This window comes from Xenopus tropicalis, chromosome 4 (genome assembly GCF_000004195.4).
Source record: "Xenopus tropicalis strain Nigerian chromosome 4, UCB_Xtro_10.0, whole genome shotgun sequence".
Lineage (NCBI taxonomy): Eukaryota > Metazoa > Chordata > Amphibia > Anura > Pipidae > Xenopus > Xenopus tropicalis.
The window spans coordinates 106,844,585-106,988,763 of record NC_030680.2 but is presented as its reverse complement, the minus strand read 5'-3'; the positions used below and the strand labels follow the sequence as shown (position 1 = coordinate 106,988,763).

The window sequence follows — 144,179 nt, the reverse complement described above, 5'->3', positions numbered from 1 at the left end:
ATGGAAACAAAGTTGATTGTCAGATCCATAAACTTCCCAGATAAGGGATTGATTACAACAATTCCCAGGCAGCACACAGTACTACCGCACACAGCACCCTACCTGCACAGAGCACCACTGATACGCAATAAACTGTGCAATTTTGGCAAATGGCACTGGCAGGAAATGTGCATTATAGACAAGGACCAGCATTAAGGGCTCTGGCACATGGGGAGATTGGTCGCACGCAACAAATCTCCCTGTTCGCGGGCGACTAATTCGATGGTGGGATGGCATTTCGGGGAGATTTGTCGCCCGCGAACAGGGAGATTTGTCGCCCGCGAACAGGGAGATTTGTCGTGGGCGACTAATCTCCCCGTGTGCCAGAGCCCTAATATAGAGGTTAATCAGCCACCACAATGCCATCTGCAGGTAAAAGAACACTGAAGTTGGTGCCAAACACACAATTCCTTTTGCTAACCCCTTTGTAGAAGAACTAAACCTGTTGTAATGAAACATATTCTCAATGCTCCTCATTACACCCTCTCCTGAAATTGTATATTGCCTAACTTCTGCTCACATTGCAGCTTTAAACATTTTATCCCAGGATGAGTATGCCGGTGCCATTTTATTTACGATGAGGAAGATTAAAAAAGTACACGTTATCAACAACTTGGTCTTAGTGGATATCGCTTGTGGTAAGGACATCTAAACATAAGGGCTCTGGCACACGAGGGAGTTTAGTCACCCGCGACAAATCTCCCTTGTTGCGGGCGACTAAACTCCCCAATATGACATCCCACAGGCGAAAATGTAAAATATGTGATCAGTAAACATCCTCTTTAATTACCTGCCACTCTGGTTGTTCAAAGGTTATCAGTTAGGCTGCAGGATCCCCTTAATCACTTAGGATTCCTTCTCTAACCCACTCAGCCTCCTCCCTTAGGAACTGACTTTGGCTCATGACTTACTGAGCATGCTCAGTTATTCTCAACTCAAGTTACCAAACACACACTCCAGTCTAGCAGCCAATGAAGAGATGGCACTGCCAGTTTCCATATAAACTCTGCTTCATCTGTGCACTCTGCTGGAGAAACATGTTTTTTTCTCCTAACCTCCTGTCCTGAGCTCAGTTTAACCGTTACAGGGCACAATCTAAGCAGGACTTTTTATCAAAATAAACTCTGCCTGTGTAAGGCTGCATTCTTTATTACATGAATATGCAGAGCACATGTGCTTTTTGCAGATGTAAATGTCACTGATGATGTATGAGAGGGAAAATGGCCGCCTGGTGAAAGTTGCTATTTGTTTTAGGAAAATGTGCTGGCAAATGGAAGGGATATATGTAGCACAAATGGTGCGGTTTGGGTGGGAGAGATGTGCCCAACTTATACATGGTAGGAAAATGTAGGGTTTACATGTCCTTTAACTTTCAAAATTTCAAAAGTTTCACACACAAATCTGGTGTATTGAAAGCAAGGTTAGAATGTACGCTATTCTTGCTAGCCTGTTTATCAGATATACACTGCACTGCTGTGTAATGTTTTACTGTCTACCCACTTGCTACGAGAAGGACATATTTAGCCCACAAGCTCAACATTCATTTGACAGACCACAAATGTCTTAGTGTTTCGATTTGTACTTTTAAAGCTGAATTAGAATTTACTCAGAAAAAACCACATCATTGGGCATATCTCAGCATCCATCTTGAGATCTGTGTGTGTGTGAAAAGGAGGGACCTTCCCAAAAAAGTCTCCTGCTGCTTTATATACCTTAGGCCCCCAGACCAAGCATGACACACTGTGGTCCTCTCAGTATTACAAAGCACTAAGGTTTCATCCAAGCAGCCTGTACATGAGTCACCATGCTTGATAGCAATGGAACATTACCAGCCCACTGCTGCATTGTATTGTTGGGGGCACAGCAAGTACACCATTATCAGTCACTTGCTGGGGCGTAGACAGAAAGCCTAGCAAAGAAATGCTAAATGCAGAGATCTACTGAAAATGGACACAGGCTTCTTTCCATGCATGGAACATTATTTGCATTTTAACTTTATTATTTATTATTTTTAGGTATAGGATCTACAATCTAGAATGTTTGAGACCTAGGGTTTTCTGGATTATTGATCATTAATTTGGATATCCTGCCTTAAGCCTGTTAAAAAACATATTTAAATATTAAAGTAGAAGGAAAGGTAAAAACTAAGTAAGCTTTATCAGAAAGATTTATGTAAATACAGCCATAAATACTTAGAGAATATTTCTCAGTGGAAAGAAACACCGCATTTCTTTCCTTTTATTTTGTATACATGATCTTCTATGTCAGACTTCCGTCAGGGCAAGGCACGAGTCTGCTTAGTTTGCCCATCTCTCCTTTCTCCCCCTCCCTTCTGCTTTCATCCCCTCCCCTCTCTGCTCTCTCCCCCTCCCATCTCTGCTGTGTAATCTGAGCTGAAAGCTGTTTCGTGCCTGCAAGCTGCTGCCTGAAAGTGAAATCAGACCAAACTAAAATGGCAGCTGCTATCTTAACCAAACAGAGGGTGATCCTGTGGCTGTTTAGCATTATAGCATTTTAGCTTGCGCTATTGTGCGCTAAGTACAAAAATGACTAAAAACAACATACATCATAACCCAGATTAATGCCCAACTGAGCAAAGCTAAACAGGCACATATTTCTGAATTCACATTGGATGCCACCACTCTTTTCCCTTGGGGTAATTAAAATGAAGGCTGTATCATATGTTAGCACAGTACACTATTCTCTAAGATAGCAGTTCACTGTTTAGTTAATGTGCTTTATATCAGCATGCAGCAAAATGCACTGCTATGTATACATTACTGAAGGTAATCATTTGTGAAAACGGATGAGGCTTGGTATTGAGATGGTGCTATATCTTGATCTTCTTATGTGAACAATACTTCTTCCATCTTGATTGTGTAGGAGCTTTTTAAAAACATATTTATTTCACCAGCTGTTAATGTGCTCTTAAAAAAGTCCAATACACCAACAGGACCTTTAAAGTGGGCAGTCTGACTCAATAACACTTGGTACAAGCTAATCTACGAGGTAAAGCATTTGCCAGGACAGAGCCACATAACCACATCACTGCTTGTTTTAGTGACTCATTTAGGTCAACTACAGCTTATTCTACTTTATGTTTGACTCCTAATTTACTAAATGAATAACAAAAAAGTAGAATAAACATGCAGTTAATAACTGTGGACCTAGGCTAACCCAACGTAAGATATTCCTTTTCTATGCCCAAGGGTATATTCACCTTTGCATAAGCAAGTTTGTTATACAAGGAACTATTTTAAGCAAATTTTAATTTGGTCATTGATGTTTATTTTGTATGTTTTTCAATAGCAATCCCTCCAATTTTACCTTTTTCCACTGCTTTGGGCTCTTTGGTGTGGGGGTGAAGACCTACAGTTTTGTAGCCTCTGTTCTAAACGTTTCAAAACTGATTTCTGCTGGTATTAGCTACACCACTGCATTGCCAGGGGTTCTCCGGTTAGAAGCACTTCGCTTCATGTTAAAATTAAAGACGGTGGTTCCAACGGTGGCAACGGCATCACGCCAGCACACTGTGTAGCAACGTCATTGTGCAAATCTAATGTAAATACACGCCAGAAACTCAAGTTCAATCTCCGAGTATAGGACTTTCTAAGCAAGCTCCTGGGTGCGCTGTAATTGCTTTAAATTGTTGATATCCTGTTTGCCGCCTGAATTGACCTTTGCCTGGATTTCGATTTGAGGCTGTTTAACCCCCCTGGTACTGTGTTTTCAGACTGATAATATGCCTGTACACCAGCTTCTTCCTCACTCCCTACTTCTAACCCATTAAGCGCCGAGCAGGCCCTTACATGCATCAATATTGCACCAACATAAGTACATCCCTTGTTTACATGTAATATTACAGGAAAATCATGTTATTTATGTTGATTAATATTTTTGCAGAAGTAAAAAGAAAATCTTGTCTCTTATCTCATAAATCATTTACTACTGCCTTGGGCATGTCTAAACTTGTACTGTACTGTGCATGCTGCCGCAGCCACTAGAAAAATCTGTACTCTACTACATTTGGGGATGGGGTGCTGCAGTGTGACAGTTGGGGGTTGCTGGTGGTACAAGGGTAGAAGTACATGGTCATTTTACTAGTGTCATATAATGATTCTGAATTGCAGGCTTATAATTATAATGAAGGTAATTACTCCAACTTGTAGTAGGATAAGCAGGTGGATTGTTATTTTGCTTTTTTCCAGCCTGGGTTTTAGATGATTTTGGACTTGTGTCTCCATAGTTTGACTGTACAAAACCTGCAAGAAAAAACTAGAATAGGGGGAAGTGGCTGCCAAGCGGTTTGAGCACTACTGGAATTTCTCTAATTGTGGTAGTGTGGTGATACAATAGAAGAAAAACATTTCAGGATAAACCCTCTTTTAGTTTTGGAACTTCAAAGCTCACAGATACAAAAACACAGCAGATGCCAAAAAAAAAAAAAAAATAGAAAATAGGTGCAGTGTTTCATTGGTGCTGGTGTTGTTGGTAATTGTACAGGGTCTAAACAAAATTTTCAGCAGGATTCAGCTGAATCCATGCCTCTGGCCGAACCCAATCCAAATCCTAAAAATCATGAGACTTTTTGTCACATAAACACACTTTGTGCATGTTTTCCTTTAACCATTCCTTCTCCTAATTTACATGTGCAAATTAGTATTCAGATTTGCTTCTGTATTTGGCCTAATCTTTCACAAAAGGGTTTGGCCAGATCCTAAAATAGTGGATTCAGTGCATTCCTAAAAGGGACTACTGATTCTTGAGACCATATATTGTAAAATATATCTGTATTTGTTTTTCTCTTGGGATTTCTTGATCCACAGTAAATAGAAAAGTTCCAAGTACCAAAACTGCAGCACACAATTAAAATAATAATATCCTTGCCACTTGGTTCATTGTACTGCAGCTAAGGCAACTACATGAACATTTGATTCCATTGCCAAACAAGCAACTTTACATCAACTACATGTGGTCCAAAACATGCAGCGCTATGCTTTTTTAAATAAATCTATACCTGTTGCATCTATAAAGCTTGTCAGTTGATTCATGTATTTTTTGTAATCTCTTCATTTCCATTTTATAAAAGGTTATCACAAAAAGGATCATACAGTATTGTTGATCATCCATCTGTATTCCAAACAAAGATCCTGTAACGTTTACTAGCATTCAAAGGGTAGGGAAAGGTTAGTATAGTGTATACCAAATAATGCTAAAAAGGCTACACCAGGTACAAAATGCTATATTTTTCCAGTAAAGGGTCCACAGTTGCTATATTGCCATATGTTCAAGGGCGGGCCAAGCCAACCAGGCGCCCTAGGCAACCCGGTCGGCCAACTCCGCCTACCTCCGCGCCCCCCCCGAACGGCGCATGCGTGCCAAAGCACAGGAGGAGGCGCAGGGGGGGCAGTGCGATTAGATCGGTCATTGCCTCCACCGCTAATGACAAGCGGCGGAGGCAATGACAAAGTAGCACTAGGGGTAGGCAGGAGAGGCTCCTGCCTGGCACCCCCCATTCGTTGCGCCCAAGGCAGCTGCCTCTTCTGCCTACCCCTAGTTCCGTCTCTGCATATGTTTGTCTATCGAATCATCTAGCAAAGCTGTGAGATAAAATAGGTTTTGCATTGTATTAACCCTGTCCACAATACAGTGAATATTGATATTGTTGGCAGCCAAACTTTGCCACAGACAATACTGAGCTTGTTTTGGGGTTTGCTTACATCTTTTCTTGGGAGGGCTTAGAGTGCCAGATGAATATCTATTTGTTTTATCACATGAAAACATTTGAAAGTGATTTCTTTCAAGAGAGCTTCTAATTTCTCATTTTTTTTTAGTCTGCTTGTTCTGCACTGCTTGTGTTATTCCTAAGGGCTCTGGCACACGGGGAGATTAGTTGTCCGCGACAAATCTCCCTGTTTGCGGGCGACTAATCTCCCTGAATTGCCATCCCACCGGCGACAATGTAAGTCGCCGGTGGGATGGCACACGCTGTGCAGGCTATTTCGGCAAATCGCCGAAGTTGCCTCGTGAGACATTTTCGGCGATTTGCAGAAATCGCGTTGCCGCGTGTGTCATCCCAACTGCGACTTACATTGTCGCCGGTGAGATGGCAACTGATGGCATCTCAGATTAGCCGCCCGCGAACAGGGAGATTTGTCGCGGGCGACTAATAATAATCGACTACATATAATCTTCATTTAGACTACAAGCATGTTGTCAGTTTCTATTAAAACATGGTCAGTTATAATACAATCAAACATAACAAGTCTTTACTATTACAATAGGAAAACCCTTGATGGAGAAGGACTTGGATGGACTTGTAGATAATAGATTAACAATGCTAGTCAGCAGCAGGAAAAGCAAGTGAGGTACTGTAGTTTTTAAAGGGAGTATAGATTCCTGGGAGTCGATTTTACCTCTACACAGTACTGGTAAGGCTCCATCTAGAATGTTAAGCAGTTTTGGTCTCCAGTGCTCAGAGGGGATATTACCGAATTAGAAAGAGCACAATGTCTCAATTAGGAGGAAAATCTGGACTTAAGAATATTTACACTTTGGAAGAGGAGGTTGGGGGAGATATGATAACTATGTATAAATATATAAGGGGGCCACACAATAATCTCTGTAATGCTTTATTCACCAGTAGGTCTTTCAAGCAGATGTGAAGACATCTGTTGACATTAGAAGAATGGAGGTTTCATGCATTAGATAGTTTCAAAATAAGGTAAAAAAATTACTAAAATGAACTGAAATTATTATTAACATGTATTTATAAAAGCCAACATATTCTGCACCATTGTACAATAAATGGGTGTATGAATAAAAGAGGATGTTCACCTTTAGACAAAATTCTGAATTGGAACAGCCCGTCAAAAAAAAACCATTTTGTAATTAATCTTTATTATTTAAAATGTTTAGTTTTTTGATCTACAGACCAGGATCAGTGCTGCTAAAAAGGGATTGGCGACTCCATCTTGCATTCTGCCCAAAACAGGAAGTTGACACTGAACTGGTTATTGAGCATGCTTTCCCTCTCCTGCTTCATTTGCATTGCATTGATCCGATTGGCTGAACCTTGCTAGCCATTGGCACCGTAGATAAGCAAATGAAGCAGGAGAGGAAAGGCATGTGCAGAACCAGTTCAGTCTGAGAAGAGAGCCCTACAGGAGCACAGATCCTGGTCTGTAGTTTTAAAACTAAACATTTTTAATAAATGAGGTGATTTACAAAACTGTCTTTTTGTGACAGAGGCTGTTCAAATTCAGACTATTGTCTACAATTGTAATAAAAAAAAAAAATCTATGAAAACTATAGGCCTGTTATTCTGACATCAGTGATAAGGAAGCTTTTGGAAGGGGTAATAAGGGATAGGGCACTTGAATACATTGCAGTTCACAATACTATTAGTTTGTGCCAGCATGGTTTTATGCGTAACAGATCTTGCCAGACTAATTTAGTCGCCTTTTATGAGGAGGTGAGTAGGAACCTTGATGCTGGAATGGCAGTTGATGTCATCTACTTGGACTTTGCTAAAGCGTTTGATACAGTACCTCACAGAAGGTTAATGATCAAATTAAGGAATATTGGCCTAGAACATAATATTGTAATTGGATAGAGAACTGGCTGAAGGATAGAGTACAAAGAGTGGTGGTAAAGGGAACATTTTCTAATTGGACCAGTGTGGTTAGTGGAGTACCGCAGGGGTCAGTCCTTGGTCCTTTGCTTTTTAACTTGTTTATTAATGACCTGGAGGTGGGCATAGACAGTACTGTTTCTATTTTTGCTGATGACACTAAATTGTGCAAATCTATAAGTTCCATGCAGGATGCTGCCGCTTTGCAGAGCGATTTGACAAAATTAGAAAACTGGGCAGCAAACTGGAAAATGAGGTTCAATGTTGATAAGTGCAAAGTTATGCATTTTGGTAGAAATAATATAAACGCAAACTACTTACTGAATGGTAGTGTGTTGGGGGTATCCTTAATGGAGAAGGATCTAGGGGTTTTTGTTGATAATTCCAGGCAGTGTCATTCTGTGGCTACTACAGCAAATAAAGTGCTGTCTTGTATAAAAAAGGGCATTGACTCAAGGGATGAGAACATAATTTTGCCCCTTTATAGGTCCCTGGTAAGGCCTCACCTTGAGTATGCAGTGCAGTTTTGGGCTCCAGTCCTTAAGAAGGATATTAATGAGCTGGAGAGAGTGCAGAGACTGCAACTAAACTGGTTAAGGGGATGGAAGATTTAAACTATGAGGTGAGACTGTCGAGGTTGGGGTTGTTTTCTCTGGAAAAGAGCCGCTTGCGAGGGGACATGATTACTCTGTACAAGTACATTAGAGGGGATTATAGGCAGATGGGGGATGTTCTTTTTTTCCCATAAAAACAATCAACGCACCAGAGGTCACCCCTTTAGATTAGAGGAACGGAGCTTCCATTTGAAGCAGCGTAGGTGGTTTTTCACGGTGAGGGCAGTGAGGTTGTGGAATGCCCTTCCTAGAGATGTGGTAATGGCAGATGCTGTTAATGCCTTTAAGAGGGGCCTAGATGAGTTCTTGAACATTCAAAATATCCAAGGCTATTGTGATACTAATATCTACAGTTAGTACTAGTGGTTGTATTTATAGTTTATGTATGTGAGTATATAGATTGGTAGGTGTGGGTTAGGTGTGCTGGGTTTACTTGGATGGGTTGAACTTGATGGACACTGGTCTTTTTTCAACCCTATGTAACTATGTAACTATGGATGCTGCCGCTTTGCAGAGCGATTTGACAAACTTGGAAAACTGGGCAGCAAACTGGAAAATGAGGTTCAATGTTGATAAGTGCAAAGTTATGCACTTTGGTAGAAATAATATAAATGCAAACTATCTACTGAATGATAGTTTGTTGGGGGTATCCTTAATGGAGAAGGATCTAGGGGTTTTTGTAGATAAGAAGTTGTCTAATTCCAGGCAGTGTCATTCTGTGGCTACTAAAGCAAATAATGTGCTGTCTTGTATAAAAAAGGGCATTGACTCAAGGGATGAAAACATAATTTTGCCTCTTTATAGGTCTCTGGTAAGGCCTCACCTTGAGTATTCAGTGCAGTTTTGGGCTCCAGTCCTTAAGAAGGATATTAATGAGCTGGAGAGAGTGCAGAGACTGCAACTAAACTGGTCAAGGGGATGGAAAATTTAAGCTATGAGGTTAGACTGTCAAGGTTGGGGTTGTTTTCTCTGGAAAAGAGGCACTTGTGAGGGGACATGATTGCTCTGTACAAGTACATTAGAGGGGATTATAGGCAGATAGGGGGTGTTCTTTTTTCCCATAAAAGTGATCAGCGCACCAGAGGCCCCCCTTTAGATTAGAGGAACGGAGCTTCCATTTGGAGCAGCGTAGGTGGTTTTTCACGGTGAGGGCAGTGAGGTTGGGGAATGCCCTTCCTAGAGATGTTGTAATGGCAGATTCTGTTAATGCCTTTAAGAGGGGCCTGGATGAGTTCTTGAACAAGCATAGTATCCAAGGCTATTGTGATACTAATATCTACAGTCAGTATTAGTGATTGTATATATAGTTTATGTATGTGATAGTATAGATTGGTAAGTATAGGTTATGTGTGCTGGGTTTACTTGGAAGGGTTGAACTTGATGGACTCTGGTCTTTTTTCAGCCCTATGTAACTATGGCAGAGGTGTTAATAACTTTCCAAAGTGACACAGCAGGCAAATGTCTGTGATATACTCACTGTAGTTTTTTTTCCGTTCACAAAATTCACTTTAGTTATTTAATCTAAAAACAGACTGGGTCACTGGCAGTCTGCATGTACAGGAATGTTTGATAGTGTCACTGTTAGGATAAAGCATTCCATATACATTACAGATATGCAACTGATATTCCTGCATGAGCAACCACACTTCCTGCTCCAGACCTTACAGCTCCCGGCCCTTTTTCCAAATGCAGTTACTCATTTATTCTAGCACCTGCACTGGCTTTATCAATAAGTTTGCATTGTCTTAACCCTGTCCACAATACAGTGAACAATGAAATTGTTGGCAGCCACAGCCAGTATTTGCACTAAGAGCTTTGGGGGGGGGGGGGGGGGGGGGGGGGGGGGTGCTTAAATCTTTACTTAGGAGGGCTAAGAGTGCCAGATGATTATCTAATTGGATATATTTCTAAAAGACTTTTTGTAGCAGGTGGAAAAATGCTGTCCAGTAGGTGGTTGTTGCTATGGGGCAGTTCCACCAAACATGTGTAAAACTTCCTAATTCTGTACAACCTCGGAAATGATTCATGTTTTATATTAATCACACAATACACTTGTTGATTAGCGTAAGGCATAATAGTGATTAAGCTTAAAATAATCATCTAATTTGATGTTTTTTATTAATTTATTATTTTTCCAGACTGTAAACCAGTGATGCTTTGCCTGCCTGCTCACCCTCTTTGTGGTATTCAGATAAACCCCCAAATATTGCATTTAGGGGTTTTGAAAAAACCCTATAGCAGTTTGAGGAAGATACCTCTAAATTGGAACATGAACATTTACCCTATTAATAATGAAAACTCCTTTTCCCCAATTTTGTTACTTACCTGAATGCTGTTAAATCTTTGCCCAAGTCCTAGTTATCTCCTTCACCTAGGAAACGGGTCTTTGTCAATTTTCTATTGAAATTTGCTATGTGTGATGCCATTTCTACTGTCTTAGTTTCTAATTGTGAGCTGGTCCTGCATCACTGCTGCCATTTCTAAAAGGTTACATGTCGCATTTGTCCATTTTCTAAAATATGGCATCATACAGTGGGTCAGATTCATTTCAGTTAGAAAAACTGTTCTCATGCTTTTTCATGTAAAAACTTTTGGAAGTGATTTCTTTCAAGAGAACTTCTAATTTCTATTTTTTTTATTGTTTGCTTGTTCTGCACTGCTTGTGCTATTCCTACAGGGCTACATATAATCTTCATTTAGACTACAAGCATGTTGTCAGTTTCTATTGAAACATGGCCAGTTACAATAAAATCATACATAACAAGAGTCTTTACTATTACGTTAGGAAAACCCTTGATGGAGAAGGACTTGGGTGGACTTGTAGATAATAGATTAACAATGCTAGTCAGCAGCAGGAAAAGCAAGTGAGGTACTGTAGTTAAAGTGAGTATAGATTCCTGGGAGGAGAGAGTCGATTTTACCTCTACACAGCACTGGTAAGGCTCTAGAATATGCTGTGCAGTTTTGGTCTCCAGTGCTCAGAGGGGATATTACCGAATTAGAAAGAGCACAATGTCTCAATTAGGAGGAAAATCTGGACAAGTTAAGAATATTTACACTGTAGAAGAGGAGGTTGGGGGAGATATGATAACTATGTATAAATATATAAGGGGGCCACACAATCTCTCTAATGCTTTATTCACCTGTGGGTCTTTCAAGCAGATGTGAAGACTTAGACATTAGAAGAATGGAGGTTTCATCCATTAATAGTTAGTTTCAAAATAAGCTTGCATTTCTTTTTAGAAAGTGAGAAAATACAAAATTACTAAAAATGAACTGAAATTATTTGTATTTGTATCATGTATTTATAAAAGCCAACATTGTTGTACAATAAATGGGTGTATGCATTAAAGAGGATGTTCACCGTTAGACAAAATTCTGAATTGGAACAGCCCCTGTCAGAAAAAAATATTTTGTAATTCATCTTTATTATTTAAAATGTTTAGTTTTTTTTTATCTACAGACCAGGATCAGTGCTGCTGAAAGGCTCTCTCCTCTTTGTTCTAAAGGGATTGGCGACTCAATCTTGCATTCTGCCCAAAACAGGAAGCTGACACTGAACTGGTGCCTTCCCTCTCCTGCTTCATTTGCATTGCATTGATCTGATTGGCTGAACCTTGCTAGCCAATGGCACCATAGATATGCAAATGAAGGAGGAGAGGAAAGTTCAGTTGTAGAAGAGAGCCTTACAGCAGCGCTGACCCTGGTCTGTAGCTTTAAAACTAAACATTTTAAGTAAATGAGATGATTTACAAAAATGTTTTTTTCTGACCGGCTGTTCAAATTCAGACTATTGTCTACAATTGTAATAAAAAAAAATCACATTGGCAGAGGTGTTAATATCTTTTCCAAAGTGACACAGCAGGCAATATACTCACAGCAGTGTTTTTACCATTGTTTACAAATTCAATTTATTAGGAAACAACACATGCAATAAACAAATCAAAGCTCATTACTCTAAAAACAGGGTCGCTGGCAGTCTGCATGTACAGGAAACCTGAACTTTGATAGTGTCACTATAAGGACAAAGCATTCCATATACATTACAGATATGCTACTGATATTCCTGCATGAGCAACCACACTTCCTGCTCCAGACCTTATAGCCCCCGACCCTATATCCAAATGCGGTTACTCATTAATTCCAGCACCTGCACTGGCTTTATCAGCCTTGTGAACAAAGCCCCTGTTATCCTTCACATCTGCTGGGTCTCATAGACCATTCTGGGAGAGACATACCCTTTAGGGTTTTTCCAGTTCCTCTGCCACAATATAGATACATAGATCAATTGAAATAGATATTTAACTATTATATATATATATATATATATAAGCAAAAATATATTACACATACACCTTAAATCTCTATAATAAATACACATGTAAAAAGTGATTTCCAAATTTGTGTATAACTGGGTTTTTATTGACATCTATAATTTTGGACTAAATATTATGATACATTAATTATGTTTATGAAAATTTGTTCAAGGAAAGAACAAATAGACTTGCAGTTACGCTATCATTTTCAACTCCATTATTTCTCCGACAATCCATAGCCATGGTGCAATAATATCTTTTGATATCATTTCATATACTCATAGTAACATAGTAACATAGTAAGTTGGGTTGAAAAAAGACATACGTCCATCAAGTTCAACCATAATGCCTATATATAACCTGCCTAACTACTCATACAAGTATGGGCCTTGTTATCCAGAATGCTTGGGACCTTGTGGTTTTCTTGATAACAGGTCTTTTCGTTATTTGGATCTTCATAACTTAAGTCTACTAAAAATCATTTAAACAAACCTAAGATGATTGTTTTGCCTCAAATAAGGATTCATTATATAATGAATATACTTAGTAAGTACAAGGTGCTGTGTTATTATTACTGAAGAAAGGGAAATCATTTTTAAAAATGTGGCTTATTTGATTAAAAAGAATTAATGGGAGATTGCCTTCCTGTTAGTTGTAGCTTTCTATAAAACAGATTTCTGGCTAACAGATCCCATACCTATACCAATTATTATACAGTATAAAACCTTGTATCATATGACATAATCTTTGTGTGTGTCAGTTTTAGATTGTAAGCCCCCCTGGGGCAGGGACTGAGGAAGAACCTCTGTAAAATGCTGCCTAAATATATGTCAGTGCCATATAAAGTATAAACAACTCCACAAACTGGAATAAAATAATGAAACCTTTTGCACAACTGTCACAAAACTGTCAAAACAAATACTGGTCAGAAAATCAGAAATGTTTCCATTTGGTTTAATGGTTTAAAGCATGCAAATGAGTTGACCTGCAGCACTGACACTTAGTTTCCACTCATGCTCAACAGAGATCCTGTAAACAGCATGTCTTGAAACCTAGTATTAAAGCACAGGCTCGCATATATATATATATATTTATATGATGTGATTTAGTGAAACTGGTACAAGCGTCAGTAACAGGCTATTAAGAAGGATCGTAGGAGGAAAAAAGAAAACACCTTAATTTAACATGTATGAGAACATCTGCACTTTTAAGTATTTCCAGTCATTGAAACTTCTAGTTTATAAAAAAAAAACAAGATTCAAACTCACTGGTCTTATAAGTTAAAATACTGGGAGATCTTAAGAAAATACAATGTGAAAAAAATAAAGCTTTCAAATAAAGGCTACATTGCAGTGCTAATAATGGTTTTACTGGCAACATCTGCACCCAAAGAGCAGAATCAGAGCAGCTTACAAGGTACAGCAGCTATATACTTATGGAACCCATACAGTAACTGCATAGTGACAGGAATGTGTACTTAAAGGAGAAGGAAAGGCATAATCGCTTAGCTTTTACCCCGGGTTGGTGCCCCTGTTAGGAGAGAACAGCACCAGCCCAGGGTACCTGCGAGCGTCTCTTCTTGAGTGAAAAGCAGAACTTTCACAAAAAAGTCGGCTTTTCACTCTAATGCACATGCGCTGGCCCAGGGAATTCGCGCAGAGGAAATGCGGAAGAATAATTTTAAGGGTGAACTACCCATTTAAAGGGCAACAATTTGTACTTGTTTCCACCTTGCTTTGATTTACTTATCTTAAATCAATTAAATTAAGTCAGTATTGGAATACTCCAGGTAGAGTGTTGGAGGGGACCGCACCAATATAGTTACCTCAACAGTGCTGCATCCTGATTCTCCTGCATATAGCACCAAATAAGTGGATGGGTAGCCTTATCTTGGGCTACCATAAAGCAGAAGTCAAGCCTAAGTAGCCCCCCCATCTTCTTTTCTGTTGATTCACTGCACATGCTCTGTGCTCCTGTCAGTTATTGATCTTGGGGACAATACACTGTTTGTATAGTATATAAAATCACAATGTTAGGCTGTATAGTAAATAATACATAGTTACATAGTTAAGTTGGGTTGAAAAAAGACCAAAGTTCATCAAGTTCAACCCTTCCAAGTGAAACCAGCACACACAACCTATACTGACCTATCTATCCACTCACATACATAAACCCATACTGACCTATCTATCCACTCACATACAGACCCATACTGACCTATCTATCCACTCACATACAGACCCATACTGACCTATCTATCCACTCACATACAGACCCATACTGACCTATCTATACACTCACATACAGACCCATACTGACCTATCTATCCACTCACATACACACCCATACTGACCTATCTATCCACTCACATACAGACCCATACTGACCTATCTATCCACTCACATACAGACCCATACTGACCTATCTATCCACTCACATACAGACCCATACTGACCTATCTATCCACTCACATACAGACCCATACTGACCTATCTATCCACTCACATACAGACCCATACTGACCTATCTATCCACTCACATACAGACCCATACTGACCTATCTATCCACTCACATACACACCCATACTGACCTATCTATCCACTCACATACACACCCATACTGACCTATCTATCCACTCACATACAGACCCATACTGACCTATCTATCCACTCACATACAAACCCATACTGACCTATCTATACACTCACATACAGACCCATACTGACCTATCTATCCACTCACATACAGACCCATACTGACCTATCTATCCACTCACATACAGACCCATACTGACCTATCTATACACTCACATACAGACCCATACTGACCTATCTATACACTCACATACAGACCCACACTGACCTATCTATCCACTCACATACAGACCCACACTGACCTATCTATCCACTTACATACAGACCCACACTGACCTATCTATCCACTCACATACAGACCCACACTGACCTATCTATCCACTCACATACAGACCCATACTGACCTATCTATCCACTCACAAACACACCCATACTGACCTATCTATCCACTCACATACATAAACCCATACTGACCTATCTATCCACTCACATACAGACCCATACTGACCTATCTATCCACTCACATACAGACCCATACTGACCTATCTATCCACTCACATACACACCCATACTGACCTATCTATCCCACTCACATACAGACCCATACTGACCTATCTATCCACTCACATACAGACCCATACTGACCTATCTATCCACTCACATACACACCCATACTGACCTATCTATCCACTCACATACACACCCATACTGACCTATCTATCCACTCACATACACACCCATACTGACCTATCTATCCACTCACATACACACCCATACTGACCTATCTATCCACTCACATACAGACCCATACTGACCTATCTATCCACTCACATACAGACCCATACTGACCTATCTATCCACTCACATACAGACCCATACTGACCTATCTATCCACTCACATACACACCCATACTGACCTATCTATCCACTCACATACACACCCATACTGACCTATCTATACACTCACATACAGACCCATACTGACCTATCTATACACTCACATACAGACCCACACTGACCTATCTATCCACTCACATACAGACCCACACTGACCTATCTATCCACTTACATACAGACCCACACTGACCTATCTATCCACTCACATACAGACCCACACTGACCTATCTATCCACTCACATACAGACCCATACTGACCTATCTATCCACTCACAAACACACCCATACTGACCTATCTATCCACTCACATACATAAACCCATACTGACCTATCTATCCACTCACATACAGACCCATACTGACCTATCTATCCACTCACATACAGACCCATACTGACCTATCTATCCACTCACATACACACCCATACTGACCTATCTATCCACTCACATACAGACCCATACTGACCTATCTATCCACTCACATACAGACCCATACTGACCTATCTATCCACTCACATACACACCCATACTGACCTATCTATCCACTCACATACACACCCATACTGACCTATCTATCCACTCACATACACACCCATACTGACCTATCTATCCACTCACATACACACCCATACTGACCTATCTATCCACTCACATACACACCCATACTGACCTATCTATCCACTCACATACAGACCCATACTGACCTATCTATCCACTCACATACAGACCCATACTGACCTATCTATCCACTCACATACAGACCCATACTGACCTATCTATCCACTCACATACAGACCCATACTGACCTATCTATACACTCACATACAGACCCATACTGACCTATCTATACACTCACATACAGACCCATACTGACCTATCTATACACTCACATACAGACCCATACTGACCTATCTATCCACTCACATACAGACCCATACTGACCTATCTATACACTCACATACAGACCCATACTGACCTATCTATACACTCACATACAGACCCATACTGACCTATCTATACACTCACATACAGACCCATACTGACCTATCTATACACTCACATACAGACCCATACTGACCTATCTATCCACTCACATACAGACCCACACTGACCTATCTATCCACTCACATACAGACCCACACTGACCTATCTATCCACTCACATACTGACCCACACTGACCTATCTATCCACTCACATACAGACCCATACTGACCTATCTATCCACTCACAAACACACCCATACTGATCTATCTATCCACTCACATACAGACCCACACTGACCTATCTATCCACTCACATACATAAACCCATACTGACCTATCTATACACTCACATACAGACCCATACTGACCTATCTATCCACTCACATACAGACCCATACTGACCTATCTATCCACTCACATACACACCCATACTGACCTATCTATCCACTCACATACAGACCCATACTGACCTATCTATCCACTCACATACAGACCCATACTGACCTATCTATCCACTCACATACAGACCCATACTGACCTATCTATCCACTCACATACAGACCCATACTGACCTATCTATCCACTCACATACAGACCCATACTGACCTATCTATCCACTCACATACAGACCCATACTGACCTATCTATCCACTCACATACAGACCCATACTGACCTATCTATCCACTCACATACAGACCCATACTGACATATCTATCCACTCACATACAGACCCATACTGACCTATCTATCCACTCACATACAGACCCATACTGACCTATCTATACACTCACATACAGACCCATACTGACCTATCTATACACTCACATACAGACCCACACTGACCTATCTATCCACTCACATACAGACCCACACTGACCTATCTATCCACTCACATACAGACCCACACTGACCTATCTATCCACTCACATACAGACCCACACTGACCTATCTATCCACTCACATACAGACCCATACTGACCTATCTATCCACTCACAAACACACCCATACTGATCTATCTATCCACTCACATACAGACCCACACTGACCTATCTATCCACTCACATACAGACCCACACTGACCTATCTATCCACTCACATACAGACCCATACTGACCTATCTATCCACTCACATACACACCCATACTGACCTATCTATCCACTCACATACAGACCCATACTGACCTATCTATACACTCACATACAGACCCATACTGACCTATCTATCCACTCACATACACACCCATACTGACCTATCTATCCACTCACATACAGACCCATACTGACCTATCTATCCACTCACATACAGACCCATACTGACCTATCTATCCACTCACATACAGACCCATACTGACCTATCTATCCACTCACATACAGACCCATACTGACCTATCTATACACTCACATACAGACCCACACTGACCTATCTATACACTCACATACATAAACCATATATACCAACATATATAACTAACTGTAGATATTAGTATCACAATAGCCTTGGATATTATGCATCACAACATCACTAGGAAGGGCATTCCCCAACCTCACTGCCCTCACCGTGATAAACCACCTACACTGCTTCAAAGGAAATTTCTGTTCCTCTAATCTAATGGGGGGCCTCTGGTGTGCTGATCCCTTAGCCTATAATCCCCTCTAATGTACTTGTACAGAGTAATCATGTCCCCTCGCAAGCGCCTTTTTTCCAAAGAAAACAACCCCTACCTCGACAGTCTGACCTCATAGTTTAAATCTTCCATCCCCTTTACCAGTTTAGTTGCACGTCTCTGCACTTTCTCCAGCTCATTAATATCCTTCTTAAGGACTGGAGCCCAAAACTGCACCGCATACTCAAGGTGAGGCCTTACCAGGGACCTATTAAGGGGCAAAATTATGTTCTCATCCCTTGAGTCAATGCCCTTTTAAATGCAAAAATGACACTGCCTGGAGCTAGACAACTTGTTTTCTACGAAAATCCCCAGATCCTTCGCAATTAAGTCTCCACACAACATTCAGTGTTGCATTTATATTATTTCTACTGAAGTGCATAACTACTTTGCACTTGTCAACATTGAACCTCATTTTATAATATAGATTATTAGTGCATGGCAGCTCAGAAACCAGTGCAATTACCATCAGAATTTGTGTAGCTTCTCAACAGCTGCCCAGCGCACACTGAGCAGGTGCAGTGTCACTGACACTTCTAACAGATTCCAAGATGGGAAGCTCCAGTGACAACTTTGAAGGCCTGGATCATTACTGTTATAGAAATGCTGAACCTTTAGGCTGGTGCGGGAAGTTTATTGAATAAACTATGGCATTTAGGGTTAATTGTCCTTTAAAAACTCCTGTGACCGTGAGAGGAGAACTGCATTCCTAAGCAGATCAACTCTAATCCGCCAATGCTGCCTTATACATTTTGATAAATTGATACAATATAATGAAGTATATTTTGCAAAAAATACTTTCTTGACAGAAAACTGTTTAAATATTTAAACTGCTGAGAATCCATCACTATTGAATTTTAGTATGCCCTTTACTATATTTTTCAATATCCGCTATGGCCAAACCTAGTCCTTTCTCATAAGTGAAAATGATGCTAGATATAATCTCTGCAACTGCCACCTCCCACACAGCCACTGCCTGAAAAGGCAAACAGTTCATTATTATCGTTCTAATCATAAAAACAAAGTAGGCGGAATTCAAATATAAAGGAATAGCAATAACAGCTTGGCATTATGCTGAATTTTTTCAAGGGTATAGCTTACTTTTTTTATAGTCACTATGTATTTTTCTGTAAAAAATATTAAGAGCTGAATATAATATAGGGGAAGGGGAAACGGGATTGGCTTGCAGATTTTGCCTTAAGTAGGCAGCCATTATTTTTTTGGGTGCCCAAATGCATGGCAATATTTTGTTAATACAATACAGAAAAATCCAGATTCTCTTTGTAGGCTTTAAATCTTGTGCCTATTCTCTACCATGCCTATTTATGGATTATTAAATGTTATCCCACCTGTAAAATTGTCATTTTGAAGGTTTTACACACCAATCTACAAAAAAGCGTATCAGTTTGTTGGTTTGTGAAATAGAGAAACATTAATTTTGAAACTTTCTGGGAGAGATATTAGTTTTAAGGGGTAGATCCCTATAAGTTAACTTTGAGTATGTTATAGAATGGCCAGTTCATAGCAACTTTTCAATAGGTCTTCATGATTTATTTTATATAATTGTAAAATTATTTTCTATCTTTCAAATGGGGGTCACTGACCCAAGCAGCCAAAAAACTATTGCTCTGTGAGGCTGCAATTTTATTGTCACTGTTACCTTTTATTACAGGTATGGGACCTGTTATCCAGAAAGCTTGGAACCTGGGGTTTTCCAGATAATGGATCTTTCTGTAATTTGGATCTCCATACCTTAAGTCTACTAAAAATCATTTAAACGTTATTTAAGTCCAATAGGATTATTTTGCCACCAATCAGGATTAATTATATCTTAGTTGGGATCAAGTACAAAATACTGTTTTATTATTCCAGAGAAAATGGAAATCAGTTTTAAAATGTTAATTATTTGAGATAGCCTTCCTGTAATTCAGAGCTTTCTGGATAATGGGTTTCCAGATAATGGATCCCATATCTGTACTTACTTGTCAATTCAGGTTCTCTCCTATAAATACATCAGTCTTTCATTAAAAGCACTTCTTGCTGTCTAAGGTTATTTCAACCCTAGCAACCAGATAACTGCTGAAATTCCCAACATGAAATGTGCTGAACATAAAATAAAATTATTGAAAAACCCCAAATAATAAAGAAATGAAGACCAATTGCAAATTGCCTTAGAATATTACTCTCCATTAAAAGTTAACTCAAATGGGGGCAACTGAAACATTTGAAAAGTTTAGGCCTAGTGCCAATCCACACAAAGTTTTGATGTGAAAACTTGCCCTTTTTATGGTTTGCTATTTGTGACTGCCTCACTCAAATAGAATCAATTATGAGGTATCCTTAGTGATCGGAATTATTTTCATTTATTTCTAGTATTTTTCACATACATTTTGTCTAAATAATCTTGTGGTCAGCTTTCTTTACTATCAAACTGTCTGTACTACAGTCACACCATGGGGTTCAAGAACAAAACTGGGCAAGGTTGCACTTGGCAGTATCCCATGGCAACCATCATATTTTTTTAATTCATTATGCAACCTGCTTATCACTGATTGTTGATGAAGGTTCCTGCCCAGATACAAAAATACTCAGTGATGCTCAATGAGTGAAAAAGCAGTGAAATTACGAATTTTGCCAAATTGGAGTCAATGGGCATTATTGTTTTCTTTTTTCTTGCACCAAATGCATAAGTGTTTTTCCCATGCAAGTCAATGGGCATTTCTACTCGCTCCATATGCATTGGAGTCATATTTTTCACAAGTTTTTATCCCCACAATTTTTTTTTCAGAGAAAGGAAACACATGGCCGCACAGCAAATCTGTAATAGGTGAAAAAATTTGCTCGTTTCAGAATGAATGTTCCGAGATTCTATTCTTATCTAGCACTGTACAGTTTGCAATTTCCACAGATATAAGCAAATACATATTGATGTGTGCATTGTGTAACCACTGTTTGCCCTGGGAAAAGCTGAATAAACAAAATATGTACAATGCAAGAAAATGCTCTAAACAGCATGGAGATTATGCCTGCCATTTTTGGTGGTAATTGCTCATTTACCACTTATGAAAATCTTTTCCTTACAATAGAAAAGTTATAGGAATGGATTCCTGCAGATTCAGTGGCTGAGAATAGTGACCTTAAGATCATTCAGAAGGGCATAGATTTACTAAAACTAGAATTTTTCTGGCCTTGTATGAACTTGACTGTGTTTTTTTCGAATAAAACAAGATCATTTTTGCATTTATTAAATCTCACAATAATGCTGGTAGGGTAGAACAAAAATATTGAGTTTATTGTCCGAAAATCAAGATTTTTTTGGGGCCAAAAAAATAGAAAAAAATCAGGAAACTTGTGAAATTAAAATGGGCATTCATTTTCATGAATCCTATTTATTTTTCCCAAACAGGAAGTGCTTCCGAGGCCATTTTAGGAGCATTGGTGCTCATTCTTGGAAAATAAAAATGTGTTTAAGTTTCATTTGAAACTGGGTGAAATAGAAAACAATGATGGGATTAACTTCCCCTTGAAAGTGTGTGAAATTGAAAACAATGACTTGTATATTTTACAAAGAGCTTATCCTCAAATCGAAGAATTAGTTTTGCCACCAATGTTATCCTATTGTAGAGGGAGAACAATAGGTTGTATGGTTACATCAACAAGGGTGAAAACATAGAAACATGAGAGACAGGGTGATACGTTTTTGGGCCTGAGGATTTCAGGTATGTATCCCTGCTCTGGCTGCGCACAGTGTCAAAATGTAATTAAAGGAAAGGAATTTGTGCACCCTGGTACGGATCACACGGTCCAGTTACAGGGACAATATACCCGTATCGCTAAATATGTAATATATGCACTGACTTGCCCTTGTGGACTTGCCTACATTGGGGAGACGACACAGATGGTCAAGTCACGCATATCTCAACATAAGCCCTCTATTCATCTAGGGAATACCAAGCTTCCAGTATCTAAACATTTTTTGGGTATGGATGCAGACCCCAACTGAAATGTATGGTTTTGGAAAGAGTTCCACCATTTAAATATGGAGTAAACCGTTAACTTAAATTAGAACAGGGATATGTATGGTGGATACATAAATTACAATCATTAGCACAAAATTGTATAGGGTTTATATATATATATATTTTGACCTATATCTTTTTCTGTGATTCAGGCAATACAATAAGCAATACTCCTTGATATGTTTGCGCTTAAGGTTTTTTTAGAAATATATTTTAGGAAGTAGAGTTATGGAATATTGTAACATGTATACCTGTTAGTTAGATACTACCATGATGTCACTTTCTGTATTAAGCTTTTTAATAGACCTGCAGTCTGTATTTGTTTTTTGAGCTTGATAAAAGGCTGTGCACCATGAAAAACATTATATTGTCTTAAGGCGAGTGCTATCTTTATATATATATATATATATATATATATATATATATATAGAACAAAAAATGCCGCACTCACAGGTCTTAGTGGAGAAAAAGAAAAGACTTTATTTTTTGCAACGTCAAACTAACGTTTCGGCTGCTACTGCAGCCTTTCTCAAAGTGAAATGACACACACAACCAACAACTGATAAACCCATAGTGGCGCCAAAACAGGCTGGTGAAGTCACTCTGTCGTCAGCTTAAACCCACCCCATCCGTGTATAGCACAGAAAATTTTAAATGTAACAACTAAAAATAACAACAAGTAAAGTGAGCACATGAACACGATTATCACAAAGTTATGAATAAAAATCATTAGAAAAAGAACAAAAACAAAACGAGACACGTAGAACATAGAATCCCCTATTGCTGAACTGCAACTCCCTTAGCAAGTCCTGTGACGGTGTAGTGAGCCATATAGAAGTACAGGGAATAGAAAAGTAAAGTAAATGAAAGAAAATAAATGAAAGAATTGTCTGGCCCAGCGACTCACCCATATACTGTACGGAAGCTTATCCGTCTATTAGATTCGGCGGCTGGCGTCGATAGGAGCCCTCCCGTAGATAAGGGGAGCGGGCCAATCAACGTTACCGGGGCGCAAAAGTGTGGAGAGCGCTCGCTAACAGGGAGAATGCGCACCTCACTTATTTGTAAGGCTGCGCATCTCCCGATATAAGCGCTCGTATCAGTCAGGATGCTGGGGTGTAAATGGCGCTGGCTACCCGGAAAATATGTGCACCTCACTTACCTCGTAAGGCTACATATTTCCCTATGAGCGCGCTGTATGTTTGTAACTCACAATTCTATAAAGAGTCAGATAGGGGGTGCTGGTACGGCCATATGTTATGGGCTAGAGGACTTTGCACTGCAAAAATTGGAAGGTAATAGATAAAGCAAATAAAATTAAAAATAGAATGAAGTAAAATGAAATAAAGTAAACAAGGGAATAAAACGTGAAAAGAGACAAGAAAAAGAGAAAGAAAGATAAGGACCGTTCATAATACATTTCATAGGTATCAGGACTATACTACTAGTTGTTGCCTACAGCTCAGGGTTAGGAAACAAAGTAAAAGAGGAGACAGGCCAGATGGCCAGAATCTGTGTAAAGTGAGGAAAAAATTACTTGGAAATGGAAACAAATTTTAAGTAGCTATGAAGCGTACACAGAATTGGGAGTGCCTCTTAGTAGTAACAAAGGACTCCTGTTTGAAACAAAGTTTTCGTTGATGCAGATGGATACAGTATATCGTACTTATTAGAAAGATTGTAGCAAAATCATTATAGATTAGCCTGGCACTGCTGTTGTTATACAAAAAGTATTGAAAAGTAGTACATTCTTTGATAAGAGTAAAACCATATCACTTCGTATGTTGTATCAAAAAAATGGTGGTGTTCCTATAATATAGATTAAGCCCCTGATATATAAAAAACTATAGTTATTATAATTATTTATGTAGAAGAGCAGGACTGTTACGCAAAAAAACTACTTTGTAACCACATTACAGAGTTCAATTCAGTCTAACATTGCAGGTTATGGAATCATATTAAAGTATTATAAAGTGTGTTGAAAGTCTGAGGAGTATGCACAAACCATTAAAGGTAAAACGCAGAATATGATATAAGTTCGTTGAGTCCATTAGGGCTGATGGTATTAAGTTTGTGTATCCATCGTAGTTCTTTCTGCAGGAGCAGTTTATCCCGATTGCCCCCACGTATTAGTGGAGGGATATGGTCAATGACCATGCATCTCAAACTTGCTAGGGTATGTTTGTGCTGCAGGAAGTGGGAAGCTACAGGAGTGTTAGCCTCCCCAGAGGTCAGTGCCAATCTGATGGCTGACCGGTGATTGGCCATCCTATCTCTGAAGGTGGTAACAGTTTTTCCAATGTAGAAAAGGCCACATGGGCATTTGATAAAATAGATGATAAATTTTGAGGTGCACGTAAGTCTGTGTGCAATCTGTATTGGTTTGCCTGTATGCGGATGATTGAAAGAAGGGCCTGTGACCAAAGAGTTACAGGTAGTGCAGTTGGGGCATTTGTAGCACCCTAGTCGTGTTGTAGAGAGCCAGGTATTTGTTGTGGATGTTTGATAGCAATGTTTGGGGTCGGTTTTAACTAGGAGATCCCTCAGGTTGTTCCCTCTTTTGTATGCAATTCGTGGGGGATGTCTGAAGATGGGGGGCAGAGTCCGGTCCTTTTTTAAGACCGTCCAGTGGTTGAAAATAGCATCAATGAGTGGTTTCTTGTCAGGTGTGTAGGTAGTAGTGAAGGTAAGTCTCTCCTCCGTTGCTTTTGGTTGTAGTGTCTCCCGGGGGTTAAGGGCCGCTGTCTGTGTCAGTGTTGAAATTTCGTGTATATAAGTATCCAAAACTTGTGGATCATAGCCCCTCTGTATGAAGCGAGTTTTCATGTCATCAAGTTGGAGTAGGAGTGTGGATGGATCTGAGTTGTTCCTTGCCATCCGTAGCATCTGTGAGTAGGGTATACTTTGTAGAGTATGTGGAGGGTGGCATGAGGTATGGTGAAGCAGCGTGTTTCTGTCAGTATCTTTACGAAAAGTGGTGGTAGTGAGCGAGGTATCCGATATCGTCAGTGTCAAATCTAGAAAGGAAATTGATAGTGTATCGATCTGTGCTGTGAAACGTATGGTGGAAGGTAGTTGGTTTAGTTGGTTAATCATGTACCAGAATTGGTCAGTAGGACCTGTCCACAGGAGGAACAGATCATCAATAAAACGAAACAGTTTGTAAATGAATTTGCCGTATGTTGGAAGAATGTAAGTTTGTTCGTAGTATGACATATAGAGATTGGCGAAAGACGGAGCAACATTGGAGCCCATACTGGTCCCACTGGTTTGTAGATAGTAGGAATGTTCAAACTTAAAATAGTTTAAAGTCAGGCAGTGGGTCAGCAACTCAATCAGGAATTCAATGGGAGGTCTGTTTCTATCCGGATGTTGTGCCAAAAATTTTTTGACATTGGCAATGCCCTCGCTTGTAGGTATTACAGTGTATAAGGATGAAACATCCATTGTGGCAAGTTTGGTATTAGGAGGTAAGGGATACAATTGGTGTAGTTTCAGAAGTAAGTCACCAGTGTCTCTGATGTACGTATGTGTCTCTTTAACCAATGGTTGTAGGAAATGGTCCACGTATATAGACAGTGGTTGTAGAAGTGACTTCCTAGCGCTAACTATCGGTCTCCCTGGTGGTGAAGTTAGACTTTTGTGTATTTTAGGCAGTGTGTACAGAATAGGACAAATAGGGTATTCACTTGTGAGAAAATTAAACACATCTGTATTGATGAATCCGTTTGTCAAACCCATACTAAGGGATGTGTCAATCCGTTTCTTAAAAATCCCCGTTGGGTCCCTATCAAGTTTTTTATAGGTAGCTGTGTCAGATAATTGGTTAAGAATTTCCTGTCTGTAATAGGCATAGTCTAAGACCACAACCCCCCGCCTTTGTCAGCCGGTCTTATGATGATGTTGGGGTTTTGGGAGAGGCTTTTAATGGCCTCTGTCTCAGTACGTGTCAGGTTGGAAAAGCTATGTGTCGATTTGTTATGTTTGTAGGTTTCATCTATCAAAAGTCTGGTATAAGCTTCGATGGACTTGGGGGTGTTAGGAGGTTCATATTGACTTGGCGGTTTAAATTTCTGTATACAGTTTTGTGAAATACGGAAATGTTCCTTGAGTTTCATAGTGCGTTGAAACTTATGTATGTCAATCATCGTGTCAAGAGTGCGTGTCCTATGTGTAGGAACAAAGGACAGACCTCGAGATAGTAAGCTTAATTCAGGGTTTGTTAGAGGGTGTGTACTAAGATTGAAGACTACTTGTTCCACAGTTTTTTGTTTTTTGTGGAACGGGTGTTTATTCCCCCCTCTTCTCTTGTGGGGCCGCCTCCCCCGCGGTGTCCTAAAAAATGGGACTGTGGGGGGATGGGGGAATGTAGGGAAGAGGTGTTGGGGGACGGGTTAATGGGTCTGCCTCTTCTAGAATTTCGTCCCTTGAAAGAAGTGTCAGAGTCAGTAGATGACGTGTATGGTGAAGAATCTATCCTTTCGGAACGAAAATGAGTTTGGAAACGTGTGGGTCTCCCCTGTATCCTAGGTTCACCCCCAGTAAGCCACCTGTACGCCCTTCTATTCTGATAATCTCCTGTCACTGTAGTCACTTTCTGTTTCTTAAATTTATGTAAATCAGTGGTGTATTGTGTAAGTTGATTCTGTAGTTTATCAAGCCACTTGTGTTCTTTATCACGGGATAGTGTGTGTAAATGTGCTGTCTCAAAGGCTGCTATGTCAGTATAAATTCCCTTAAGGTTTTTGCTCACCTCCTCAATCACCAAAAGCATCAAGTCCATAGAGCACTTATTCAGTATCTGGCACCACCTTTTACAAAATTCGATGTTGTTACGGCCAATAGTAGGGATGTTTCGGATCCTAAATCCTCTTGGAATATGTTGTCTTTTGTAAAAATCAGAAAGATATATGCCATGTAGTTTAAGATCAATTTCCCGCTCTTTCAATCTCAAAAGTTGATGATATAGATCAGTGTTTGTTGTCACTGGGGCGATGTCTTCAGCAGTTTCACCAAACAAAATATCAGCTGCTTCCGCATCCGAAAACTGGAGACCGGTAAGTGGAACATCAACCAGGTCCTGAGCATCAGAAGACGCCATCATTGAGTTTAAGCAGTAGTGGATAGAAAAGGAGACACATGGAGGATCAAAAAACTCGGGTGCTCTGTTAAAGTCCAAGTATACAAAAGTTCGCAGATAACAGGCACTCACGTCTGGTAAGGTGTAAATTCGCCTGGGTGCAGTATTGAAAGAAATCTTTTACAGCATATAGAACAAAAAATGCCGCACTCACAGGTCTTAGTGGAGAAAAAGAAAAGACTTTATTTTTTGCAACGTCAAACTAACGTTTCGGCTGCTACTGCAGCCTTTCTCAAAGTGAAATGACACACACAACCAACAACTGATAAACCCATAGTGGCGCCAAAACAGGCTGGTGACGTCACTCTGTCGTCAGCTTAAACCCACCCCATCCGTGTATAGCACAGAAAATTTTAAATGTAACAACTAAAAATAACAACAAGTAAAATGAGCACATGAACACGATTATCACAAAGTTATGAATAAAAATCATTAGAAAAAGAACAAAAACAAAACGAGACACGTAGAACATAGAATCCCCTATTGCTGAACTGCAACTCCCTTAGCAAGTCCTGTGACGGTGTAGTGAGCCATATAGAAGTACAGGGAATAGAAAAGTAAAGTAAATGAAAGAAAATAAATGAAAGAATTGTCTGGCCCAGCGACTCACCCATATACTGTACGGAAGCTTATCCGTCTATTAGATTCGGCGGCTGGCGTCGATAGGAGCCCTCCCGTAGATAAGGGGAGCGGGCCAATCAACGTTACCGGGGCGCAAAAGTGTGGAGAGCGCTCGCTAACAGGGAGAATGCGCACCTCACTTATTTGAAAGGCTGCGCATCTCCCGATATAAGCGCTCGTATCAGTCAGGATGCTGGGGTGTAAATGGCGCTGGCTACCCGGAAAATATGTGCACCTCACTTACCTCGTAAGGCTACATATTTCCCTATGAGCGCGCTGTATGTTTGTAACTCACAATTCTATAAAGAGTCAGATAGGGGGTGCTGGTACGGCCATATGTTATGGGCTAGAGGACTTTGCACTGCAAAAATTGGAAGGTAATAGATAAAGCAAATAAAATTAAAAATAGAATGAAGTAAAATGAAATAAAGTAAACAAGGGAATAAAACGTGAAAAGAGACAAGAAAAAGAGAAAGAAAGATAAGGACCGTTCATAATACATTTCATAGGTATCAGGACTATACTACTAGTTGTTGCCTACAGCTCAGGGTTAGGAAACAAAGTAAAAGAGGAGACAGGCCAGATGGCCAGAATCTGTGTAAAGTGAGGAAAAAATTACTTGGAAATGGAAACAAATTTTAAGTAGCTATGAAGCGTACACAGAATTGGGAGTGCCTCTTAGTAGTAACAAAGGACTTCTGTTTGAAACAAAGTTTTCGTTGATGCAGATGGATACAGTATATCGTACTTATTAGAAAGATTGTAGCAAAATCATTATAGATTAGCCTGGCACTGCTGTTGTTATACAAAAAGTATTGAAAAGTTATCTACGGGAGGGCTCCTATCGACGCCAGCCGCCGAATCTAATAGACGGATAAGCTTCCGTACAGTATATGGGTGAGTCGCTGGGCCAGACAATTCTTTCATTTATTTTCTTTCATTTACTTTACTTTTCTATTCCCTGTACTTCTATATGGCTCACTACACCGTCACAGGACTTGCTAAGGGAGTTGCAGTTCAGCAATAGGGGATTCTATGTTCTACGTGTCTCGTTTTGTTTTTGTTCTTTTTCTAATGATTTTTATTCATAACTTTGTGATAATCGTGTTCATGTGCTCACTTTACTTGTTGTTATTTTTAGTTGTTACATTTAAAATTTTCTGTGCTATACACGGATGGGGTGGGTTTAAGCTGACGACAGAGTGACGTCACCAGCCTGTTTTGGCGCCACTATGGGTTTATCAGTTGTTGGTTGTGTGTGTCATTTCACTTTGAGAAAGGCTGCAGTAGCAGCCGAAACGTTAGTTTGACGTTGCAAAAAATAAAGTCTTTTCTTTTTCTCCACTAAGACCTGTGAGTGCGGCATTTTTTGTTCTATATGCTGTAAAAGATTTCTTTCAATACTGCACCCAGGCGAATTTACACCTTACCAGACGTGAGTGCCTGTTATCTGCGAACTTTTATATATATATATATATATATACACATACATACACTGTCAGTATCCTGTGTAACCTACATATCCTTATGGGAAGGCCACCTCTTATAGATTCTATTTTAATCAAATAAATCAAATTAAATATGATTATATTAAAACAGTACATTGTACTTGATCCTATCTAAGATTTGTTTAATGCTTATTGTAGGCAAAACAACCCCACTGGGTTGAATTGTTTGAATTAATTTTTGGCAGCAAGAAAAATGCTATTAAAATTATTTTATGAGCATTAATAGTCAGTGGTATGTGGGTCTTTCCTCAGATTTATCTGGGTGATGGAGTAAATAGCAGTGTAAACACTATGGAAAGTAGAGTCCCATATTTAGGACCAGGTCTTCTTTGTAAGGGTGACATTAAGTTCCCTCTGCCATTTTTGGGTGTAGGGCAGGGAGATCTCCATTAACATCCCAAGAGACACCTGATATACAGTACATTGGATACTGAACCTCTGCATATGGATATTTTACCCAAGCTGTCTTGAAGTAAGTAGGTGTCATGGGGTGTCAGCAGCTTTTCAAACTGTACTTTTAACACTGTGCTGATGTTAAAAGATCTGCTGTTATGAATAATAAAACATTTTTCTCAAATGTTGCAAGTCTCCTCCTCTCAGTGGATTGAGCAGAGACTACAAGTTTAGAGAAAATATTGTGTAAGGAAAAAACAAGTTGCACTTTTTAAAATTATCTTAGGTTAGTGTGAAACAAAACATCCCTGTGAGATGACAGTTAGGGGTGTCTAGGGCTGGGAGAAGAATCAGGGAGACTGGCCAAAGCAGCGCAAATTACAGGGCCCATACTATTTAGAATGTGTGAAAGCTCGGCTGGCATCACAAATGTACCTCTTGATTTCACAGTCGGCAGCTGCAGCCGTGATGAATAGCTTCTGGGGAAACACTGTGGGAGAGCTTGTAATGTAAAAGCACATTGGTTTCAGTAACACTGTCAGAGATCCAAGCAACGTCACATCAGATATTTCTGAACTACGGTTCCCTCTATTCACTGATAGTCAGTTGATATAAGGGGATGTTTGCAGTTGCAGCTGCTCACAATGAAGTGTAATACACTAAAAAAACAGTTTAGTGGCAAAAAACATTTTTAAATAAAATATTTGTGATGTACCACCTTGATCAATGACCCCCAGATTTGCTATTACCCAACTCTTCAGTAACTGATAGTGTCCTGCTGAATAACTGCCCTTCAGTACAGTATCAAGTAAGATTTGTTCAGGCATGTCTACAATGTACATAAATTTACATCAAGGTAATCTCAGTACAGCAAATCCTAACCACTTATCGCAAAGAGAGCAACAGGTATGAGTCAGCTAGAGAACTGAATGCAATAAGCGGTTTCGCTTCACCATAGTGAGAGTTGGCAAGATGGCACATAATCTCACTACATCACTTTCTATGCACCGAGAGACATTTCTGTATGTATAAAAACTAGGGCTATGGATCTCGAATTAAAGAATGAATTTAGATGGTAAAGGTATTTTGAGTCATTTAAGGGAGTTTTTTTCTCTTCTTAAATAAATTCTCTTTCATAACATAAAGGTTTCTTTTAGGTAGGTAGCACAAAATGCCTTGGCAATCACAAGATAGCAGAATAACTTGGTTGTATTTATAAATATATATCAGTATATATCTGATGTTTTGTTATTAAAAGAAGACAAAATATGGGCCCATAACAATGCCCTCAGATGGCACCAAAGTGATGCATGTTCAAATACTTATCAGGCAGGCAAATCGAAAAGGCCAGGATGGCATTAGGCCATGGGTGCAGCCTGATGCCGACAGCGCCCTAACCAATCCAATCATATGACTAATAAATAAAAAAAAAACAAAATCATTTGTGAAACTTAGTACCATGAGTGAAGGCTTTGCCCTAGCGCTGGATTTTCCACCAATTCTGCCTTATGCACGCCTTCCCTCGCCTGCCCCCTCTCAGATCCGGTTGGCGAGTACAAATAGACTATTGCACATGTGTCGACTGGATCAAAAAGGGCTATTCTGGATCTGGAAAGAGGCTGAGTGGTTTAGAACATTTTTCCCCCTAAAGCTGTTGTCCTAGGCATGGGTCATTATGTGACTATATAGACATTAAAGCCTTAATTAGCGCATGGTTGTGATTGACCTGCTGGAGTTTTGGGTTTTAAAAGAAAACCCTTTAACACCAACTCAAAAGGCCTTGTACCTGATTTAAAGAGACAGAACTGTGCTGCAGAGTTGTTGGTCACTATATCTGGCCACCTTTGCTTCTTGTCCCTGGCAGTGGTGCTAACCGCAGAGCACGAGCACTGGAAACAGCTGTGGGCCCTTCGGGTTTGTGTGCTACTGGTAAGCAATTACCATCAAAGAACCAGGGACAGGAAGCGGCACAGGCAGACTTTGCACCCACCATACCACTGTGCTGTTCTGCCTTGTCTTATCAGGTACAGGTGAGCAGGGACATTTTAAGAGAAGGATGAGAAGCGCCTACTCAGGGGCGCTAGCTTACTAGAAGGATGTACTTCTTAAGTTTACTCACCACTCTGGCACTAATCAATATGTTAAAAGCCCTTTAAAACTAGACTTGTGTTTGGGCCATTCCTGTTTTGCATTGTGCGGTCAATGTTGATATTTTTCTGTGTGTCCAGAGAATACCTTTAATATAATGCCCCAATAACAGTGCCTGATAGAGCAATGTTTTTCACTTTTTTTACATCTTTGCCTATTGCCATTTTTACATTTGGGGAAACTCCAAAACCAAATCCTCAAATTTAGTGATTTTCTTGTTCTGATTCTGAAAAGTCCATAGCTGTTTGGGACTTTCACACTTTTTTGTGTCCAGCATCTGCAAAAAACTAGACAAAGCCCATTACAGTCATATAACATATTGTATCATATGTTACTAAAATCAGACAGAGGTGTTGGGATTCCGGGTTTTAACTACAGCACCAGGTGAGCCCATGGAAGGACTTTCCCTACTAAATGTGTTAATCAGCACTACGGAACAAAATGTGCTGATTATAAAATTATTATAAGAACATTAATTTACAATATTAGACACACAGAGCTTTAACAGATGTCTAATGTAATAGCCAGAACTCAACTTCCTCCTTTGCAGCTCTCTAACCTGTTAGTCACCAATTTAAAGTGGGAGCCACAAGGGACATAACCGTTTAGTTAGATTGCTTAGATTCTGACTTGCATATTCAGGGTTAGTTAGCAACCAGGGTTTAGTTCTCCTTTAAAAAAGACTTATATGGGACATGTGTGATTGGAGAAATATGTCTAAATAAAAGTTGCTTCATCAGCAGTTATCAAAAAGTTTGCTGACTTTACCTTGATAAATCAGGTATAGACTGACTGCAGCATTTGGTTTAAAATTCCACAGAATCAGGGCCAGAACTGGGGGTAAGCAGGAACAACACCTGCCTAGGGCACAGCGATGAGTGGGCGCAGTGATGAGTGGGTGCTAGGCAGGTACCTCTCCTGCCTACCACTAGTCTGCGCTCCCTTGTCAGGTGGCTGACTGGGTTGCCAAGGGCGCCTGGTTGGCTTGGCCCTCCCCTGCACAGAATCTAAAAATTCTGATTCAAGCTAACAATTCTGGTGCTGTGTGAAAAACCATAGGGTAAAAACAGTAATAAAACTTCTTAAATGTTATGCAGTACATGTGCTTGACAAGGAAAGTCAAAGTCACTTGGGGGTGCCAAAATGTTAGTTTTAATCGCTTACCTCGTACCCCGGGCTGGTGCCCCTGTTCGGAGAAAACAGCACCAGCCCGGGGTACCTGGAGCGAGCGCTTCCTCCTTCCTACTCGCGCTGCTGTTGAATGTCCGGGACAGACACATGCGCAGTACAAAAGCAGACTTCTCTGTTAAAGTTCGGCTTTCCACTCTACTGCGTATGCGCGCGCAGCGAACGAGGAACGAGGAAGCGCTACAGGTACCCCAGGCTGGTGCTGTTCTCTCTGAACAGGGGCACCAGCCCAGGGTACAAGGTAAGCGATTTAAGTCACTTGGGGGTGCCTAACATTTTGGCACCCCCAAGTGACTTTGACTTTCCTTCTCCTTTAAAGGAAAACTATACCCCCAAAGAATGTAGGCCTCTATAAAAATATATTACATAAACAAGCTCACATGTAAAACCCTACTTTATCTAAATAAACCATTTTCATAAAAATATACTTTAGTAGTATGTGCTATTGGGTACTCCTAAATAGAAAATTGCCATTTTAAGAATTGAGTGCCTCCTGGGATCATAGGATTCACAGTGCACACAAACAAGCCAAGGCACACATACATGCTAGGTCACACCAGCCAATTAATGGCCAGAGTTTTGTCTTTTACTCCCACATTCTTCCTGAGCTGCATTATTTCCTGTCAGCTGATCTCTGAGGGAGCACACAGCCCATCACTAAATGGAGGGTCAAGGGAAAGGATGTAAAAGGGCAATATTTACTGATATATATATTCCAGTTTGGCAAGATTGTTTAATAGGTCACTTAAAGGACATGTAAAGCCTTCATTTGCCTACATTGTATATCAGTTGGGTATGTCTCCCCCACCCAAATGGCATCATTTGTACTGCATATATCCCCTCCGCTTGCCAGCACCATCACATTTTCCTAAAGCAAATAGCAGCTTTCATCTGGTGGCCATTTTTCCTCTGATGCATGATCAGATACATTTAACCCTTTAAGTGCCATGGGACGTAGATTCTACGTCCAAGGCACTAAAGGACCAAAGTGCCATGGGACGTAGAATCTACGTCCAATGGCACTGTCGGGTTTACAAGCGCTGCGCTCGCTTTTAAAGCAGCGCAGCGCTTGTAAACCCCTCAGATCCCCCTAGGCAACGAGCAGAGAACATTTCCATTTTTTCTTCTATCTTTGTCATTATTACACTTTTGTACACATACACACTTATTTACAACTTTCCCAAGCACACACAGACACTTACACACACACTTACACTTTTTTTTTTTTTTTTTTTCTTTCTTTCTTTTCTTTTCTTTCTTTCTTTTCTTTTCTTTCTTTCTTTGCTTTCTTTGGCAGTCTTTTTTTTTTACTAAAACTTTATTTCTGATCTTGCTCTATAATTATCTGATTTATTTGGTTGCATTTTAGTGTTTTTTTGGCATTTTCATAATTGATTTCTGTTTTTGAATTATTCTATTGCACTGTAACTTTTTTATTGCTATTGGGTGCTGTATTTGCAGTGACGTTGGTGGATCCAGGGCTCTGACCACCGATTTCATTGCAATTATTGTTCTTCTGTTGGTTTAGGTGGTTTTATTGGATTTTACTGATTTTATGGTGTTTTATCTTTGCATTGTTCTTTGTGTGTTTAGTGCCCCCAAAAAGGTTGCTTTTGCAGTGACATTGGTGGATCCAGGGCTCTTACCGATTTCATTGCAACTATTGTTCTTTGATTGCTTTTAGTGGTTTTATTCCATTTTAACTTCATTTGATTTCAGTTGTTCTAGAAAGGTCCAGAGGTGCTAAGATTGTTCTGGTAGTTTCTATTGCCAAGGGTTAGGCTGATGCCACACATGGCGTAGGGCTGATTTTTTCAGCAAGTGGAAAAACGCTTGCCGAAAATTCATCCCTACGCCTGCTACTTGTGCCTGCACCCGAATGAATGGGATACGCTCGGGTGCAGGCACGTGTAGCCGATATATGCATGAAAACGCGAGACTTTGCATTCTCACACGTTTTCATGCGTATATCGGCTACATGTGCCTGCACCCGAGCGTATCCCATTCATTCGGGTGCAGGCAAAAAAAAAGGAGTGCATAGAGTGCAGCCCCAATATTATGCATTTTCAGGTTTGGTGGCCATGTACTTATGTGCAACCAGACATAGGTATCGTTTTATTCAGGGGAACTTGCAGATTGATGGTTAGTTTTTGGTAGTTGCCATGGAGATTTTGGGGAGAAATCTAGGTTTTTTTATCTGGTTTTTCCTTGATTTCTGACCAAAGCGCTGACTTCTGCAAGGGACTGCTGCCACAATTTTCCATGTAGAAAGAGAAGAATGGTGTCTCTGAATAGCTGAAGGTGTGCACTTTTCGTAAATATATAGATTGTGGGGGTTATCTCACAGGTAGGGGGGGTTATCAATGAAAAACTGCAGGTAGTGCACATAGAGCGCAGCCCCCAAAATTTCAACTGAAATTGCCCTTATGCATTGCCCCTGTTTTGGGGCATTTGGTGGCCACGTCTTTATGTGCACCCATACATATGGGGTATCGTTTTATTCAGGGGAACTTGCAGATTGAGGTTTAGTAAGTTTTTGGTAGTTGCCATGGAGATTTTGGGGAGAAATCTAGGTTTTTTATCTGGTTTTTCTTTGATTTCTGACCAAAGCGCTGACTTCTGCAAGGGACTGGGGCCACAATTTTTCATGTAGAAAGAGGAGAGTGGCGTCTCTGAATAGCTGAAGGTGTGCACTTTTCAGAAATATATAGTTTGCGGGGGTTATTTCACAGGTATGGGGGTGTTTAGACTAAATAACTGCAGGTAGAGCACATAGAGCACAGCCCCCCCTTATGCATTGCCCCGGTTTGGGGGCATTTGGTGGCCACGTCTTTATGTGTACCCATACATATGGGGTATCGTTTTATTCAGGGGAACTTGCAGATTGAGGTTTAGTAAGTTTTTGGTAGTTGCCATGGAGATTTTGGGGAGAAATCTAGGTTTGTATCTGGTTTTTCCTTGATTTCTGACCAAAATCTAGGGTTGTATCTGGTTTTTCCTTGATTTCTGACCAAAGCGCTGACTTCTGCAAGGGACTGCGGCCACAATTTTCCATGTAGAAAGAGAAGAATGGTGTCTCTGAATAGCTGAAGGTGTGCACTTTTCGTAAATATATAGATTGTGGGGGTTATCTCACAGGTAGGGGGGGTTAACACTGAAAAACTGCAGGTAGTGCACATAGAGCGCAGCCCCCAAAATTTCAACTGAAATTGCCCTTATGCATTGCCCCTGTTTTGGGGCATTTGGTGGCCACGTCTTTATGTGCACCCATACATATGGGGTATCGTTTTATTCAGGGGAACTTGCAGATTGAGGTTTAGTAAGTTTTTGGTAGTTGCCATGGAGATTTTGGGGAGAAATCTAGGTTTTTTATCTGGTTTTTCTTTGATTTCTGACCAAAGCGCTGACTTCTGCAAGGGACTGGGGCCACAATTTTTCATGTAGAAAGAGGAGAGTGGCGTCTCTGAATAGCTGAAGGTGTGCACTTTTCAGAAATATATAGTTTGCGGGGGTTATTTCACAGGTATGGGGGTGTTTAGACTAAATAACTGCAGGTAGAGCACATAGAGCACAGCCCCCCCTTATGCATTGCCCCGGTTTGGGGGCATTTGGTGGCCACGTCTTTATGTGTACCCATACATATGGGGTATCGTTTTATTCAGGGGAACTTGCAGATTGAGGTTTAGTAAGTTTTTGGTAGTTGCCATGGAGATTTTGGGGAGAAATCTAGGTTTGTATCTGGTTTTTCCTTGATTTCTGACCAAAGCGCTGACTTCTGCAAGGGACTGCGGCCACAATTTTCCATGTAGAAAGAGAAGAATGGTGTCTCTGAATAGCTGAAGGTGTGCACTTTTCGTAAATATATAGATTGTGGGGGTTATCTCACAGGTAGGGGGGGTTAACACTGAAAAACTGCAGGTAGTGCACATAGAGCGCAGCCCCCAAAATTTCAACTGAAATTGCCCTTATGCATTGCCCCTGTTTTGGGGCATTTGGTGGCCACGTCTTTATGTGCACCCATACATATGGGGTATCGTTTTATTCAGGGGAACTTGCAGATTGATGGTTAGTAAGTTTTTGGTAGTTGCCATGGAGATTTTGGGGAGAAATCTAGGTTTGTATCTAGTTTTTCCTTGATTTCTGACCAAAGCGCTGACTTCTGCAAGGGACTGCGGCCACAATTGTCCATGTAGAAAGAGAAGAGTGGTGTCTCTGAATAGCTGAAGGTGTGCACTTTTCGGAAATATATAGATTGTGGGCGTTATCTCACAGGTAGGGGGGGTTATCAATGAAAAACTGCAGGTAGTGCACATAGAGCGCAGCCCCCAAAATTTCAACTGAAATTGCCCTTATGCATTGCCCCTGTTTTGGGGCATTTGGTGGCCACGTCTTTATGTGCACCCATACATATGGGGTATCGTTTTATTCAGGGGAACTTGCAGATTGAGGTTTAGTAAGTTTTTGGTAGTTGCCATGGAGATTTTGGGGAGAAATCTAGGTTTTTATCTGGTTTTTCCTTGATTTCTGACCAAAGCGCTGACTTCTGCAAGGGACTGCGGCCACAATTTTCCATGTAGAAAGAGAAGAATGGTGTCTCTGAATAGCTGAAGGTGTGCACTTTTCGTAAATATATAGATTGTGGGGGTTATCTCACAGGTAGGGGGGGTTATCACTGAAAAACTGCAGGTAGTGCACATAGAGCGCAGCCTCCAAAATTTCAACTGAAATTGCCCTTATGCATTGCCCCTGTTTTGGGGCATTTGGTGGCCACGTCTTTATGTGCACCCATACATATGGGGTATCGTTTTATTCAGGGGAACTTGCAGATTGATGGTTAGTAAGTTTTTGGTAGTTGCCATGGAAATTTTGGGGAGAAATCTAGGTTTGTATCTAGTTTTTCCTTGATTTCTGACCAAAGCGCTGACTTCTGCAAGGGACTGCGGCCACAATTGTCCATGTAGAAAGAGAAGAGTGGTGTCTCTGAATAGCTGAAGGTGTGCACTTTTCGGAAATATATAGATTGTGGGCGTTATCTCACAGGTAGGGGGGGTTATCAATGAAAAACTGCAGGTAGTGCACATAGAGTGCAGCCCCCAAAATTTCAACTGAAATTGCCCTTATGCATTGCCCCTGTTTTGGGGCATTTGGTGGCCACGTCTTTATGTGCACCCATACATATGGGGTATCGTTTTATTCAGGGGAACTTGCAGATTGAGGTTTAGTAAGTTTTTGGTAGTTGCCATGGAGATTTTGGGGAGAAATCTAGGTTTTTATCTGGTTTTTCCTTGATTTCTGACCAAAGCGCTGACTTCTGCAAGGGACTGCGGCCACAATTTTCCATGTAGAAAGAGAAGAATGGTGTCTCTGAATAGCTGAAGGTGTGCACTTTTCGTAAATATATAGATTGTGGGGGTTATCTCACAGGTAGGGGGGGTTAACACTGAAAAACTGCAGGTAATGCACATAGAGCGCAGCCCCCAAAATTTCAACTGAAATTGCCCTTATGCATTGCCCCTGTTTTGGGGCATTTGGTGGCCACGTCTTTATGTGCACCCATACATATGGGGTATCGTTTTATTCAGGGGAATTTGCAGATTGATGTTTAGTAAGTTTTTGGTAGTTGCCATGGAGATTTTGGGGAGAAATCTAGGTTTTTTATCTGGTTTCTCTGTGGTGTCTCTGAATAGCTGAAGGTGTGCACTTTTCAGAAATATATAGTTTGTGGGGGTTATTTCACAGGTAGGGGGGGTTAACACTGAAAAACTGCAGGAAGTGCACATAGAGCGCAGCCCCCACATTTTTAGCTGTAATTGCCCTTGTGCATTGCCCCTGCTTTGGAGTGTTTGGTGCCCATGTCTTTATGTGCACCCATACATATGGGGCATCATTTTATTCAGGAGAAGTTTGTCTTTCAAATATGCCTTTGTTAGAAAATTTTTATGAGATTTTTTTTTGTCAAATCCACATTTGATCATGCGTCCAAGTTTACGTTTTAGAAAAAAAAAAAAATGTCATAAAAAGTTTCAAATTTCACAATGCACTGACAAAAGGTATTTGGCTTTTGAGTGAAAACTACATTGCACCTAGAAACCTGAAGGTCTGTAGTTTCTAAAGATACCAAACATGAGGGGATATTTTAGATTTACATATAAGTTATGCTGCATTAACTGTTACAAGCACTTTTCTGCTTTGTTCTGGTGTGATATTGTACTAAGTATTGCTTTAGTTTGGGGGTTACTTCTGGACAGGAACTGTGGGGTACCACCACATATTTGGTATCGTTGGAATTGGGAGTATCAGGGCTTTTACAAACAATAAAAAAAAGTGAGTAAAATTAACTTTTCTATGGAAAAAAACCTCAAAATATACAGAAATTTTTCATAATTTTATTTTTTTTTTACATATTTCACCCAAAATACACATCATATCTCCAGAAAAGTTATAAAATTTGGTATGTATGTCGAAGCCCAATTAGTGACGAAAAAAACGATATATAATTTCCCTAGTTTCGTGGAGGTTTTCCTACCAAAAAACATTGTTAAAGTGAATGAGTACAAAATGCTTAAAAAACGTCTGGCACTGGGGGGAACCGAAATGACGAATTCGGCTGGCACTTAAAGGGTTAAATCTGCAAGCAGCATACACACACAGACCCTTATTCAGCATACATTTCATCAAGAATACAGGCTCACACAGGCACAACTGTCTTTGATAAAAGTTCTGCTTTGTTTGAGCTGAGTTTAGGAGAGGAGGTTAGGAGAAAAAAATTGAAGCAGACAGCTAGAGCTGAGTTTCTAAGGAAAACAGCAATGCCATCTCTTCACTGGCTGCTAGACTGGGGGGCGTGTTTAGTAATCTGAGCTTAGAACAACTGAGCATGCCCACAAGCAACAGCCAAAGCAAATTCCCGAGGGAGGGCCGAGTGGGTTACAGGAGGAGAAGGAAATCTAAGTGATTAAGGAGATGTTGCAGCCTTACTATTAACCTCTGGAAAACCAGAGTGGCAGGTATTGAAAGATTTCAAAGAGGCTGTTCACTGATTACATTTTTATGTGTGGGGTTTACATGTCCTTTAACACGATATATAAACTATCTGTTGGTTAAGTATTCTGGGGGGTATAGTTTTCCTTTAAAGAGTATCTGACTCCTGTGATATTTTTTTTTGCATAATTATAAAATGCCTATATTTTTTGATGTTTGTTTTTTTTTTGTTTGTGGTTCTCATTTTTAATTTATCATTTAGGTGAGCTTTCCAGATTTCTCAATGGTTATAGACAGGCTTTCCAGTGGAATTCTGGTGGACATATTTCGCCCTGAACCGAGATGCACCTTGGGGGGTGATTTGTCAGACCAATTACAGTTGCACTGGTTGCGGTTTTATCCCCCAAGCACCAATTAAATGCAAGCTCAACCTATTATGAACTTTTATACAATGCAGACACCAGTAATTTAAGGATATATCAAGCTCAGAATTTCAACCGCTGTCTAGATGCTAAGGATTTATTACCTTGGAATCCAGGCAGCAGTTTGGAAGTCAAAATAAAAGAAGGCCTGTAAAAAAAATAAGCAATTAAAAATAAAAACAATAAAAACAGAGCCCTCCCATTTAATTTTTTTTTTCGGCAGGGGTCAGTGATCCCAACAACCAGGCAGCCTTCTCAATTGCAGGCTGAAAAGAGACAGTCCCCCTGAATGTTTGTTTAGGTAATTCTATAACCAAATGTTAAATGACAGAAATAGATGAATTTCCAAAATTCTTTTTTCCTGAAGCATTGCCCACCTCCGGTTGACAGCAAAAAGAAGTGCGCCAGGAATGCTCACCAAAGACAAAAAATAATTTAAAGAAACCAAAAAACAAGTAACATTACAGCGTTTAGGCAGCAAAGAACTGAGGGTTTCTGACCTTGGAAAGCAGTGCAGCATTCAGCAACTAATCGGTACACAGTTTGGGTGGTCTGTTATATATCAGAAAAGGAAAGCAAAGATCTGGTTGCTTTCTATGGGTAAATGTACTGGTGCAATTTTCATAACAAGGATCAAACACCAGTCCGGATACTTATTAGGATGCTAATTTAGAGCAAATGCACACAGGGAAGTTATTGATGTAGATGCCTGTGTGGCAAAACCCCAAATCTCTCAAAATCATGGGAGCTTCTAGCCCACACCTCAGGTAGGGGGGGCAATTTTGCTTTGAGAGGCAGGTACTCACATAACTCTATCCCACACCTTGTCTCAACCCTTTCTCCTTGTAGATTGTAAGCTCTTTTGGGCAGGGCTTTCTTCACCTCTTATATTGGTTGCTTTATATGTTACTCTGTATGTCCAATGTATGAAACCCACTTATTGTACAGCGCTGCGGAATATGTTGGCGCTTTATAAATAAATGTTAATAATAATAATAATAAATAGATTTGACTATGTTTTGAGTGTTGTGCATGATTCTGGAAATTGTCTACTAATATTTTGTTTGAACAAATCATTTTCTTACAGTATTTATGCTTACCCCAACCTAGTTAAAAACAGGAAAATATAAAAATAGCATTAGCAAAGTAAGACTAAGAAATGTGGTATCTTCGAGTGTGGAGCAGACGACCACAAAAAAAGAATGTTTCCTGGCATCCTCTTACGAGTTCACAGAAACTTCACATACATAAAAAAATATCGGCAATGGGGTTAAAGAACGGCATTGTCCAGGCATGTTTAAATAAACAGCTTAGGGGTTTTTTTTAATGAAAAGTTTTACCAACATACAGTTCACAGCGGGCATAAGTTAATGTACATGTACTAAACTGTCCTGACAGGTTGACAGCACTAAATAAGTGCAACAGCCTGTGAAAAGTAAAAAAAAAATGAACTGGTGGCGAACTGATTGTATTGGTCCATAAAAGAGTTTGCCACATTCAGTCTTTTCAGTCTTTTAGCACAAGAGAAGACCATCTTTGGCTGCCAGTCTCTGACGGTGGATTTCATCCTGTTGTAGTTCTTCAGTGTTTGGGTGCCATAGCTTCATAAGGATTCGTTCCATGTTTAATGCATAGACTGTGTGTGAAGGGATGGCTTCTCTGTGAACCTAAAAATCATAGATAACATTTAAATACACAGTATATTCATACATCTATAATATGAAGTATATATTTTATCTTGAATAAATATTTGGATGTGCCCTCAGCCACAGGGGTTTGATTAGTGTTGTGGTTATACTTTGCCTTTCTGGATCCCATGACAGCTGCCTAGCTCCCATGAAGACAAATAGGTGGAATATAAAGGGTTCCTTAACCAACAGACACTTCTACTCTATTTTAGCTTGGTCTCAGTAGCTTCTTCTCTAGCCATTGGTAGCTCAGATCACACATTCTGATGGGAGGGGGAGTGGGAGAGACGAGAGAGCTGCACAGACTTGTGCCCCAAAACGTGAAGGAGACGTAAAAGGAGAGGAAGTCCAATACCGAAGAACATGTTTACATGTTTCTTTTGATAGAGGACTCAGTGCAGCTTTTCTGTGAGTGCTTATGGCTGTATTTACATAGACCTTTCTGATAAAGCTTACTTAGTTGTTACCTTTATTTCTCCTTTAAGTAACCCTTGCAACCAGAAAGTAGGTTGAGAGTAAGTTAAGATTTTGCTGCTAATATTAATTATATCTTAGCTGAAATGGTCTCTCTTACTCATCTATCAGTCCATCATTTCAAACAAATGCTCTGATTATTAACCCAAGCAACAAACAGCAAACTGGAAATCTACCAAACAAAACGTCCAAAAATACCTTTGTACTGAAGTCAATCTGAGTCTCCGCCATGTAAGAATGCAAAACTGCCTTCTGCATTCTAATGCAATCAAGTGATTTAAAGGCCATCAAAATTAAGATTTACATAACAATATAATTTAAGGTATAGCAATGAAGATCTAGGAAAATATGCCTGCAATCCCTTATACATTACTGGTTGGTCTTGGGAATTTCAGGAATATTCTTGATAATCTTGGTGGCACTGATTATCCTGAACAGGAAAATGCTTTAGAACAGTGCTGTCCAACTTCTGTGGTACCGAGGGCCGGAATTTTTCCGACCTACGTGGTGGAGGGCCGATAATGGAAGCCAGTTTTGACCACTCCCCTTTTTGAAACCGCACCCACTTGAAACCACACCCGTGTTATCACATGACCATCCCCATATTAATGGTTGTAGTACAGCAAAAAACCTGCCATACTCTGCCTGCCCTACCCGGCCTGTGTGTGTGCCATACTCGGCCTGCCCTACCCGGCCTGTGTGTGTGCCATACTCGGCCTGCCCTACCCGGCCTGTGTGTGTGCCATACTCGGCCTGCCCTACCCGGCCTGTGTGTGTGCCATACTCGGCCTGCCCTACCCGGCCTGTGTGTGTGCCATACTCGGCCTGTGTGTGTGCCATACTCGGCCTGTGTGTGTGCCATACTCGGCCTGTGTGTGTGCCATACTCGGCCTGTGTGTGTGCCATACTCGGCCTGTGTGTGTGCCATACTCGGCCTGTGTGTGTGCCATACTCGGCCTGCCCTATGCTGCCTGTGTGTGCCATATTCTGCCTGCCCTATGCTGCCTATGTGTGCCATACTCTGCTTGCTTGTATGGCACACACAGGCAGCATACAGTGACACAATGCTGGCACTGCTCCTACAGTCTGCACAATAACTATATATTAAAAAACTTTTTAATTGCAGTACCACCTCGGTATATGTTCTTTTTGTAGTGTGCAGTGATTATTTGTGGGTATCTACTGCTCCTACATTCTGAGGTGTGAACAGGGGAACAATGAGGGTGATTACAGTCTGAGCCTGAGGTGTGAACACTGCAGGGTGTGAACAACACAGGGGATTATATATTTAAACAATACAGCCTGAATCTGAGGTGAGAACCATGCAGGGGGGGCAGTTAATCACAGTACCGATACCATTTAAAGCTTACACAAGAGTAAGCCATCAAAGCAGCCAGACAGGTGGGGGGCCACACAGAGGGGGGTCGCGGGGCACATGCGGCCCACGGGCCGCCAGTTGGACAGCACTGCTTTAGAACATATATCAGACAAGGGGTCCTCTGCAAGGTGGTCTATCATGACCATATAATTTTAAAATATACTGTCAAAATATCAATATTTCTGTAGAGCCATGCCCAATATCCTGCTGACAGCAACTCCATCAAAATTCTGAACTTCAGTATAATGTAAGTATAAATCACCAGCACACCCCGGGCCTCTCAAAAAGTGATCAACCTGGTGAACAGTGTGACACCCCCTAAGTTGCAGAACTTTATAGAAAATCACTGGCACTACAGGTCGTATTGAAAGCAGGTTTAACCTTGTGTGTTTGTTTCAAACGTGACATTTGGGGGACATGCCCTTTCATCGGACCATGGGCCCCAAAACCTCATGTTTGAAATAAACATACAAGGTTAAACCTGCTTTCAATACTCAACTTTGTAATAAATACTTCAAATGTATTTTTATTCCGTAGACACAAAAATATTTTACACAACAATAAAAAAACCTGAAAAATATATCCTTATAAATGGTGCTTAGTGATGTAATTTAAAATAGATCTATATAAAAGCCACACCCTCCCTTTAAAATATTAGAACCTTGGTGTGACCTCTGCCCCTGCCCTTATGCCTTTTAATGATTATGGAACTTGTAGGAGACATTATTTATGCTAAGATGATGTAGTGCCTTGGAGTCATGCATTCAGTTCAAACCAAGGGACTACATGCATAAAGTTCTCCCTGCTCTTGCAAGAGTTATCGGTGTTCTCTGTTTCTTCCCATTTAGTAAGTATAGAGACGGGTTTATTGGCTTTCTGTGAAACTAACCATAATGTGAATAGTAAGAATCTTCTAAGCTACACAGGGGCAAGGACTGACATTCATGATGATGTCTTTAGTACAATTAAGAGTTCAGTTCACTGATAAATTCTAAATGTAGAAATTACCTGCAGGCCTTCTAATAGGTCATACATATTGACAGGAGGCAAGCTAGCTGTCAGGTTGTCTCCTGAGCAGGCTAACAGAAGTGCAGCTTGCTGTTCAGCATCATCCGGATGAATGTAGCTTCCAGAATTTGGAGCGCCAGTTGGAGAAGAGAATACAGGAGGGCTAAAAAGAAAAAAAAAAAAAAAAAACTTTTTTTTTTAGAATGCACATTATGATAAAATAAGACAGCAATATGACGGATTATAGTGAATATTATTTTTTTTAAGGTGTGGTTCTTGACATATTTTGTTTTTTTCAGGACAACCTAAATTTTCAAAACATGCTAGAATTTTTGTGTAATTCCACTTCTGTAACAGGATATAGGCTTCTAAATGTGAAAAAATAAAAATATATCCACCAAGTTGCAATGCTTTCCTAAAATGATCGGTTTTTATAAAAATGTGAAATTTTTACAACAAAACTACTTGAAATCTTCCATTCTACAGCATCTTATCTTCTACAGGTCATAGGTTAAGGTCCCCATACACGGGCCGATTGTAGCTGCCGATATCGGGTCCCTTAGACCAATTCCGCAGCTTATCGGCCCGTGTAGGGGAAGCAACGACGATTTAGTCGGATCAGGGACCACATCAGCTCCAGGGCCAAACGATATTTGCCCGATATTACCCACCCGCCAAGCGAGCGGATCTTAACGTGTACGGCCACCTTTAACCAGCTACAACATGCAAAATCAACACATTTACATAATTTTATGTGGGGTAAAGCAACAAAAAAGTAAGTTTACCCCAGAAAACCATTCACCTGAATCCAAAATGGCTACATGTCTTTCTACTACAAAGTACCAAGCCACAAAGCTTTCCTAAAATTGGTGATTTTGATGACATTTCCAAAAATCACCTCAAAGCTTTCACTTTGCAGCATCTCATCTGCCACACAGCATTAGGTACCACGATAAATCATCCTTAATATGAGGTCCACTGAACAGTTTGATAAATCTATGAACAGTGGGCATCAAAATACATGGCACTTAAAAAACCCCAAAATATACCTTGTGCACACTAATTTTATGGCTTTCATTTCACTAATTGATAAACACACAGCCAGTTTCATATGTGGTTAATGTTGCAAAAAGATTAAATTAAAGGGACCTCTGAAAACCATATATTTTTGGAAAGTACACAAATCCGAAATTGGTAAATATTTCTTTCTACTCCAAACTACCAAACGGCAAAGCTCTCCTAATATTAATGAATTTGGTGGCATTTCTGAAAATCACCTAAAAATGTTGCAATTTGCCTTTATTTTATCTTGCACAACTTCTTACATACAGGTAAATCACGCCAGATATAATGCCAGAGGTCTACTGAATGATTTGATGCTCAATATGCATCGATATACCATCATCAATTATGTGGTACGTTTGGACCCCAAATGAAAATAGTACAAACAGAGCCCCCGACTGCATATTATGTGCCGTAAGACCCCCTAACTGTATATTTTTGAAATATACACATTCTGATGAATTCAAAATAGGTAAAGACATCTTTCTACACCAAAGAACTAAAAAAAAAGTGTGTGTGTGCAGTGCAGAGAAAAAAGCCTTTACGGTAAATAACGCAGGAACTACATTCTTTCACTCTAGGTGAAAGTTTTAGCAGGAAAATGCCCAAAATCCTCACAACAGAACAGAGCATTGTTAAAAAGTCTATAGGCAAAACAAAAGCTATTTTAATAATGTTATCACTCACTTCTGTATAGACTACAAAAAATCTGAGCAGAATTCAACATAGAATTCTGTAGAATCTGGCCTGAAGGAGTCAGGCAACTGTGTCTAGAACAGCTCCTGTGTCTAGAACAGGTATATTCTCCTTGCCAAGCAAGAAAATATAGATTTTAAGGGCAGTGGAAAAAGGGGGCCCAGTGACAAATCTTCGTTGTCGCGGGCGACTAAACTCCCTGCAACGCGTCGCTGCAATGTCCCGCAGTCGCTCACAGTTTCCTCCGAAAATAACTTCGGATGACTGCGGGGACACTACTGCCCTAAGACTGCCCCTTATTTCGGAGCAGTGGAGAGTAGAGGAAAAGGCAGTACATCAAACTACTCCATTTAATTAAATACAACATATACTGAAAACTATAACTATACTATAAGTCTGGTGCTCAGAAAACAAACACGCGAAAAGAAACACTGAAACACAGAAAACCCCCAATACAGCAATGATTACAATACATATTCAAATATATTATTGACAAAAATAACCTACAAGCATTCTTTTAATGACTATATGGAGAGCTTCGGTAACTGAGAAGAGACTAAAGAAAGTACCGGCTACATAACTCAATTCTCCATGCTCGCACAGGAGCTGAAGTGATATGTAGACCTTCAAACATGCCAAGTTTCAGTGAGAGTAAAATTATATTTAACACTGGTTAAAAGGGAAGTGAGAAGACTATTATCTGCTCAGTTATTTTACACTTGCTTATTTTGACAGTGCAAATTCATCACAAAACATTAGGGGAAAGCTAAAGTTTCCATTGATTAAAAAAATTAAAGAAGGGAAGCAACAGAATAGCACATGCTAATGGCTCCATTTTTTCTATTATTAAAACTTCTACCAGCAAAAATGAATTACTACTTTTCAGAGCAGGCATGGCTACAGGCTAGAAGCAGAGGCAGATTATTACTGCAACTGTTACATTTAATGCAGTTAAATTTTGCAGCCGCAACGTAGTTGCAATGTGCAACTGTTATTCTGTTTCTACAAGTCCCAAGACTTGTTGCAAAAAACTGCTTACAGTTTTTCCCAATGTTGTAGTTTCATAGAGGTATGAACAACTACAATAAAAAAGTAAAACCTATAAATACTGCAGCTATAAAGTTGTGGCTGAAATGGCTGTCTGGCTGTCATTTTAATACAGAATTTACGGTTCTAAATGACATAAAATATAAATTCTACATTCCTTCGGTTGGGGGGGGGGGGGAGGTAAGCGGGGTAGCTTTTAAACCTCCTTTGTTCCCCCACCCCAGAAACAGAAATGGGAAGGCGTAGTTCAATCTCTCCAATAGCTCCATACAAACACATATTTACCCATTTTAGCGGAATTTAGACTTTCTTAAATAATATATGTTTCACTCGGGACTCGAATGAAACATAAAATGCATGCAGGGTGCATAATAATTCACTCCACTTTCAACAAAAAAAGATAGTGGTAGATGTTTCTGGGAAATGAAAGACATGAGTACTGGGGTGTTTTCTGAACAAAATTTTTTAGTGAAGCAGTATTTAGTATGAAATTTAATCAAATGTGAAAAACGGGTTGTGCAAAAATCTGGGTACCCTTGTAATTTTGCTAATTTGAATGCATGTAACTGCTCAGTACTGATTATTGGCATCACCAAATTGGTTGGATTAGTTCGTCAAGCATTGAAACTTCTTAGGCAGGTGGGTCCAATCATGAGAAAAGGTACTTGGTAACTGCTTCCTGGCTATCTCCTCCTGGATGAACCGACGCCAGCTCTAACTTAACCTAGCTAAAACAGAGCTCATGGTCTTCCCGCCCATACCTGGCCCTCCTCCTCCTTTCACCATTACTATTGATGGCATGACCATCAACCCTGTAAATTCTGCACGCTGCCTTGGGGTTATCTTTGACCAGTCTCTCTCCTTCTCTAACCATATTAATAACACTGCCAAAACCTGACGCTTTTTCCTCCGCAATATTGCCAAGATACGGCCCTTTCTTTCACAAGTGACAGCTAAAACACTAATCCATGCCCTTATCCTTTCCCGCTTAGATTACTGCAATCTCCTGTTAACTGGCCTCCCAGACTCCCACCTCTCTCCCCTGCAATCAATTTTAAACTCTGCTGCCAGGATCCTCCTGCTCTCTCCAAAGAGGGTACCTGCTCAGCCTCAATTAAGCTCTCTTGCATGGCTGCCTGTTAAGCAAAGGATAGCTTACAAAATCCTTCTGCTGACATTCAAAGCCCTTCACTCCTCTGCTCCTCACTACATTTCTTCACTGGTCTCCCTACATGTTCCTGGTCGTCTCCTCCGCTCCTCTCAGAGCCTCCGTCTTTTTACACCATCCACACCCATTGCGCTCTCTCGTCTATCTCGCTGCTCCTTACCTCTGGAACTCTATCCCTGAATCCCTCCGTAGGGAAAACTCACCCACTCTCTTTAAGAAAAAGCTCAGTGGTTACCTTCTGGAGCACTAAAACATTATTTTGCCCAGTCCTGCGCTTAAGGGCAAATGCCCATACCTGGTGCACTCTTACCTTCCAGTTTGTGCCTGTATGTTACCCAACCACTTAAATTGTAAGCTCTACGGGGCAGGGACCTCCTTCCTACTGTGTCTCATACTACATGGCACTTATATATATACACACACATATATGTATTTATTGTATTTATTTATTATATCACTTGTCCTCCCTGTGTGTAATTTTGTATTCTGTAAGACTGTACAGCGCTGCGTACCCTTGTGACGCTTTATAAATAAAGTTATACATACATACATACATACTTGTTGTGCTTCTGTTTGACTCTCCTCTGAAGAGTGACAGCATGGAATATCATGGAAAATCTATGGTATGATTTGAAGCAGGCTGTCCATGCTTGGCAGCCATCGAATATAACTGAACTGGAGAGATTATGTATGGACGAATTGTCAAAAATACCACCATCCCAGAATAGAAGGCATCTAGAGGCTGTTACATTTGCAAAAGGAGGGTCAACTAAGTATTGATATAATATTTGTTTTGAAGCATATTGCATATTTTTTGTTAATCCAATAAACTTTGGAAGAATTTGCTGAAATACTACTGTTTCCAGAAGGCATGTTATTAATTAAAAGGAAGTTGCTCCTTTGAAAGCTCAGCCAATGATAAACAAAACTGCAAAGAATTAAATTAAGAGGAGTTCCCAAACTTTTTCATATGACTGTGTGTGTGTGTAATATATATACAGTGGTGTGAAAAACTATTTGCCCCCTTCCTGATTTCTTATTCTTTTACATGTTTGTCACACTTAAATGTTTCTGCTCATCAAAAACCGTTAACTATTAGTCAAAGATAACATAATTGAACACAAAATGCAGTTTTTAAATGAAGGTTTACGTTATTAAGGGAGAAAAAAAACTCCAAATCTACATGGCCCTGTGTGAAAAAGTGATTGCCCCCCTTGTTAAAAAATAACTTAACTGTGGTTTATCAATTTCAATTTTCAATTTCAATATCAATTTCTGTAGTCACCCCCAGGCCTGATTACTGCCACACCTGTTTCAATCAAGAAAGCACTTAAATAGGAGCTACCTGACACAGAGAAGTTGACCAAAAGCACCTCAAAAGCTAGACATCATGCCAAGATCCAAAGAAATTCAGGTACAAATGAGAACAAAAGTAATTGAGATCTATCAGTCTGGTAAAGGTTATAAAGCCATTTCTAAAGCTTTGGGACTCCAGCGAACCACAGTGAGAGCCATTATCCACAAATGGCAAAAACATGGAACAGTGGTGAACCTTCCCAGGAGTGGCCGGCCGACCAAAATTACCCCAAGAGCGCAGAGACAACTCATCCGAGAGGCCAAAAAAGACCCCAGGACAACATCTAAAGAACCGCAGGCCTCACTTGCCTCAATTAAGGTCAGTGTTCACGACTCCACCATAAGAAAGAGACTGGGCAAAAACGGCCTGCATGGCAGATTTCCAAGGCGCAAACCACTTTTAAGCAAAAAGAACATTATGGCTCGTCTCAATTTTGCTACAAAACATCTCAATGATTGCCAAGACTTTTGAGAAAATACCTTGTGGACCGACGAGACAAAAGTTGAACTTTTTGGAAGGTGCGTGTCCCGTTACATCTGGCGTAAAAGTAACACAGCATTTCAGAACAAGAACATCATACCAACAGTAAAATATGGTGGCGGTAGTGTGATGGTCTGGGGTTGTTTTGCTGCTTCAGGACCTGGAAGGCTTGCTGTGATAGATGGACCATGAATTCTACTGTCTACCAAAAAATCCTGAAGGAGAATGTCCGGCCATCTGTTCGTCAACTCAAGCTGAAGCGATCTTGGGTGCTGCAGCAGGACAATGACCCAAAACACACCAGCAAATCCACCTCTGAATGGCTGAAGAAAAACAAAATGAAGACTTTGGAGTGGCCTAGTCAAAGTCCTGACCTGAATCCTATTGAGATGTTGTGGCATGACCTTAAAAAGGCGGTTCATGCTAGAAAACCCTCAAATAAAGCTGAATTACAACAATTCTGCAAAGATGAGTGGGCCAAAATTCCTCCAGAGCGCTGTAAAAGACTCGTTGCAAGTTATCGCAAACGCTTGATTGCAGTTATTGCTGTTAAGGGTGGCCCAACCAGTTATTAGGTTCAGGGGGCAATTACTTTTTCACACAGGGCCATGTAGGTTTGGATTTTTTTTCTCCCTAAATAATAAAAACCCTTATTTAAAAACTGCATTTTGTGTTTACTTGTGTTATCTTTGACTAATAGTTAAATGTGTTTGATGATCAGAAACATTTTGTGTGACAAACATGAAAAAGAATAAGAAATCAGGAAGGGGGCAAATAGTTTTTCACACCACTGTATATATATATATTATATATACCCCCGCCTAATGGTTTCAAATTTAGTGGGGTTTATACAGGAGCAGTGGCCAGCTCCATGTTGTAGCTCCCACCCTTCCCAGCTGCAGTCAGGTGATCCCAGTGGAGCCAATAAAAGGGCATCCATATGGGGGTTTTAACCTTGAAAGCAAGAAAGTTGCAGGTAAAACTTAGTCCCTTTGCTAAATGTATATTGAAGCAGTAGAATTCTTAATGAATCGCATAAGTCAGTGTAGGACTGGCCAGAAGGGATGACTTTGACGCAGTTGGCCAGCTTGAAGTATATTGCAATATATGGACAAACAATCCCTGTTTTGCTTAAAGGGAAGGGCATTTCTTAGTAGCTTAATGCACAGAATGTCTTAATGTCCTATATATATTGATAATGGGTGAGAGCAGAGGATCTCTTGTTGTTGTTTCTATATTATATATATATATATATTTTTATTTATTTATTTTTTTCACACACACACACACACACACACACACACACACACACAGGTATGGGATCCCTTATCCAGAAACCTGTTATCCAGAAAGCTCCGAATTACGGAAAGCCCATCCCCATAGACTCCATTTTCAGATAATAATAATTCAGAATTTTAAAACGGATTTTTTAGTAGACTTAAGGTATAGAGGTCCAAATTACAGAAAGACTCCTTATCCGGAATACCCTTGGTCCCAAGAAGGCACTCCCGTCTAAGAAGCGTTATCAGAGCCTGGGTGCAGTCCGATCGATGTGTAGAATTATGGCCATATTGAATGTACCGTACTCACAGGTCTTACGGTGGATCAAAGTCGTTTATTCATAAATACATGTTATTTATGAATAAACGACTTTGATTTACCTTAAGACCTGTGAGTGCAGTACATTCTAAGCCATTTATTCATAAATACATCTGATGAGATGTATTTATGAATAAACGACTTTGATTCACCGTAAGACCTGTGAATGCGGATATATACACATATATATATATATATATATATATTGAAGAAAAGACCAGCAACACCGGATCTATTGCAAACAATCAATTATATATTGAAAAATACATGAACAGCTGTTCATGTATTTTTCAATATATAATTGATTGTTTGCAATAGATCCGGTGTTGCTGGTCTTTTCTTCAATATTTAAATTCTTTTACCGTGCACCTGGGATGAGGATTGAAGCGGTGTGCCACCCTTGGTTCGATATATATATATATATATATATACATACATATATTTTTTTTTTTCCCCTCACAGACATTATGACAGTCTGGCTGTGTGCTTACTGGGACCAGTTCCCAACCTGCCTTCGGCTCACAGGATAGTAAAAAATGCTCTCTTATCTTGTTCTACTGTGAAGTGATAGATTCTGCTTTCCATACTGGGTGGTACACAGATTGCTTAGAATGCAGAGGGACTTCAGGCCCTAGAGTATTTGTTCTATACAAGCCAGAAATCAATACAACTATACATATTTGGTATTTGTATGTGCTTTCAAAAGCAGTTGCATTTACATGGCTAGATATAAGTCTATATATAATGAAAACATTTACTTTTAGGTATTTAGAGCCTAATAACTTATTACAGAATTGGAATCAAACAAGATTTAGAAATATTAGGTTGTCCTGAGAAAGGCAATATATAGTTTTTAGGTAAACTTTGGCTAACTGATAAAATACTTCAGCACTGAAGATCATAAAAAGTTGTATGTTGGGGCCATAGTCCAACATACATGCCAGGTGGGTTATACAGCCAGTCGATCCCTAAAAGTGTGTGGTCAACCTTAAGATCAATTTGCATACTACCTGTCAGATCAGTCCATTTTGCATTTCTGCTTTCTCATCTGAACACTTTGAAAACTACATTTAAATTACAAACGGACAGGAGGGACAGCAATATGTTAATAACAGTTCCCTTTTTAACAGGCTGTATATTCCACTGATTGTAGCTGTACTTCCCCTTATACTTTCTATTTACAGAAGAAACTAATTTGTTGCATTTCATTACCTTCACCATTATGTATATTCTAAACATTATACATTATACTAAGTTTCAAAATTCCAGGGTTTACAGTCTAGAATGGGGATTACAAAATGGATACTGAACAGACAATTTAAATTTTAAGATAAAAGCATGGCATAATATGAACCTGTAGACACTACCTAACCTGCAATGCTTACCATGTTTAAAGTACCAGGAGTAAATAAAAAGTTCCTGCAGCTTTGTCAGACTCTGAGAATTTTTATTATGGCAATGTACAGGTATGGGATCAATTCTCCGGATCTGATGGATTCTGTCTTTCCATAAAGTGAAGCACGATTAAAGCAGAAAAATGAGTGCCAAAATATTAGCGAATATTGCTTACCTGAGACCCCAGGGCAGTGTGTCTGTAAACTTAAACTGCACTAGTCTTGGGTACTACTTAAGGAGTCTTCCATGATGGTCTATATACAGGCCTGGATTTGTGGGCAGGCCATGAAGTCCCGGACATAGGGCGGACGAAGATTTGGTGGCATGCTGTAAACAAATTTACTGGGAACTGGGCGGGGGATTTTGAGAGCCGCTTAATTCTCCCTCCCACCCTAGTTTTTACAATTTCTATGAGTGTTCTAAGCCCTCCTCCCCTGCCAGGATTTCAAATGATGCAGAAAGAGAAGAACTGTTTTGCAGCTGGATTTCAGCTTATAAAATTAGTATTTATTCATACTTTTTGAAGAAACAGATTACAGTGATAGGTTTATTAGGGGTTTCTGTGTTGTGTGGGGCTCTTTAACAAATTTTGGTTTGAAAACCAGTGTTCACCTTTAAGCTAGCGCAAAACAAGCAAACCAGGCAAAAAAAAAAACAAAAAAACTTGTTCATTTACAAAATGGCATTTCTGTCATCCGTATAAAAATGCCATACATGTAGTACCCAAAGCACATTGCAGAATATGTTGATTACAGAAAAGTATATTACCACATTGCATGTTAAATAGCAGAAATCAACTTTTACAGAAAAATCATGATATACATGACAAAATGACAATTAATGTGACATTTAATTGGAGGTGCCAATTTGTTAGAAACCACTGCCTATTAATATACCTGCTAACCTTGGGCCCTGGGGCCAGTATTTCTCTTCCCTGAAAATGAATAGGCCCAGGGTCCTTTCTATGGGAGTGCGGCACCATCCTCCAAACTGAATCTTCCAGTGCTTTCTTGTAACAGTCTAGGAACAGCATTTGTGCAGTATAGTACAGTAGACTTTTTACTATATTGCGTATGTGCTAGTCCCAGACAGCGACAATAGAAAGACAGGAACAAAGTGTAGTACACATGCATAATGCAAGAAATCACTGGGAACTTCAGTAAAGATGGCTGCATTGTGCTCCTATAGAAAGTAACATTGTGCATTTTTCAGTGAAGAGGGGCATTGTCCCAGGATTAGTGATTATACTCAGTGAGAGTGCCTAACAAATTTGTTCACCTATGCATTACACTTTACTTGCTCTTGAAAGAAATTGGCATTTGATATACAGGTAACGGACCCCTTATCCGGAAACCCATTATCCAGAAAGTTCCGAATTACGGAATGGCCATCTCCCATAGACTCCATTTTAATCAAATAGTTCACATTTTTAAAAATGATTTTCTTTTTTCTCTGTAATAATTAAACTGTACCTTGTACTTGATCCCAACTAAGATATAATTAATCCTTATTTGAGGCAAAACAATCCTATTGGGTTTAATTACTATTTAAGTAATGTTTTTAGCAGACTTTAGGTAGGAGATCCAAATTACAGAAAGACCCCTTATCCAGAAAACCCCAGGTCCTGAGCATTCTGGATAATGGGTCCCATACCTATACTGTGCAGAAGGCTTTATTTTTGGTCATGAATATGCAATATCCAAGACCTGTCATTGTGCTTAAGCTGACAAAGTACAATGAAACAACATCCAAAGACTGCAATGATACAGTAAACTAGTAGAATGCTTTCTTGGTTTTGCAATTAAGGAGAAAATTTGTATTATTCAGTAAAAAAAAAAAAAATTCCTATATCAGATTTTACCAGAGCTCTCTTGGGTTAATGTCCTGCACAGCATATTCTCCACTGGCAGAAAACACCAGCATGGAAAGGTCTGATTTGGCCCTCTACTGCACCAGATTTTTACAACTGTCCTAGAGCATTTGCTCCAAAGCCACGTGGGAACTGAAGTAGTACTTACCACTCAATGAGTTGATTGTATGCTGCCACACTGTTCCTTAGATAAGGCTGAGGATTGACATTGCAACCAAAAGCATATCTGAAATGTCCATCTTTTAAGCGATACGCCTTTCGCCTTGAAACCACGGACGTTAGCAAATCTTTTAAATGTTTCTAGCAAATAATAAAACATAAAAAAATCAGGAAGTGTAAGCAATCAGCTTATGGAGTTATTAATGATCAGGCAAAAACAGCAGTGGTCACAACACCACTAAGACTAACTTCTCTCTCCAAAACTCATGTCTATGGCAGACCAGGCCACGATAGATGGACCCCACTCTTAAAGCTTGATTTCCCTTTACTAAGCAGTGGTCTATCTGCAACTACTATGTTTGCCACAGTCAGTTTCCTGCACATGTGCATGGGAAGTAGTGAAAGTACATTAGCATGTTTTGGTTGCTGCCATCTTTCATATGAGCCAGTGGTGTCAAAGTGATCAATGTACCATTATTCACAAACAGATCAGAGTGAAACTATAAAACTTTAAAAAAGTGTTTCTTAAACTTTCAAACATCACCTAAAAATTAAGAACATTACAGGACCCCAGAAAGGCACAGGAAAAAGAGTGACAAATACTTCGGTGTAAAGCGTTTCCCGTATTGATAATGTCACACATCATTTTCTCCAGCAGTGAAATTGCAACTAATGTTATTGACTGCAATCACATCTTTACACGGAGGTAAAAATGCTTAAGCAATGCCCTTGGCACCAAATGTCATGGAAAGTAGTTTGGCATGTGTGACATTAAAGGACATGTCAACCCCAAAAATTATTTTTTGCCTAATAAAAGAAAACATAATTCTAAGCACCTTTCCAATATCAGTTTAATAAAATGATTAGTGCTTTAAAAGTTATTTGTAAATGTAATTGCTATAGAAAGCAGCATTTGCTGAACTCCTGGTTGTTACTTTTAAACAATGTTTCAAGTGCCAGGCTCCTCCAGCACGGCAGGTCTGTAAAATCTGTGGGCGTTTGGACAGGCAGACAAACTAAGTAAGATTCATTGGAAAGGTCTACGTAAATACAGCCATAAGCACTTACAGTAATGCTGCACTGAGTCCTCTATAAAAAGAAACACAGGATTTCTTGTTTCCTTTTTTGTAAACATCTACTAAGGGAATCTGACTTCCTCTCTCAGAAAAATCTTTCATTCCCTGGGCCAGAGTCTGTGCAGGTCTCTCCTCTCTCCAGACCCCCTCTCCCTTAAGAATTCATAAAACTCACTCCCCCTCCCTTATGAATGTGTGATCTGAGCTAGACTGCAAACAGGAAGCGATGAACACCAAGCTAAAATGGCAGCTGCAATCAGAGAAAGCTTCTAGGGCTCCAATACTGCAGTTGTCTAATGACATTTACTAAATTGGCATCTATTTGTCATAATGTACACAGAGTGAATTTCAGCCTTAAAAACAGGAAAAGAAAAAATATCCCTCTTTTGACACTTAGATGCTTAGTTTATGTAGGAAAGGTGACAAACACTATCTGAACTTCCATAAATAAATATAAATGGATTTTTACTCATAGACATAACTGACTCCATAGACGCGTATGAGCCACTCACCAACCCCCTTAGGTTTGCAGTGTATATATCTATATACATTTATGTAAGTTTAGTGTTGATGCACTTTTTTTAAGCTCACATCAAAAAAGGAAGTAATGTTGCGTTTTAGTGCGAATTTTAAGGCCAAAATCATCCACTTGTGAAAATAGTCAAGCAAATGCCATTTTTGACAATGCTTTAAGGTTCTGGCATTCAGTAGCAGTAGAGGACTGCAAAATGTATACCTACAAGAAGATAAGTTGTTTGCTAGGTGTGATAGAATGCATAAAAATCTCTCTAAATGAGAATGTGTTTTTCTTCTATTTGATCAAGTGATTTTTTGTGTGTTCACTCAAACTATAAATGGTTTATTATATGAGTTCCTATACATTTAATGGTTTCATGTACTTATAGGAGACATTTATGATGGCACTTGTACAAATCACCTTTTCTGTGGTATTCCTGACTAGGCTAATACCTCCTTGCTTCAGAGAACCCGCATAAACATTAAAGTGAAAGTATTTGTTTCTTTCAAAATACAGGTATGGGACCCATTATCCAGAATGCTTGGGGCCTGGAGCTTTCCGGATAAGGGATCTTTCCGTAATTTGGATCTTCTACCTTAAGTCTACTTAAAAAATTATTTAAACAGTAATTAAACCCAATAGGATTGTTTTGGCCCCAATAAGGATTAATTATATTTTAGTTGGGATCAAGTAGAAGGTACTGTTTGATTCTTACAGAGAAAAGGGAAACCATTTTTAAAAATGTGAATTATTTGATTAAAACTTTCTGGATAATGGGTTTCCAGATAAGGGGTCCTATACCTGTAATTAAATATTGGTACAATCTGGAATTCTATGGGAGTGGAGTATGCATTATCTAACAAAACTTTAAGTTGTTAGTACCAATGTAATGGGAAGTGGGAAAGCAAAGTTATGGAAAGCAGAAAAAGCACTATTTGTACTTGTAAGGGTCGCCCCATATATATCAAAATAAAAATTCAATCAGTCACAGTTTACAGTGGTTTGGATGTTGAGCATTTCAGCTTACCTCTAAAGCACAGGTGACAATGGTCACTGCTTCTTCTGTTACATTATCCAGCCCATGCTCAAAGGCTGTAACAATCATACGACCCTCCAACTGCCCTCGTGTAGGAAGAGACATAGTGTGAGAACACAATTTAAGCTCATCATCTTCCTGTGGATCTCTACTCACAAACTGCTGGGCTCCTGCCAGGGGGTTCTGTGCCTGAAAGCGATGCTACATGGGACAAAAGGTTAAAATACCAATCAATCTAAAATCTAATTATGACCATATCCAAGAGATACCTAATCTGTATGGTTTGAACTGCTTTGTAGGCACATAGTTGCATAGTTGTGAGTGGGTAGCCTTAGGCTAAATAAAAATAAAGGATGGGTATAAAGCTATGCCAGTTCTGCAGTGGTCAGCATTGGTGCATTGTACAGCTGGATTCCAAATTTTATTCAGTTGCCTATTTTTGCCCTGTTTACTATTTTTTTTTTTTTTTTTACAATTAGACATAATTTTCTCAGCAAAAATCATATGAAAATTATAGCACTGAATCTAAGCAACAAAATGAATGACATTTTCAAATTGTGTTTGATAGATTCTTACAATGGATTCCGATGGTAACATTACACTTTTAAATACATTTTTTTTCTACAATTACAGTAAACGCAAGAAGAATAAAAAAAAAAAAAATATTGCCTGGTCACAGAAATTGTTCAATCTTCAGTTATGACAGGGGAGCTTTTGAAATTAACTTACATCAAATTTCTGGCGGACAGATGAGATTTTTTTTTTGCCCTTTGGTTTTCCAGGTTTTGTTGCAGAATTTAATGAGCCTGTTCCTTCTGATTGAAAAAACAAAAAAAAAACCAATAGTTAAATAAGCAATGTCAAGAGCCTTAAGGTGGACATACACAGGCAGATTTCTGCTGCCGATTGGGGCCTTCAGACCAATTTTGCAGCTTATCTGCCTGTGTATGGGCACGACTGACGGGCCTACCCGACAGATATCTGGCCTAAAATTGGCCAGATCCTGATCAGGCAGGTTTGATTTTCCCATTGGATCGGGGATCACACTGGCTCGTTGATGCGACCCTTGATCCAATGGCCCGTATACCCACTGTTTTAATTAGATTGCTTGACCCCAGGGCCAAACGATCAAATTAGACCAATATTGCCCACCGTAAGCTGAACAAGTGGTTCACACAGTGTATGGCCATCTTAAGTCAGCAAGGTTTATGTTCAATACAGCAAAGGACAGCATCTCATCAAGTTAAAAAAACTTTATTATTCCATGGCTCAGATCAAAGACACAGCAACATTTATGTTAACAGTTAAAGTAAAAATTATCTTGTTTTCTTGGTTCCCATTAGCTTTTTTTGAAAGATTGCGGCAGGTCATTTAGAAGGGATATGTGAAATCTGTTTGTTTCTTCAAATGCTAGTTCCACCATAAGTCTGATAGATAAACAGACAGCCCTAAACTTTATAAAGCTGTGGAATTAGAGTTAGTATTTGGTCACTATATAAGCTGCATTTTGATATATGAAACAGAATATATGTAAAATGGGAAATTATGGGATGATGGAACCCTACTAGGTACATAGGCAGATTTAAGGCATAGCTGAAAGCCCCTGGATTATGAGTTCTGTGTTTTTAGGTGTTTTACTCTATTGAATGTTTTATTTACCAACACCCCCTATAATATCCTGGGGCGGAGTTTGAGAGAGGCAATGCCAAGAAACTATAATGTAATTATTTTAATTGAGTGAGATGTGGGAGTAAGTAGCATGATTAACAGGAAGTAAGCCCCTTCCAAGCACACTAAGCATAATGTAACAGGAAAGAAGACAAACCGCTTTAAATGCTACAAAAGTTAGCTGTTGGTACAATATAAATGTAACATTTGTTTTTGCATGATAGTTTCTCCTTTGCTACAATTAGCTGGCAGGATATGGACTATCACACAGTCATAATATTCTATTTCTGCTTCAGTTATGAAAATTAGCATTACTGCAGTTTAGATATTTATAATAGCAAAGCAGTTTGCATTTGTGTACCAATGCCTTTACAGACTGATTTGAAGAAACCTCAAATCATAACAGATTTATGGTTTTATTGATATTAAAGCAAATATATTTGTGCTGTATGTAGATTGAAGGCACATGAAACACTGGGCAAATTTGCAGTAATGATTAAAAGCCAAGGACATTCAACTAAATATTTGAGAAACTGAACCTAGGATAAAAGCCACAGAGCAGAGCAAAAGATGCAAATGCTTTAGTGAATGCCACTAGTGGAATATTCTGGATAAAAAGCCTAAGCCCCAGTCAGTACAATGTTGTATGTGTCTAAGCGTTGAAACTTAAAAAAAAAAAAACAAAACAAAAAAAAAAACTAGTTACTTGACTACTCTGAGAAGCAACCAATTACAGTGAGACTGGCAGGATTTTGCCACCAATATGGATTCATGCTGCTTAGTTATAAACAAATACAAGGAACTTAATTACAGAGAAAAAGGAAACAACGGCTTAAAAAGGACTGTATGGTCTTCCTTTAATTTAAAGCTTTTTGAAAATCATGTTTCCAGATAAGGGATCCTAAATCTTTGCCAATGAGCAATGGTGGATGCCACTAAAACTATGAAATTATATTAATCTTATAAGAAATGGGTATCTTAAAGTGTAGCGGTAATTTGATTAATGACTCAGGATTCTTTTGAGTTTTCTGCATTTGTACCTGTGCAGAACAGTATTACAAAATACAATCATGAAGGTGCAACCTACCAGGTGCTGAAATAAGTATCTGACAGCGTGTGAGAATCGCCAGCAAGAAGTCATTGTGGGAATGAACTGCAGACAAAAAGTGTAAAAACAAAGTACTTATTGGTAAATGTGTTATATTCATGGAGTGTTCATATGGGAGAACCAAGGTAACAGTAAAATAGTAAGTTAGGTCGAAAAAAGACATACCGTATGTACATCAAGGTAAGTCATGAATAACTCTATGCACTGTTTTTTTCTGTAAAAGGCATATTTACAGCAAGGGATTAAAATATCATACATATAAATTAGTTAGTGGTTCTCGAAAGTTTGTGAACCGTCACATTTTCTATATTTTTACATGAATGTGACCTAAAACATCTGATTTTCAAAGTCCTAAACGTAGATGAAAGAAAACCTAGTGAAACAAATAAATAAAAATTATATTTTATCATGTATTTATTGAAAAAAAAAATATGATCCAATAAAATCTACATGTAACAAAAATAAGTGAAACCTTACGATTATCATGTAATTTGAAGGTGAGAGACTCCGTTTTATTTAAAGAACTGGGATCCAGCAAAGCCTGAAGACACATACACATTTGTGGATGTGTATCATGGCTCGAACAAAGGAGGTGTCTGAGGACCTCAGAGAAATGGTTGTTGCCAATAAAGCTGAAAAAAGTTAGACTACCCCTAAAGAGTTTGGACTCCATCAATCAACAGGCAGATTGTGTACAAATGGAGGCAATTCATGAACATTGTCACCCTACCCAGAAGTGGTCGACCATTAAAGATACTCCCAACTGCAAGGCGTCCGAAAGGTTACAAAGGAACCCAGGGTAATGTCTAAGCAACTGAAGGCCTATCTCACATTAGCGAATGTTGATGTTCATTAGTCCATCATCAAAACACTAAACAGCAATGGTGGGTATGGCAGGGTAGCAAAGAGAAAGCCACTGCTCTCCTTCAAAAATATTGCTCACCGTCTACAGTTTGTTTGCTAAAGATCATATGGACAAACCAGATGGATACTGCAAGAATGTTTTGTGGATGGATGAAGCCAAAATAGACCTTTTTGGCTTAAATGAGGAAAGTTACAGTTGGAGAAAGGAAAACACTGCATTCCAGCATAAGAACCATATCCTAACTGTGAAACATGGTGGTGGAAGCGTTCTGGTTTGGGCCTGTTTTGCTGCATCTGGACCTGGATGGCTTGCCATCATTGATGGAACATTGAATACTGAACTATACCAGAGAATTCTAAAGGTAAATGTCAAGACATCTGTCCGTGAACTGAATCTCAAGAGACAATGGATGATACAGGAAGACAACGATCCTAAACATACAAGTCATTCTACCAAAAAATGGTTAAAGAATAATAAGGTGAATATTCTGGAATGTCCAAGTCAAAGTCAAAGCCCAAACCTTGATCCAACTGAATTGTTGTGGAAGACCTAAAGCGAGTGGTGCTTCATGTGAGAAAACAACCAACATCCTAGAGCTAAAGCTGTACCTGTATGGAAAAATGGGCTGAAATGCAGGACTGATCAACAGTTACCACAAAAGTTTAGTTACAGTTATTGCACAAAGGGGTTGCACCAAATACTGAGAGCATGATTCACTTACTTTGCCACACACAGATGTTATTGGATCATTTTTTCAATAATTACATGAAGAAATATAATCATTTTGTTTAAGTTGTTTCACTAGGTTTCTTTGAAAATCAGATGATGTTTAGGTCACATTCATATAAAAAAAAAATATGGAACATTTTAGAGGGTTCACCGACATAATCATTAAAATGACAAGCCCACAGCCATATCACAACATATCAGTGCTAGCAGTTTAATTTGCCCTATTTTATCTGATTTTCCTGTGACTTTGCTGCAATTCATTTTACATCTATAGCACTCGAAAAAGACCTAGATTTGCAGAAGTAGGCCGTGCTGGAGTGCTTATTATGACTTTTTTAGGGGACTTTTTTCTTCATCTCTTCTAAAATGCCACGCACAAACAAAGCGGTATGTAGATTTTGTCATATTCTGAGGACTTGTTTTTCTCTGCTTTTATTTTTATTTTTATCTCCATATTTGTTTTGTAAAGAAATCATTAGACTGCTGTATTGTAATTCTCTAGAACAAGGGGATTTTAGACCACAGACTCTTGAACTTTCAGGTGTCATGATCACATGGTATGAAAACAAAATAGTTCCATGTGTATCATGGAAAAAGCCATTTATTAGGTGGCTATACATTTCTACATAAAAGTAAGCTACTTTTTATAGTATGACTGACTAGAAGAGAAGAAGAAAGAAGAGTTTGTGTATTTTAAGGATACTGTTGGGAAAAATTAAACCCAGAAACTCTACTACATTTTGCAAATTATATTAAATATGTTCAAGCTGAATAGGGCTTAAAGTTCTATATTTATGCAGGGCCCTCTTTTCCTCTTGTATCATTTATTGGTTGTTTTTGTATACCCATTTATAGTACAGCATTGCAGAATTTGTGGGCACTCTATAAATACCTGTTAAAAAAAATAGTACACAGAAGATAACAAATAAGCTGTATAGAATACAAAAGGCTTAGTTCTTACATAGGAAGATTAACAGAGATCAAACACAATTTGTGGCTTTTAATAGGACTGTAGACAGATACAGTTTCTCATATAAAACAGGACATACATTGCAAAGAAATAGTTTATTAGTAGGTGCAGGATTAACAGCTCAGGAATCTTAAGGTCAGGGGTACACGGGGAGATTAGTCGCGCCGCGACAATTCTCCATTATTGCAGGCGACTAATCTCCCCGCAATGCCATCCCACCACCTACAATGTAAATTGCCGGTGGGATGGCATACGCCTCGCTGCGATGTCCCGCAGTTGCCCAAAGTTGTCTTCAGAGGTAACTTCGGGCGAGTGCAGGACATTGCAGCAGCGCGTATGCCATCCCACCAGTGATTTATATTCTAGCCAGTGGGATGGCATTGCGGGGAGATTAGTCGCCCGCGACAATGGAGATTTGTCGCGGTATGACTAATCTCCCCATGTACCCCTGCCCATAAATGCAAAAAAAAATTGACTTTTTGATGTTATTGGTAACATAAATTACCAAATAACCTGACTGGACCAAGTCAGTCATTGTACTTATTCTGAATATAGCATGCCAATGTATCTCTGTAGCTGCCATGATAAAAAGAGCTGTCAACTTCTGAGTTTAAAGCAGTCAAAAATGATCTATAGCCTGGCCATAAATTTGCCATATACAGAGCAATCACAATAGGATGCCAGCACATGCTTTCTGTGCGTATTCATTTCCTCAAAGAGGTGCAATACAATGTCCCCACCAACACAGCCCTCTAGAATCTAAAGCAAAATGATGCGAACAAAGGTGGTTTATGATACAATGAGGGGAAAATTTACATACTTAAGACAGTCATCATAATGCTGCTGTTTTATGCTGCTTTGTGTGTGGGGTTCTTGGACATAAAGGAATCAACTCTGTTTAGTAACTCACTTATGACTAAAAATCTGATATCACTGCCTCCCACAAACACATGAAAAGTCACTTAGAAGCAGGAACTAACAAGTACCACCTCATCCCACCCACCTTTTGCTTCTAGTGCTGTTCGATTCATCTTTGGGTACACTACCAGGATAGCTACAGTTTGAACATCCACAGCACTAGACTGGAGTGAATGACAACTGTCCAGTGTGTTTGATGTCAGATTTGAAGATGAAATGGTGTAAGCATGTGCTGTGGTTAATAGAGATCTAAATTCCATGTTAGAATTGTTTCACAAATGGAGAGTTACCTTGGTAGAAGCTAGCAATAAGACCCTGATTGTGTTAAAATTATATATAATACAGACAGACAGGTAGATAGACAGATAGATAGACAGACAGAAGGGGAAAGTAAACAGAAAATTAATCATTTTAGTAATGGGATACAGTTTCCCCTTTTGAAGTGAGTAATAAATTGGTTTCTGTTTAAACAACTGCTGGCAGAAACAAAATAAGTAATTAGATTGCACCTTTTTATGAAGTATGTGTTTGCCTCAATATTACAAGATCTGGTAGCAAGTGAGAGTGAATAACTCAATTTTAGTAAGAATATTACTCACCCAGTTCCAATTTTATATGGATTACAAAAACTGTACAGCTAAAACTGTGAAAACACTTCCCTATCACTTTTATTTTTAATACTCATTATTGTAATACATTATATATGGCATTTTGCAACAAGATGGAGTATGCGGTGAAAGTCAGCAGCGGAGGAAATTATCTGTAAGAATCTTTGGAAAATGGCATTGTTGAAAAGACTTCAGACCTCATTATAATCAGACCCCTTTGGCTAAATTAATTTAGCAATAAAATGCTGATGAGAGAGCTGCTGTGTTTACAGACAGCGAGGCTTTTGCTTTGGAAAGGCCATACCTACTTTAGCAAAAGCAAAAAAAAAACAAAACAAAAATATTTCTGCTTTAAAGGAAAACTTTTTACCTTTAGAATGAATACTTAAACAGATAGTTAATATCATATTAAGCGTCTGTGGCCTATTAAATAGATACTGGCACTACAAATCAAACCTTATTTTACATCTATTCATAAGTTTGCCATAAAAGTATTTGTCCCATGCTTTTACATTATCTGATCTCCTATGTTCCTCTATGAGGGGACTGCTGTATTTGTGCAGTAGTAGAGAGGTTGAGAAGGGACACTCAGGTGGGCAAAACAATCAGGTTTAGGAATTTTAAGTAACAATTACTTACAGGAGTAGCCCCATCAGGGAAAAATGATCAACACGATCGATAATTAACTTTTAACCCTTTATGTGGCAGCAGAATTTCACATTTCGGTTCCCCTTAGTGCCAGACGTTTTGTAAACATTCTGTCAGTTTAGTTTAGGTAGGCAAACTATACATTGTTTTTTTGAGTTTTTGTGTATTTCCACTTCTGGAACAAGATTAGCTCGAAATACAAAAAAAAAGAAAAATTCATATTTTTCATGATATAGGGATTTATACCAGAAACATATTTTATTTTATGGACAAAAATTCAAATGATTTGGAAAGCCTCATGTGTCCCGAACGTGCTAATACCAGAAATGTATAGTTTTATGGAAATTTCTGACTTCTATAGATCAAAAACTCCCGGCAGTAAATTACCAAATTTTCAAAACATTACAGAAGAATATGGCATACTTTAGATTCCAAAGCCAAAAATCCTGGAACATTAGGTTTACCCCAGGAAACCATATATTTTTGAGAAGTACACACTCTGCCGAATCCGAAATGGGTAACCATGTCTTCCAACTCCTAAGTACCAAACAGCAATGCTTTCCTGAATTAAGCAGTTTCTATAAAAATAAATAAAAAAAAAAATCGCCTCAAAGCGTCCATTTTCAAGCATCATATCTCCCACAAAACATAAGGTACAAAGAAAACACACCCTAAATATGAAAGCCAAGGGTCCACCGAACAGTTTGATGCCCACTGTGCAGAGGATTACTAAGGTATCTGGCATTTAGAGACCCCAAAAGGAAGTTAGTACATACAAATTGTCCCGGAGATCTCTTTAGCTACTAAAAATTCAACATGCTTACTGTATTTTCTGTGAGGTAAAAACACAAAAAAAATACACTGACCCCCCCAAACCATATATTTTTGGAAAGTACACATTCAGGCATAGGATTACTAAAGAATCTGGCATTTAGAGCCCCAAAAGGAAGTTAGTGCATACAAAGTAAATACACTGCAATATAAGCTACCGGCATGTGTATTATGTGCCATAAGACCCCCTAACAGTACGGATATCCTAGAAAACCATACATTTTCTGAAAGTACACATTCTAACAAAACAAAAAAGGTTAAATACATCTTTCTACTGCAAACTACCAAACTAAAAAGCTATGCTAAACAGAATGGTTTTTATGACATTTCTGAAAATCGTCACAAAGCTTACATTTTACCTCATTATGTACCCCCACATTTTGTACTGTATCAACATAAAACACTCTAAATATGAACACCAGGGGTCTACTGAACAGTTTGATGCCATATATGCATAGATTTACCAAACTATGTGGTGTACAGAGGAAGCCAAATTGAAATACAGCAGACAAAATGTCCATGGACAAAGACAATACTTAAGAATCACAGTTCTTAGTTTTACAAAGTCAAGCGAACAAAAAGTATGCATAACTGAAAATGCAATAAAATGGCTAAAAATGCAATTAAATGACTAAAAATTCACTGTCAATCATATGATCCCGGGGACAGTACTTGTGGGCACTCTTAATTAATCCTTGACTTTTCTGAGAGTACCAATAATAGTAATAATGTGAAATGCAATAAAATTGCTAAAATAAAAAAAAATCACTAAGAGCAATGTTTTTTTTCTAGTGATATGTGCAGTCAGGATCACAGTTTGAGTATTGTGGCTTGAGCAAATTAGTTTTACAGACAAAGTCAAGCGAACAACAAATAAACATAACTGAAAATGCAATAAAATGACTAAAAATGCACCAAAATCATCACAGGAAATGTAATAGAAACACCAAAATAATACACAAAAGGCACATGTCAGGTACCCTGGCTTTTCCTATGGGGCCCCTAGGTGATCACGGCCACTTGTTCCCATCTCTGCTTGTTGTCTAGGGGCTGGAGTGTTGAGACACTCACTTATGACGGGTAAGTTCTGTATAAAGGGACACATAAAATCCCCCAGTGTCCCCTATAAAGACAACCCAAGGCAGGTGAGGTAGGAGATAAAGGTATATAAAAATATAATATATATGCAAGGTATAAAAAAGAATATAAAAGTAAAATATACCATCTTATAAAATCACAAGGGTCAGACATGATAGTGCTGACTAGTTAAGACCCTACATGCACTTTGCTATTTGCACAGCTGGAACAACAGAGCACACAGACAGTTGTAAAAGGGGTATCATACTTTTTAGATAAGGTATGTCATTCTCTATAAAAGGCTAAGACTTTCAGGGTCTCATTGGAAGCTGTTAGTGACACATTTCAGTTACTGTTCTGTGTTGCTGATAGCTTCCACAAGACTCTGTGTTTGTTTGATTAATAAAGAAATACTGAGAACCTTGTCTCAGGGTCTTGTATAATAAGGTTCTGGTCAGTTAAAATTACCAACAGGGGAACGAAGTTCTGCCGGACTTAGAATCTACATCCTGTGGCACTTAGGTACTTTTATCCACAGGATGTTGATTCTACGTCCTGTGGCACTTAAAGGGTAAACGTATATTAATATTTTGAAAAATGTTTTTAAAGAATCTTAGCAAATTGGAATATATATATCAGTATATATTGCCCATTTAAACTTTTTACCTTGAGCTACAATTTGGTAATGATCTATGTAACCTAAGGGTCGTTGCAGATGGGGAGATTAGTCGCCTGCGACAAATCTTCCTTGTGGCGGGAGACTAATCTCCCCGAAATGCCTTCCCACCAGCGAGAATGTAAATCACCGGTGGAATTGCATACGCGGCGCCGAAATCACCAAAGTTGCCTTCAGAGGAAACTTCGGCGATTTCGGGCGGCGTGTATTCGATCCCACAGGCGATTTACATTCTCGCTGGTGAGATGGCATTTTGGGGAGATAAGTCGCCCGCGACGAGAGCGACTAATCTCCCTGTCTGCCACGGCCCTAAAAAGTGGCGATGTGCCCTTGGTTTGTGCGCGTGCACTGTAAATCAGATGATCCCGGGGACAGGACTTGTAGGCACTCTTAATTAATCCTTGATTTTTATGAGTGTTTTAAAAAGTTAGATTTAATTTTATCATAATAAATGTAGATTACAAAAATGGTTATTGTTGGGAACTCCTTTTAGTCTCATTATTATGGGAGTAAAAGTAAGCTACGATACAGTGCAACTTTTGGATTTTCTCACCATTTTCTTGTGTAAGCAGCCGCCTGGCTTCAATATCAAATTCCTCTTTGCTGATTTTCTGTTTAAACCAAAGTTTCAGGTTTGCCCAGTACCTAAAACCAAGAGTAACAATGAGATTTTATATTTTTGAAATGAGTCACTTCTAACACTTGAGCTTGCGAAGAATATAAATTACAGAAGACATGTCCAGCTAATTAAAAACTTATTTATTATTATCCTTTGTTTATATAGCACCAACATATTCCATAGTGCTGTAATTATTTGTAATTATACTCCCAAAAAACATACTTATGGGCTTTTTTAGATTTTGTCTGATATAATGATATAATTACATGCCTCCCCCACCTCTCCCCCCCCCAAATGCTGCCCTTATAGTAAAATATATTAGTCATTTTTGGAACCGTATCCCATCCAAGTGTGTTGGTAAAGTGATATTAGTAACTTAACACAAAAGTGCTACCTTACAATGTTAATTTGCAACTTCTGACAGCTAAACATCCCTTGGGAATTATAATAACAATACTGAATAATAGTTCAACAGTCAGAGAGCCAAAGTTTGGGTCCCTCTTACAGCACTGTGTTTCATTCACTACAGTGTTAAAAACACTGCATACTACTATTTGGGAATGAAATAAATACACAAATTATACACAGTGCTGCAGGTATATGAGAAAACAATATATAATCTGCAGTACACTGTGTAGCTGATTGTAGAGATAGAGATGGTTAAGGAACACATGAAATGTTTTCAGTCAAAGAAACTGGCATCTTGCACAAAAAGCCACAACTCTGGATTATAGGAACAAGTTTTAATTATCCTGTCCCACATTGAATACAGTGAACATTTCCAGCTACATTAGGGTACACAATGAATGGGCAGCAGTCCCACAGTGCACTGGGGTGCTGTGGCTTTCACTTTTCACCAACTTACTGTTTTACGTTCTCCCCCAAAGCCTCACTTAGGCTCTTCTTAGCAGCTTCAAGTTCGCTAATGAAAGTCGCCATCACCAGAAATCAACAGGATCAACCGACCTAATGTAACAAATTAAAAAAAATGATCAGTCCTGAACACATAAGATCAATCCCCGTAAACAGAGGCTACATCAAATTACACAGCGCAAGGGCCTGCCAAATAGATAATAGTCCAGAATTGTGGTATTTTTTTCCTTAAAACTATATTAACATGTGAACAATACAAAACAGAATGGTGTATTTGGTGGCAGGATTGCCACCTGTCCTGCATTTTACTGTCCTAGCAGGAAATTCTTATATCCTCACTGTAATTTTTGTTTCCTTGTCACCTTCCATGGCAGCACTGACCAATGGGTTAAAACTTCCCTCCAAGCCAATGGACAGGACCTCTCCCTTACAAGTAGGGATGCACCAAATCCCAGATTCAGGATTCGGGCCGAGTCCAGCCTTTTTTTATGGATTCGGCCAAACCGAAACCTAATTAGCAAAAATTAGCATATGCTAATTCGCATTCAGAAAGGGTTAAAATTTAGAGGGGAAAAAACTTTTAACCCTTCACGATCCTAATTAGCATATGCTAATTAGGATTCAGAATTCTGTTTGGGATTCGGCAGAATCCATCAGGGTGGGTTCGGGGGTTTGGTAGAACCCAAAAAAGTGGGTTCGGTGCATACTTACAAGTTGTCTTAATTGAAAAACTTGTCCACAAAGGGTGGGATTCCTTGGTGAAGGCTGCCATGGAAGGTGACCAGGAAACAGAAATTACATAACAATTTTCTGCTTTCCAAGTCACCCATGGCATGCATGCAACTGATGGGAACTACCTAAAAAAAATCCAACAGAATGTACTAATGAATGCAGCACTGACTGCAAAACCTTTCTCCCAAATCTAGCAAGTACAGTACATCCAATTTATAGTGCTTTATAAATGTGTTCACTGAAGACCACCTCACAAATCTGCAGATTGCTTCTGGTGATGCCCTGGCTTCCATCGCACAGGAACCGGCTAACGCTCTGGTACATGGGAGCTTTACCCCCACAATTGTAAGCTTTTGCAATAGCAGAGACCAGGGATGCGCCGAATTCTGAAACTATAGGACCATTCATAATGAACTTAGTCGGCTGTCTACACACCATCATTAACTAAACACATAGATACATTTATGAATAACATTTAAAATGGTAGAATGAATTCTTTGCAATGTACACAGTGTAATATAGTAGTAAATGACACCATAAAACTAATGACAGAATGCCTTTAATTTTGCCACTTCCTCCCCGCAGCTCCATTTACTGTTGTGTGGTATCCATCTCTGCAGTTCCTCTCCCAAATGTGTGTGGAGCGAACATGGGGAGTGGGGACAGGGCTGAGCCGTGACAGGCTGGGACACTGTATACATTTGTCCTCACCTTTAATTGCAAGATTTTAACAAAGGCTAAGCATCAATTTACTAGAAAAGTGTGATGTGTGGCTGCAATTAATTGCTCATTGTGCTTTAGCTTGGGACTAATTCTATTTGCTCACAAGTCGTGTCTGCTAGGACAGTTTGTTGTTAAGTTTCAGTTCACTTATCTTGTCTAATGGAAATTTTAAATAAGGACACTTAACAGTAGGTGGTGGGCTGAATTTCATTGATGGGAAAATTGCATTTTTCCACTCTACTTACCAAATTAAAGGGCAATGCTTAATGAGATAAATGCCCACTAGTCTTTCTATTCTCTAGTTTAAAACCTCAATCAGATATATAAGTCAGGTGCAGCAAAAAGAACCTATAGGCTGTAAAGCAAGTGTTAAATGTAAATAAGCATAAAAAGGTGTGAAAAAAAACAAAGCGAACTGCAATTGATATACATAACAAGTAACTGGTTTCAGGATGCCATGTCATATGTATGCCATTCCAGGAAGTATTGTCTTGTAAGGGATTCAGGATGATTTATCACTTCTAATCCAAATTACAGTATTTAAAGAGGCAGCTTGTGGCATTAAAATGCACTCACATCTTTTAAATACCTGGGGATATGGATATACCCAGACCCCCAACACAAGTTCAAGACTTGGGCCAAACTACCGCTCAGTGAATATTATCAGGATGATATATCTGCCTAAGCTCCTCTAAATATTTCACAATAGCCCATTTATAATCCCTCCATCCTTTTTAAAAAGTTAAACAAAATCATAACTCTATTCATTTGGGCCAACAGCACCGCTCACATATCCTGGGAGAGACTAACAGCAACCATTGAAAATGGGGGTTTGGCCCTGCCACACTTCTATTTTTACTATCTAGCCTGCCAAATTTACTATATACATTGGTGCCTCTCTCCCAATCCTTACAACCCTAATACGCAACTCCAAGAGAAGGCAATCTAAGTGATTATGGGGATGCTGCAGTCTTACTATTAAAGGAGAAGGAAAGGCAAAATCACTTGGGGGTGCCAAAATGTTAATCGCCTACCTTTTAACCAGGCTGGTGCCCCTGTATGGAGAGAACAGCACCAGGGGTACCTGCAGCGCTTCCACTCTGGACAACCAAAGTGGCAGGTATTGAAAGATTTCAAAGAGGCTGTTCACTGATTACATTTTTGCGTGTGGGGTTTACATGTCCTTTAAGCAAATGGAGAAAGCTTCTGAAGCGGTTTACTCAGGTATAGTAATGGTTTCTGCAAAAAAAATATATTGTTCTAGGTGCCACTAATGTGGCAAAGCTATTGGCAGTAAAATGCCAAAATGACTTTCATTCTTCTTTAAAACAAAAACGAAAAAAAAAAAACCTCAGAATTTTTCCCACTTCTGGGGAAACAGTAATATTTTGGCCATTTATGGTAACGTGTGTAATGAGTAAGTCTCCGGCCTTGCACATTATGTGTGTGTGAGCGACTTAATATCAGAGGAGTTGTTGGCCAAACCGACATCATATGCATAATGACCAAGCTACTCCTCATCATGTGCATGTGTAGATTTGCAACATGGCTGCCTAAACAGGGAGCTCCCTCCTAATATGGTTGGCATCTCACTTGCCAAGAGCATTTGATGCCCAAAATAATATTGTCCCCCCACCACCCCCTTCCCTAGTCTACATCTCCAAAGTGCAGAGTAAATTACAAATATGCAAGTACTTTTACTGTCACTCCTCATATAGTCACAGCTACAGTATATACCTAGCAAACCAGACACTCTATATTGCAAAAATGTCAGTGTTAACACTTCAACACTTATTGTGTGACAATTCTGTATCGGTTATTCACAGTTGACAGAATTAGATTTTTGAATTTCACCAACTAAATAAAAAGGAATAGTTTTACACTGAAGTAGAGCTAAGTCATATCACTATATTGTGATATGGCAGTATCCCTTTAACATTTGCTTTTCAGTAACCTAACAAGTGTAATACACTTGGTTTTGTTTTCTGTCGTTTGCAGTAACTTAAGCTTTGATATGCGAGTGAAGCTGAAGAAAGACAAAAAAAGAAAAAAAAAAGCAGTTTAAGGGTAATAACACACAGAGCAGAGCAAACTGCTCCAAAAAGTCTTTTCACTGGCAACAACAGGAGTAGCCGGTGGGCCTTCACATCGCTTACAGTATTGCCTGTGACAGGCATGTAACAGGGCTACCCGTAGCTGGTAGGCTCCCATCACAGGAATGGAATTAGATAGGCCTTTGCTGTAAGAAGTAGACATTTCATGTTGAGGTGCAATGAATCAAGGAAGACTTTACTGTACAGCAGCTTAGAGACTCAGAGTACACTATTAAACACCTCTCCAGAGGATCCTCACACATCTTTCGCTCTCTCCAAAAACCTCCAGTGCCTCTGCCATGTGGAAATGGACTAGCAGAATGCCATTAGCCACTTCAACCAATAAAGCTTTCCCCCTGCATCTGTCATGTCCAGCATACAGTACACAAGCTTCTCCTGAGCTGCCTCACTACAGCTCCCCTAGGTTCCCACTAACCTACTCCTGAATTCTCCGACCCCTAAATGGTGCACAATTGCCCAGGGCTCAACCCCAACACTGACACCTCCCCTACAAGCCAACTGAATATTGCACCGCTATTTACATTAAAAAACAAAATGTATTTCACCTCCTTACAGGAAAGTCAAGACAGGCGACTTTCCTCCCCGGGATATTACAAAATAAGGGAGGGGTTGTGAATCCCTTCTCATGGACATGGCAGATGTGCATGCTACCCATTCTACTATTACAAATTAGGACCCTATGTGAAGAACAGACAGCTGCCTCATAGGCCCCCCTAGAATCCACAAAACAACCCGTAATTAAGCATCTATCCCATTAATCTATGGTCTGGCAAAGTGCCATTTTCCACTGATAAACATACATAACACCAAGGCACCAAAGAAAAAAGGCTACTATACACCTGGTTTGGGCAAAGACATTTAACTATCCTAATGTCCCCTCACAATTAAAGATAATTTGGTCAGCTGTCTTCCTTTTATAACCATTAGTACCACTTAATTTAACTGATTTTATGAGGGAAGGGACCACCTCTCATTACCACTGTTTTCTAAGTACCACTAATTTTGGTTAGCGGTTTTCCTTACATTACCATTAGCTGTGCATCCTATCACTGATCTTACTGGAGGGGGAGTTTCCTCTCACTACCATTATTTTCCAGTCACTATTAATGAGCTACCATTAGTACGAATTACGAATTATATTGGTTGGGGACCACTGATTTACAGGGGTCCCCAACCATTATAATTTGTAAGCCAGAGTCAAATGTAAAAAGACTTGGGAACAACATAAGCATCTTAAAAGATCATGGGGGTGCCAAATGAGGGCTGTTTGGTAGCCTCTGAGCATATTTTCATCTCACAGGAGGGTCTGTTTGGTGGTACATCATGTTTTTATGCAACCAAAACTTGCCAGAAATTCAAAAAGAAACACCTGCTTTGGGGAAACTGGAAGCAACATCCAAGGGGTTGGTGAGCAACATGTTGCTCACGAGCTCCTGGTTGGGCATCAGAGTTAACTGCTGCCCTCTATCAGTACCACTAATTTCTCCCACCATCACTAACAACCACAACAAATTCCCATTATCATTTATCAACCCCAAGGAGAGGACATCACACTAACCCTACCACTATTATCAGTAATGATTAATGGTCAAGAGTTATTCTTTGACTACTTCTAATTTCCTACTGCTGTTATCGACCTTGCCTGAATTAACTGGCCTCAAATGACCTATCACCTCTTGTTGCTTCCCACTATCACTGAATTACTCCAGATAAGCTGTTGTCACTCAGTACACTTATTTGACCAAGTATTAATAAATTACACCATCTTAGTTGGCTGCCTCTAACTACCAACCATGGATGTGCGCCACAGCATCACTCGAGTCTCGCCGCATCTATTGTATCTCCTTTCCTAATGTAAACGTGCATCCACGCACATGCAGCAAAGCGTGTATATTGACAGCATGAAAATTGATGCTATACATAGTGTCAAGGTAATTATTGAAGCACTTAAGCCGGCACCAAATTATTTCCCTATTTTAGGACACTGAGAACTTTGTTGCTTGCCTTGATATCTTTTAGAAGCCTAGACTAGACTCTGCCTTGTCTTTTCAGATCTATAGAATATAAAAATATAAAATCTCAACTATTTTATACTTCTGCTGTTCCTCATTTGCTATGCATTTCATCATTTACAAACACTCAGCAATCCCTTTTGTTAAAGGGTAGGCTCCTCAACAGGCTACAAATTCTATACAGTTTGTGATAACAAATATGTAAGCAACTTCACCCAGAAAGCACAAAGAGTAGTTTAAGACTTCACCATAGTTTTGTATTGCAGGAATGCAAGCACTTCATTATTTGGCTAAACCACCATGCACCATTTTTTGTTTGCCAAGCACACGGCTAGTTACAAAAACCTGCCAAAAAGCCCACTGTGAGGGATAAGGGCAACCTGTACTGTACACCTGTCACAAAGTGTGAATTGCAGGGTTTCATTTGCATGAATAAAGCATTCCTTATTGGCAACTATAAAGTTGTGTGTATTTGGAGATGTGCCACTTTCAGATGAAAAGTTTTGTACTTTTATTCTAGCATTACTTGTGCTAAGTGTTGGGCAATTTCAATGATGAGGTGAAATGATGATAGAATTTAGTGAAATTATGGTACACCGTCAGAAACAGCGTTTCAAGTTATGCAGACTTTTAGGCGGTTACCTTTGAAATTATACCCTACTGGTAAAGTTTAAAAAAGAAATTCTTATCATTTGTTTTTGCATGGATGGCCTTAATGCCCAGTTATTTGCATATTCTATTACTGCCATCTAGTGGTCACATTTATTACATAATCAATCTTACAATATTCTTTTGTGGATATTAACAAATGTCCAGATATAAAATCATACATCTTTCTACTACTTATTAACAATTTCTTTACATTATACAGTTTTAATAAATTCCCTAATTCTGTGCACTTCTGTCCTTCATCAAACTATTTGATTACTCCTTTTCCCGGATACTAAAGCATAAAGAAACACTAGCAATACACTATGAAAGAGGGGGCAGCGAGCTAGATGCAGTCTGTGGGCTGCCAGTTGGACAACACTGGCTGATTATAGCTGCCGATATCGGTCCCTTGGACAGAACCGAGGAGCCTGGCCGACCGATATCTGGCCTGAAATTGGGCAGATATCGATCACCAAGGTTAGAAAATCGGCTCGTTGATGCGGTCCCCGAACAGACTGCGCCATTGCCCCCTGGGGCCAAACGATCGAATTCGCCTACATGCCTCCCCGATATCGCCCACCCGTAGGTGAGGATATCGGGTGAAGATCCGCTCGCTTGGCGATGTCACCAAGTGTATGGCCAGCTTTAGACGCAAGGACTTTGCTGCAGTTGTTGGACAAATTAGCCTCTATCATCAAAAGCTACTTGCATCTAAAGCCACTACTTGCAACTGCACATTTTGCACAAATTGCAGAGTGCTCCTACTGACAGAGGGCAGCTATCACCACCTCAAAAGTGGCAGTAGCTCTGTGGTACCCACTGCAGCCTGGGCCCGTTATTACAGCATACTTGCAGCCATTGCCACCATGCAAACACTATTATGTTGGAAATGATGCTGTGGGTAACAAGCTGTATTTATTTTTCATGTCCCCTGTTTATTAAATGGTTTGCTTTTGGGTTAGACCAGTTGTTTTTTTGACTGCATAATTAGGAAAGGCCTGTCTGATGGCTTATTAGACAAAAAATTTCCAAGAAAATAATGGGCATGCTCCCTGACACTGCTGACATATATTCTGTATCCTATTAACCCTGTTAACAGTATTCGTAGGTATAGCCTTGGCTACTCCCTGCCAAACCAATGTTACAAATTGTACAGCAACTCATGGACTTTGAATCTATTGTAAATATTTACATAAATCATTAGATATTAACTGTAGCAGCAAGGAAGCTGAAATCACTTTTTTTTTTTTAAATAAAGGTTTTATTCCCATTATGTTTTTAAGGATTTTATTCCCTTTATGAGTAGTGGCAAGTAAGGTGAATTTTTTATTTGTTTTATTATTATTTTTAGTTAAGGGTTTTAACCCCTTTAATATCTTATATTAATATCAATACGATATATAAAAATACAATCATATCATTTTCTGAGGAGGCCCACCCAGATTTGTGATGTTATTGAGCAGTATTTTTTGTAGAAAAGCAAGTTTTCTTTCACATGACTATATCAATTTCGTAATTGGCTTGCAAAGGGAGGCTTGTTCCCATCCATTCCCAGGAGGCATTTGGGTGGGTGTTCTGTCAGGGAGATGTGTTAGCACTACAGCATGCTAGGTAGTTTGATGATGCCAGTGTATTGGTGAGGATTACTTCACAATAACATCAATGGAAAGTGCTAAGAGAAGTTATCATTCCATAAATGCTGCCCCAAATATATACTAGGAAAAAAAAAAAAAAACTCTCGTCTCTTGGTGGGGTAGGATATAAACAAGAAAGGCCCTAAAACTTGGAGTGAAACATTGACAGAACTACATGTGTTAATATATAAGCACTCTGCTTTATTAAGTCCAACTGAACCATTTGTTAAAGTATCTGAGCCCCCTACGCTACACTTTAGCCTGGTGTGAATATTTGTCATTTTATTGACTTTAAATTTTTGCTGTAATACAGCAAAAATCTTTGTAAGTATAAAGCCAGACTGTGTGAGCTCCATTGCCTTGTAATGCCATGGCTTTATCTAGGCCTGATTTTAAGCACTGGTGAATCAACCTTGTAGATCATCCTGTCTGAATTACCAGACCACTTACTGAATTTTTTTTCATGTTCCTTTATTGATATGCATAAATCTGCATTACTTCTTCCACTATATCCTAAACACAGGGAGAGCTCCCAGACCCCATGCAATTGTAGTTACCACCCTCCTTATTAAAGATCTTAAAAGAGAATGGGACACTGTTTGCACATGACTTTACATATTCTCTCTTGTTTTACGCCAATTTGCTGAAGGGGTTAAGATAATTGGATAGCCTTTTAGATTGCATGCAGAGATACAATAAAACCAAAGAGCATTTTATATATCATAATCTGTAAACTATTGCAGATTTAATTGCCACAAACATTTTTTACACATCAGCAGCACTAGGATGATATTCTAATGCTTACTTATTAATAATAATATAGAATGTATAAAGGTTGGCTATGCAGCACAATAATCGGTGCTTTCTGACATTAGAATGTGCCATTTTTATACTAAAGAAATGCATACACTATTCTGTGTGTACTGGCATTCTTCTGTGCTGCCTCTATCTTTTACCAACAGTCACTGCTCTGCTCCAAACCTCACCACTGCTCCCTTGTCACCAGCCTGTCTGTCAATCAGAGCTCCCCAACAAACCTTCACAATCCCACACATTTTTGAGCCCTTGGTTAGGATGAGGACTTGTTGAGGTTCCCTAATTGTGCAAATACATTTTAAATAGTTTGGTGTATGTTGTGCAATTAGTAGGAGGGTAGGGGGTATATTTAATAAATATTTTATAAATACAATAAGCACAAATGGTCATAAGATTCTTATTTTAAAGGCAATAGCAAGGCTAACAGCCAATAGCATGACATGCTATAGATTTTGAAGAATGATACCCACTAATACAATTTCAAAGACTACTAGAAGTCACCAAGTTCTGTAACCCTTATAAAGGTCACAGAATACATCAGCAACTTCTAATAACCTTATAAGTTACAGAAGGGGGAACATCATTGGCTATAGAATACATAATAATTTTAAGTAGGGATCCACAGAATCCAGTATTTGGTTCGGGATTCAGCTGAATCCAAGTGCCTGGCTGAACTGAATCCTTAAAATCACACGACTTTTTGTCACACTGAAGTTCAAAATCTTTCACTAATCGCTGCATACATGGTTCTCTTTAAAGGACAAGGAAAGTCAAAATCTATTAAGCACACTATTAAATAGTACTACTATTGCTATGTAAAAACGCTATATTTCTGGCTTGCCTAATGAAAGATTTACAGAGATACACCTTCTTCGTTCTACATACTTGTTTCAGTAAACGACCCCGCTGTCGTTTCCTCACTGTCTCTACTGCGCATGCATCCCCAACATCCTCCCTGCACCCCCCCGCATCCTTCTGTGTGTCCCCCCCCCAGCAGCTGCATCCTTATGTGTCTCCCCGCCCCAGCTCACACACCAACTCGTCCAGCTCAACTCGTTGTCATCACCACCACCCCCCCACCCCCCCCCCGTTCCGCTTGCCTCTCCACCCCTCAGCACCCGCCTGCCGGCTGCGTCCTCTTGTCACCAGCCCCGCCCCTCACCTCCCCTCCAGCACCTGCTTGCCGGTTGCGTCCTCTTGTCACCACCCCCACCCTCTCCCCCGCTCCACTACTCTCCCCGCTTGCCTCTCCCCCCCCCCCACCTGCCTGCCAGCTGCGTCCTCTTGTTATGGCCCCAGCTGCCGCTGCATCTACTTTCTATAAGGGTCGCCACGGCAACCAGCCGCTAGGGTGAGCACTCCTGCTTGTGCGCATGCACCACCTACAGTCCTGGTCGCAGTGTCTGTGCAGGGACGTTGCATTATGGGAATCTTCTCTACCCAGCCCAGCCCGCGGGCCGCCAGTTGGACAGCACTGATCTGAACTATTGAAATATGGGGAGACTTAAAGGCATGATTGAGACAACTGAAGGTATGCCTACAGCTTGAGATTAACTCTTTACTAGCCTTTCCTTCTCCTTTAAACCTTTGGTGACCGGATTCGGATTGGAATTTGGCCAGATCTTTCACAAAGGATTTGGGATTCGGATGAATCCTGAAATAGTTCATTCAGTGCATCCCTAATTAAAAGCATAATAATGTGCTTTTAGGTAATGCTTAGTAATATTCGGGCTAGGCGATACCTCCAGGGTTCCTCAGCACCCTGTGTGAATTGCCGCAGTTCAGTTGCAACAAAAGAAATAGGGCACACATACATCAATCACACGGCAAACACCGGAAATGACACCAGGCTGACTGAAAATATTTGGCGCAACTGCACCTGTTCTGCCACAGAGTGCACGTTGTACATGTTGTCAGTAGCCTATTGGTCTAAACAGCGCAAACACCTTAGTTGTTGCATATGTATTTTTCTATATTGTAGTATAGTATGAATTTATAAATATAAAGTATATTTGAATTCACCAAGATTTTTGTGACCGATTTTTAGTAAAAGCACTTGGTGGCTTCACATTTGCTTATTGGAACTTCCAATCTAATATATAAAGCAAATTGTTCAGCTGCTGGATTCTACTTTGGCTACAGGCACAAAAACACGATAATATGACAAAATAATATCTCCATTAAGTAAAGATGTTTTGCAGAATAAAAATAAAGGGTAATTTTTATTTCCCAGAGTGCAAGTTCTAGAGCACTAAGGGGCGCAAGGGCTCTAATGGAATGCTACACCCTGTTCCTTGCTGCTAGTCCAGGCCCTGCACAGGATTTGCTTTGTCACTCCCCGACTGCTCACTAACCAGGCAAGGTTTCTGCTTCCTCTTTCAGAGTGGCCCTTTTTTTTTTGCACTTTGCATATTTATTTTGGCCATACAGTATATCTGTGTTGAGATAGGTGACTAAGTGAACCATGGTTCATGGTTATACAAGGTGCAGTTTTAATGACTACTGTGGTTAAAAGTAAATTTTACAGTTAGCAATATACTTAAGTGAAGGCTTGTACATTTAGAATAAAGTTCAGGGGCATGTGCAGCCAGTCACTGTATAAGATCAGATTGCTGCTCAATCTTTCATTACATAAGCTTTAAAGGGGACCTGTCACCCAGACATAAAAAGCTGTATAATAAAAGTCCTTTTCAAATTAAACATGAAACCCAAATTCATTTTTATATTAACACATCCAAACCCATTATAAAGGCATTTAAAAATCCCAGCTGTCAATCATATATTGCTTGCCCCGCCTCTATGCCTTAGGCATAGAGGCGGGGCAGACAATAACTTTAGCTTGCCGTTCAGCACTACCTAGATGTCACTGCACTTTTCCCCTCCCTCCTTATCATCTAATTGTGTAGCCAGTGCATGGGCATGGGCATCAGGTCCCCCATTCTGGCACATAAACAAGATTTTGGCATGATACACAGCTTGCCTTCATAACAGTGTCCACAAAATGGTGCCTGCCTGCTTGCTTTGATTGAGTAATTCCACGACGGAATGAAACAAGATTTATATTATTTATATAGAGTAAGTAATGTTTATTTTGCTCATCTAACAATATAGAATATAATTTGGAGTTATTTCTTAGGGTGACAGGTCCCCTTTAATAAATCCACAGGAAACCTTGCCAATCTAAAGCTGCTTATTTGATACTTTCCTTGTTTGTGCAGAGGTTAAAGTGCACTGATAGCACAATAAACTACAGGAAAACAATTAATATCTATTAGTGGGAACTAAGATTTCATATTCCTGTGGGTACAAGACATTACAAGACCTTTGTCTTTTTTTGTAGTGCCAAGTTTCAAACTGTATTGCTTGTGATAGCTGTAGATTGAACATTAACTATGGACAACTTAAACACTGCATATTTACAGATATAATAAACCAGAAACCAAGCTGTAAATGATTCAATTCTAAACATGAACAGGGTATAAGAGGTATCTTATTCCATGTAAGTTTGTTGTAGTCTCATAAAACTGGCAGAGAATAGCGCTATAGAATGCTTTTTTTTTTTGGGGTGAAAATACAATAGGGCTAACACTTTTCTTCTTCAAAAATGGACTACATCAGGGCACTCTTCCTTTGAGCACAGTACTACCATATACTTCAGGTGTCCTAGACAACCCCCGCATTGCCCTAGGCAAGTGCATGCAACCCAGGACACTGGAGCAAAATGGCGATAGTACCGCAGCCTGGTGCATTTCTTAAAGAAAGGGAGAGCCAGGCAGAGATAGGAAGTAAGCGACTGTAATCACTGGGGGTATTTAACAAATCCCAGACCACACAGATTCTCCTTTAATGAAAGACAAAAAAATTCTAGTCAAACTTTAAAATTTAATTAAGTAAATGTTTAATAGTTTTCAAATTGTTAGATTTATAGATGTAGTTGCTACTGCATGTGATTGTTCCAACCCCACACCTTTCCACCTATTCCCTTTACAAACTACAGTGGGGCAGGATCAGTCTGTGAGATCAATGCTTTGGTAAGGAGACACAAGATATCCAACTGTAGCAGACTTAGGTGGTTGCTTTGTAGTTACATTAAAGAGATACTGACACCAAAAAATTAAAAATAAATTATCTTTTTACATCTGTCATAACATTGTCTTTGCAAGAACTTTATAATTTTGCCCTAAAAGTATTTGCCTGATGCTTTTACATTACCCCATGTTCCTCAAAGAGGGGGCAGCCATATTTGTCCGTTTGCATTGGAAGCTATGACTGATAGGCTGAGAAGGGACAGTCAGGTTAATGAACTTCAAGTAACAATTACTTACAAAAGCAAACATGTCAGCAAAAAAACTGTCAACACAACCTATAGGCAGCTTTTTATGTATATTCATATTTTGAAAAGTAGTTTTTTCGTGCCAGTATGACTTTAAGGGTGAAGGCACACAGATTTTTCGCACACAGTTCGCAGGTGACTAATCTTCTGAAAATGGTTTCCCACTTGCAAAAAATGTTAATTGCCGGTTGGAAAACATGTTGCTTTGTTTTCTGAAGTTGCCTCACGAGGAAGTTGACAAACATGATAGGAAAAGATACGTAAGAGAAAATATGTAATTTATGTAAACCAGAACACATTGCTTGATTCACTTGCTTGCATTGCTCTGCATTCTTTTGCAAACTGTACAGTACTAAACTTCAGTCATGTGAGAGTATTGCACACATACAAAAGAGAAGATTAATGCACATTCCCTGGTCCGGTTTTATTAGTAATTTAGTACTTAAACAAGGGCATACATTTTCAAAAATGGTTTTAGTTACAAGACTATGATCACAAAATTGCCAAATAAACATAACAGTTTCAAGGTAATCACACCATATGGCGGTCCTAACTATTAACCTCTGGCCATAATTTTCATAGTCTGGCACCTCTTTACATGGGTGCATTTCTTGGGAAAAGTTCCTCCCGATTAAAGCACTTCTACAAATACTAAATAATGGGACCAGCAAATGTGCAATTGTCAATTCTTCTTTTTTGTATGTTTGGAATAAAACTAACCAGATTAGTCGCATTCCATTCTACTTTACTTAAAGGGGGTTGCAAAAGCACTCCAAGGTTATTTATCTTGTAATGAATACTTTACCAGAGATTTGGCAGGAAGAATTTCAAAACTTTTATTTGAATACAGATTGGGTGTTGATCTTTAAGATCTATCCCTAGTAAAGCTACAGCGGGGAGAGGACAAGCTTGCAAAACCAATGCCTAGGGTCAGGGCATACTTTTTCCAAGCAACCAAAACATGCAGGGAGGAACCAGCCTATTAAAATTATGGACAGAGGTTAATATTTAGGACCACCATATGGAGTTTACTTTGATGTGGTATGTTAGCTTGTAAATTTTGTCATATACTTGTAACTACAGGTATGGGACCTGTTAAAACAAAACAAATCACTTTTTAAATATATATGCAATGTGGTCTTGTGACTGAAGGCTAGTATTGTACAGTGTGTGCAGTGCAGAGTAATACAAGCAAAGCAAGTGACTCAATTGTGTGTGGTCTTATATGTGCATGGCGTACTTCCTCTTACGTATTCTCTTCCTCTCACATTTGTTGAAATTTCTCTTGAAATTTCTTAAAATTCAGGAACCTTTTTTTAACAACCTTTTTACGTGCTTTTTAATTTGTGTTTGGTAGTTTGGTATGTGTGTGTATTTCCCATACTCTTTCTCAATATCAAAATCTTTTTCGTTGCTGTTCTTGTTGCCATATTGAATTTGCTTGCTGCTGCCTGCGTGGTGGGGAAAGACCAAGGGTGGCCCTAAGGGGATATGGTGGCAATTCTGTTTCCAAGTGTGTATTTAAAGTACAGCTGCCCTCCAGGATGCTCCCAGATACAATGATGAATTGTTCAGTTAATTTTATAATATTTTATGTTTTATTTTAAATATGAGAGGGAACAGTAAGAATAATGTTTCATCTGTGTTATGCAAGTTAGCTACCAGTCCGTCCCCCTTAAGGTGACCATACACAGGCTGATATAAGCTGCTGATTTGGTCTCTTGGTAGTATTTATTGTGCAGGTTTCAATATACTGTTGAGGAGACAGGAAGTCTACTGCATATGCACACCTGGACGAGACCTTAGAGAAGACCCAGAAATAAGCAGATGGCAACATGGCACTTCTGGATGCAGATTTATCAAAATGTGAGATTAGGGCTCACCACAGAAAAATCCACCAACTTTCTTTTCATTCCTATAGGATTTTTAGAAGTATATTTATCAAAAGTTGAACCCTTTTTACCCACTTGATAAATATACCTCTAAAAAAATCCCACAGGAATGAATAGAAAGTGGGTGGATTTTTCTGTGGTGAGCCCTAATCTCACATTTTGATAAATCTGCCCTCTAGTGTAGTACCCCAGGCAGGTGCAGTTTTCACCTAACAGAAGCACCACCCCAGAGCCTCAGGTAAGTAGTTTCAAGTACTGGAGGATGCCTAATATTTTGGCCTCCACCCCAGTGAATATCCTTTCCTCGATTAAGGGCTGCGACAGACGGGGAGATTAGTCACTGCGCAACAAATCTCCCTTGTTGCAGACGACTAATGTCCCCGAAATGCCATCCCACCGGCTAGAATGTAAATCGCCAGTGGGATGGCATATGTGGCGCCGAAATCGCCGAAATTTCCTCTCAAGACGCGTTTGGCATCCCACTGGCTATTTACATTCTAGCCGGTGGGATGGCATTTCGGGTAGATTTGTTACGAGGAGACTAATCTCCCCGTCTGTCACAGCCCTTAGAGTGATGGCACATGCCAAGATTTGTCACCCACAGTTAAATATGCACTACCACGGGCATCATGTCTCCCAAAATTGTCATCCCCTACCCGCAGTAGCACAGATTTAATGGTGGGCAAATCTTACCGTGTGCCATCACCTTAAATCTAAGCATGCATGATTGTGTAAATTATGTTTTTGTAATCAGAATTCAATTGGTTCTGCAATGTAGGCGTTACTGGAATTAGAGCAACAAATACTTAAGACATTACCACAGCTACTGAGTGCAGAGATAGGTAGATACACCAGCCAAGTCTGCGGCTTTCTTTAGATGCATAAGGTATGGGACATGAATTTAAATATGACATAGTTTTATAACTTCCTCTGTACAATTTTCAGGTCATTAGCCAGATTAAATTTGATAGTAGCCTATTTACAGAAGAAAAGAGTATTGCTGCTGTGCACATTTTTCCTATTGATTCCAGAAAGAATTCTGTGGAGTTTTTGTAACAATGCAGAATATTATGCTTGTTAGTTCACAGAACAGAAATATTGATCTCCACAATTTGCAGCATTTTTTTGTATGTATCTTAGGGCAACTAGATTAAAGGATAAGTATATTTTAAAATTAAGTCCACTTGGCTCTCAGCCCCTCCTCAAACTTCTTTTTGCTCTCAAGCAGCAGTTGTCATTTCACATTCTCTCCCCTTTGCTTCTTTGTTTATTACCATGCCCTTTAATCCTGACTCTTGGTATCAGACGAGTTGTGCAATATTGGGAACACATCTTAGGTACATATACCTGTAGAGTTTGTACACAACAGATTTACCCCCACTAACAATCAGAAACATTATCATCTGGAGGGATGGGATTTGGGGTGCAATGGTTTTGCCCTGGAAGGCAGTCTTTTAAGAACCTACCTTGTGCATTTGTCAGTTTGCTCCAATTACATCCTTAAATCAGGGCTGTCCAACTGGAAGCTCATGGGCCCACCAAAATATTTTTATGGCCCATAGTCTGCTCAAACTCTCCATAGACTTCACTATAGGACATCATTATTTTTATTTAATATGGCCCTCGAACACGCTGTATAAGGAATCACTGTCCCACTACAAGTAGTAAGTTGGGCAACACTGCTCTAGTCTAAATAACTGTTGAATGTCTTTAAGGGCTTTTAATGTATTCTACCACATAGGAATGCCTAAGTTAATAGACCCCATTTTCTCTATTGGTCCTGCATCACCTGAACTGCATGTCGCCACCTCAGACTCTTTAAAACTGGACTCTTTAAAGCAGTGATCCCCAACCAGTGTCTCGTGACCAACATGTTGCTCCCAGTTGGATGGTGCTTATTTTTGAATTCCTGGCTTGGAGGCAAGTGTTGATTGCATAAAACCCAGTGTAAAGCCAAACAGAGCTTGCCATATGCTACCTGTCCACATAGGGGCTACCAAACGGCCAGTTATAACTCCTATTGGCACCCCCATGAAGTTTTTCCATGCCTGTGTTGCTCCCCAACACGTTTTCCATTTGAATGTGGATCATGGCTATAAAAGGTTGGGGATCCCTGCTTTAAATCAACAACACATAATTCCTTGTCTGGAAAAGGGGACTCTTCAGCTCTTAATTATAGAAATCCACATATCCGCTGGATAATACCTATTCTTCTTTATTTTCAGGCAGTTTGTCACTCACAGGAGATCACATTCCACAGGCGACAAAGCACCCAAATTCATTTTATTCCCAAAAAACATGCATTGGGGTTTTTCATTTGATTAAGCCAGATTGGTGCAGGTAAATGTCTACCTTTCTCCTGACAAAGTCTTAAGTGTCCGGTTTAAAATGTGTGAGGAAGGGGCTGTACAGACAGCCCGAATCACATATTAAATGTGTGTACACTGTATGACAGAACAGTCAAGGTTAGACAAATTTCAAGCTTTCCGATAACCATGTAATAGTAATTAGCCATGCAGGACGTGCAATTGGCATGTATCCTGGAAATGGAGGCAAACGTTGCAATTTTGACATATCCCTTATTGCGCCACAACGTTACTATGCAGTCAGGCAGGCTGGCAACTCATTTCCTAAAGCCCCGCCCCCTTTTTCCGCCCCTGTATTGAAAACCAGTTCGCGCCTCGGTGTCTCAGTGTGCGTAGTGCGGCTGCAGCCATGCCTGGTCTGCTGCTAGGAGAAATCTTTCCTGACTTTGAGGCGGACACAACTATTGGCAGAATCAAGTTTCATGAATTCCTGGGGGGCTCGTAAGTGTTTTACTTACCGTTGGATGTACTAGGAACTGTACGGCGCCTGCGTCTTATAGTCTCACTCGCTGACAGGCAGTCATGAGAAAAGGACCGTGTACCGTAACGCCTCCAGCTTGCGTTTAGTTCTTTGGCGTAATATCGGTTGTTTGGGGCTGTATAACCGTAAACCTTCCCGCCTCCGAATCTAGGGCTTCAGACAGGCCCAGCTTATGGAGTAGAGTTACAGCATCCGTCGTCTGTAACGCCGGGCAGGGGGTGGGGTGGGTGACGGCAGAGGCGGGGTTATGATGGGGCGATCGGCAATTGGCTGATTACCGCTTCAATCTAATAGCGGGGTGCGATTACTGAGGAAGCAGACCCTGCAGCTGGGAGCGGGGCAGGCAATTTCAATATATCTTGGTAGAGCAGGTAAAAAAGTAATGCTTTTGGGCCCTAAATGTGTTGTTGATTTACTTTAAAATTGAAAATCGGCCCATATATTATACAATATATATTTAAAGGAGAAGGAAAGGCATTTTGGCATGTTACTGCCAATAGTGCCACCTAGAACAATATATTCTGCAGAAAGCATTACTATACCTGAGTAAACAGGTTTAGGAGCTTTCTCTGTTTACTTAAGATAGCAGCTGCCATTTTAGGTTGCTTCCTGCCTGCAGCGCTAGCTGTTATAGCTGAGATCACACATTCCTAAGGGAGGGAGGAGGGAACTGTGCAGACTCTGGCCTCTAGAATTAAGGGTGTTGCTGAGAGAGGAAGTCAGATACTGGAACATCATGTTTATAAAAAAGAGACAAGAAATCCTGTATTTCTTTTGATAGAGGACTCTGTGCAGCATTACTGTAAGTGTTTATGGCTGTATTTACATAGCCCTTGCTAATGAAGCTTACTTAGTTTTTACCTTTCCTTCTCCTTTAAGAGCTGTCAACCTGACAGCTACGCTTGTAGGGAAAACTGCAGGGTAAAAAAATTCCCTCATACCCAGAAAGGACATGACGCACATGCACAAAATTGCTGCTGAAGCTGAAAAATTCTCCCCGCACGTGGGCAAATGCATCAAATTACGTGACCAAACGCTTATTGCACATGCACACACGAAATTCACCGCAGGACTTAATGAGACTTACGCAAAATCAGGACAATACTGCTGGGGGATGGGGAAATGGGGGAGAGCCTTCGAAATAGGGGGTGTTGACAGCTCTCATATATGAAGCAGAGCTGTCAACCTTAAGGGGGCGAAAAGCTTGGGGAATTATGCAGAAATGTGTCCTGTTACCCCCGAAATGGTGTCATTCCACCGCTACTACCTCATGTGCATATACTTTGGATGCTGTCAATGACTCCTGAAAATAGGGGGGATTGACACCTGAAGGTGACCTTTAAACAGTGATTACATGCAGCTTTAGCTTATAAAGGCATTTGCAGCCCTCCAAACTGTATGGTCAGAGCTGGAACAACTCGTTTTTCAAATATCTAATGTTCAAACCATGCTTCTCTAATGTGCGCTGACTGTTTGGCAGAGAGACTGCATTCCAGACTCATGGCCTTGTCTGATTTGTGTTTATATAGTATGCAAGATTAGCTTTGTAAATCTTCTATTACTCTATTGCCACTATTTTGTAATAGCTACACTAATTGTAGTAAGTGCACAAAATCATGAAACTGCCAATATACACTTACCAATAATCTTCCTACAATATTGTTGATCTTTTAAATTGTAAGCAAGGCCCTCTTTATCTCTTGTATTTGCATGCATTTCTGTTTGTTTAGTGTATGCACACATCTATTGTATGTTGGCGTGTGTGTATATATATATATATATATATACACTGTTTAAAAAAATAAAAGGAACACAAAAATAAGACATCCTAGATCTGAATAAATGAAATATTCTTAAGTGCTTTGTTCTTTACATAGTTGAATGTGCTGACAACAAAATCACACAAAAATTATCAATGGAAATCAAATTTATCAACCCATGGAGGTCTGGATTTGGGGTCACACTAATAATTAAAGTGGAAAAAAACACTACAGGCTGATCCAACTTTGATGTGATGTCCTTAAAAGAAGTCAAAATGAGGCTCAGTAGTGTGTGTGTGGCCTCCATGTGCCCGTGTGACCTCCCTATAACGCCTGGGGATGCTCCTGATGAGGTGGCGGATGGTCTCCTAAGGGATCTCCTCCCAAATCTGGACTAAAGCATCCACCAACTCCTGGACAGTCTGTGGTGCAACGTGACATTGGTGGATGGAGCGAGACATGTCCCAGGTTTGCTCAATTGGATTCAGGTCTGGGGAACGGGCGGGCCAGTCCATAGCATCAATGCCTTCATCTTGCAGGAACTGCTGACACACTCCAGCCACTCTTGCTAATTGCCTACAATTTCCCCTGTTGTCTATTCCATTTGCACAACAGCATGTGAAATTGATTGTCAATCAGTGTTGCTACCTAAGTGGACAGTTTGATTTCACTGAACTTTAAGTGTTCCCTTTATTTTTTTGAGCTGTGTGTGTGTGTGTGTGTGTGTGTGTGTATGTATGTATGTATGTGTATATATGTGTGTGTGTGCTAATAACGCTTGTATGGTTGGCTTTAGAGGCACCATTGATTATTTAAGAATGTATTCTCTACATAAAATACTATACTGTTTATTATTGCAGATGGGGTGTTCTTTTCTCACACCCACGGGATTATACCCCTGTCTGCACCACCGAGCTAGGACGTTGTGTAAAGCTTGCTCCGGAGTTCAAAAAACGCAATGTTCGCATGATTGCCCTGTCAATAGACTCTGTAGAGGATCATCTCGGCTGGAGTAAGGTATTTAGTGTGGTTTAACCTACAGTGTTCATTCTTGTCTGCCAAGATCTCTCCTCCACTAGCAAGAAGTTTAGTTGGTGATGCTGCTTGTCTAAAATGATGGAGCTTTACAAAGTCCGCAATTGTTTTTTAAATTGTTGTAAATAGAACTCGGACTCTTGTGTTCATGTGATGTTTTCTGCCATATAAAACAAAGCACTGCAAGAAGCTGGTATTTTGATGATCTAATAAGTTTTACTTTACAGTTCAGCTGTAGTAAACAAGAACATAATTCAGTGTTCAAATTCAGATTGGTTTGGTGTTTGATGGCCTTTGTAAATGTATTGTTGTTTCTTAAAGGACATGGAAACCCCACATACACAAATTTAATCAGTGAACAGCCTCTTTAAAATCTTTCAATACCTGCCACTCTGGTTGTCCAGATGTTTATAGTAAGGCTGCAGCATCCCCTTAATCACTTAGATTTCCTTCTCCTCCTGTAACCCACTTGGCCCCTCCCTCAGGAATTTGCTTTGACTTGTGGGCATGCTCAGTTGTTCTAAGCTCAGATTACTAAACACGCCCCCCAGTCTAGCAGCCAGTGAAGAGATGGCATTGCTGATTCCCATAGAAACTCAGCTCTAGCTGTCTGCTTCAATTTTTTTCTTCTAACTGTCTCTCCTTACCTCATGTCAAACAAAGCAGAACTTTTATCAAAGACAGTTGTGCCTGTGTGAGCCTGTATTCTTGATGAAATGTATGCTGAATAAGGGTGTGTGTGTGTGTGTATGCTGTTTGCAGATTTAAATGTATCTAAATTATGTATCGGAGGAAAAATGGCCACCGGGTGAAAGCTGCTATTTGCTTTAGGAAAATGTGATGGTGCTGGCAAGCAGAGGGGATATATGCAGTACTAATGATGCCATTTAGGTGGAGGAGACCTGCCCAACTGATATACATTGCAAGCAAATGTAGGCTTTTCATGTCCTTTAAGTAAAGTGAGCAGTAACATGTGAGAAATCTTTTGTACATTTGTAAGAGGAACAATAAATAATTAATGTCCGATTTTGTTAGTCAGGATGTTGGTATCTTTTACTGAGTTTGACTACAATTAGCACTCTTATTGCATTATAAATGGAAACTGTGTCTGTTAAGAAGAGCCCCATTCACTGGGCATTGCCAATATGTACCCTCTAAAGTGATAGACAGATGAACAATGGGTCACTTTTCCTGTTTATTCAGTTGCAGTTCCTGCCCCCCTGTTAGATAACTATTTAACATTTTGTCACTAAACTACTAGTGATTGCATCATGTATCAGGCAATAAGTCATTCTATAAAATGTATGTGTTTAATAAAAATTTGAAAGGCATACCCTGCATAATTAGAACTAAATCATTTTTCAAATTCTGTTCCTCTGTTTTACAAAAATATTGTCAGAAAACTACAACAAACTGCAGTGATAATTTTTTAGAGAATTTTCAGCATAAAATTAGTGAATTTTTCCCCCCCATCTTTTCTACATTACATTATTGTTGCTTTCTTCTAGGACATCAACTCTTATAACTGTGATGAGCCCACAGAGACACTACCCTTTCCTATTATTGCTGATCCCAAACGGGATCTGGCTGTAAAACTTGGTATGCTTGATCCTGATGAGAAGGACATGCAGGGGATGCCAGTGACTGCAAGATGTGTAAGTATCTGAGCTCTGTTGTACATGGGAGTAAAAGTTTTTTTTTTTTTTTAATTTAAAATGACTTCTGTAGAGAACAGAAACAATCTGGGTTTTTTTCCTTAGGTTTTCATCATTGGCCCTGATAAGAAAATGAAGCTTTCTATTTTGTATCCAGCCACCACCGGAAGGAATTTTGATGAAATCCTAAGAGTCGTGGATTCCCTTCAACTGACTGCAGTCCATAATGTTGCGACTCCAGTGGATTGGAAGGTAAATTACATGCAAATTTTCTTATTCATTGGGGTTTTGGTCTGCTGTAAGTGGAGTGTGAAGAATGTTAGCAGGCACCCTTCAGCCAGATTTACTAGATTCCACACATTGTAAAAATCATAATCCTTGTGTATGTTATTTAGACCAAGTGAAACCCATTAAAAATTATCTACCATTTTTTAATTAGCAGCCTTTGTAATTTACATCTTATGCTATTCCCCTGAAATGAGCTCTGATCATAACTTCTGATGTGAAGAAGCAGGGGGCTGTCTTTTATACCAGACTTGAAAAAAGCACAGAAGTTTGTTTACTGGATTGTCATTAGTACGTTAAGAGCAAGTCACACACAGATAAGAAAGTGAAACATGAGCAGACACTCTGCTGCAGACACTGAGGAAAACAGAGCTCTAGTTAGCTGTCTCGTAACCCTGTATTAACTGCTTTGCCTCAGCTAAATACAATTGTTCCAAACTTGCTCTAAGCCTCCCAGCACATCAAACTAAATTTAAAATTCAAAGTTTAAAACAGTCTCAATTAGTATTCGCTCACCCCTTCACAAATTTGGTCCAGTTGCCTTGCCCCGGACCCTTCACTCAGGGAAAAAATCTTTCACAACTGTTTCTTTATAAAAAAAAAATAAAAACCACATAAATCCAGTTTTTCATGGACACTCACCCCCACTGATCCAATGGTCCGGGTGCAGCGCCCCAGACCCGTAGCAAAGGGAGACCCAGCAGTCACAAGCACAATTTCTCGATTGGTTTCCTAAGGTCGCCGAAGTTTCCTTGCGAGGCAACTTTGGGAAACCAAAGCGATGCGTATGCCATCCCACCAGCGATTTTACATGCTTGCCAGTGGGATGGCAGTCGCCTGCGGTAGTGAAGATTTATTGCGGGCGACTAATTAATGTCCGATTTTGTTAGTCAGGATGTTGGTATCTTTTACTGAGTTTGACTACAATTAGCACTCTTATAGCATTATAAATGGAAACTGTGTCTGTCACTGGGGGTTGCCAATATGTACCCTCTAAAGTGATAGATGAACAATGGGTCACTTTTCCTGTTTATTCAGTTGCAGTTCCTGCCCCCGTTAGATAACTTTTTAACAATTTGACTCCGGGAAACCAAAACGACGCGTATGCCATCCCACCAGCGATTTTACATGCTTGCCAGTGGGATGGCAGTCGCCTGCGGTAGTGAAGATTTATTGCGGGTGAACTGTAAGCGTTTTGGGTTTTCTTCCCCTCCAGTTTTTTTTCCCCTTTTAAGAGACCTGTCACATCTAATAATAGGGTTGCTATTTCAGGATCTTTATAAATGCTTTAAAGAGATCCTTTTACAATATTGTATGATTCTGGTAAAAATAGTACACTGCTGTAATTCTTTAATTTATTATAACACATTGGGCACATTATATTATAAAACATTGGGCAATATTTTTGATAGATGGATGCCCAGCTTTAAAAGTTATGCTACCAACAAATTAAAATTGCAGTTCCAAGACCCCAATCATAAAACTGTGTAATTGGTGCTGAAAACTCACGTACATGTATTTAAATGCTGAGTGCAATCCATTAAGTTAGATAGTAAGTTGTAAAAACAGATTGCAGCAGTGTCGTTTAAAAAGAATATGTAAAACAAATGATCTGCAACCTTTTGCAAGTGCTTTTTTTGTATGTTACCTGAACAAAGTTGAAAAAATTTTTTAATTGTTATTTCTCCTATGCAGCCTGGTGATCGAGTCATGGTTCCCCCAAATGTTCCTGAAGAAGAAGCCAGTAAACTATATCCATCTGGCGTTTTTAACAAAGCGCTCCCTTCTCGCAAGAATTACCTGCGATACACTGCACACCCACAATAAGCAGAAATAAAATATTTTTTGAATGATTTACTTTATCACCAACAGTAGTGATTCATTCATATGCATGATTGATCTTCTGAAGGTAGAATACTTAGTAAAAGTCCACAAAACAGATGTATATCCTGTGATTTTTTTTTTTGGTAAACATAAACAACTCTGGAATCCATCTGGAGAGGGTCTAAAACATTTGCACGCAGAGTACTGTCTTGAAAGAGTCTGTTGACTTCTAGGACAATGGCACATGCAGAGATCAATTGCCTGTGCGAAATGTAATGGTCCTGTTGGTGACAAGTGCCAGAGAATACCTTTAACTTTGATAGTATGGGAATTGCTGCATCAGATTACATTCTGCTTATGTCAGATTCCATTCTGTAATCTGACATAAGGTTTAATAAATTTGGGTTTGATGGCTTATGAATGATTTTAAATAAATTCCAATTTCCAATATTCTTTCAACTCCTGTTCAGGTATTTTCCTCTAGTGCCTTTCGAGAAAGCCAGCAGGCACATTATTACTTTGCCAAAGATTTTATTAATACCTATGCATATGTGTGACAACATTCTTGCATTCCTCTTGTAATCCTTTTTTTCCCTATGAAATAAATCTTGTATTTGAATTATAAAGCTTTTTCTTGCTTTCAATTAGGACACTAGTTTGTTTGAATGACCTTTTTTTCTTTAAAGGGGACCTGGCACCTTAAGAAATAATTCCAGATTGTTTTCTATTGTGTTTGTCAAGCAAAATAAACTTCATTTACACTATATAAATTATTTTAATATTAGTTTCTTCAGCCTTGGAATTCACAATTGCAACAAGCAGGCAGGGGCCATTTTGTGGACAGTGTTATCAAGGCAAACTTTGCATTCAATTAAAATCTTGTTTCTGCGCCAGTATGGGGGGACTTGATACCCATATTCATGCACAAAATTAGATGGTGAGGAGGGAGGGGGAATGTGAGGAGAGCAGCAACATCTAAGAAGTTCTGAATTGAAAGTAACTCTCTGCCCCACCTCTATGCCGAAGGCATAGAGGCGGGGCAGGCAATATATGATTGACATCTGGGATTTTTAAATGCTTTTATAATGGGTTTGGATGTGTTAATAAAAAAAAATGAGCTTGAGTTTCCTTTTTTAATTTGAAATGGGCTTTTATTATACAGTTTTTTATGCCTGGGTGACAGGTTCGCTTTAAATATGCTCTGGTTAATTACTTTTTTTTCTCCCAATACTTTTCACATATTGGTGATAAGTGGTTAAGGGAATGTTTTATAAGCAAAAGTTTAGACACTATATTGCTACTAACAGCATCTGAACAAACTTTAAATAAAATAAATATTGAATGCCCTTTGTTGATACTTGCAGTCAAGATCCAAACTGTCTTTGAAAGCAACATCAGCACAAGAATTATTTTTTTTTTTTTTTTGATTGTTTGGGAAAGCAGCAGCCACAGACATCTGCACATGCTCAATGCCAAACATAGACTAGAGCAGGGGTCCCAAACCTTTTTTTACTTGTGAGCCACAGTCAAATGTAAAGAAATTAGGAGACCAACAAAACATCATAAAAGTTCATGGAAATGCCAAATAAGGGCTAAGATTGACTATTAGGTAGCCTCTATGCACCCTATCAGCATACAGGGGGCTTTATTTGGTAGTAAATCTTGTTTTTATTCAACCAAAACTTGCCCCCAAGTCAGGGATTGAAAAATAACTACCTGGTTTGGGGGCACTGAGAGCAACATCCAAGGGGAGGTTGAGGAACATGTTGCTTGCGAGCCACTGGTTGGGGATCACTAGTCTAGAGTCATGTAAAAGGCTTCACCATTGGATTTAGTGGATGCCAGGGGAAAGCTGCCTTACTAATTCCTCTCTACTCTGCATTAAGTAGAAAGCCTTTCCATAACAGAGGTAGTCACAACAGCTAAGGGATAATAAATTGCACAATTAAATACCGTATATACTCGAGTATAAGCCGATCCGAATATAAGCCGAGGTACCTAATTTTACCTAAGAAAACTGGAAAAACGTATTGACTCGAGTATAAGCCTAGGGGGGGAAATGCAGCAGCTACTTTTAAGTTTTAATAATCACAATAAATACCAATAAAATTACATTAATTGAGGCATCAGTGGGGTATATGTTTTTCAATATTTATTTCAAAGAAAAACAGTAAACTAGCTCTGTAAGCGGAGAAGAGGGTCAACAAAAACAATAGGAGTACTACCCCATGCTCATTGCACATTGGCAAACTGGCAGCAGACCCAGTCCCAGAGGGATGTAAGGGGGAATAAGTATTGCTAGTGGGAGCCTAGGCCAAGGCACTGGAAGGTCTGGTTGCGGGTGGCCTAAGTTGCACACAAAGGAGAGAGGGTGCTAGTCTAGAGGGACCCATGGCACCCGACTCGAATATAAGCCGAGGGTGACTTTTTTCAGCACATTTTGGGTGCTGAAAAACTAGGCTTATACTCGAGTATATACAGTACTTGATTTTGGAATGAGATGTTGGACAAGGTGGTTTCTGGATACTTTTGGTAATACAGGATTGTGTATGACACACTAGTTGACTGCTTTCTTCATGGTTTTTAGAAATGCATGGCTGTTAAGATCTTACACAAAGGGGTTTGAACATATCAGTTAAATACAAAATATGTATATTTGTTTAAATTTAAATCTGGCCATGCCGTTTCCTATGATATTTGGTACATATATGGTGGCCCTATGATTTTTTTTAGTTGAAATGGTTTTGAAATGTAAACTGTTGATGCAGGTCTGCGCTGGGATTCAAAATAGGCCCTGTTATTTTAAATGCACAGGCCCAACCAGCCCAGTAAATAGTGACTGTCTACGGCACAGTCTACTGTTTACAGCAGCCCTTTCCTGCAAAACATTTGCTAGAATCCACAGATTGCCATTCTGGGCCTGTGCTGACACAACATATCTTTCAGAGTACGGTGAAGAGGACTCTTGCTGTTGCAATTGTTGAAACTTAAACTGGCCATACACGCACCGATAATATCGTACGAAACCTCGTTTGTACGATATTCGGTGTGTGTATGGCATGTCGACGAGTCGACCGATATCGCAGGAAGCTGCTGAAATCGGTCGACTCGCCGATCGGCCAGGTTAGAAAATTTTGATCGGGCGCCTGACCAAAATCTGCCGTCAGGGCTGAATCGGCAGAAGGAGGTAGAAATCCTATTGTTTCTACCTCCTTATCTGCTGTTTCAGCCCTGAACGGTGTGTGGTGGATCTGACGATGTTTTGTGCGACCGATGGTCAGATCGCCACGTGTGTGGCCACCTTAAGGAACTACCTTCAGGTGTATGTTAATGAGCTGAGGCCTAAAAGCTCCTTGCTTTCTCACTAGAGCCTCTGAGCTAATGGTAGGTGCAACACGGTCTTACTACTCAGTCACATTGTTTGCTCTGGGGGACTTGATTTTAATTGCATCACAGAATTATAATGTTAAAAGGCAGTGCATGGCAGTGCGTACAATGAGAGGCCTTGATGTGGCACGTGAGCTTACCATATTTTGGCCAAAGTGTGGTACTAACACCTTAAAATTATTTTTAAAGGCAAACTAAGCGCTGGCAATCTTTCTCTTTTTGTGTTCCAATTGTTTGCCTATGCCATCTAAGAACCTATATACAGTATCTGTCCATTTGCTCTGTGGGCAGATTGGATACCGTACAGAGTCAAACCCTTTATGACATCTGCATAAACAAGCTCATATGTAAACCCCTGCTTAATCTAAATATATATACATTTTTTTTTTAATGAAAATTAAAGGTTAAAACCTCCAAAGGAAACTATACAGGTATGGGACCTGTTATCCAGAATGCTCAGGACCTGGGGTTTTCCAGATATGGGATTTTTCTGTAATTTGGATCACCATAAATTAAGTCTCCTAAACATCATTTAAATATTAAATAAACCCAATAGGCATGTTTTGCCTCCAATAAGGATTAATTATATCCTAGTTGGGATCAAGTACAAGGCACAGGTATGGGATCCCTTATCTGGAAACCCGTTATTCAGAAAGTTCCGAATTAGGGAAAGGCCATCACCCATAGGGGCTGATTTACTAATCCACGAACGGTCCAAAGGCGTCCGAATGTGTTTTTGTCGCAATGAACGGTATTTTGCGATTTTTTCGTAAATTGTCGCGGCTTTTTCGTAGCCGCTACGACTGTTTCGCAAAATGTTGCGACTTTTTCGTAGCTTTACAACTTGCGCGAATTGTTGCGACTTTTTCGTAGCCTTCGCACCGAGTAAGAAAGTTTCAGATTCATTCAAGCTTCGGTATTGTGACTTTCCTTGGGCCAGGTTGGAGCTGCAGAGTGCCATTGAGTCCTATGGGAGACTTTCCTTGGGCCAGGTTGGAGCTGCAGAGTGCCATTGAGTCCTATGGGAGACTTTCCTTGGGCCGGATTGGAGCTGCAGAGTGCCATTGAGCCCTATGGGAGACTTTCCTTGGGCCAGGTTGGAGCTGCAGAGTGCCATTGAGTCCTATGGGAGACTTCCAAAATCATGCAAAGTCTGAAAGTTTTGCCCGCAGTTTATGAGCGCTCACTACGAAAAGTCGCGACAACATACAAGCAAACCGTAACGGCTATGAAAAAGTCGCAACAATTCGCGCAAGTCGTAAAGGCAACGCAAAAATCGCAAAAATACGAAAAAGTCGCAAAATGTTCGTTTTCCAATCAGAATTTTTCCCATTCGGATTCGGATTTGTGGGTAAATCAGCCCCATAGACTCCATTATAAGCAAATAATTCTAATTTTAAAACTGATTTACTTTTTTTCTGTAATTATTAAACAGTACCTTGTACTTGATCCCAAATAAGATATAATTAATCCTTATTGGAGGCAAAACAAGCCTACTGGGTTTATTCAATATTTAAATTATTTTTAGCAGATCCAAATTACAGAAAGATCCCTTATTATGGAAAACCCCAGGTCCTAAGCATTCTGGATAACAGGTCCCATACCTGTACTGGTTTATTATTACTGATGAAAATGAAATCATTTTTAAGAATAAGAATTATTTGTATGGGAGATGGCCATTCCGTAATTTGGAACTTTCTAGATAACAGGTTTCCTGTACTCCTGAACACATTTTCAGCTGTAATAGAGGAACATAAATATACAGAGCTGGGGTATTTCATAGTTTTACATGAGCTCAGTATCAATGAAATACTTCAACTCTTAGCTTTTACTGTCACCCATATGTCAACAAACAGAGCATCTTTCTGACAAGAAAAGTGAAAACATGAAAGTGTTGTGTTTAATGGAAAATGGTCTCACACCATGCTATTCCAGTGTAAATGTACATATTAGATAAAACTTCCAATTCATAACTATACATTTCAGATTTAATATTGCTGTGGAATTAATTACAGTATATATGTAAAACTTTATACAGGGCTATTTCAGTGATTTCAAATTTTATTTTTGTTGAAAGGACTTATTCTGTTCATGGCATATTTGATAAACTGTCAATAAGTCACCTGTTACGATTTACTGGTGGATTTTCCACTGTCAGAACCTGCAATAATAACATTCAGAAAAGCGTGTTATTAATACCAAAATCAACTACAGTATAAATGATAGTTAAAGGAACAATAAATGCAGTGTTTGCTAGAAATAATTTTATTTAACAAAACCCCTTGTCTTGCTTTGTGGAACCAGGGTGCATCAGTCAACGTAATTTCATTTGTCTGTCTTTACTGTAAATAAGTTAAACATATTAGGAGAGCATTGAAAGAATACTAGGAACTGTCCACTTGATACTTTTCATGGTGTGAGCCAGTTGCTAACTTTTAAGAAAGTGGCTGACACCAAGAGATGCGTCAAGTGAACAGATCCTTACAATCTTTCCATGCTGTCTTAGGGCTCTGGCACACGAGGAGATTTGTTGCTGGCAATTTTAAAAAGAGCGATTTGGCGACAAGACGAGCAACAAGACGCCAATGCTAAACCAATGGAAATCTCCAGCGTCAAAACATATGAGGCTACTTCAAGTCGCCTGCTGTTTCAAATCGCACACATACCCTTTTCTGAGCGACTTGAGTAAACATGAGGAGGGGTTAACTGTTGAGTGGTACCATGGGTAGCAGATCGCCTGGAGCTCAACTCGCATGAAATCTCTTCGTGTATATTGTCGTGGCGACTTGTCGCCAAAGCGCCAGGGGGAAAAAACGCAGGCGACAAATCTCCTTGTGTGCCAGAGCCCTTAATGGACTTTTAAGTGATATGCTATCTGGAGGTTATTCACAAATTTACATTAGGAGAAGCCTACAAATATATCAGTGAGCTAAGGCTTCACTGAAAGGAAATGACTGGATAAGGCTTCAATTAAACAACAGGTAAAAGATGACTGAACACTGAAAACACATTTCTGCTTCAAATTATATGTTTTCACATCTACAGGATGGAATTATGTTGTATGTCAATTCAAAATGTTCTTAAAAATGTTTACTATGCATTTATAAAGTGTAAACTCTTACTAGTTTTTAGTTTGCTGAAAATTGTTTGCATAATGGCTTCTAATTGCAGCTTTTGTTCCACAAAATCATGAGTTGTTGGGTTCTTTGTATGCTCTAACCACTCATTCTTGGATTTACAAGCAGCCATAGTCTGATTCTGTATAAAAGAAAAAAAATATATACTCAGATCATAGCACTTTTTGTTATCTTATAAACACAAAGCTCAAGCTCATCCGTGAGCTCAGGACATTTCACTTTAAACAGGAACCATAACCACAATGATTAGAAGATTCAAAACTATAATTTTAAAAGAGTAGACAACTCAGCAGCCACCCACCAGAGGCACATCAGACCTTGTCCCCAAAATGGGTATTGATTTTACAGGATCAAACCAACTACATGCCAACAGGAAAAGGCACACAATTCAAAACTGTCAGTTAATAAAATACCAACAATGCACCTAGTAGGTCTATAACAATGCTCCTAGAACTAACAAGGAACACCACATATGCTTTTTTTTTTTTTTTTTTTTTTTTTTTTTAATAGGTGAGGAACTGAAAAGCATGATAAGCAATAAGTAAGAATAATAATAAAACCGTAGACTCACAGAGCAATAGTTTTGGCTGCTGTGATCAGTGACCCCCATTTGAAAGTTAGAAAAGAGGCAGAAGGGGAAGGCAAATAATACAAAAAATATAAAAAATAAATAATGAAGACCAATTGCAAAGTTGGTAGCAATAGGACATTTAATAACATACTAAAAGTTAACTTAAAGGTGAACCACCCCCTTTAATTGGCTGGGGGTGAATGCAAAGAGGTACACGTAGCTATATACAGAAGGGCAGATGTAGTAAGCAGGTGTACACTTGATAAAAGGTATTGACCCGAAACATGTCGTGTTACCACTACCCACAATAAATGGTTTGCAGTAAATCTGCTGAGGCTTTTTTCCTACTTTTTGGATTTTTGCAGTTGTATTTGGTTGCAGCACAGAGCAACAACTAGGAGCTAAAGCTTTTTTTGTAAGTATTTTATACAAAGTTCACCAATCATTTTTTATTACTGATACCATTTAAAGCTTACACAAAGGTAAGTTATCAAAGCAGCCAGACAGATGGGGGGCCACACAGAGGGGGCCACCAGTTGGACAGCACTGTCTCAGATGACAGGAATGATTTACTCCACTTAGGTGGCATCCATACCATTCATCTGGCTTATTGACTTTTATAATTCCATGTCGTGCATATGATTGTGGTATTTGTATACATATAACAATAAAAAAGGACTTGATCTTAATAATATTCCAATTATTTCTGCATACTTTGCACTCCCTTTTGTTTATTTGTATATGTTGCTTACATACCTTGTATTCCTTGTTGAGTTTCCCTTGCAATTTTTCTAGGTCTGTGATGGACTGGTGGACAAAGCTGATATATATTTTCAATTCCAGTTTAGCTTCTATGTGATAAAAGAAAACAAATATAGAAGAAAAGTGGTAACAAAATTCAGAGAAAGTCAGTAATTTTATGCAAGTGCATATTGTGCCATGGAGCATATTAATTAGAGAATAAAAGGCAACTTTGCAAAATATATTCTCTTGTCCTGTTCTCTTGAATTGAATGTTCGGGTACCGTACCGTCTTATATTCTTCACTTTTGATAAATTTGCCACTTACAAATATATATTTTCTGTCCTTTACTAACTGTGTCCCTTATTGTTTTAGTTGAGTAAGGAGATAAAGATGCCCAACACCATACTCGGCCCCTGACACTTTCCCTGCTTCCTGCCATCACTGTAAATAGGGGTGTATGGCAACCAGATGGAACTTTGCAGGTTAGTTTATTACACTGGGTAATAAAAGACTCTTAGGGGCTGATTTATCAAAGTTTGAATTCAAGTTGTTTAGTGTTTTTGTGCTAAAACTTACAAACTGGAACTGGAACTGGTTTGGGGCATTTTTAAGGATGCATTTTACAGTATTTGAAAAAAATTTGCATTTAAGAAGAATGAAAACTTCCCTCCCACCCCAAGCACCTTCCAACTGCTCCCCTCCCCACATCAAAAATTAATCTCAAAAGTGTCTTTTTATGTGTTCCAATTTTAAAAATGAGTTGCATAATGGGGTTGGCAGGGGCCATCTCGCACCTTTCCATGTAATTCTAGGTTCAATATTCCACACGGAAAACGTGCAGTTGAGATCCATGTTGCCTGCCAACCCTGCTGCAAGTACACATAAAGAGACAATTTTGAGACTAAAGCTGGCCATACACTATAAGATTCGCTCTTTTGGTATGGTCACCAAACATACGGATCTTTGCCCAATATGCCCACCCAAGGAAGGCAATATAGGGCTAATATCTAATTGTTTGGCCAAGGGCCAAGGACAGAATTATGAGCCACCAGGCATTCAAAGGGAAAATCAAACCTGCTTGATCGGCTTTTGCGCAGATATCAGTTGGGTTGTAGTTGTGTGCAGGTCGACAAATATATGACCTGTCTCACCTCTGACATCACTGAGCAAGCAGGGCAGGCGTGCACCTATAAATAGACGCTGCTAGAGGTGAAAGCAAGGCTCCATGAGGTTGTGGGCGGGGGAGGGACGGAAGGAAGGAACAGCTCGGCTCGAACCCACCAAAGACTTGCTTCTATTGTGTGAATGTTCGCCCAAACCTGCCCGACCTGCAGGTAAAATTTTGGATCAACCCACAGGTTTTGGCCCGGCCCACACATCATTATTGGGTAGGCCTGTTGGAGGGCCCCATATTTGGGAAGATAAGCAGCCGAATTAGTCTAAAGGGCCTGAATTGGCAGCTTAAATCTGCTCATTTATGGCCACCTTAACTAGTAGCATGAGGAGGGACGGCGATGGAGGTAGCCTAGGGTGGGAAGAAAGCTTCCCCCTTCAATGGCTGAATGAGTTTGCCATGGTTAACATGTAGTCACCTAACAAACATTAGCCACATAAAAACTCTATGCTGAAAAGGCCCCTAGTAGAACATGAACTCAAGTTAAATATTGTTTTTAGATAGACAAACTTTCTATTTAGTAAGACTAAATTTATCAAGTACTAAGCAGCTCTAGAAAGCAGATTCCACATTATCCCAGCTGGAAGCTCCCTTATATACATAAAGCATTTTAAGTATGACCTCAACCAATTTTCAAAAAAAAAAAAAAAAAAGGGGGGGAAGTAACAGTGACATATCCTAATTATTTAATGCTATATATTTGCAGTTATATGCTAGCATCGAATGGTGGTCAGCAAGCAGGATATATTGTAGTTTTGAGCCGTTTGTGGTTAGGGTTAGAAGTTCAATTTTCAAGCTCATCTTTTCTCATTCCCTAAGTTAATATAAGAAAGCACAATAGAAACAAAATGATTGTGTTACTACTCTTATGACTAGTATGACTAGTATTCCTTTGTCTTTTGGGAAATAATGACAAATTCATGCTTACATTGTTCTCTAATGCAGTGTTTTTCAACCTTTTTTGGGCAAAGGCACACTTGTTTCATGAAAAAAATTACGAGGCACACCACCATTAGAAAATGTTAAAAAATTTAACTCTGTGCCCAGCAGCAGTGCCCCCCTAGTACATTGGTGCCCAGCAGCAGTGCCCCCCTAGTACATTGGTGCCAAGAGCAGTGCCCCCCTAGTACATTGGTGCCCAGCAGCAGTGCCCCCCTAGTACATTGGTGCCCTGCCTACGGCACACCAGGCAACATCTCGCGGCACACTAGTGTGCCGCGGAACAGTGGTTGAAAAACGCTGCTCTAATGTAAGCACAATAGTAACCCAGTAGGAGGAGCTTCTGCTTCACTGCAGTGCTCATTCATATGCACAGAATAATAAGGGCTCTGAAGATAAAGTTCTATCATATCTACATCCTGGGCAGTAGCTGAAGCTTCTCAATGACCACACAAGTTTGGCACAGCGATATTTGCAAATGAGTCTGCCCAAGGACTACCTGTACACTTATTACAGTGCTGGTTGGAAGTGTAATAAGTGTACAGGTAGTCCTTGGGCAGACTCATTTGCAAATATCGCTTGTACCTTATTCCTTACAAGCAAGGATCTGTTCTCCTCTGGAATTATCACAAAAATATTCCCTGTGAGTAGAAGTTACTATGCTGTTTACTAAACCTGTGCCTATATTAGGGTTACCTCCTGGCTATTATTTTACCAGACTGGCTAGAAAAGATAAAGAATGGTATTATCCCCTGAAAAAGGTGGCGCATATGTTGATACCTTCAAAATATATAATAATAAAAATGAATAGATATGAAGAATAACAGTAGCCTACATTAAATTGCTTGTGGCAAGGGGTTAATTTGCTTCAGTTTCCTTCTCGGTATGTAAGCATAAATATGGGCCCTGGCATTCACTGGTGAGGAGCAAGAAACTTAGGCCCTAATGAGGAAACCGTTAGAAAAACAGTTGGAAAGGGCTACAGAGAAGTGACCAGTTGTGACCACAGTTGTTGATCTTTCTTCATTTCCGGCCCTACACTAGCCTCATAAATATGCCTCCTCTTGGCTTGAGGGTAGCTGGCTTTCTTTTTGTCATCAAGGAATGTTTAGGAATTTGGCAAAACCTGCCATGGGCAAATACTAAAACAGAAGATCTGCATGAAGAGCTGGAAAGTCCTCAGGAAACATCCCTGTGTGAGGTTATCCTCAAGCGCCTGAGTTTCATGTGCTGGAATGATTTTCCGGGGGACATTTCGCTAAATATGAATATCCTAAGTATTTTAAGTCTTCTCCTACTTTTCATGATATTAAGTGCAGCCATTGCTTGTCTATGGATCCTCTGGAAGAAGTTCAACCAGGTACAGTATAAGCATATTTATTGAATTCAAATGATAAGGGCAGAACTGTGGTGCAGTTTACATATACACTTAAGTCAATGCAAAACATAATGATCCTTACCCAATATGTGAGACATGTTCACCATTTGTTCATACAATAAGCAATTTATAAGCATAATGAGAATTTTATGCATTATGTAATAGTGCTTGCAAACTGTCCTGTCCTTTGACACGTGCTAAACATTACATGCTAACATATCCTTCCCACAATGCTCACATTTATTAAACACTCATTTCTAATTTGGATTTACCAACCTTACTAAAATGAAATAAAGCACACTATTTGCTTTAGAAAAAGAGTTCTGTGTGATTTATTAGTACTCCACTCCACTACTACACTGACGAAAATCTCTACCTCTCTATCTCTGTCATCTTACCTGCCCCAGTATAATTTCCTCCAGAGAAACACAAAGCCATTTTCACACTGGCACGGGTGGGGGCCAGGACGGGGCCCCTTGGGGGGTGTAGGGCCCCTGAGACAGGAGCCCTGGTGGGTCTTCCCCCAAGTCTGACTCTGAGAAGAAGACCTTTACTCTGTGATGAGTGCTACATACCACCATTATTACAATATCTTTGTGGGGCCCCAGCTTTCTGTATTAGGGTTGGACTGGGGGGGTGCAGGGCCCACTGGGGCTACTGCCCCAGGGGAACCTGCACGCCTCCAAGGGGCCCCCGCCCTGCCCCCACACCCACCCCCCGGGGCCACTGCAAACTGTCTGACCCCCTCCCCCGAGCGTGGGTAATTTAAAATTACCTTCAGCACGTCGGCATTGGGTTAAGGGGCCCCTGTGGGGGGTGTGAAGGTCACGGCAGGGGCTCCTTGGGGGGTGCTGGGGCCCATCAGGTTTACTCCCAGTCCGACCCTGGGCTTTAGTTCTCCTTAAAGAGATGAATAAATTATTGCTACGTCATAATCTTCTATTATTATTTCTTGCAGAATCAAGTGAATATCTGTTATCAGAGGAAAGTTTTTGTATCCGGCACTGATGAGAGCGCCCATTCTGAACTGGGCCAAATCCTAACCAATATGTCAAGAATAATGAGGATGCTAGAACACATGGAACAGCATATCTGTGAAAAAAATGCTAAGCACCATTCAGTGTCTGAATAGTAATCCTGATATGAAAAGCAACAATGAGATAGTAAGAAGAAAAAGCATCTTCATAATGTGGATATAATCACCAGTGCTAGTTCTATGAGATCAGAGGGAAAAAAGCCAATAAAATACTCTAACTAAAAAGCAAGCTTATTATATTTTATTGACGTTTATGTGCCGTAAATGTGTTAATTATGGACAATACCTTTATAAACAGGTGCCCCTAAATTTATACAAGTTCTGTTGTGCCGGTATTTTTGTGCAATTTGGAACGTGGTGGAGAGTGCCGAAGTCTCTCCTAATACAGGTATAGGACCTATTATCCAGAATGCTTGGGACCTGGGGCATTCTAGATAAGGTATCTTTCCATAATTTGGATCTCCATGCCTTAAGTCTACGAAAATAATTTAAACATTATTTAAACCCATTAGGATTGTTTTGCCTGCAATAAGGATTAATTATATCTTAGTTGGGATCAATTACAAGGTACTGTTTTATTATTACAAAGAAAAAGGAAATAATTTTTAAAAATTGGAATTATTTTCTTATAATGGAGTCTATGGGAGATGGCCTTTCTGTAATTCAGAACTTTCTGGATAACGGGTTTCCGGATAAGGGATCCCATACCTGTACTGTGCACCAGGCAGTGGAGGGCCCCTTAATTTATTCCATTCCAATGGTTAAAATCCCTAGCCTGCTTTAAAAAACAGTTGTGATTACTAGGTGGTGTATTTACATCTCCATGCCCCCAAAAAGTGTTCACTGCCCAATGGCCGTAATGTTTCCTCACACAAACTGGAAATTACACACATGCAATTATTTTAAATGCTTTCATACATGCCAAAGTCATAATATATAATTAATAAGTAAATGGGACTATTCATGGGAATTTTGCAATATGGTCTACCAGTACAAGGGTTTTCTTACCAGCCCAGGCCAGGAAATCTGCACATTCAGTTTTATTGTATCGTATTGCTATTTCATATGCCTTCTCATTACAGAAGTTGCAAGCTTTTATATCAGCTCCCATCTCTACTAGGGTTTTCAACATGTCCAGCTGGCCCCAAGCGGCAGCACAATGCAATGGTGAATAGCCTGCAAACAAGCACAAGTACAGTGTTTTCTTATAATTGTTAGAAAAATATGGGAACATGGCTTACATATAAAAATGTCATATATATATACATACAGAGCTTATAACAAACAGCAAAAGTAAAATTATTAGTAGCCCAACATTTCAGTCACAACAATATACTTCCTCTGGGACAAGCAGCAGATCTGTTTTCCTTAAAGAAGCTTGGTGGTTGTGTCCAAAATGTCGGACTGCATTTAAATGTAATTTTGCTTTTGGTGAATCATAAATCACTGAATACAAGCATAGTTACAGGTATGGGATCTGTTATCTGGAAAATTCTGAATTAAAGGAAGGCCATCACCCATGGAATCCATTTTAATCAAAAAATTAAAAGTTTTAATAATGATTTCCTTTTTCTCTGGAATTAAATAGTGGGTATATTTAAGGTTTAAATGATTTTTGGAGATCCAAATTACAGAAAGACTGGTTATCTGAAAAACCCAAGGTCCCGAGCATTCTGGATAACTGATCCCATACATGTACTAGCACCCAATAAATCAATACTAGTCACTGTATGTTTACATATAAGTAATAAAAAATAAATGAAAAAAAAAAAATATATATATATATATATATATATATTTTTTTTTTTTTTTATAGCCTTTGAGAAAGGCTGAGGTGTTCAGCCGAAACGTCAGTCCACCATTCATTAAAGGAATCTTTATTTTTTCACATAAGTCCTGTGAGAGCGGCTTCTTTATTTTCTACTCTGTTTCCGGATTTTGGACGCTGCACCCAGGCAGAATTTGTGCTTTACACGTGAGTGCCAGTGACCTCTATTCTTATATATATATATATATACACACTCACCAAAAGGATTATTAGGAACACCTGTTCAATTTCTCATTAATTATCTAATCAAGGCAGTTGCTTCAATGCATTTAGGGGTGTGGTCCTGGTCAAGGCAATCTCCTGAACTCCAAACTGAATGTCAGAATGGGAAAGAAAGGTGATTTAAGCAATTTTGAGCGTGGCATGATTGTTGGTGCCAGACGGGCCGGTCTGAGTATTTCATCTGCTCAATTACTGGGATTTTCACGCACAACCATTTCTAGGGTTTACAAAGAATGGTTTGAAAAGGGAAAAACATCCAGTATGCGGCAGTCTTGTGGGCGAAAATGCCTTGTTGATGCTAGAGGTCAGAGGAGAATGGGCCGACTGATTCAAGCTGATGGAAGAGCAACTTTGACTGAAATAACCACTCGTTACAACCGAGGTATGCAGCAAAGCATTTGTGAAGCCACAACACGCACAACCTTGAGGCGGATTGGCTACAACAGCAGCAACACTCATCTCTACTACAAATAGGAAAAAGAGGCTACAATTTGCACAAGCTCACCAAAATTGGACAGTTGAAGACTGGAAAAATGTTGCCTGGTCTGATGAGTCTCGATTTCTGTTGAGACATTCAAATGGTCAGAATTTGGCGTAAACAAAATGAGAACATGGATCCATCATGCCTTGTTACCACTGTGCAGGCTGGTGGTGGTGGTGTAATGGTGTGGGGGATATTTTCTTGGCACACTTTAGGCCCCTTAGTGCCAATTGGGCATCGTTTAAATGCCACGGCCTACCTGAGCATTGTTTCTGACCATGTCCATCCCTTTATGACCACCATGTACCCATCCTGTGATGGCTACTTCCAGCAGGATAATGCACCATGTCACAAAGCTCGAATCATTTCAAATTGGTTTCTTGAACATGACAATGAGTTCACTGTACTAAAATGGCCCCCACAGTCACCCGTTCTCAACCAAATAGAGCATCTTTGGGATGTGTTGGAACGGGAGCTTTGTGCCCTGGATGTGCATCCCACAAATCTCCATCAACTGCAAGATGCTATCCTATCAATATGGGCCAACATTTCTAAAGAATGCTTTCAGCAACTTGTTGAATCAATGCCACGTAGAATTAAGGCAGTTCTGAAGGCAAAAGGGGGTCAAACACCGTATTAGTATGGTGTTGCTAATAATCCTTTTGGTGTGTGTATATACACATACATCATACACCATACACACAGTACTTGTATTTGATGTTAACTAAGCTGAATGAATCCATATTGGTAGCAAAACAACCCTACTGGGTTTATTTCATGATTAAATTATTTTAGTAGACAGGATAAGGTATGGTGATCTAAATCATGGAAAGATCCCTTATACAAAAAAAACTGGTCCCAAGCATTCCAGATAATGGTTCATATACCTGTATTAGGCTAATGCCCCATGGATAGATTAGTTGGCCATGATAAATCTCTGGTGACTGATCTCTAAAATTTGGCACCCCACAGTGATTTTACCTTTCGTTCTCCTTTAATTTATGTTCCCTTCAAAGCCTTTAACAGAAATATGTTCACTTTCTCATACACCTTTCAGTGACTTTGAAGATTTAACCTACAGTAATCTGATGTTTAAGGCAATAGGCAGGTTATATTTAAACATGGTAAATATGGGGAGGGGTTGTTTTTTTACAGATACCACCTGTTGTCCCAAAACTAGGCAGAAAAGCAATGGGGTGGCTTAAAGGTCGCAAATGGTGCAAAAGAATGTCAAAAGTTGATTTAAATTGGGAAGAGTTAAAGGAACAGTAACACCAAAAAATGAACGCGTATAAAAGTAACTAAAATATAATGTGCTGCTGCCCTGCACTGGTAAAAGTTGTGTGTTTACTTCAGAAAGTCTACTATAGTTTATATAATAAGCTGCTATGTAGCCATGGAGGCAGCCATTCAAAGGAGAAAAGGCACAGGCACATAGCAGATAACAGATAAAACACTATTGTATTCTACAGAACTTATCTGTTATCTGATATGTAACCTGTGCCTTTTCTCCTTTTTTCCAGCTTGAATGGCTGCCCCCATGGCTACACAGCAGCTTATTATATAAATTATAGTAGTGTTACTGTAGCAAACACACCAGTTTTACCAGTGCAGGGCAACAGTGCATTATATTTTTATTACTTTAAAGCTATTTCATTTTTTGGTGTTACTGTTCCTTTAAAGGAGAAGGAAAGTCATTTTGGCATTTTACTGGCAATAGATTTGCCACGTTAGTGGCATAGCCTATAACATTAAAAAAAAAAAAGGTCCTATAGAAAAACTTAAAGGAACAGTAACACCAAAAAATGAAAGTGTATAAAAGTAACTAAAATATAATGTGCTGCTGCCCTGCACTGGTAAAAGTGTTTACTTCAGAAAGTCTACTATAATTTATATAAATAAGCTGCTGTGTAGTCATGGGGGCAGCCATTCAAAGGAGAAAAGGCACAGGCACATAGCAGATAACAGATAAAACACTATTGTATTCTACAGAACTTATCTGTTATCTGCTATATAACCTGTGCCTTTTCTCCTTTTTTCCAGCTTGAATGGCTGCCCCCGTGGCTACACAACAGCTTATTATATAAATTATAGTAGTGTTACTGTAGCAAACACTGTTCCTTTAACCTAAAAAAAGCAGAGCAGCACAGCAGTGTACTTGGGCGCCATCTTCTGTTCAGTAGAAAATGTTTCAGGTCTCACCACCGACATGGACCCTCCTTGAGCATGTGCAGTTGAAGCTGATTCCCGACTAGCCCCAACTGCACATGCTCAAGCAGGGTCTGTATCAGCGGTGAGACCAGAAGCATTTTATATTGAACGGAACATGGTGCCAAAGTACGCTGCTGCACTGCTCTGCTTTTTTAGGTTGGGTTTTTCTATAGGACTTTTTTTTTTTTTTTTTAAGTTATAGGCTATGCGAGATGGGAGAGGTGAGGGGAGTTGATGCAGGCCAGTTAAGGGGGCATTTATACCTGGCTGGGGGGTGTAGTTCTCCTTTAAGCAAAATGCATAGCACTAATATAAATGGAAGCTATATTGATTCTGGGATTTGTGGTTTTAATAAGTGGTTTTAAAAAGGAATTCTCGCAATAGCCTTGCCCTGGTGGTAAAGGGACGAATTGAAACAGTGGAACGCAAGTCCCAACAAGAAGTGACACACTGGCTGTGAAGGAGAGAGAACCGGGACTTAAGTTGGTGATATGCTGAAGGAGAGGAGACTGTGAGTATAGAGAGGACTTGAGTGGTAAGAAGGGGGGGGTGTGGTTACACACAGGGACAGTGCGGCACATAGAAGCCGATATGCTGGGGGAACTGGCAACCTAGGTACAGTAGCACCTAATCCACTCAGCATTAGTCTGTGCCTGGTGGAAGTGTAAAACCTAGGTACTGAAGGGACCAGCTTTTATCTACTCTTTACACTATGGAGTCAAAGACTTAGTCTAGCATTATCACACATAATATCTAATTCACACAGAGGGAATGGATGTATTTAAGGTCATAAAGAGGATAAACCTACCTTATTGTTGAAACACTTAGAGACACTCCTTAGGGCTCTGGCACACGGGGAGATTAGTCGCCCGCGACAAAACTCCCTGTAATCTCCCCGAGTTGCCATCCCACCGGCGACAATGTAAGCCTTCGGTGGGATGGCACACGCGGCGGCGCGATTTCGGGAAATCGCTGAAGTTGCCTCACGAGGCTTTTTCTAATAAGATCAATGGGTTACATGAACTGCTTGGATAAGCCTAATAAGATCAATGGGTTACATGAACTGCATGGATAATGAACTCATTTTTAATATTAATATTGATTTATGATGGAAATATGGATCAACTGTCTAGTTATATGTTTTTATGAATGTTAATGTAGGCTTGTCAGCTACAGGGGATTGTATATACAGCGGTGTGAAAAACTATTTGCCCCCTTCCTGATTTCTTATTCTTTTGCATGTTTGTCACACAAAATGTTTCTGATCATCAAACACATTTAACTATTAGTCAAAGATAACACAAGTAAACACAAAATGCAGTTTTTAAATGAGGGTTTTTATTATTTAGGGAGAAAAAAAATCCAAACCTACATGGCCCTGTGTGAAAAAGTAATTGCCCCCTGAACCTAATAACTTAGCCATAGCAGCAATAACTGCAATCAAGCGTTTGCGATAACTTGCAACGAGTCTTTTACAGCGCTCTGGAGGAATTTTGGCCCACTTATTTTTGCAGAATTGTTGTAATTCAGCTTTATTTGAGGGTTTTCTAGCATGAACCGTCTTTTTAAGGTCATGCCACAACATCTCAATAGGATTCAGGTCAGGACTTTGACTAGGCCACTCCAAAGTCTTCATTTTGTTTTTCTTCAGCCATTCAGAGGTGGATTTGCTGGTGTGTTTTGGGTCATTGTCCTGCTGCAGCACCCAAGATCGCTTCAGCCTGAGTTGACGAACAGATGGCCGGACATTCTCCTTCAGGATTTTTTGGTAGACAGTAGAATTCATGGTTCCATCTATCACAGCAAGCCTTCCAGGTCCTGAAGCAGCAAAACAACCCCAGACCATCACACTACCACCACCATATTTTACTGTTGGTATGATCTTCTTTTTCTGAAATGCTGTGTTACTTTTACGCCAGATGTAATGGGACACGCACCTTCCAAAAAGTTCAACTTTTGTCTCGTCGGTCCACAAGGTATTTTCCCAAAAGTCTTGGCAATCATTGAGATGTTTTTTAGCAAAATTGAGACAAGCCATAATGTTCTTTTTGCTTAAAAGTGGTTTGCGCCTTGGAAATCTGCCATGCAGGCCATTTTTGCCCAGTCTCTTTCTTATGGTGGAGTCGTGAACACTGACCTTAATTGAGGCAAGTGAGGCCTGCAGTTCTCTAGATGTTGTCCTGGGGTCTTTTGTGGCCTCTCGGATGAGTTGTCTCTGCGCTCTTGGGGTAATTTTGGTCGGCCGGCCACTCCTGGGAAGGTTCACCGATGTTCCATGTTTTTGCCATTTGTGGATAATGGCTCTCACTGTGGTTCGCTGGAGTCCCAAAGCTTTAGAAATGGCTTTATAACCTTTACCAGACTGATAGATCTCAATTACTTTTGTTCTCATTTGTTCCTGAATTTCTTTGGATCTTGGCATGATGTCTAGCTTTTGAGGTGCTTTTGGTCTACTTCTCTGTGTCAGGTAGCTCCTATTTAAGTGATTTCTTGATTGAAACAGGTGTGGCAGTCATCAAGCCTGGGGGTGACTACAGAAATTGAACTCAGGTGTGATAAACCACAGTGCCATGTAGATTTGGAGTTTCTTTTTCTCCCTTAATAACGTAAACCTTCATTTAAAAACTGCATTTTGTGTTCAATTATGTTATCTTTGACTAATAGTTAACGGTTTTTGATGAGCAGAAACATTTAAGTGTGACAAACATGCAAAAGAATAAGAAATCAGGAAGGGGGCAAATAGTTTTTCACACCACTGTAATTGTTATCGTATTTATCAAATTGATACTAAATAACCCACTGCATCTTATATTTTATAAATTAAGAATCCCCAGATTTCTGAAGCTTTGCCTTTAAGGGGGCTTACAACATAAGACCTGGTGAGGAGGAGCCTTAGAGTGGTCAATTATATTGGCACCAATTGTACAGCAGCTGCAAGAAGTTGCATACATTTGTGATGTTGCTATAAGCAGAAAATTAAGACTATACAGCAGACATGTTTCTGATTTGTGTCTGAAATGTATTGTTATGCAAGAAAATAAAGCATCTTACCTCTAGATGTTAGAGAATTAACACTTGCACCATATTTAATCAGTTCTTTAACTACTTCACAGCGACCCAGAATGCAAGCTGGAAACAAGACATTTCTTCCCATGAAATCCTTTTTTAGGAGCAGATGTGTCACTTTTTCAGGTTCAGAAGGATCTTCAAACAGTAACTTTAAAGCTTGTAAATCATCTTTCAATGTGCACTCCAATACTGTATTGATAGTGGGTGCAGCACTTAAAGATTCCATTTTCTATTATCTATTACTTGCAGTGTAGTACTTTAAATTCTTGTATTGCTAAAATAATGAAGAGAAAAATCTAAATGCATTGTAAAAGATGGCTGAATTTCAATATAATTGCTATCAATTATTAGTTCATTCTACAAAGCTAAAACAATATTTAAATTCTCGACAATATACAGAACTAGAACAGCAGGGTTAACTGGGTACTGGGTCCCAGTCATATCACTGTTCTCAACTCAGAGCTACTCCATACCTGAACTTTGTAGCATAATATCTGAATGATGGAGTATGCTGCATAAAGAATTCTGTGGCTGCTGGCCCAGCTGCCTGGCTTACTATATTGAACTTCATTTTATCACAAATTTGTTGGGACAGAGGGGGCCCACCAATGAAATTTTGCTCAGGACCGTTGCTACCTTGACACAACCCTGCACTGGGGCCCTCTAACAAATTGGGGGATGGTTGGCCCATTTGCAAAATTTGCACTGGAGCTCATAGGTTCATACTTATGCCTCTGGTTTCAGAGTCACTAAAATAACTAACCTAACTGTATCTTGAGATGCAAGGGAGCAAAATTCTTTCTCATATAATTTATGATATAATTAGTTAGAGACTGCACAAACAAAGTCCCATCTTTATGTTATCTAATATGTTCTTTTATTGTTGTCAAACAACTGCTAAAATGAGGCAGAGTAAAAATCACAGTGAACTATTTGGACCACCAGCATCAGTGTTATCCAACCTGCACCACTCCTATTTGATTAAATATCATTCTCTACCCCGGTGGAGCATTCATTCAAGGGTCCCTTACCACATACACTCCCTATTTACTATGGTCACTCCCTTATGACTACAATGCTGCCGTTTAGTTATTCTGTAATCGTGTGAGGCAAGCACATAGGCATCCCCCAACACGCCACCTAACTTGGGTATTATTTAGGCAAGCAAATAAAGGAATGATTGTTTGCAAAGGAGCTCTGTCCCTGCCAGGGCTGTATTATGCACCTTGGCTCAGGACCCTTACTGTGTTTACTGAATGAGCTTACATCTGCGGTCTTTAGTAAATGAGCAGTTGCGCTTGTGCAAATTTCCCCAGAGTACATAAAACCCCATTCGTTAAAGGTAATCGCATCAAAATGCCCTCTTTGCACTTCCTATAGTTGCACTCTGAGCACTATGTCCTTCCTGCCTCTCATTCTGAATTTAGCACAGTTGCATCTATTGAAGCAAAGAAACCATACAGCTGCAGCCACCTCTGGATCAGGCAATAACCTTTAAGAGGGGCCTTTAAGAGGGGCCTGGATGAGTTTTTGAACAAGCAGAATATCCAGGGCTATTGTGATACTAATATCTACAGTTAGTATTACTGGTTGTATATATATAGTTTATGTATGTGAGTGTATAGATTGGTTAGTATAGGTTGTGTGCTGGGTTTACTCGGATGGGTTGAACTTGATGGACAATGGTCTTTTTTCAACCCTATGTAACTATATAACTATATAATAACTTCATGGTTCCTTCAGCACTGTGTCAATTGGTGTAGCTGACTTGTGTCTAAAGGATCGAGCGCACCAGTCACTCCTGCCCTGAACAAGTGACACCAGCTAGATTTAGAAAACTTTCAGCGCAATTGTATCTGCTTTACAGGAAACTTAGAGCTCAGTCACATTTTGACATATTAGCCTCAAATGGGTCTGGTGCAACTAGGGTTGCCACCTTCTCTGGAAAACAATACCAGCCTTCCTATATTTTTATGCTTTTGTCCTATTATTAACATTGGCATCAAGCATCACTTTTACCGGCCGGGTAAAATACCAGCCAGGTGGCAACCCTACCTGCAACATCCCCTTTTGACTGCAGCAATGTTGGAATTCTGGAAAAAGGAAATAAAAGAAAACTCTGCATTACTAGGAAATAACATGGCGAAATTCACTTTGCTCACTGCACCTGCAGTAAAAGACCTTGTACCCTTGTATGCGCTTTCATGCACAAGCAAATGAGACTGGAATTAACCTAAGACACTGGCAGGACATCGGCATTTCTAGTCACTGGGCTACCATTTTGTTACCATTACACACACACCTGACTTCAGGTCTGGACTGGGATTCAAAATAGGCTCTGGCATTGCAAGTACCCAAAGGCCCAAACAGGCCTGCCTGATTTATTACAACTTGTCCAGTTTTTCATTCCTTAACCCGATACCTGCTCTAGTCCTGTTGTTCTGCAGACCGCAAAAAATGTCAGAAGTTTCAATGAGTCGTCATAGCAACAGCGAAGCAAAGTCGATGCGTTTCGGAAAATACCTTCCGCATGGAAACACATGCTCATAGGCATCGTTCCACTTGTTCATTTAGTTAGTATACAGTCTTACTTGAAATTTGTAGAGTGCTTACCACCTCAAAAAATAATACATTGTAATAAATTGAAAAAACTGGTTCTTCAAAATAATAAGTCTTAGCCACCGGTTTTTGTGAAAAATATTTTGCTCTACGGCATATACGAAACTTCCGTCGAATGTGCGTGTCAGGCCTCGTTTTGACGACTGCTTCCTGGAATGTCATTGGCCGAACCCTGGAGAGAGCTGTGGAACGTTCTGATCAGGCTCCCGGTTGTGGGCTTCGAGGTAGGGAGAGAGAAAGTGAGGGCATCGGTAATTATCGTCCAAAGCAGTGTGAATGCGAACTGGAGGCTTCGGTGGAAACATTTCCAAGAAGAGGCAGGTAGGAGGAATGCAGAGGGCAAAAACATTCTGAGGGGATCCACCTTGGGGAAATGTAAATAACCGTGAGAAAGTGGATTCTAATGGCGGAGCAGGCTAGGGCTGAGTTTTAGCTTTAGGTTACAGAGGTAAATGCTTAAATATTTGACGTCTGGGTAAGATCTGGATGGAGAAGTTATTATATTCTGACCCGCTTTTATCTGAATGTCTGTCTATCCTTTTTTCTTTATTTTTGAACAAAATGTAACTAAACACTTCTTGCTCACCTTTATTTAATTTCAGTATTACTCAAGTTAAAGTAGCAGGAGTGTGAATAGGAGTTGCAGGCTCAAGGAAGTCATGGGTTCACAAACATGAATGGCTGCTTACTAGTTCATCTCTTAAATATGGAGCAAATCCAGTAATAGAATGTGTGTTAATAGTAACTAGTATGAGGCTGCATTTATAGCCCCATGGGGGATTGTAAAACAGCTGTTATTCTAACTGCTTCCTTCTGAAAGAGCAAGGCGCTCCTTAAGGGCGAAGACACACAGAGTAGCAGCTACTTGTCACAGCTACACAAATAGACAATGCTTATCATTTACTGATAATTGTCTGTGAATTTTAGAAGAGGCAATTCTCAGTATTGTATTTTGCATGGTATTTTCTGGCGTAACAATTAGCTGCTACTAAGTTGCGCCGTGTGTCTTCATCCTAACAAATTGGCTGCCAACATGCCAAATTGAACAGCACCTCTCTGTTATATAGTGGCAAACAGGATTCGCTTTGCGACTTATTTATTAAGGTGCAAAGTTTAATGTGTTGCATAGAGTGTAAAGTAGTGTCATCCTGGTGCAATTCCATTTTGGTCTAACACCTTATTGCTACTGAAACAGGGAAAGCCCTGCAAAGAGTCCAACTCTATGGAAAAACAAAATTCTTAAATAAGTAAGGAATATCTACAAAATGTACTTTCTTTAAAAATGATTTCTGGTAAAGTTTCATGTTTTTGATTGAAACAGTTGTTTGCTAAATTGAGTAGACTTGGGTTGCAGAGGGCTGCTGCATATTTGAAAGGGGACAACAGCCCTAAACATTAATAGACAAAAAGCTAGCCAGATATTTGCAAGGGACTTTATACTCGTTTCAAGGCAGAATATTCCAGGCCACTTTTTATATGTAGTGTATTTGTATTATCAAGGTGTAATGTTCTTACTGAGATTGCATTTTGTTTTTGCAGACAGATGTATATTTGACCTAATTTATTGATAGCCAGCAACATTGCTTAGATTTCATTAATGAATACACTAATGTAGTCTATAAAAATGGTATGTCCTACAGGCTTTATTCATGTATATGGTCATAAGATAGTCATGTAGTTAAATGTGAATTTTATGTAGTTCAGGCAGATTTGATTTTTAAAAAACTAGGATAAAAATATATTGGAGGTCTGGGATCTGTCTTGACTGCTCGTTTTGCATAATCTTGTGGCTCCAACTGTTATTAGGGCAGATGTTTTTAGAGTCAACCTTTCTGTCTGACAGGCCTCCTTTATCTCAAAAGAAAACGTCAAGTGTATATGAATATGGCCACTACATTTATGACCTTTCAATAGTTCTGCTAATATCTAGGGTCCTCTATCTAAACTAAAATTTGCATAAAAAATTTTGCTATGTTTCTACTGAAAGAAAATTACCAATAAAGGTCCCATTTTAACCAGTACTTTAGTCTGTGTTCACTGTTTCTTTTTCCTTCAGTCTGTGGTCCATTAAAATTCATAGCTGCAGAAAGCAGCTTTGAGAAAACAGCCAAGCTACCTTGCACAACCTAAATTGTTTCTCATAAAGTAAGTTTGATTTAAATCTAGGCATCTTTCCACCAAAATCATACATGCAACGGTTATGAGGTGCACAGATCTATTATTTGTGAATTCAGTGTCTTGCTTAGTTTAATTTATCTTAACTTTTTATAATTGCTTGCTGTTGTGTGTCCCAGCCCAGGCACCATTGTTGCAGCCTTCACCTTCATTGTCACCTTGTACCAGTCCTCCATTCTCCAGGAATACAGTCAGGCACAAAGAGGGCGAGGTGGAGGAAACATAGGTAGTTCAGCCTCTTAGGAATGTTACTTTAATTGCTACTCATTGGCTGCCACACTTGCTCCTGTATGACAGTAAGACTTGCTACAGGCAGGCAACAAATATGTTAGCCAGATGGTTGGAGCAAGTGAGCGGCAGCTGGTGGGTAGCAGCTAAAGTAACATTCCTAACTATCTGATCTACTCATGCTTCTTACACCATTATGGCAATGGTGCATGGGCTGGGATACACCTCTGCCACCAAAGGACTGGGGAATTACACTCTTGACTGTTAGGTATCTTGGCTGTTTCTTCATCCTTGCTCTCTGGAATGCTGAATCGGGTGTTAAGAGGGCAAAGGATTGCGGGAATCAAAGTCAGCTAGCTGAACCAACCAACACTTGTTAAACTGGTGCAAAGCGAAAAAGTTGATAAAAAAATAGTTGATTAAAAAGTTTCCTTTGTTGTTTTTTTTTTAAAACAGTTAAAGAGCATTGGAAAGTTGATTTGCTTGATAAGATCTATTTCTATGCAAATGCAAGTTTTTTTGGGTGGAGGAATCCCTTTAAAGCGGGGCATACACGTTTCAATTACAATCTTTTCTGCAACCATTGGTTGCAGGAAAGATCATTCGTACCCTCCATTGACATATAGGGCTGAATCGTCAGATATGGAGGTAGAAACAATAAGAATTCTACACTTATCTGATGGTTCAGCCCTAAATGCAGCTTTTGCTTAGGCCCCTTCAAAGGAACCCGATCAAAGTCTTTTGTCCTGCCCGATCGGAAAGATGACCGATATCCAAGGCTTTTGCCCGATATCGGCCGTCTTGTCGATCCACCATACACGCACCGAATATCATATGAAACCTTGTTTCGTACGATATTATCTGTGCGTGTATGGCCAGCTTTAGTGTATTTGTCTTCTAGAAATAAGGTAAAGAAAACGCATAAAGCTGTTGGCTTTCAAAGAATTTTAGAAGAAGAAACAAATGAAAAAAAAAAAAGTAAGTAAAAGGAAAAGCCTGTGTGCACACGAAGCACACCGACTCAATAGCTAAACTGTCACTGCTGTTTAGTAGTGAAGGCATAATTAGCTTCAGACAGCTGGGATGGCAAAAAGTCAAGAGTTCTGTATATTATGCACTTATGGCAGCCATAATAATACTCTTTAGTCATGCTGTTTAGTCATGAGTCAAATCTCAGTGTTTGATATTTTCTTTCTCAGGCAATCCCCAAACACAGCAAGAAAGGGACGCTCCATAATCTTTTGCAGCTCCATCACATGGCTCTCAGATGACTTTTGCATACAGTGTTGTGTTTTTTTGGGGTTTTTTTTCTTATTTTTGCATATTTCTCCAATAACAATTACTGAAGCAGTGCCTTTCTTTGTTTTTTTTTGTCTCTTCTTGCTGGAAATGTAGTTTGGAATAAGAATCACTGGAGCAAACGTTTATCTGTTGCTATAACACCTCTGTAAGAAATAGGTTCATATATTCAGCATGTTCAAAAGATGAAAATGCAGCCCTTTTAAAAAGAGTCCCAGACATCATATTACAATGAGCTTGTTATTGTCATACATTAGTCAAACCGCTAAAACAACAAGCAAAATACAATCAAAATAGTTAAACAGGTAATCTATATGCAAGCTGTACAGCATGCACTGAAGTATTCCCAACTAACCATGCAGTGAGAGGTTTACATTTTGAAAAAAGTTTTTTTCTCATGATTTATACAGCTTTTCACAATTGGGCAACCAGCTCAAAATTTATGACTTGAATTGGAAGTTTTATATTATTGGCAGTTTTTGGCTGAGGGATATAAATTAAGTTGTCAAGTATTTTGAATATGAAAAATAAAAGGGTTGTGTCCTATGGCTTAATTTTAATCCTGTAGATAAACCCAAATAAATCTGCTACCTCTAACTTGTAAAAATCCATTCTGTGTGACCTTTGTTTGCTATGATTGTTTACATAGCTATACACATTTCTTATATTCAAGGTTAACATGTGGAACGTAAAGCACTCCGGACACGTGAAGACTGCTAAAATCCAAAAATTTATTTCTTCATGTTATTAAAACAATGAACGCCTAACGCGTTTCGTGCCCTATAAAGGCACTTAATCATAGGCAAATTTTTTGCCTATGATTAAGTGCCTTTATAGGGCACGAAACGCGTTAGGCGTTCATTGTTTTAATAACATGAAGAAATAAATTTTTGGATTTTAGCAGTCTTCACGTGTCCGGAGTGCTTTACGTTCCACATGTTAACCTTGGAGATTTTCCCTTCAGCTGCGGGTTCGGGGCATTGAGCACCCGGACCACTATCGGCATGTGGTGAGCTATTTTCTGATTTCTCAGCTTTTATACCGTTTGAGCGATATACATTGTGTGATTATCTGAACCATAGTGTCAGACCCGGGGTTTGAACACCCGGGTCCAGCTTGATTTTGGGTACTTTTGCTTATCCTTATATAAATTTACTGTCTGGGAATTCTGTTGGGGCTTGTTTGCATTACATTCCCCTTCCTCTTAATACATTTCTTATATTGTCTGATAAAGTGACCAAATAGGACACTGCTTATTTTGCAATTACCTTTACTTTGTACTGTACTTTTTACAAGAAACACCTAATTTAAAAAGATACATAAAAAGGGGCTTAAAACAAATGGAAAAATTAATGGAGGAGGAGGCACATATGAATAAATAAACCAGAGTGGAAAGGGATCAAGGAAAAGCTGTAGCTCAAGGGAAACAGAAAAACTTAATGGAAATGGCATAAGGAAATGATGAAATACAGCAGCAGTCATACTAAGAAGACTTAGTGAAAAACTGAGCAATGCCAGATCTTCTTGCCTGGTAAAGGGTATAATGTATTGGGAAATATTGAGCATATGAATACTACAGGAAACGAGTGCCAAATGACATCTTAATCTCTGGAAAATCCAGAAAATATAATTGACTTAGAACTAGCATGTGTGTCTTTAATCACTAAAGAAAAATTAAATTTTTTGGTGAAAACTCAAAGCTTTAATATATATTGTAATTATTATGTATTATTCATATCTGATGCATGCACAGTGCCTTGCAAATGTAGTCTGACTCTTCTTATTTTCTTTTCAGATGCTCAAAGTATCACCACTACATACATCACTTTTCCCTAAAGACAGAACTTAGCGGAAGAGGTGTGAATGAGCCCAGAGTTCTGTTCCCATCTGTCAGTTGGAGGAAGACTCGATGCTTCTGTCCTATCCGCTGCTAAGGTTGAATTTGGTGTGAAGAATTCTCTTCACTGTGCATGGACAGAAAACCAATGCGTAGGTAAGAAAGACAAGTAATTAATTGCTGCAAAGTTATTTAGTCCATTAACTAGTTTTTTTTATTAGCAAAGATTTATAACACGCTAGCATATTCCACAGTGAAAATCTTACTTTAATTGGAATAAGTTACCTGCTTCTTGTGAAAGGCAGTTAGGGACAGAAAAATTATCTGGATGGATGTACACTAAACATACCAATTACATGCAAACATTAACTGATACTGGGGGTCAAAGGTGGTCCTTCTCATTAATTCCATAATAAAGCCACATTGTATCTGGGTTGCTCTTATGCATTTTAGCACCTTCAGATGTGTTTTCAGGTGGTTCTTTTGAGTAATAGCTTCTTTTATGTCACCTCTCACACTGGCAAGTGGTAAGGTCCCCATACAAAGGCCGATTCTAGCTGCCGATATCGGTCCCTTAGACCGATTCGGCAGCTAATCGGCCCGTGTATGGGCACTACTGACGGGCCTGCCTGACCGATATCTGGCCTGAAATCGGGCAGATATCGATCGGACAGGTTAAAAAATCTAGTCTGATCGGGGACCACATCGACTCGTTGATGCGGTCTCCGGACCGACTTTGCCTATACCCATCGTTATAATTTGATCGTTTGGCTCCAGAGCCAAACGATCGAATTAGCCTGGATTCTCCCGATATCGCCCACCTGTAGGTGGGGCATATGGGGGAAGATCTGCTCGCTAAGCGAGCAGATCTGAAGGTGTATGGGCACCTTTATGCACAGCTCAGTTAATGAATGACTGGTGCACCTTTAATGCAGACTCAGCTACCCAACTTATTAGAGTGATTTTTGTTCTGTTATTGGTTTCCATAACAATTCTCTATCACATTTGCTCAGAGGGTTCTGGAGGATGACTTTGAATTATTTGAGTGGTGTCACTATCAGTTTCTAATGACTGAACTAGCAGTGCCCTCTGGGACATCCAAACACTTCCTGCAGATAGGCCAAGTCTCGTGTTAGTTGGTGGATATCGGTTGCATGTTCCTGCACCTGGGCTGATTCAGTGTATCCACAGGCTGACAATACGCCCATGTGACATTACCTTAAGGCTCATGATGCATGTAGCAGTTTCTCAGATGGCAATAAAGTGCTGATTCAGCCCCTTCTTTCCCGTGTATGTGCAGTGAAAGAATTGCAGCCTTCCTGTTACTTTGCCCAAAAGGCTGATTTTAGCCCCAAAATGCACTCCTGATTGTTTTTTGGTTGTATGTGTATTGATAAGGGTATGGGACACAAGGGGCAGCTCTCAAGCAGGGTATTGCATGAAAAAATTGCTAAGGGGCAGAAGGTGCAAGTGAATATCATTCCTTTCCTGGGATGTTTGTTGGAAGATTGAAAGCATACCACCTTAATGGACGGTTTTTATACAAAAAACCTTGGGATGCTTGCTCTGCTATGGCACATCCATTATGGAATTATATATTTTCACAAGCCCACCCACAAAAATGGGTGATTGACACAATGTAAATTCATAGTTTTCTTTTGAAATACTGACACATTTATAAAACCAGCAGCAATGCAATCCTCTCCACTTCAAAGACACTACAATATCCTTATTACCACATAAAATTTTAAATCATTTCTTTAGAGGTACAGATTACAAGAAATTGCTAAGTGTCTCTGCTGCTAGCTTCAGATCCCATTTCAGTTTGCAGCTGTTCGATTATTGAAATGAGAGCCACTGTAGCAAGCACTTGTACAGTATTCCTCTCACCCCCTGCATATTAGAGCAGCAGTCATACTAAGAAGACGTAGTGAAATACAGAGCAATGCCGGATCTTCTTGCCTGGTAAAGGGTATAATGTATTGGGAAATATTGAACATATGAATACTTTGGGAAACGAGTGCCAAATGACATCTTAATCTCTGGAAAATCCAGAAAATATAATTGACTTAGAACTAGCATGTGTGTCTTTAATCACTATAAGATTTATACTCTTAACCCAAAGAAGAATTACATTTGTCATTTTTTGGTGATTAAACTCAAAGCTTTATTATATATTGTAATTATTATGTATTATTCATATCTGATGCATGCACAGTGCCTTGCAAATGTAGTCTTAACACTGCAGGGCAAATGAGCAGATATTTCAATGTATGGCCAGCTTAACAAATGCATGGTCTAATTACTGCTGAAGCGCTATTAGCTCTGTGAAGAATTGGTTGATAGCTATTGAGCAGCAAAGGTACAGGGGCAGCCAGAAAAGTTTAGGGTATTTAACCAGTCCAGAAAGGTTGATTATTAGTTGACGGAGAAGAACATTTTGTTAAACAGTGAGGGGCCACTGTACTTCCCAACTGGGATTTGACTAAATTACCTTTATTTTTTTAAAATTAGGTAGACTAAGCAAAAATAGGCCCTCAGTCTGTAGAACATATTCATATTTGATTGCACAAGTCTGATACTGTGTGAATTAATACCCATGTTTTTCATTAGATGCTTTTTGATTAACATTCTCTACTTTGTTCTTTTTTTAATCTACAGGTGTCTTAGTACTCGCCCTGGGGAGACTGGTATGGATGTCACGAGTCGCTGCACCCTGGGAGACCCCAATAAATTGCCAGAGGGGGTTCCTCAGCCGGCCCGCATGCCTTATGTCTCAGACAAGCACCCAAGGCAGACCCTGGAGGTCATCAATCTCTTGCGCAAGCACAGAGAGCTTTGTGATGTAGTTCTTGTGGTAGGTGCCAAGAAAATCTATGCCCACCGTGTCATCCTTTCAGCTTGTAGCCCATACTTTCGGGCGATGTTCACAGGCGAGTTGGCAGAGAGTCGACAGACCGAAGTAGTTATTCGGGATATTGATGAAAGAGCCATGGAACTGCTGATTGACTTTTCATACACCTCACAAATTACAGTGGAAGAGGGAAATGTACAGACCTTGCTACCGGCCGCTTGTCTTCTTCAGCTTGCAGAGATTCAAGAAGCCTGTTGTGAGTTTTTAAAGAGGCAGCTTGACCCATCCAATTGCTTGGGCATCCGAGCCTTTGCAGACACTCACTCATGCCGAGAGCTGTTGAGGATTGCGGATAAGTTCACCCAACATAACTTTCAGGAGGTACGTGACTCTGTTTTGTTTAGGAAACTTAACTCAGCATATGTTTTGGTTGCTAACACTCAATATGGTGTGATGACAGCCTGCAATTTGGCCCTTTACAGCGTATGAGCAAAAGTTTGTCCCAGTAAGATTTATAATTATTCAAATAGACTGAAGACTGTGATTTCTTCATTTATCTTTAATTTGGTTTCAGTTATCTTTATTTAAGATAGTCAATAAGAGCAGAAAATCTGTTGAGTTTATTTGGGAGGTTAGTTCCAGCAGCACTAACTTGCATGCCTCTAACCTTTAAAGTTCTTTCATCGTCTGGAGTACCAGGTGGATTTTCAGTCAGACTCTAAGAGGCCCCTCTTTGACAAGCTTGTGATATTCCACTGTATTCTGTTTCATAGGGAGTGCATTAGAGCCTCTCTAAATGTGCTGTTCTATTTAGAGATCAAATCAAACTAGGATTGTGATAGGCACTCTCCAAATTAGATGCCATTTCAGGACTGCCTGCAGCCTAGGAGGGTGCAACCAGTTATGGGGACGCTTTGGATTCTGGTAAGGATTTGCTTTTGAAAGCAAAATCCTCTTTTATCTTATTTCTCCCCAGCTGTATGGTGCAGGTGCCTTTTTTAAAAAGGAATTATGCTTTATAAATTATACATTTGTTTTTGCCAAATAATTGCATAATTTCAGGCCCTTTACTACATTAATATGGTTTATTATTTACTCTAATTTGGAAAGTGCTTTCCTATTATTTGTGACTTGCAATTGTTTGTAACAACTGACTTCCTTTTTTATTAACCTTATTGGGACAGGAGCTTTTCCTTTGTTGTCCAGTGAATGTAGTGATCACCAGGCCCTGTACTGTGTTGTCTATCCTGACATTAATTACTTATTGTATAGCGCTGCGGAATATGTTGGCGCTTTATAAATAAATGTTAATAATAATAAATTAATGGGCCGATTTATCAATTTTAGATTTTTTGAAAATAAACTCAAAAAGCCCCTCAAAACTCGAAATATCTCGATTTGAAAATATGGTTTGACTTTGCTTAGGACAACTACCACTGAGTTCTATATAAACTCGCAAGCTTTAGATTTACTGTATATACTCGAGTATAAGCCTAGTTTTTCAACGCCCAAAATATGCTGAAAAAGTCACCCTCTGCTTATACTCGAGTCGGGTGCCATGGGTCCCTCCAGACTAGAACCCTCTGTCCTTTGTGTGAAAATTGGGCTACCCGCAACCAACCCTCCAGTGCCCTGGCCCGCTCCCAGTTGTAATACTTATTTCCCATTACGTGTCCTCCGGGACCAGGTTTGCTGCCAGTTTGCCAATGCGCAATGAGTGTGATGACGTCACTCACCTTCGCGCTGGACACAGAGGTGCTGGCCACCTTCTTTACCAGGCAGCTTCTTTAATTTTATTTGTAAACCCCAAAATGCTTTTTCAATCTTTATACTTGAACTGTCCCCTTCTCTCTATGCTCTACCCACAGGCATCCTTCTATAGACTCTGGCTGCAACTTTTTCACCTCCAGTTGCTTCATCTACCATCCTCACCTGTCCCATTCTGCACTAAACATTGCACTTTATATTCTATATAAACTATATATAGTTTTGAAGGATTTTAACTCTTTGTGTTTTAGCTTGGTTGCTGATTGATCTAAGAGGGTAGTACTCTTAAGGTATCATTGTTGATACCATTTTGTTTTGTTGACCCTCTTCTCCACTTACAGAGCTAGTTTACTGTTTTTCTTTGACATAAATATTTAAAAACATATACTGATGCCTCATTTAATGTAATTTTATTGGTATTTATTTTGATTATTGAAACTTAGCAGTAGCTGCTGCATTTCCCACCCTAGGCTTATACTCGAGTCAATACGATTTTCCAGTTTTCTTAAGTAAAATTAGGTACCTCGGCTTATATTTGGATCGGCTTATAGGTACATTCAAGTTTTCCGTGAGTTTTGTACTTAATACCAGACTTTCTAGTTTTTAAAAATAAATGCGATTTGTGTTACTTTTAGTGCTAAAAAAAAAAATCAAACTCGAATGTTAAGAAATCTCCCCCCCCAAGTATTTTTAAAGTAAGTAAAATGATAAAAAATGAAAGTTATGAAAGCAATTAAAATATTATGTAATGTTGCCCTGCACTGATAGAACTGGTGTATTTGCTACAGTAACACTACTATAGGTTAAATGGCACAGATTATATAGCGGATACCTGATAAGCTCTGTAAAACACCATTCTGTTCTGCAGAGCTTATGTTATCTGCTATGAAACCTATGCCTTTAATGATTTTTCCAGCTAGAATTTTTGAAGCACAGAACTTTTACCAGTGTAGTAGCACAATATATGTTATATGTTTACCAGTGCAGCAGTACATTATAGTTTAATTACTTACTGATACTTTTGGTGAGGCCTGCATATAGCCATATATTAGTTTATCTTGAGCTTGCATTGATATTTTATATTTAGTCCGGTTGTTTGTCTTCTTATGTTTCTTAGCAAGTTTATGTTACTCACCTTTCAACTCTACATGACTGGAAGGGTGTCAAGTATAGGGTGTCTCAGGCATGCTAGTACCTCAGTTGTCAAAAGGTAGCATGCATACATTGTTTTTATGTGTGTGTATAAAGGCCCCAATGAGGGCCAAAATGTTGGATACACTGTGTTGGATGTGAATAAAGAATAATTCTTCACAAGAAGCTTTCTGGATATCAGGTTTCCAGATAAGGGATGCCTTACCTGTAGTCATTTCCCATGAAGCAAGAGAAGTGGAGTTGCAAAAAAAACCTCATTAAAATTTAACAGGAAATATTAATATATTTTGGGTGTACAACACTAATTAGATATATTATTTTACATTTCATATCTGTATTGTAGAAATTTGATGTCCTTTGCTGTTTAGCAAATGCTGTCTAATTCCTGTAATACCCAATAGGAATAGGCATTATATATTTATAGCCCTTTATAACCCTTTGCTTTTTAAAGGGCAGTCAGCTGTTATAGATGCATTGTATGAACAGAGTCCAAGCCATTCTAGAGTGATCCACTGTGCACTGTAAGCCACTGCTTTTTACAAACAGCCTCATTCTGGTAACAACCAACTGTTAATAGTCATCGTGAACATTCATGGCACAGCTCTGATTAACAGTCTGATTAAAAAAAAATCATGTAAACATGAAATAAACCCATATGATTGTTTTGCCACCAATATGGATTCATGCAGCTGAATTTGGATAAAGTAGAGTGTACTGTCTTATTATTACAGAGAAAAAGGAATCACTTTTAAAAATTGGGATTGTTTTGCCACAAATATAGATTCATGCATCTTTATGGGAGATGGACCTTCTTGCTATTCAGAGCTTTCTGGATAACAAGTTTATAGATAACAGATCCTATACTTGTACAATGAAAAAATCCAGCTAATAAAAAATGCTTGAATAAACATTGGTGAGTTTTGTGTCCATGTGTATGAGCCCTTACTTTCTGCTGGCTCCTTTTACATTTTCATCGCTACTGAATGCTTAAGGCTAATGTCACATTGGGCAGAAGCTTGGCCTGCAGATAAACGCAGGCCAATAATCCACCCCTATTCTTTAAAAATCTGATTGTTATGCTCACCCAGAACCATTGCGTTGGCCCGGGCACAGGCATATTAAGTGGAATTTGGCACAGAGCTGCATACATGAGCAGTTTCATGTCAAAACAGATTTTTGAAGCATAGGGGTGGCATCTTGGTCCACTTGGCGAGAATCCACCCCATGCGGCATCAGCCTAAAGCAGAGGTTTAGGTCTGCGACAGCAATATTGATAATATCCTTTATTTAATATCAAACCCATCAGTATGTTGCCTGGGTTGTATACAAATTTGTTGCTGCGATGCAGGCTTAATGGGAGTGAGTAACCCTAATGGTGGCATGATCTGCTCTTACCACCAAGATGTTGTACCACTAGCAACATCTTGTTGACCATGGTCAGCTCACTTAAGTGAGTACACGTATTTTGGGAGGCAAATTTTTAAAGCTGTGCAAAATTATTTTCTCTGGCAGAGAAATAGTTTTCTAATCACCACATACACATCAGCATATTTTGTGTAATGAGAACTTGCTGTGTGTATGGGATCCGTTATCCAGAAAGCTCCAAATTACGGAATGCCATAGACTCCCATAGACTACATTTTAATGAAATAATTCAGATTTTTAAAATGCATTTTCTTTGTAATAATAAAACAGTACTTTGGGGCAGATTTATCAAATCACGAGTTCTTATCCCCAATGGGCTAAATTCGGATTGTATACAAAAATTTCTGAAGATCGCAAATATCACGAAAATGCTTACGAAAAAATCGTATTAGTCATGATAATATCGTATTGGCGATTCGAAAGTCACGAAATTTTCACACCGAACGATTGTAAACAGTGGGAAAACCTTTCCGATTTTTTCACGCGGGAGTACGAAAAATTTGCGCGGGAGTTGACAAAGTCGCGCAAGCAACGAAAAATTTTGCGCAAATTGAGCGTTCATGCATTTGTAAATGTGCCCCCTTTTGTTTGATCCCAGCTAAGATATAATTACCCCTTATTGGATGCAAAACAATCCTATTGGGTTTAATTAATATTTTATTGTTTTTTTTTTTAGTAGATTTAAGGTATGGTGATCCAAATTACGGCAAGACCTCTTAATACCCTTGGTCCCGAGCATTCTGGATAAGGCTGATGCCACACACGGCGTAGGGCTGATTTTTTCGGCAAGCGGAAAAACGCTTGCCGAAAAATCAGCCCTACGCCTGCTACTTGTGCCTGCACCCGAATGAATGGGATACGCTCGGGTGCAGGCACATGTAGCCGATATACACATGTGAAAATGTGATATGTGAAAATATGATATTGTATTTATATGGCTATATGCAGTTTTGTTTTTTGTTGCCATATACATTATAACCAAGCTATTCGAAAGTGGGGATTTTTACATGTGCAGGGAAGTTATGGATAAACCTAGCTGGTGGGAAGGAGCTATAAATCTAATTTGGGACAGGGTATTATATTGCAAACATATGGTGGAGGGGCACATACACAGATGTCATTCCACTGATATCCTTATTTACATTTCTGTGACTGCCTTGTACACACAATGAAATGCCTTGACATATAGGAGAGAAATTGTCTGTTGTCTAGAGTTAAATTATCCTGGATATGTATATCACTTTAAACAACCAACGTTTTCCCCTTCCACTTATTCCAAAGCATGTGTATCATATCAGCTAATGTAGATGATCTTCCCTCATAGTTTTATATCTGTCTTGAGCTTTGGCATCTGTCAGATCGGTCTCAGGTAGTCTTTCATTTTTCTTCCTTGTCCAGATTTATTGGACAAGATTTATTTTAAAATGTATCTTATTTAGTTTTCTTATATTAGGCTAATGGCTCATAGGTCATATTCTCTACCAGCAGAGAAAAGCTGATCTGCTGGCATTTGTTCCCTGAATGTTTGTGCTTTGACAAGCATGGGATCAGCCTGTCATCGCGCACACAGAGCAGATTCCGGGGAAAATATACTTTTTGTGCATGTTGGGCTGTGTCAGTGCGCACACATTCAGGGATCAGAAGGCAGCCAATCAGCTTTTCTTTGCTAGGTCTGTGTCTATTTCATTTGACACATCACTCTTTTCTACATTTTACATTGCTTTAATAGAACCATAATAACTGAAACTTGGGTTTTAAAAACAATCATTTATACTTGCAATCTTGCATTAGGAGCCACGTCTGTATAGAGGAAGAGACTTTACACAGTCCATAAATAAAATATATTGTTCTCTTTCCCCAGGTGATGGAAAGTGAGGAGTTCATGCTTCTCCCAGCCAATCAGTTAATAGATATAATCTCAAGTGATGAACTGAATGTTCGCAGTGAAGAGCAAGTGTTCAATGCAGTGATGGCCTGGGTGAAGTACAGCATTCAAGAAAGGAGACCACAGCTGCCACAAGTAATTTGTTCCTTTTACTTTGTTTGGATTCTTACAAATGATATACATATACAGTTATAGCACAGGTTATCTGTAGACCAATCACCATAAAGCACTCAAAACAGAATTTTTCAATTTACAATAAAAAAAATCAAAACGCCTTAACAACAAAATCAATAGCAATAAAATATTGCCCTTCTATCCTAGTGCTTTATAAGCTGTATAATGTACTTAACAGAAAAGCAATATGTAATGTTGTTGTCTGCCTAAAACCCATACCTTGCCCAGGGTAAATTGTTCCAGTTGCCTTTGTGTGGTCTCTTATTTAAGGGATCGCGTTCTCCTCATTTTTCTGAAATTAAAAATGTCATGGGTCCTTATTGACATCTAGCAAGTATCATAAGTACATGTTAATCAAATAGGTTTAATGTAATTTCTTTCTTATTCGCCATTAGGTTTTGCAACATGTTCGGCTGCCACTTCTGAGCCCCAAATTTCTGGTGGGGACTGTTGGATCTGATCCACTGATTAAAAGTGACGAGGAGTGCAGGTATTGCCACAGAACAATACAAATTCTGCTTACAGTGTGTGATATAGAGGTTGAGGGTGTTTTTCTCATGCCACCAGCCAATTGTTATGTTTTTACTTTTAAAAATAAAAAAAAAAAAAAAACAAACCCCAGTGATATTGTATTGTGGTATAGTATAACTTTACCTTACTGCAGTATTTCCACCAAATTCAGGCAGTGTACTTAATCCTGACCAAAAGATTGGGCTAAGTGCCTACCAGATTTGTAGCCCAATTTATATGTTCAAATAAAAGAAACAATTTTTTAAGATTGCGTCACCATTGACAAAAATTTGTCTTGATGAGTTGTTCAGCTACTTGCAGACTTTAGGGGTTCAGGATTAGGGATGCACCAGATCCTTCAAATCGCCTTGGTATGGCATACGTGGCGCCGCGATTTCCCGAAATCACAGAAGTTGCCTTGAGAGGAAACTTCCGCGATTTCGGGAAATTGCAGCGCTGCGTATGCCATCCCACCGGCGATTTACATTTTCGCCAGTGGGATGGCATTTCGGGGAGATTATTCACGGGCGACTAATCTCCCCCTTCTGCCACAGCCCTAAAACTCAAAGGACGAATCAGGAAATGCATGCTGTTAATACAGTAACTAAATACAAGGTACAGTTGAAACTCCAACACATGCTGTTAGTACAGTAACTTAATATAAGGTGCAGTTCAACCTCATGGTACTTCAAAAGGATTTTCCTCCTTATTTGCTTTCTTAGTGTCAAATGTACAGACTAGCTCCAGTTTGTCTTTTGACTAAAGATAGCCACTGATGCTATTGCCTTAAGGATAACTTTCTGGTGCTTATGTACTGGAAATGCTAGCTGTCCAATTACATTGGTCTGTATCCATTGTTAGATTCATACAGTATGTAGACCTTGATACAGCTATGTTATACCTGAGTAGGGCTAATATAAATATGCCAGTGATCACTTCTGTAGTCTTCAGTAGATAATTAAACTTCAAATATATATAGCAGTTAGCAAATTTGTTTTCTTTATAGGGACTTAGTGGATGAAGCCAAGAACTACCTTTTGCTCCCTCAAGAGAGACCTCTAATGCAAGGCCCTCGGACTCGACCTCGCAAACCTATCCGCTGTGGTGAAGTTCTGTTTGCAGGTAATTTGCAACTTTACAAAACCCCGACGATGTGAGAAATAATTCTTGAGCCTGAGCTCAGTGGTCTATTACTAAATCCATAAGCTGGATAAAAAAACGTACCTAATCCAGAGGTGTTCTGAAACAAAAAGGCCAGGATTGTTTTACTTTTTTATTCAAAGGGTTATCATAAACACAAGTCATCTTTTAAAAACCAAGTTTAGCACAGCGCTCATGTGTACTGCATTCTGCCATTTTTAACCCTCTCCCACTCACAGCCTTATCTTTGCTACACTATTCGCATTGCCTCAGGGCTCTGGCACACGAGGAGATTAGTCGCCCGCGACAAATCTCCCTGTTCGCCAGCGACTAATCACCCCGAAATCCCATCCCACCGGCAAAAAATGTAAATCGCCGGTGGAATGGCATACACGGCGCCACAATTTCGCTGAAATCGCGAAAGTTGCCTTGAGAGGAAATGTAAATTGCCGGTGGGATGGGATTTCAGGGAGATTAGTCACCTGCGAACAGGGAGATTTGTCGGGGGCGACTAATCTCCCTGTGTGCCAGAGCCCTTACACTCTGTTCCTTCTCATGCTCTTTCACGTGAGCCCTTCAGACGGATTTAGTAAAAGATGCCAGGTCCCATATTTCTTATCTGTACTTTCCTAAAGGAACACTTGTTATCTCATTAGATTTTGCAGTCTTGTGACTGTGTATTATAGCGTTAATGGTAAATCCCCTAATCCCCAACACTGCAGCCAGTAACTGATTTTTTGCTTTTCTATTTATCCTTCACATTTTTGAGATCACAGAGGTTTGTCTAATATCTTGTTAGTTTCCTTTGCCAGAGTTTTAATAAACCATAATAAAGAGATATACATCTGTTGAACAGTGTTGATAATACTTTCATTTGTGTGTAGATATGTCATATTACTGCAGCATTTTTCTGTTTTACAGTTGGAGGCTGGTGCAGTGGAGATGCCATTTCCAGTGTTGAACGCTATGACCCACAAACTAATGAGTGGAGGATGGTGGCTTCAATGAGCAAAAGGCGATGTGGTGTTGGAGTCAGTGTTTTAGATGATCTACTTTATGCTGTTGGTGGCCATGATGGATCTTCATATCTTAACAGCGTAGAAAGGTATGCTTTTGTTTTTTATGTTTGTTTTTTAGTCATGCTCCTTTGTTAACCTACACAAAACTACAGTGCAACATAAGATATTTCCTTGCTTGATTTTCACAACCCTAATATTCTTTTTCTAATATATATTGAGTCTTTCTGAAATAAGCGGAGACCTTGGTGTGAGTGTTTTGATTAATGTTTCATAGGTATGATCCAAAGACCAATCAGTGGAGCAGTGATGTTGCTCCCACCAGCACATGCAGAACCAGCGTTGGTGTAGCAGTCCTTGGGGGATACCTATATGCAGTAGGGGGCCAGGATGGGGTTTCCTGCCTCAACATTGTAGAAAGGTAAGGAGTCCTGGATCTTGAGGACTCTGATTTTAGTTTGCACTTTTATTGAAGCTTACTGGTTATTGCTAATCTGACAGTGCTTAAGCAGAGATTTCTTTGTTAATTTTAGAACCCAATTCTTCTTGGAATTAAAATTTTCAATAAACATTTTCCATTGATTTGTTTTTGTATGGATACTTTGCTGCATTATAACTTTTTAATTAAAAAGACAAATTGCATCACTTAAAACAGTAGGACACTATTACCTGAGGTATAACAGCATTACTGTGCTTAATAGTTGTGACACTGCTTGTTGTAAGAAAAAAAAATATGCTCCCTAATAAAATATGTACAAATCTAGAACTGTGTAACTCTAGCCTTCTGTCTTGTAGGTACGACCCGAAGGAGAATAAATGGACACGCGTTGCCTCTATGAGCACTCGGAGACTTGGTGTTGCTGTTGCAGTTTTAGGAGGATTCCTTTATGCCGTTGGTGGTTCAGATGGCACGTCTCCTCTTAATACTGGTTAGATCATTTACATTTTGATTAAGTGTCCTTGGATTTCAGTTTCTTAAGTTTATCTTTAACAGGTGCTCATTTAAATTGTTCTGGCACTGGGAAAGGAAGGGTACTGGATGTCTGTACCCAAGGGTAAAGGTGGCCATACACGTGGCGATCTGACGATGTTTCGTACGACCATCGGTCGCACGAAACATCGTAAGATCCGCCACACACCATTCAGGGCTGAATCGGCAGGTAAGGAGGTAGAAACAATAGGATTTCTACCTCCTTCTGCCGATTCAGCTCTGAAGGGAGAATTTTGGTCAGGCGCCTTCTATGGCGCCCGATCAAAATTTTCAAACTTGTCCGATCGGCGAGTCGTCCGATATCGGCAGCTTCCTGCGATATCGGTCGACTCGCCGACATGCCATACACGCACCGATTATCGTATGAAACGAGGTTTCGTACGATAATATCGGTGCGTGTATGGCCACCTTTAGGCTGAGCTCAATTGGGGTGAATTTGCTTAACTAAAAATACAGCATTTTTAAAAAAATAAGTGTTTATTTTTATTTATTTTATCTTCTCGGTAATAGAGGTCGTTATCTTTGATCACATAATCTACTATCTTCTCTACCTCAAACACTTCAGTTGAAGGACCTTCCCCCTCCTATATTTTTTCCCAGGTGGTGGTCTAACAGCGGTTCTGTAACAAGACATTATTAACATGTGTGAATACCTAAACGTTTAAAACATACTTAACATATATATTGATAGATACTTAAACAAATAGAAACGACAGTTATTTGCAAATAAGATAGCCACAACAGCTGTGAAACAGATATTTGACAGATAATTCTAGATATAACCGATTCAAACAGATATTAGAGATATGTCAAACACTCTTTTATATAAACACTATTAAAGGAAATCCTTTAATAGGCATTCCTATAACAATAAAAGATTTAAATAATACAAATTTCAGTTACAGGGTAAAAGTAGATACTTATAAGAATCCCCTCACTAATCAAGGAACATATTTATAAATAAAGGGGCTTCTTATCCAGCAAACTCTATGCATGAAGCTTATGTTTGTCCACCACATAGTCAGAGTAAATGGATGTATGTTTCACATAACTAAAATTTATGTACAGAAATGAACGTGTGAAATTATGAACTTGAGAAATGTGACACAAGTCTGAGTCACTGCGAGTGACAAACACATTCAACTTTTGTCAAGGATTCTGGCTGCGTAAAATTACACTCTGTTTTGTTAATACCTTCCTCATACGGATAATTCATCCACTCACTTTCTGGTTGTCTAGCCTGTAGAAATATACTAAGGCCAATCATTCGCTTCCATATATCACCCAAACTATTCATTGCTTCTTCTGAACTATTTTCCCCATGTCATTTAAAAAGTATAATTTCTGCCGTTTTGAGTAGGTTTCAATTGGCCTAGATGTAACTGATTCCATTTTTCTGTTTTATTAATACTTATGAATATTGGCAGGGTCTTATCAGTGATTAGTTTAGCAATTGGAAGTCGCAGGCTTTCTTTCTTTCCCTAAAGTCATATTGTTGTAAGTAATATTTTCAGTTTGTAATACAAAGAAATTGGCAATGCTATCATAGGAAGATTTTTTTTTTAATCAGTAAGCCTATTCCCACAAATCCAATAATTAGTACGGTTAGCTTCTTCAGCTATCCTCCTTTGTAAATTCATATTTAAATTAGGCTCTTCATAAAAACAACGTTTGCTTGAGACGTAAGTAATAATCCCCAAAAGTAAAAACAAAAAAGTAATGAATACCTGCACATCACCTCAGATAATATTCTATTTACAGTAGTTTTTGCAGTAGCTTTGGCAACTGGCCAGGCTTCTGGCCATCCTGAAAACATATCAATACATACCAAAACATACTTATATGTCCCCACTCTGGGTAGCTGGTTGTAGTACATTTGTAGTCTTTGGAAGGGTAGTCTGGCTTAGGTGAGTGTCGTCTTGGAGTTTTGACTACTTGGCCTGGATTATGACGTAAACAGATAACACAAGAAAAAAAACATATTTTGCAGCAAAAGCTGGAAATCCTGGTGTTATCCAGCTTCTTTGAACCGTGGCAGCCATTGCTTTCTTACCTGAATGCGCAACTCCATGGGTTAGGTGAGCCATCATAGCATATAATGCCTTAGACAGACAGTATGTTAGGCCATTTCTCCAGAGTCCTTTCTCATCCCTGGTGGCTCCTAACTTTGACCATTTTGTTTGTTTTTTTTTCCACTTTAGGAGCTTGGTCCTGCATGGTTGCTAGAACCTGCAGATCAACTGGCCCCTTGTGGTCTTTTTGGTCATAACTCACTGTCATGATTGGTAGCATAGCAACTGCTTTGGCTCCTTCATCTGCTTTTGCATTTCCTTTTGCCTTTGTAGTTTGGAGTTTAGTGTGCGCTTGTACCTTTAGAATGGCTACCTCGGTTGGAAGCTGTAAGGCTAACAAGAGCTTGTTCACTAAATTTGCATTTTTAATTGGTTTACATGATGACATCATAAAATTTCTGGCCTTCCAAATTGGTAAGTAGTCGTGTGTAATTCCATAACAATACCTGGAATCAGTCCAAATATTGACTCTCTTACCTTCTGCCAGAGTACATGCTGTGATTAGGGCCTGCATTTCAGCTTCTTGTGCTGACATGTGTGAGGGTAGACTCTGCTGAATGAAAACATCATGCAATGTTACTATAGCATACCCAGTGTGATATCTTCTATCATCCGTACAATAGCGTGACCCATCAACATATAGTTCTAAATCAGGGTTGAGCAATGGCTCATCTTTTACATTGTTGAACCTTTGCATTTCATTTTGCATCAACTCATAACAATCATGGGCCCTAGTATCAAGTGGCCCCTCTTTATGAGGTATCAACGTTACATCTTTTTATTGTCAAATTTGTTGGAGTAAGTAAAATCACTTCATATTTTGTTAGTCTAGCTGCTGACAGATGCTTTGTTTATACTCTATTTAAAATGTCAGTTACACAGTGAGGCACCAATTATCCCAATTTTATGATCCAATACTAGATCTGCCACCTTATCCAGCAATAGTGCATAGGCTGGAATGGTTTTTCATAATTTGGCAGTGCTAAAGTTGGTGCCTCTGTCAAAGTTCTTTTTAGATTTTCAATTGCCTTGTAATTTTTCTTTACTGACTTCGTTGCCAGTCTGAGCCAGGAAACACAGTAATCCTACTTGTCACTTTCCCTTATTTTCAAAACACTAAAGTAAATCATCTATATATTATAACAGTACTGTATCTTTGTGTTTTGGTGCCCACCCACTTAATAAGTCACAGATACAGTATGTGTACTCCAATCCACTCAATCTGTTGTGTACTCAGAGGGTATTGGGGTAGTCGTGGTAAAACTGCTCCTTCTTTGATTTTAATCTGTACCAGAGGAACAAACAATTTTCTACGTCATATTTACCGTTAAAAGTATTGTTCAATGTCTGTCGTTGGCTGTGTAAGAGGTGTCATTAATTAACAGTATGTCAGCCCCCCCAAGGTTTAAAAAAGTATGCTATACTGTTTTAATACTGAGTAATCCTTTTTAGCACATTCACACCAAACTTCATACATTGTAACCAAAAGTCTATCATATGTCTGTCACAACTTCCTTGTGGTGCAATAAGATGGTCAAGTGGTTCCCACGTTTCTCTTGGTAGGACATCGTTTTTCCATCTTACCTTGTAAAGTACATTATCATTATCTATTTTGCATCCTTCTATTTTATCTATCTCATAGATACCACTTGTTTTTTGTGGGGACCCTTCTTCAATAATGGGAATCAAATTATCAGATCGTAATAACATATTAATAGATTCTAACGAAATTTCATCCAACCATTTGTCCCAAAAATCAACAATAAGCTCATCACATAAAGTAAGATGTATAGAAGGTTCCCAGGTATCACGTGGAGGATATCCTGTCCATCTTACACTATCATAATCTACTATCTTCTCTACGTCAAACACTTCAGTTGAAGGACCTTGCCCCTCCTATATTTTTTCCTTATATTTGCACTTACAGCATCTGATAAAAGAGTTTTAGTCTCTGTGCTTGCATTGTCATACTCATCTTCTTATTTTTTCTTAAATACATTTTAATTTTTAAACTGTTTTTTCCTTTCTCTATTGCTTCTGTTTCCTGAGTTCTCCTAATAGCTTGCATTTCTTCCCTTTCTGCCTGCTCTTGGGTTTTTATTTGCTTATCACTAGAAAGAGTAGTAAATAAAGCAGCAAACCCATAGGGATCATCATCATCTAATATGCTTCCATCAGCCAGGAGGCAGGAAGCTTACCTTTTTGAATATATCTATAATTCCCACTATAAAAACATTCCAAAATTTCTCTGGTTTCTTTTTACTCTCTGCTAACCATACACGTGCTTCCGTGTCGTAACATTTCTTTCTTAACCATTTATCATGGGTATCAATTAGAGTCTCCCAGAGAACTCTATCTAACCTACCAGTATCTGGCATCCCTGTTTTCTTACATGTACCTTCAAGGGGTGCCGTAACCCAATTCCCATGATTTTGCTCCATCTATTGTATTGCTGTTTGACCAGAGGGATCAGCAACCCTCTCCTTAGGGTTCTGTTTCAGACGGAGCACCCAATTGCCCATCTCTTTTACGTGGTTGGCCAACTAATTTACCAAAAATTCCCCACCTACCAACTGGACCTACCTTGGTCACACAGCTTGGAGGTGTTTTACCTGGGTAACAGCAATTTCTCTATCCAACCATTTGCTACTCACTTACTTCAACAATTTTTTCCAAATAATCTTAACTTTAAACATTCACCAAGTCTTATCAGTTGCAATAAAAGAAGAATAGGAAAATAGAAAATAGACAACTTTTTACAAAAAGGTAGTGTTGTGTTAGGTAGATACTTGGAATTATCTACTGCTTACGTGTATATTCTTAGTTTGCGGTTTATACACTAGAAGTACTAGAACTAGAAGGAAATAGTTGCACAGAGACTAGATATTCTTAATCAGATATGCATATAACCCATTTATCTTGATATTCTAAAGGAAACATGTGTGAATACCTAAATGTTTAAAACATACTTAACATATATATTGATAGATACTTAAACAAATAGAAACGACAGTTATTTGCAAATAAGATAGCCACAACAGCTGTGAAACAGATATTTGACAGATAATTCTAGATATAACAGATTCAAACATATTAGAGGGATGTCAAACACTCTTAAACATTCTTAGACACAACAGCTTTGAAACCGATATTTGACAGATAATTCTAGATATAACAGATTCAAACATATTAGAGAGATGTCAAACACTCTTAAACATTCTTAGACACAACAGCTTTGAAACCGATATTTGACAGATAATTCTAGATATAACAGATTCAAACAGATATTAGAGAGATGTCAAACACTCTTAGATACAACAGCTTTGAAACCGATATTTGACAGATAATTCTAGATATAACAGATTCAAACAGATATTAGAGAGATGTCAAACACTCTTAGATACAACAGCTTTGAAACAGATATTTGACAGATAATTCTAGATATAACAGATTCAAACAGATATTAGAGAGATGTCAAACACTCTTAGATACAACAGCTTTGAAACCGATATTTGACAGATAATTCTAGATATAACAGATTCAAACAGATATTAGAGAGATGTCAAACACTCTTAGATACAACAGCTTTGAAACAGATATTTGACAGATAATTCTAGATATAACAGATTCAAACAGATATTAGAGAGATGTCAAACACTCTTAGATACAACAGCTTTGAAACAGATATTTGACAGATAATTCTAGATATAACAGATTCAAACAGATATTTGAGAGATGTCAAACACTCTTAGATACAACAGCTTTGAAACAGATATTTGACAGATAATTCTAGATATAACAGATTCAAACAGATATTAGAGATATTAGAGAGATATACTTAACCCCACAGCTGAGGTCCGTGATCTGGAGTGTGTGATGTTCTAGACCACTTGTGTGACTAGTGACACTTGTAAGGGAAAGTCCCTTGGTAAGCAAACAAAGGGCTCACCTGCCGGCTTGGGGAAGTTTCCGTTACTAGAATCATAGTCACGTATGATGGTGGTCTTTTCAATCACATCCAGACCCAAATTCTGGGGTGCCAAACTGTTAAGGTCAAATGTAGAATATGAAGCCAAAGGATTGTCAGCTGTAGGGTAAAATGTATTGCATGCAAGAGAACAGACGCAGACACGAGGCCTTGTTGTTCTGTCCTACCTGATTGGTGGGCAGATCTTTATTTATATATTAATTGTTCTCACACAATGAGGACATAGGGTGGTCTTATAATTTCACCAATCAGATTGAAGTACGCCCTGATTACGTGTCGTCTTTTAGGACTACTCATCATGAGACCAGATTTGACTTATTCCCTAATTACAAGTTTTGGCAGTACATCTTAAATCAATAGTTAATTCAAACATTACTATTTACTTAACTTTACAAAAATGTCAATTAGAATGTCATTTTGTGATTCAGCCTAGTTCAGAAATATTGACTTACACAATGAAAGAATAACATAGTATAAAAATTGCTCTATATAGTTTAATTAATATATATGTATCCATATAACTTTAACAGAAGAAAAAGGAATGGGAGGTGGGGGGAAGGGGTATTCCTGCCTGGGAGTACAGTATTAACTGCTTTAGTTAGCACAGTACAGAATCCTATTGCATTCTTCCCATTACATAGTTACATTGCATTATATTCATCAGAAAAGAAGCTTAACAAGAAACTTGAACATTGTTAATCTGTTTTCAACCAATAGTGGAGCGGTACAATCCCCAGGAGAACCGCTGGCACACCATAGCACCAATGGGTACACGCCGCAAACACCTAGGATGTGCTGTGTATCAAGACATGATCTATGCAGTGGGTGGTCGGGATGACACTACAGAGCTCAGCAGTGCAGAACGGTATAATCCCCGAACAAACCAGTGGTCACCTGTTGTAGCGATGACCTCTCGTCGGAGTGGAGTAAGTTATTGATGACCCTCAGAAATTCAATGAAGACTCTGTCCCTAACATTTCTCACACAGTGTAAACATATGTATTTGTTATAGAATGTGTGGCATCGTAATGAACTTAGATCCCTCAGATTTTTCGTATTATGAGCACTCATTAAGAACCAGTTAGATAGTTTGTCATTTCCACATCAGAGTATTGTCCTTTTCGGAGTCTTTGTAATATATGTCTCCGCTTATGCCATTTATTTTGATTTGAGCTGTAAACTTAATAGCATTGACCCATCTTCTTTTTATGTTCATAGACATAATCCCATCTTTATTTTCTTGCATGCTTTAGATCAGGGGTCCCCAACCTTTTTAGTGGGGAGCAACGCAAGCATTACAAAAAGTTCCTAGGGGGTGGCCAATAAAGGCTGTGGTTATTTGGAAGCCCAATATGGACTGGCAAACTATAGGAGGCTCTGTTTGGCAATGCATATGGTCTTTATGCCTCCTGAACTTGCCTCCAATTCAAAAATTAGCACCTGTTTTGAGGCCACTGGGAGCAACATCAAAGGGGTTGGTGAGCAACATCGTTATACAATAAACCTTAAGAAAATACATAAATTGCTCAGGGTGCTTTTTTAAGCACTTTACATTTTACAATCATTTATTCTTTTCAGTTTCAGGGCTATTTAAGTTTTTATTAACTGTTAATATTACATTTTGTAATGGCAGCGCCGTCTGCTGGTCAGTTCCTGTTACTGTACGTTCAAAGAGATATACTTTCAAAAGGAAAAAAAGAGAAGTGTTCTTATGTTGCTTTGCTCGGGAACTAAATCAGATGCCCCTTTTCATCTGCTAAAGCAGAGCAACTTTAGAACATTTCTCCTTTTTCCT

The 144,179-nt window shown here is 39.4% G+C and overlaps 4 protein-coding genes across 7 annotated transcripts; 2 read left to right on the top strand and 2 right to left on the bottom strand.

Annotated features, from left to right (window-relative positions):
* Positions 1-42,458: 42,458 nt before the first annotated feature.
* tada1 (transcriptional adaptor 1) lies at positions 42,459-88,589 on the bottom strand. Its single transcript, NM_001005070.1, has 9 exons — positions 88,494-88,589; positions 70,755-70,855; positions 69,824-69,915; positions 61,928-61,993; positions 59,902-59,987; positions 59,164-59,373; positions 56,533-56,684; positions 45,711-45,873; positions 42,459-42,829 (listed from the first exon to the last, which is right to left on the bottom strand). The coding sequence occupies exons 2-9, from the start codon at positions 70,826-70,828 to the stop codon at positions 42,677-42,679; spliced, it is 996 nt and encodes a 331-aa protein (NP_001005070.1). The 5' UTR covers positions 70,829-70,855; positions 88,494-88,589; the 3' UTR covers positions 42,459-42,676.
* Positions 88,373-95,701, top strand: prdx6 (peroxiredoxin 6). The gene is given in 5 exon segments (NM_203771.1): positions 88,373-88,476; positions 91,137-91,293; positions 92,820-92,966; positions 93,072-93,218; positions 94,947-95,701. Coding segments are annotated over 5 exon segments (675 nt in total). The 5' UTR covers positions 88,373-88,384; the 3' UTR covers positions 95,079-95,701.
* Positions 95,702-100,340: 4,639 nt separating this feature from the next.
* ankrd45 (ankyrin repeat domain 45) lies at positions 100,341-117,951 on the bottom strand. 4 transcript variants are annotated; one of them, XM_018093623.2, is made up of 7 exons: positions 117,866-117,951; positions 115,235-115,526; positions 109,997-110,053; positions 108,450-108,617; positions 102,927-103,021; positions 101,585-101,720; positions 100,341-100,623 (listed from the first exon to the last, which is right to left on the bottom strand). In XM_018093623.2, the coding sequence occupies exons 2-7, from the start codon at positions 115,476-115,478 to the stop codon at positions 100,589-100,591; spliced, it is 735 nt and encodes a 244-aa protein (XP_017949112.2). In that variant the 5' UTR covers positions 115,479-115,526; positions 117,866-117,951; the 3' UTR covers positions 100,341-100,588. The 4 variants fall into 4 exon arrangements, with proteins under 4 accessions (XP_017949112.2, XP_017949110.2, XP_017949111.2 ...); XM_018093621.2 differs by lacking the exon at positions 117,866-117,951 and adding an exon at positions 117,675-117,857; XM_018093622.2 differs by lacking the exon at positions 117,866-117,951 and adding an exon at positions 117,555-117,668.
* A 198-nt stretch (positions 117,952-118,149) lies between these two features.
* Positions 118,150-128,638, top strand: klhl20 (kelch like family member 20). The gene is given in 3 exon segments (NM_001142009.1): positions 118,150-118,192; positions 123,369-123,566; positions 126,072-128,638. Coding segments are annotated over 2 exon segments (705 nt in total). The 5' UTR covers positions 118,150-118,192; positions 123,369-123,543; the 3' UTR covers positions 126,754-128,638.
* Positions 128,639-144,179: the final 15,541 nt, after the last annotated feature.

Coding starts and splice junctions, on each gene's coding strand:
- tada1 (NM_001005070.1), bottom strand. CDS start 70,828: ATGGCGACTTTCATTAGCGAACTTGAAGCTGCTAAGAAGAGCCTAAGT. Junction 61,994..69,823: donor GCTGCTTACACAAGAAAATG/GTGAGAAAATCC, acceptor TTTTGTCTGCAG/TTCATTCCCACAATGACTTC. Junction 59,374..59,901: donor CTGTCCGCCAGAAATTTGAT/GTAAGTTAATTT, acceptor TGTCCCATGTAG/CATCGCTTTCAGGCACAGAA.
- ankrd45 (XM_018093623.2), bottom strand. CDS start 115,478: ATGGAATCTTTAAGTGCTGCACCCACTATCAATACAGTATTGGAGTGC. Junction 108,618..109,996: donor TCTTCAACTGTCCAATTTTG/GTGAGCTTGTGC, acceptor GCTTGTTTGCAG/GCTATTCACCATTGCATTGT. Junction 103,022..108,449: donor AGATTTCCTGGCCTGGGCTG/GTAAGAAAACCC, acceptor TTTATCACATAG/AAGCTAAACTGGAATTGAAA.